The 121,150-nt window shown below is 46.1% G+C and overlaps 6 protein-coding genes across 9 annotated transcripts; 3 read left to right on the top strand and 3 right to left on the bottom strand.

Annotated features, from left to right (window-relative positions):
• Window positions 1-1,317: 1,317 nt before the first annotated feature.
• On the bottom strand, window positions 1,318-23,424 carry HNRNPR (heterogeneous nuclear ribonucleoprotein R). Its single transcript, XM_032709758.1, is given in 15 exon segments — window positions 1,318-2,145; window positions 2,147-2,325; window positions 2,328-2,611; window positions 2,795-2,846; window positions 2,849-2,915; window positions 4,961-5,032; window positions 5,034-5,111; window positions 5,779-5,984; window positions 7,012-7,147; window positions 9,236-9,412; window positions 13,306-13,419; window positions 14,102-14,209; window positions 14,621-14,739; window positions 17,038-17,206; window positions 23,306-23,424. Coding segments are annotated over 15 exon segments (1,965 nt in total). The 5' UTR covers window positions 23,381-23,424; the 3' UTR covers window positions 1,318-2,016.
• A 6,392-nt stretch (window positions 23,425-29,816) lies between these two features.
• Window positions 29,817-30,500, bottom strand: ATP5IF1 (ATP synthase inhibitory factor subunit 1). The gene is made up of 3 exons (XM_032710262.1): window positions 30,402-30,500; window positions 30,192-30,304; window positions 29,817-30,102 (listed from the first exon to the last, which is right to left on the bottom strand). Exons 1-3 carry the CDS (start codon window positions 30,495-30,497, stop codon window positions 29,964-29,966), a joined length of 348 nt encoding a protein of 115 aa, XP_032566153.1. The 5' UTR covers window positions 30,498-30,500; the 3' UTR covers window positions 29,817-29,963.
• Window positions 30,501-30,671: 171 nt separating this feature from the next.
• On the top strand, window positions 30,672-41,019 carry DNAJC8 (DnaJ heat shock protein family (Hsp40) member C8). 2 transcript variants are annotated; one of them, XM_032710158.1, is made up of 9 exons: window positions 30,672-30,771; window positions 31,715-31,816; window positions 33,460-33,516; window positions 35,107-35,173; window positions 35,814-35,908; window positions 36,701-36,772; window positions 37,919-38,010; window positions 38,955-39,029; window positions 40,236-41,019. In XM_032710158.1, exons 1-9 carry the CDS (start codon window positions 30,709-30,711, stop codon window positions 40,255-40,257), a joined length of 645 nt encoding a protein of 214 aa, XP_032566049.1. In that variant the 5' UTR covers window positions 30,672-30,708; the 3' UTR covers window positions 40,258-41,019. The 2 variants fall into 2 exon arrangements, with proteins under 2 accessions (XP_032566049.1, XP_032566050.1); XM_032710159.1 differs by having other exon boundaries at window positions 30,689-30,771; window positions 37,919-38,021; window positions 38,959-39,029.
• Window positions 41,020-50,131: 9,112 nt separating this feature from the next.
• On the top strand, window positions 50,132-59,577 carry PTAFR (platelet activating factor receptor). Of its 3 annotated transcripts, none has more exons than XM_032710256.1 (3): window positions 50,132-50,411; window positions 51,169-51,352; window positions 56,036-59,577. In XM_032710256.1, exon 3 carries the CDS (start codon window positions 56,094-56,096, stop codon window positions 57,156-57,158), a length of 1,065 nt encoding a protein of 354 aa, XP_032566147.1. In that variant the 5' UTR covers window positions 50,132-50,411; window positions 51,169-51,352; window positions 56,036-56,093; the 3' UTR covers window positions 57,159-59,577. The 3 variants fall into 3 exon arrangements, with proteins under 3 accessions (XP_032566147.1, XP_032566149.1, XP_032566148.1); XM_032710258.1 differs by having other exon boundaries at window positions 50,132-50,377; XM_032710257.1 differs by lacking the exon at window positions 50,132-50,411 and adding an exon at window positions 50,446-50,515.
• A 1,386-nt stretch (window positions 59,578-60,963) lies between these two features.
• Window positions 60,964-116,668, top strand: EYA3 (EYA transcriptional coactivator and phosphatase 3). Its single transcript, XM_032709863.1, is given in 21 exon segments — window positions 60,964-61,042; window positions 80,824-80,918; window positions 84,751-84,794; window positions 86,950-87,029; window positions 89,540-89,606; window positions 90,352-90,494; window positions 95,661-95,798; window positions 100,451-100,533; window positions 101,989-102,169; window positions 104,624-104,701; window positions 104,704-104,762; window positions 106,811-106,819; window positions 106,821-106,863; window positions 106,866-106,894; window positions 107,486-107,575; window positions 108,937-108,995; window positions 109,864-110,021; window positions 111,568-111,682; window positions 112,035-112,156; window positions 112,381-112,481; window positions 113,335-116,668. Coding segments are annotated over 20 exon segments (1,713 nt in total). The 5' UTR covers window positions 60,964-61,042; window positions 80,824-80,885; the 3' UTR covers window positions 113,416-116,668.
• Window positions 116,199-120,350, bottom strand: XKR8 (XK related 8). Its single transcript, XM_032709864.1, is given in 4 exon segments — window positions 116,199-118,532; window positions 118,534-118,679; window positions 119,241-119,437; window positions 120,043-120,350. Coding segments are annotated over 4 exon segments (1,233 nt in total). The 5' UTR covers window positions 120,339-120,350; the 3' UTR covers window positions 116,199-117,938.
• Window positions 120,351-121,150: the final 800 nt, after the last annotated feature.

Consider the following 121,150-nt stretch of genomic DNA (forward strand, 5'->3'; position numbering starts at 1 on the left):
ATAGCACTCTGAGTTCACCGCTCAGGTAGGGAACAGAGAGGATAGGACTTGGCCCTCAAAAAACAAACAAACGAGAAAACCCCAACAACATACTAGATACTGATTTTTTTAAAGTACTTTTGAGTTCTTTATGACCAATTCTATTAACTGGAAGAGCCTGACACAGGGGCAAACCTTTTTTGAGAAGCAGATAGACATCTTTGATTCAGGTCAGAACTCAAACCCTGCAATCCCATTCCAGATCCACAGCGGTGTGGGGAGGCTCATCTTACTGAGTACACTCTGATCTAACACACTTGAGACACCAGACAGGAATAGAAGACAAAGGGAGGAGTATGACCACTGAAGTTTAACTTCCTCAATAGTCTGTGTTTGGAATGCTGTAAATCAAGTACAAGCAATGTATTGGATTTGGATATTTAGAGGTCCAGCAATAGTTTTCTTTAGAGAAAGTACAAATCTGTTTGTTTCTCTCTTTCTTGAGAAGCAAATGTTCTTCATTGGGGTACAGAATGGCTCAGATGCAACACAAGAGTAATGTCATGACTTGCCAGTTAAAATTGACATCTGGGAATGTCCAAGACAAGGGTCAAAGCAACGCAATATAATGTAGCTAGCAATGCCCCCAAAAGATAGCTTTTTTTTTCTAAACAGCCTTTATTAGAAGGCAGGAGAATTCTAAGGCAAATTGTTCATCATGGCAGAACATCAAATTAAAATGTCAAGACAGAATAAGCAGAATCTGAAGAGTATTTTTGTGTTATCCATAGCAAGAAGTTAGTTTACCGTGCCATAGCACCCAAGTTGTAATTCTCATTCCTAGTCAAAGATTATTTAAATTAGACTAAGATGCTTGAGATCAAAATCATTTCCCTGTGTGTTTATACGCTGAATAATACAGTAAGGCTGGATCCTACCAGAACAGCCTCCACAGGGACTCCACAGGACATAATCAGAGGAACAAAATTAACACCATTGTAGGCTCTGCTTCCTTCTCCACGTTACATTAGAAGACTAGATTTAAATTAGATCTCTGTGAATGCTTAGATACAATTCAACACTTTCAAAAGGAAAAAAAAAGTTTTAAATTAGATGCTGGTAAATTATTGAGCAGCAATTAAACAAAGAGTGCCTTTTGGGCTGTCTGCATTTTCTCCTAGTTTTCAGTCTGATGTCCACAGTGCTACATGTTGGAAAGCACAGGAAATTTTGCATGAATTTGATCACTCACATAGGCAGTTATACTTTGAAAACAATGTTTTTCACAAGAATTACCAATGAAATAATGTTTTAGGACACAATTGAATTTGAAATAGGTAATGTTTTGAATAGATTTTTGAGTTTTATTGAAATCTTACATGAACAAGAAATTGGAAATACAATCACATCAAGGAACAAATTGCCACGGCTTTGACGTTTAAGCCAAACAAATTTTGTAGGGCAGATTTTTCAAAAAGGTGTGAAGTTATAACAATTTAAAAACACAGTTAACCTACTTCTAGGAATGCAAAACATACAATCATGTTATTTTCAATACAAGAAAACTTAATTTGTTGTAATTTCTTAAAACTACTAAGACAAAGCACTAGCTTTTACTTTTATGTACAGCATACTCCTATGTAGTCTATCCCAAATCCAAAAAAAAAAAAAAAAAAAAAAAAAAAAAAAAAAGAAACTGTCCAAAACCAGAGGTTCTGCAAAATCATGATTGAACAGTGTGCCATTCCTGCTTTTCAACTGCTAAAATGAAGCCTAAAATGATAAAAGCACTGAAATCCCATATGGAGTTCAGGAATTCTGCAAGCCCAGTAATGTCCAAGTGCGTTTATGAAAAAAGAAAACTAAGAGACTCGAGTATATACACAATAGAGTGATTCTTCAGCCCAATACAAATGGCAGCCAATCGCTACTAAGGATGAAACATTAAGCCAATTTGTTTTGAAGGATGTAGAGCTATAGCCAATTCTATGTTCCAATATTCTCAATCCCTCCTCACTTGTCTACTTCCACTGTGCCCTAGTATTCCTGATATAAATTCCTGGTTGTCATATTGTAACCATAGTTACCGGCATAGTCACCACCTTGCTGGAGCGGCTGCTGAGCGATGGGTTGGGAGACCCAGTTCTGCTGGTTGTTGGTCTGACGCGCGCTTGGAATCGGGCTGGTTGTACCCGTCTGCCTTTCTCTTGCATCCTACGTGCCCCCCACGGTTGCCCCTGGCTCCACGAGCACCGCGTCCTCTCTGCTGCTGTGCGGGAACCCCCTCTCCCCCCTGGCTCCTCTTGGTGGTCCCATGGGTTGCACCCCTCTGTGAGTAGCCAGCTTACCTCTTGGTGGTGGTGCTCCCCGCCCCCTAGGTGGTGGAGGGGCACCTCTCCCACCCCTTCCTCCTCCTCCTCTTCCTCTTATAGCATAGCCATCATCATAGCCGTAATAGGGATCTTCATAGCCACCACGGTAGTCATGATAGTCATAACCATAGTAATCATCGTAATAATCTTCATAGCCATAGTAATCTGGGGGATAGCCATATCCACCTCTCCCTCCACGGCCTCTGCCTCTAATAGGAGGTGGCATGCGAGGCGGAGGGTAGTAATAATAGTCTTCGTACCTAGTAAGAAAAAGAAACACATAATTATTATCCCCAAAGCCTCCCAAATAAAGTATACATTTGCCCTTTTGATTAATAAGACATAACACAGAGAAAAGTTAAGTCAAATCACTCTAAACCAGCCCATGTTTTATAGCAGAACTTCACTCTGCAGTGTTACCACAGTGCCAGGGTGACACTCACGCAGTGCTCCGGGAGGCCTGTCTGGCAGCCTGACGTTCTTTCCTTTTCTTATCGGTGGCTTTGCTAACACTATTTCAATTTCTTCTCCTTCTATTTCTTTCCCATTCATTTCATTCATAGCCTGTACAAAAATAGAAGAGAAATAACTAAAAATTTGTTTCCACTCAAAATGAAACTAAAACTTACTGAAACCAGAGGGCTGGGTTTCTCCAAGTTGAGCTGTTGCATGTGCTTTGCTTCTGTGCTGCACAAACAGAATGCTACACATCACTCCTATGTTTCAATTACAGTGAAGAAGCATTTTTTTTAAAAATGCCTCTCTCTTCTTAAGGTAAAAAATGGGATTAAAACTATTAACACAATTTTAGAAAGGTCAGACGTAACACCATTATGTTCCTATATCCCCTAAAAGCCTCAAAATACACAAGTTCTCACTACTCACACTGAGGCATTTACTGTACTTGAAAGCCTGTTAGAGCACATGCATGCAAGAGAAAGGATTGTTGCATTTGGGATTCCCAGCTAGCTGAATGTGAGTGAAGTGCCTCTGAGAAAAATCAAGTATTTCTGAGAGGACACACACTTGAGGTAGGGAAAAAAAAAAAAAAAAATTACTGAAACTTGGTGATCTCATCACGCGAGCCACAAATCCTCCAGAATATTAAATGTGCAATTTTTAACTATCAAATGCACCCACAAAGAGAACTTAATACATAGAGACAAAGTACAATTAGGACTACACCCTCCAATTCTTCACCTGGAGTTTATCTGCTTTGCATTAATGTTTCTGGGTATTCATATTTGCATTAATGAAGACTTTATAGGTCTTTACAGCTATGTGCCTCAAAAACATTAGAAGTTATGGCAATTTATTTCCACAAGGTGAAATCAGTAGACAGTGGAACCAGTGAGCCAATTCCATGCATTCCACACATAAATATCTTAACAGTTCATTAAAAAACCAAACCACACCCATACACACAAAAATATCTCACAAAATTCATAAACCAATTTAGTGGCCATGATGCAGTCACATAGGGCAGGTGTGGTAGTTTTCAGCTTGTCTCAGAGCAGATGAGCATTAGCGATGTATTTGACCTGTCTTTCTCATCTGCTACAAGTTTCTGGCTGCTGAAATCTAATGGAGTATTTAGCAGAAAGGTGTAGTGGGATGGGGTTGGAGAGCGTTTATAGACACACTACAAAAACCATGTCCAGAGGTGTTGCTGACTTACCCATTCTGTCACAATTTCTTGTCCTCACTTGGACATGGTCTAAACCTATTCAAGCAACCTCAACCTCGTTAAATACAAGTGACATTCATCCTAAAGCCAAACTCTAAAGCCTAATCTCAGGGTAGGAAAACTGTAAGCAATTAAATGGTATAAAATTATTAACAAGGTCAAGTACAGAGCCTTTGAACTGTCCATGCAGCCACATACATCACATACAATATACCTGCTTCACAACTCCCAGGTGCAAAAAACACTTCCTCCCTTCCTTCTTTCCCCCATAAACATGGATTTAAAACAGATGGAGTAATTTCTATGAATTCAGTACACTGAAGTACAAACACCAGATATAAATAACCTCAACAGCTTGTGAACCAAAGGAAGAGAACCTGAAGCTTACAGTAATGACCTTCAGTATTTAACAAGTCATTAAGAAACCATCTCAGGACACGTAGAGTTAAAAAGAGGTAATGCATTATGGGAGTTGCCAGCACCATTCTCCTCAACTTCATAAGGCATTTTTCATTACCTTGCAATTTTTATTTGATACTTGTGTCACTCCAAAGCTACACACAGCCTTTAAATAGAGGTCTTCGAGAGACACTGATACCTTCTGCCAGTGTTTCCTCAGAAAAATTGTCTAGTTGATCTTTTTATTTTCCTCTTCTCTAGACTCTCCTGCATTGCTCTACACCTCTTTCCAGTCTACTTGTAACTTGCTACAGTTTTGTCCTTTCAAGTTTCACATCCTCCTAGCTACTGAAATCACAGGAACAAAATTATTAGTGTTAAAATTCTCACAATGGGGAACTTTATTAACTGGGCTCTACAGTTTGTCTTACTGAGGTAATTACTGTAAAGAAATTTCTTAAAAACCACTTGTACAAAAGAAACTGCTCACATCAACTCAGCTAGGAAAGAATTATCAACCCACCTTCACTGCTGCACCTCTGTCCTCAAAATGAACAAAAGCATAATCCTTCAACTTCTTTACTCTTTCCAGCTTTTCCAAATTCAGAAAAGGATTTCTCAAGAATTTCTTCTGTCACAGTAGTGGCCAAGTTTCTTACGAATAAAACTTTTACCTGGTGAAAAAATGAGAACAAAAGCTGTAATCTTTAAAAGTCAAACCTCAAAGGAACTACAACTAGCAAGATATTATTCCCTTCCTTGTTGCATTGAGAAATTTGAGTATTAACTCTAACTCTTTTAAAAAGTGCCTTGTAGTTACCTGTATGAAGTTTCTACAACTTTTCTCCTTCCACTATTCCTTCCATGACCAGAAGAATAGCCACTTTGATTTTCTGCTTCTGGATGCTACAACTCCCAGTAAAATTTTAGTAATAGACCTCAAGGACAGTAAAGAGTTACTCCAAACACTAGGATAGAAGCACATAATTTCCCACACTGAACTTCACCTTCTTGTCATTCTGAAAAACAGTTTTATGCAATACCCACTGGCATTCGTTAAAGCCAGAGCAGATAATGCACAGCCTGATGTGTCAATCCAGCAGGATAACCCTGTACACTATTAGTTTAGATGTTAACAGCAGGTTTCCAAATGTCTTCCCATGGTAACTCAGCCACAGTGCTCAGGTTGTGCCATTTTGCTCAGCTTACTGTGAAAATGCCCCTCATTACTTTTTGTGCCTCAAATCTCACATTGCTCAGCTGGAACAAGTCCTTCATCACTGTGGCATAAAGAAATAATCCTCCCCAAAACACAGAGCATCCAGTGGAATCTTTACTGACCTTTGTCATGACTTCTGGATCAGGTTCCTCTACTGGATCAGCCCATTCCACTGTCACAACATTTCCCCAGACTTTTACTTTCCCACTCATCAGGCGTCGGCGCGCTTGTGCTGCTGACTTGTGATCCTCATATTCCAAGAAGCAGAATCCTCGATTCTTCTTTTTATCATCAGGTTGATGATACAAGATTACATCCACCAAACCCTCTGAAAAACAGGTCTTTAGTATTGAGCTTTGAAAGGAAAGAGAAAAGTCTAGTCTACCCAAAAATGCCTTCTTTTGTGTTTTGTAATTAATTTGATTTTAACACCTGAAAACACAAGAAAAGCAAAATGAATAAGAGAAATCCATCCAATTTACCCAGAAACAGGTCACCTAGCAGGTGAAGTTCTTCAGAACAAACCTCACAGTTAGGCCCTGCAAAACATCAACCTAAGCAGTTCATACAGTGTAAGTTTTCTGTACTTTGTTTTACCATTTTTACATCTTTGAAAAGCAGCCAGCACTAACACATGGCCTCTCCCCTGCCTCCTGGGGGACCTGGAAGGAATTTCTTCCACATCTCTCCAAAAAGAGGAGAAAGAAGTAAACGAATATTCACCTTCTGTTTTCACCACTTCCCTGAAGTACTAATAAATTGCAATCCTAAAAAAGAAGCAGGAGGTTAAAACTCTCCTATTGGAGCAAGAGCATATGACTCAATCTCTTATCTAAAGCAGAAGCACCCTTCCAGTGATGAGCTGATTTCTTCCTACTTGCTGCACATACTGGGGAACAATGCTAAAAAACTGGAACAAAGTTAGGCTGTCATAGTCCCTCTAAAACGATTCAGTATTCCTCCTCCCCATCACTGCTCAGCTATGCATCTGTTTCAGGTTCCCCAAAAAAACCTCAGTGTTGACAGCAGAACCTCCTGTAGATCCAGTAACAGGAAGCTGCTGAAGAACAGGTAACAGAATCAAGACCTTCATTTTTTCTGAGTTCATTTGTGCCATTTCCATCTCAAACTGTAAACTACAACATCATTCACTTAATCATCAGTTAAACAAACACGATTCCCTTTACATTCACCATAAGATATATTCATACACAACATTTCTAACAAAACCAAACCTGAAATCCAATTGGAAAGAGTTTAAATGATACCTGAACACATCTGTCAAAGAACTAGACCGACAAAATGGAGAGACTGAATGGTATTCTAAGAACACATGGAAACTCATTAAGTCTTACCTGTGACTTTACCAAACTCTTCCAATATGTTTTTCCTTAGTCTTGTTCTTTGGAATTGACCCAACAATAACCTGTTGTTTGCCACAGAGATGCATACCCCGAGGTGCTTTCCAGGACGGATTTCATAGTTGTCACACTGAAAAAAGAAAACAAGCCATTAATTTGCTTTATCCACAATACTAGGCATGAAAATATCCCCAAATCAAAAATCAGGTATTTTCTTCATCATCTGCTACTTTTATACATAGCATGTTGAATCGGCATTGTAGGAAAATTACTAGAAGAGCTGGTTTTGTGTCAGCATTTGCTTGGAAGAACAATACCAAGTTTAGGATTTTCAAAACTTCAGAAGTTCTGCTGAATGGAAAGCTACAAAAAACAACTGATGTACAAAGAAAACACATAACATACACAAATTGCATGGGGTAAATTCATTCACCTACTGTTTATCTCAGACTTGAAAGATCTTTCTAGATAACTGGTGACTACTTCCTGTGCTGGGAGTCACTGTCATTGCTGCTGTTACCAATAAGCAAATACATGGCATTACAGATACTGTGAGTTCTTCCTCTTTCCTTGGATAACTTTGAACACTGTGAGCATGTTTGCAGAGATAATCGAAAGTCTAAATCAGCATGTTACCTTGTTTTTCTCCCTAACCCCAACAGTAGGCATTTTTTTTGACCTTGTACATGTTAAGATTAAAAAACTTTACCATCAAGTTTTAAAACTTCCCATTAAAAAAAACTTAGCCCACTGCTTCAAGCTTGTAATCCACAGCTGGATTACCCTGAATACCAAGACTCCCAATAGGTCTTTCAAGGTACAAGAGTTCAATCTTTAAAAAAAAAAATTCAAGACAGACATCATCTTTGTTTTAGGTAGGATTTTCAAACAGAGCAGAAGAGGATGGACGTCTGATCATCAGCCCGCTTCTGAAAATCTCATCCAATTCTATAAAAGCAGGTTTTCAGCCATTCTAGCCCTAGCTGAGACAAAGCCCTATAGCTGATATAAATACCTTCAGGAACCTTCTTCATATTCCAGAGGAACTAAAACAGTGTTAACACTGGCACATTGCTGGCTACACCTCCCATCACTTTAATGTCTCCCCTTTCATCTCCCTCCATCAGTGAATATTTAAAGCAACCTTCAACTTGGTCAAAAGAAGAAAAAAGTTTCAAAACAATTTTTCCTTCATAAATGACAGTAACTCATATCCACTGATTCCAAACACTGAAACCCAGAAGCAATTACTTGCAGAAACATATTTTGTGCATCTCGTTCAGGAAACATCCAAGTAGGTTCTAGAAAGAAAAAAACCAGCCTAAGCAGGGACAAGCAATCCCTAGTCCATAACATAACAACTGCCAACTATTTCTAAATACATTCAAATATCTGAAGGAACAAATGCTGCCACATTTAAAGCAATGACTCCTGAAGTCCTTACAGCACAATAGAATTGCTTTTAAGTTTTTCCAGGTTGCAGGTTTTCCTGCTCCCACCAGCTTAACTAAGGTATTTAGATTTTACCTCTCTTCTTCATGCAGGATCAGCTGAATTCTGCTAAGGGAAACGAGATTAAGCATTTCACCTGTTTTGGTTCAAAGTACACACAGTATTCCACAGCCATATCCAAAACCTTGGGAGATGCACATTGATCTGCCTAGTTCTACTTCCTTCTCCCAGGCAGAGGCAAGGCCCCAGTCAGACTGCTGTCTCTCCCTTTAACTCCCTCGGGATTGCTCCATGTCCTTTCCCAAGCCGCACAGCTGCAGGCCAGCCAGACTTCCAAACAGTGAGCAGACTGCACGACTGCCACAGGAGAGAACAAAAGGCCACTGGGAACCACCAAAGGAACAAAGTCAGAGACCTCCTTTATGGCAGCAACAGCTAAACAAGGCAGGTCCAATTAGCTCGTTACAGTAAAGGGTGATGAATCTTAAACACAGTGAATCTTAAAGAATATATTTTCCAGCTGGAATCAAGTACGCTCTTGCCATAATCACCCAAGTGTTCTGGCAGGCTGCAGCAGGCTACAGCAGATAACAGTCCTAAATATCTGTATATACTAAATAAAATCAGGAGGCAATTTTTAAGAGAGTAAAATTGAGTTTGTCAATGGATGCTTTAAGGAAACACTTCAAAGACTTCATTACCTAAGAGGCTACCAATATGTTTGCTGTTTACTTTGTCTTGTCCTGTTTGAAAGTAAGTTACTCACCAGTTTGACTGCTTCCTGTGCTGCATCTTTACTACAAAAAGTAATGAAAGCATAACCTCTGTTTTGACCAGAAAGAGGATCCATCATGAGGCGCAGATCCCAAATCGGACCAGCTTTCTCAAAGAGTGGTACCAATTCATCTTCATAAAGGTCTCGGGGAATCTTACCAACAAAAACCTAAAAAGGAAGAAGACACTTGAAATAAAGCGTTTTCAGAAATCCAAACTTATTTTTAATACTTGAAAGTTCCTGGGAAAGTAAGAACAGTGCAGCATAAACCAGCATAGCAGAAACACCACAGTCGTCACAGTGGCCAATGTTATTGTATGTCCCAAGTCTTCTCACCCTCCCCTTGCTCGTACAAAGTTTTACACACAGAAAACACCATTCTGTTATTTATATTGAAGAGGTTATGAGTTTCCACTACTGAAGAGGTAAACGGTTCTTACTTGGTTTTAATTTTGGCAGTTGAAAACTAAGACCTTACAGACTATCTAGCTGAGCATCCTATGTTAAAGCAGGCCAAGCACTTTCTTGCCTTTGCAGTATTTTCAAATTACTCTGTAACTTAATCTTCCTTACAAAGTTAGAGGCAGAAAAATAAATCTACAAAAATCCCTTTAATTGCCTAATGCACATTATCCACTTTGAATATATATTGTAATCTTGTTTCTTGTCTGTATTTGTTTCAGCTTCCACCAATTGAATATTTAATATTTCTTTGAGAAAATCTGGAGTTCTTGAGATTTTTTTCCTTACAATAATGGGTTAAGTTTTGTTAAGAAGCTTAATCTCTTCAGCTGAGGTCTCTCTAGAAACAGCCCCCCAGGATGTCTAATGACTGCTGCTCTCCTCTGAATTCTCAAAACCTCTGACTTGCTAATACAAGGAAAACATTCCAAACACCCATTAAGATAAAATTTTATTTATTTTAACTTCGAATATTTTTTGTAGTTAAAAAAAAAAAAAAAAAAAAGCATGAGTCAACCTTTTCCTACTCAGCGAGGCATATCTGGCACTAGAGGCATAGCAGAATTTCCAAATTAAAGACACTCAGCATGCCCATGTAAGCACTAACGCAACAAGCCCATGAGAAGAACATGACTTTGATTTGAAAAACATGGAACACAAATTTTCCTCCAAAGGAAAGACAGAACCTTTAGATGTTTCTTTATGTTATACAGATATTCCCACAGGGTGAGGGAAAGTGAGCAAGCAGCTGTGAGGTGCTTGGTTGCCAGCTGGGATTAAACTACAACAATGATAAACTACAATTAGCATAGAGCATGGAGACCTAAGCAGAGCTTGAGAAGTTATGTGAATCAGCTACTATCTTTCAGTTCAAGGACTCAATATAATTATTTCACACCACCACTAAGTTACTTTTTCTTCTGGGAACACGAATATTCCCTTTAGAAATCATCCTTACTGTGATGCTTCTAAGCATCTTCTTGACAATAACCACAAGAGCTTCAGCATCTCAAAGAATGCAAAACTAATCTATAAATTGAAAAACATTCAAGAGGTGGACTGTTTTCTTAAATCTAATCTGGTGGTTTATAGAAGAATCTCCAAAACACACACAACACTGTGATTGAGAGTATTCAAAGTGTTTAGCATAAACTACAAAACCACCTGCTCGAGGAAGTGTTTAAGCAAAATGAAGCATGGCAAAAGCCCCTCAGGATAAGCACTTTTTGTTTGCAGACACAAATGACAAAGTGAGTGTAAGGAGAGAAGGAAATACCCAAATAACTGTTTGCAGTCTCATTGATAAACACCCCAAACAGGTCTCCAAGTATCAATGTCATGTGACCTCAATATAAGCAAAATGCTTTACAGTGAAGCATCAAGTCCTTCAGTAAAATGAACACTCAATATTACTATCAAATCCTATTGCCATTATTTTGTTCTTCAAAAGCTTCTGCACAGCTCTAACTTTGTCTTCCAAAACATTCCAAAAAGGTCCAGCTGCTCTTGAAGCTCACCCACTTGAAAAAAATATATGGGACTGCTTCACCCACCTAATCCTTTCAGCCAAGTGTTCACTGTGCCAGTCTTTTAACATTCAACATACTGAACACTCAGAAGATTATTTATCAATAATCAATGCAGCTTTACTGCACAATGTCCAACTACATCTTGAGAACTGAAGCTACAATTAACATGTAACAAAATTCAACTTTATATTTTAAAAAGACAAATTAGTCGGTATACAAATATTAACAGCAGAAAGACCTGATGCACGTTGGGGGGGGAGAAAAGTCTACCTAATATGCTTCTTCAAATCAGTAATAGTATTTGGGTATACTCAAAAATCAAAAGTTTGCCATTACTGACATCAGTGACAGCTCTGGCATCAACATATCTGAGCTGGCACAAGCTACGAGAACTTCAGTGTTATTTAAATAAGTTTCAGACCCCAAGACTGCACTGTCACAATCCAAAGTGATACTTTTTTTTTTTTAATTTTTTATCTCTAACATGAGAAAAGAAGTACATACACTCCTATATAACCAGAAATGCTGAAAACAAAAGAGGGAAAAAAAAGAAAAAAAACCCCATCACCAAAAAACAAAACCCCACCCACCTCATTGTGGGGGGAAAAAAGCACCCACAATAATCTCATCACTTGTGTGCAAACATGCTCTGCCTACCACCAGATCCAGCATCCTGTTTAAGTTGATTACTGTGCCTCAGAGCTCAACAGCAAGAGCTAAAGCCTAAATTCCATACAATTTCAGCAATATAATAAATTTAATAAATTTATATTTAATAAGCTTCATAAAGTTCACCAGTTTCAGCAAGGTATTCAGCATTTCAGCCTGTCAAAACAAACCGCATGTCTAGGTCAGTCAGTAAGTAGCCTTTAAATCCCACAAAATGGCAGCAATACGTTCATTTAGTAGAGGTCTCATTTCTATAACTAGTTGGCTGGGGTTCACTACAGCTTCTAATGCTGATTCACGCCAGAAGCACTTCTGTTCTTCTAGGAGTTTCCACAAATTACTTGATTTAGCTTCAGGAAACTTAGAAGTATTAAAACATACTCTTCATAGTATAAAAGTACAGCCAACTTTATGGTTTTCCTGCAACTTCCTGAAGAGCAGAAACATCACAGGACAAGATACTTCAGAGCAGTAGTTAAGGACTTTCAGTCACAAATAAAAGAGTTGGAAGGGACCTACAACAGTCAGCCAATCCAATGCCTGACCACTTGAGGGCTGCCTACAAGCTAAAGTGTGTTATTAAGGGCACTGTCCAAATGCCTCCTAAGCCCTGACAGGCCTGGGGCACTGCCCAGCTCTCAGCCTGTTCACTGTCTGACCAACCTCCCGGTAAAGAGATGCTTCCTTGTGTCAGGGAGCCCTGGTGCAATTAAATGACACTTTATACAGCACATAAGCACTCTGGCAACACCACTAAGTTCGTAAACAACCTCTAAGTCAACTTCTAAATGCAGAAATGAAGAAAAAAAAAAAACAAACAACCAAAACACCCATGCTACATAACCTCTTTTTAGTGTGGTAGTTTCACTATCCATCCATGCAATCCTCAAGGATGTTTTCATATAGATTGAAACAAAAGCAAATCAACAAATCTATAGTTATGATTAATCTCAGTTGTCCTCTTCAAAACTTTCATTTGAGTATCTTTATACAATACCTGAGTCTTCCAATTTTAGCACACTGCATAAAAGCAAGCTAGCATTGCTTAAATTCAATTTCTTGTAAATAAAGTCAGATACCTCTAAGTCACGTTTACTGACCCATGGACCACAAGCATTAGGATGAACCATGAAGTCTAACAACTTAATGATCTATTTCACATTTTAAGAAATTGTGCACAGCCTTTCATAATATATTCCACCTGCTTCTCCCCACTTTAGCCCGTTTTCCTGTCTTTTGCAGAATACTGAGGAGTAAGAAAGACTGATTTAGACACACATAGAAGAATGTTTTCCTCTACAATATATTAAACCTGTAATACAGTTTATTTTCAATTATTTCCTATTTATAAGTTTGCACAAACATACAAAACAACCATCAGATTAGTCTATGTATACCAACCTCTGTTCCAATGCCAGGCTGAACACCAGAATATACAGTATCTGGAGGAGGGCCTCCATATTTCCTCTGTCCTGTAGTTACATCCAAAGTGTAACCAGTCCTCTCTAGCAAAGCCTGGAGGAAAAAAAAAAAAAAAAAAAAGTCAGACTAGTTACAGAGGAGAGGGCTGTGGGTTAAAATATACAGAATAAAAAATGCATTCCAAGCTAAGCATTTATCTGCTCCTTGCCACACTTGATAACAAGGTATATATGGAGACAGAACCTACAAAAACACCTGTTATTTTGTGAGTTTAAAAAAAAAAATCATAAACAACAACATTTGTTTTATACTACGAGGTCACTGGAAAGAATTTGTTTGTCTTTTCCGTTATTTTCCATTTTATAGGTAACAACCCAAGAACTCCAGAGCACCAGGTAATTCCTGTCGCCCACTCTGTACTCAGGTCACAGTAAAACAGAAGACTTTCCTAATATACTAATACCTTGTTCTTGCTGAAATGGTTGACCAGTCTCAATGTACTGCATGTGTGTAAAAGACTTCATATAAAAGGACAACTAAAACAATTCTTAAGTAGATATTGATATTTTGGCAATTGTGTGATCAGAAAGACCTGCACTTCCAACAAGCACTCTCTCTAGAATCTCTATCATACATACATTTCTTCAAAGTCAAGTGTCAATATACTTATCCAGGTGGTATTGATGCTTTCTGAGTACATCCAAAATTTCTCCAGTCTGTGTACAGATAATATTTATCAGGCAGTACAGAACAACCAGTATCTTCTAAGTGTTACCTTAATCTTTGCTTCATCTGGTCCCTTCGTTGATTCCTGTACTTTGCTGCCTTGTTTCTCTCTTTGCCTGTAGGTCTTCATAACTCCACATAAAAATGCACTTTTGTTCTGTAGATACAATTTACAAAACAATTCAATAGTGTGTATGACAAGACCTGGGAATCCAGTGAGTCTTACACTCCATACCATGAGGTCACTATTTCAAGCCAATGCAATAAATCAAATGTCAAAAGAATCCTTTAGGAAAATCCAACAATTAATTGAATAAACTTGTCAGATTGAAAAAGTCTTCATTTTAACCCATTTTCTCAATTGCACACTCATTTTTATTATCTGGGAGCTTTTGCTTTGCGCTCAAATACCTACACATTTAAGGCACTTTTTAACACACTTGGGATTTGGGTTTGCAATATAAGAATACAGCAACATCAATGAATTTCTAAATTACAACTCTCCTGCCAGTAGTGCCAGAACACTATTTATACTTATGTGCTCACACTCCTGGAGCTCTCACCTTACCTGTACATGCGACAGGTCACTTTCTTTAAACTGCTGTAATACAGAGAGGGCTCCTTCTTCATTAAATTCCCTAAGAGCATCAATTGCTCTTTCATCAAGATCGACATAAGCTACCAACCCTAAAAGTTAAAGATAAAGAAGTTACAGATTTCTATTGAATTTCATACAAACTAAGAACTATGCAGTTTGCTTTTAAAGTCAAAAAGTTACATTCCATAGCAACAGAGTTATACATTTAATTACATATTCCTACAAAAGTATATGAAAGAACATGAGTACAACAATGAAAAAAAGTTAAATTAAAATGTATATACCTAAGCACTAGCTGATGTGCAAGATTATACCCAGTGTTAAACAGTTTTCTAACATTCAGGAATGCAATCTGCTGCATAAAGCAGTATTACATACCAGGGTCTGAAACAATGAACTTTGGCTCACTTCTAATAATTTGAATTTTGTTTATTTATCTTTCATTTTGAATTCCACACGTCCTTCTCTCAAACTGAGCTGTTCTAGAATAAGCTGAACCGTCAACATTACAGGTATCCTACTGTATGGGAAAAGGGAGCTACCTAACTGATGATCAAATACTTAGGAAGCTGTACTCCACAAAACATTAGGAAGCAAAACGGTTTGTTCACTCTTTCCTCCAACGTCAAAAAAACAGGAATCGGTGGACTCCATGTAGTGTTTGGGGGGGGTTTTTAACTCATTTTGTTGCTCTATGCAGTTCCAAGAGCCAGAATTCAAAAAGGTATTATTTTGAGCCCTGCTATGTACCCAAAAAGGCTAATGTTAATTTTACAGGTACAGACTCCCCCAAGAAACATTGGACCAGTTCTGAAGCATGTTTTTCTTTTTAAGGATCTTTACAGGTTATTTTTTTCCTTTTGTAATGCACTTGCATAAGCTGTGGAGTGTGAGAAACAGATTCTAAGATTGGTACTTTTTAAATGATGCATCCAAATTTAGGACAGATACCAAGAACTCCACACACTTTGCAACAGCTTGATCTCTCAAACACACAGATTATTTCACTGCCACTTGATTTCAAAAACGCACAGTAGTGCCAAGCCCAAGGACTACATTTCAGAAGTGATCCTGCATATTGGAAGGCACCCGTATCATCTATAGAAGTCCTAAACAGATTAAAAATCCCTAAATTCAATCCCAAATTTGGCTTGAGTGTCAAAAGTAGTTTGCTTCACTGACAAACCTCTGCACAATGCAAACATCTTCCGTGCCATTAACGAAGTGTGAATAAATGTTTTATGGTTACTCATGCAGTGGAATTATATTTGCTAGTCAGGTTCTGGGCTAAAAAGCTTTTAAATTCCTTAAGAACTCCTCACCACACAACCTAACTGCAACACATGTTACAGCCCCACAAGTTCCTTTGCCCAGGCATTTACACTTTCTCTCAGACCATCAAGTGCACCTCACTGTGACCCACAGTTGGAAAGTGCATCTCTAAAGCCAATAAAAGCTGGTAAAGGCTTGATGAAAGCTCACTGTGAATGACTTCCAAAAGACATCACACCCACGTGAGCCAGAGTATCACACTGAGGATTGATAAGGTATTGGTTTTGAATTGCCTTCATTTAATCAGTGGAATTTTAACTCTTTTCAACAAAAACTGACATCTTGCCACCAAGGCATGCAAGATAAGCACATACAGCAGTTCTACTGCTTCTTGTAGATCTGTTCACAGTACACACTCTAAAGAGGAAAAGAAAACCTCTGTTATAGGACAAAATAATAGGGTAGTTATAAAAACAAAATAGAAAAACCTCTGTATATAAAGAAACCTCTCTAGAAGTTGCAGAGACCACTTGCTACCAGCAAGGTATTACTCGACTTGCTAGATAGCTTAGTCTTCAACTTTGTTAAAAAGCAGTTAGTGTCAAGCTGAACATTTCAGTGTAATAACCGACATGGATTAAACTGTCCACTCAGAACTAGAGAGAACAAAAAATCCACAGGCAGACTCAATTCAAATGTAGTCCCAGGCAAGACAAGCTAGTTGCTTCCCTCACTAAGTCACCTATCGAGCCTTTGAGTGTTTTAGAACCACTGTGAGCAGTTGACAGTAGATAAGTAAAAGCAAAATGATGATTCAGATTGAAGAAAAAAAATGTACAGTTTAGTATGCGCAAACATACATCTTCATTTGAAAATGTCTAAGAAACTAGTGCTCTGTGCCCTAAAGCAACTAAGATATCACATACAGCTCTAAAGATCTGTCAAGTAATTAGTCAATGTCAAACCCAATTTGCCTTTAGGGAAGTCAAAGTAGCAAAACATTCAGAGCTACACAGATCAAAAACAATGAATTTTTAAACCTTAATCTATAAAAATTTGAAAATGGTATGCCCTCACTTTCATAACCAATCAGAAACAAGAAATGCATATTATACCTGTCTGAAATATTTCATCAAGTCTCTCTGCCACCTTCTGTGGGAGGCCTGCCTCTATCAGTGTCTTGTAGTGTTCTGTGTGAGTTACACTGGAAGTATCCATTGGTTCTTCCTCTTCTTTTAACTGTACCGCATTACCATTCACCTGATTAGCCATTTTATTATGCTGCTGGAAAAAATTCAGGAGCTATATTACAATAAGCCAGAAATAACTAGTTTGTAGGACAATGCATGATTTATCTAAACTAATTTGTATACATGCTGCAAATCACCTGTATCAAAAGTTTTATTTAATACTTTTTGGATGCAGCTGATCTAAGTTTCAAAAGAAAGTACAATCCTCAGTATTGTGGAAAATGTACATGGAAGAATTTACATAACTTTTTAAAAATGTACTTCATGTACATAACGATGTCTAAACTTCATCTGCTGATTGTCGTTAACTGGTTACCATAGCAACTAGAATGTACGGGGACATGGTAATAACAACCTTCAGCAAAGACTCAGAAGAGCTAGTGCTATTCCATTTCCCATTCCTCTACTTTTAAAACAATTGTTTAAAATGTAATGAACACATAACCCTGCAGGGTAGCTTAAGATATAAAAATGTCAATACTTGTTTGCTTATTTCCACTTTCTTGGCTTGTTGCCATGTCTTCCTTCAAACCCAACATCTTGCACAAGACTACCACACGCTTTCTCACGGTGCTGTCAGAACTCGAGGACAGAAACAGAAAAATTGCACTCTAATGCACATTGTCATTTGAAGCTGCAACATAACAGTTTCCATGCTTTCAGTTTCCCTCAAATTCAAGCTCTACAAATCAGTCCAGCTACTTTTTTAATAACATATACCTTACTGGTTTAAAAGGAAGCCATGACTGCAGCATCTTCAGTTCTTATATTAAAAAGACTCTCTTTCAGAATTAACAAACCGATTCCAAATATGTGCACTGAAAAATGCCCAATTATCTTCTCAGACAATTCCAGTGGGTTTTGCCCAATTCATTAAAACAGTTTCAATTTCTCAATGTAGCCCAGCCAGCTGATATTTAGTGCTCTCAAATAAAAGGTTGACAAGGAGGCAATTCAACTACCCAGCAGAGACATCAGGGATGATTCAGCTGTTGGTTCAGAAATGAAACAAGCCTCAGGCTTTAAATGATAGGCAGAAGTCGATGAGCCAGAAGCAAAATGATAACAGGTAGACAATTGCAGCTGGTTGGAGTGATGCAATTAACTACTGAATACAAATATGAAGAGTGATTCAAGAAACAGGTTTTTTAAAAAACGCTGAAGCCTCAAGCTATTTACTATGCTACAAACCAAGTCCTCAAAGCATAACCACACCTCTAGGCAGTCCCATTGTATACCCAACCCTTCCAGACTACAGCCATGAACGTTGTGCAAGCAGTCTATGAAGATTTGCAAGCTTAAGCTAAGGAAAAAAAAAAAAAACACTAATAATTTTTTTTCAGACAGTAATGATTTTACTAAGCTGTCTTAACTTGAAGGCAAATTTTAGAGATGCAACGCAGCCTCACGTTGTTTCTGTCAGATGCCACTTCTTTTAAGCCATTAGTGAGCAAAAGAAAGGAAGTTTTCCATCGCCACATAGCATACATATATGCTCACAGACATGTTCTGTTACTTGACAAATTGCTTTCTAACCAATTCAGTTTACTTAAAAGCAACTCTGACTGTAGCCTAATTACAGAAGAAAAAGAAAATGCTACCCGAAGCCTACAATAATGCTTATCTACTCTTACAGGTATTAATTATCAAAACACTAACGAACATCAAGCTTCTATAGGTTATGAACATCACAGAAAGCAAAACTCAGCTATGTGTCTGCTTGTTAGATAGTCTCAGCAAGATCTCAAATTTGAAATATTGCAGGGCAGAGGGGGTTTAGTTACATCAAAAATGCTTTGGGTACAGCATCATTCTTAATCCCCCTTCTCAAAAACCCACAGGCTGAGACACACAAAGAAGATATACAGAGAGGGGTATTTTTGTGTTCACCTTTTTACTGCCTTATAAGATCAGTTATTTACACATATATTGTCTTCTCTGAACACACACAAAAAAAAAAACAACAAAACAAAAAGAACTGAGAGGCTATGGCAACACATAAATACAGAAAAGTTATCTGAAACAATTGCAAGGACCTTCTAAACTACCGTAGCTTATGGTGATGCTCATGGACAGTTTTTTGTGAACCCAGAGTAGCTTTCAAGTGTCACATACCCAAAAGATTAACACTTTTCTCAGTGTTGCCTATACCTGAACAAAAGGTTGACAAGCTATTCTGTGTCCAGACAGAAACACCTCCTCTGGAGTTCTGACAGGTGAGATTCACAGCCTACCACCAGAAGGTATCTGCCTTCACCGCAAACATACACCAGTGTGGGGAGCAACATCTAACCCCTAAGAAACAGAATACTACACAGCACTAGAGCTCAAAGGCTTTTTGATAATGTCAATTAAGACTCTGCATCTTAATTCACTAGCTGTATGGTTTATTTTTGCTTAAGAATTAGTGTCCTCATAAAGAACTAAAATCAAATGTAATGCACAATCGGTTTGGGTGTTCCAATTTTAGGTATTTCCTGTCACATAAACTTAATTTAAAAGGTTTTCTTAAAGAAATTTACAGTGGAAAATTTTAAGGTCTTCAGGGTGTGAGAGCATCCAGAAGAAATATATTTCTTTTCACAGTTATAGCAATAGATTCCCTAAAGGCTTTGTAAGCTTGGCCTGAAATCTGAGATTAAACTGACTTTTCTTCCACGAATATCACCAACAAGCAAAATTACATCTCTTACAATACTAAATCTGCACTCTGAGTTCAGCAGATTTATGTGGGTGAAAGTCATAGCTGAAAAAGACTGTTTAGCTCCCCCTCTAGGTAACATCAGCTAGATTTAGCTGACAAGAAAAATATTTTTAATTTTTAATATTTTTAATTTAATTTTATCAGCAAGTAAAACTCACAATGATTTCATTAACATTTTTGTTCTCCTCCAAAAAAAATATTAAAAGCTCCTTAAAAAAAAAAAAAAGAGGAGCAACATCTACGTTTGGATGCACAGTGTGTCCACATGACCCAGCCTATGACAGACCACGCCACCAGAGCACCAGCATGTACTCAGAGGTTTTTCATCTGCATTAAGTCAGTCAAATATCCAGAAGAGAGGGAGACTGGCTGACTGGAAAAGATTTCAAGGGTGGATTATAAGTAAAGAATTACATATATTAGTATGTGTGGGACATGTATTTGTTTTTAAAACATGCAGAAATGGATGAATTTAAAACAGTGTACACAAAACCATGCTTACCAAATGAGCAGAAGTAATACGAATTGGGGACAACTTTACATAGGCAAGGAGAATTCCCGCTGGTGCCTGAGGGGTTACCTAGCTTCACCACCTCCCAACTGTGCACACGGGAAAGGGGCTTGTTTCAACCTTCACACTTTTTCCAACAATGCTTTCTTGAAGACCATAAATACTTTATGATATAAAACATGTTTTAAGCCATTCACCCAGAATTCCTGCATCTCGAGAGAGTAATTTACAAAGTGACTAGTCCCCTTTTTAAGCCCTCATATGACAAGTAGGAAGTTAAAACTACAGGTACTTCCAGTGTTTCATAACTCACATGGCTCAAATATTTTTTTCCTGGAAAACAAAAAAAATGAACACAGACCTGAGCCTGACAGCATATGGTATCTTGAAAAGAGAGACCTGATCTTGGCCTCAACCTGACAATCACTGGTTAAACAGCCATGATGTTACCATTCCCTGTATCTTATACCATGTCTCTAACAGAGGTTGCCACCTACAGACTATCTAAGTATAACTCCATCCAATTAATTATAAATTCAATCTAGTTAACTCAAAACATGCTTAGTAACAGCTTAAATAAGCGGGAAAGGCAATTTCTGGCAAAAGGACAATATCTCAAACTACCATGACCAACTTCACAGTGATTATACGCCAATACTGCTTCAGCCTCCTGCTGAAAACTTTTAGTTTCACACGGGAACTGAACTTGTTTAGTTCAGGTGCACAGGAAACCAATTAATTCATACACATAAACTCTGCATCAAAGTCATTCTTCTTGCTTATGTTACTGCTCCTTCTATCTATATACTATCTGTGTCAAGCAGTTAAGTTATACCACATTAAAAATAACAGTGAAGGAAGCTTGGGGGGACACTTGTTAGTTTTTGCTGTTTAAATTGACCACAAGAAAACAAGCATCATCCCTATAGTTATGCCTCACACTTCCAGAATGTTCCTGTCAAAACAGGAAGATAAACACATGAGTGGGGGGAAGACTTCACATTTAAAGACTGGAGATTTATTAAAACCTCACTCGTTAACAAACATTTTTGTACACAAAGGCATGTACAAAAGGTCAGGCCTTTTATTTTGTACATGATAGCCATTTCTTTCATACTATAGCTTATTCAATCACAGTACACTTTAATAGCTTAATTATGCTTTAATAAACATTTCTTAGAATGAATTACAAGAAAACTTATTTAGTAAGTCGTTGCAGGCTGAAGACCTTTATAACATTAGCCAGGTTTCCCCGCTATCTGTAAGCCAAAACACAGCTGGCACCCTCACCCCTCCAGTACGGAGCTCTCAGCCTTCCTCATGCCACAGCCTCATGCAATGAAAAAAATCTGAGAAGCTCCAGCATGATGCTAAGCAAGAGACCAGCACAGCCTTCACAGAAACTGAAATTCTGCTTCAATACCCACACAACTATCTCTGGGAGATGGACTTCAGCACAGAAGTTAGCAAGATGCCCATCAGTGCCATTAAAACACAACACTGATCACATCCTCCTCCTACAGAGCTCCTATGTTTTGCTAACCTGAAACACAAAGTCTGTACATGCCCATTTCTCATTGGAGTTGGCCATTCTAGCTCATCTGATTGTTTGGGTTGTACTGAACAACACTTATGGCAATCCAGTTCAAAGGAACACTTAACAAAAATGAGCTTTGTTCTGAAGAATTTATCTTCAAAGAATTTTGCAGATCTCTGCCTAAGAAAGCAGGGAGTACTGGGGCTTTTTGACAAAACTAGGAACTTAAGTGGAGGCTCAAGTATTATTTCAACAGTGTTCACACCTAGACAGAAAAACTGAGAGGTAAGGATATGAAGTATTCATGGGAAATACAATTTCTAGGATGCAGAATTATCAAGCAGACACTGCTCGTTTGCAACCACCACAGTTTGCATAGGTTAAAAAATCCCTACACTGCGAGATGCAGAATTCTGGTTCTATTACCTTTACTTCTAGGAGTTAAAAAAAAAAAACAAACCCGTGTTAAAGTGTGATCTCAAAGGAAAAAACAAACAAAAAACCAAACCACTAGCTTCATGAGCATTAACGTCCTCTGCAGCAGGAAATGCTGGTGGGATCCTTTAGTGCCCTATACACGGGAAAGCTACCCTAACACAGTGTTTCATAGAGTAGTCCAGTATAGCTTATGTACTTAAGTAGGTAAGCACGTTCAAATACTGACAGCTAAGAAGGCTCCTCACACCTAGTAACTAGAGTCTTATTTTAAAAATAATTTTAATAACGATGCTTTTAAAGCAAAATTCGTCAAGGTTTAGTAAAGGTCTTCGGTAAAAGTTAATTTAAGAGAAACAACGTCCTAACAACAAAACTCCGGAGAATTTCTGCTTCAAGTGCTTGTCAAGTGTTATTTTCTCGATAGAAGCGCGAAGCGCAGACCCGAGCGCTGCGGGTGGTGCCGCCTGTCCCTCCCTACAGCGGCTCTATCACATCATGCGCTGTCTGAGACCGGAGGACGCCCTGCGACAGCGACGCGCTCGCTGGTGGGAGCGTTGCTGAGTCCCCGCGGGCCGGGCACAGCCCGCAGGGCCCGCACAGGGCCCCGACCCGCAGCCCCGCAGAGGCCCGTCCCGGCCACCCGTCACATGCACCCCTGACCCCCACGGCGGGGCGGGGCGGAGCGGGCCGCCCCCCCCCCCGGCCCGCCCCCGGCCCCTCCCCGGTGCAGCTCCCCCTCCCGCGCCCGCGCCCGGCCCGCGGAGCGGCCCCTCCGCGGCCTCCGCCCCGCTCCGCTCCGCCGCGCCAGCGCCCCGGGCCCACCACCCGCCCGCGCTGGGCCCTGTCCGCGGCCCGCGCCGCCCGCCACGCCGCGGGGCCCCCGCGGGAGGGTCCAGCCCGGCCGCGGAGCGCCCCTGCCCCGCGGGACGGCTCCGGCACTCACCGGAGCGGGGCCGGCGCGGCGCAGCTCGGGCCCAAGCAGCGACGGCAAATGGCGCGCGCTCCTCCTTCTCCTCATGGACGGCGGCGCGACCCCGGCAGCACGCGGGGTTTCCCGGAACTGTTTCCAGGGACCGCCGTCTCGCCCACTAAGGAGCCCGCTCTCCGGACGGGCAGCCGGCGGCGCCAATGGGACATGAGAGGCGGGACGCGCCCGTCTTCCCGCCGACCAATGAGAAGGCAGTGCCGTAACCAATCGCGCGGCGCCTTCCCCCGGCGCGTCGGCAGGGCCGGGCGGGGGCATTTAAAGGGGCAGCGCCGCCCGCGGCCCGAACAAAGGGAGAGAACGGGGCCGCCCCCTCCCCACCGCGCGCTCGGGGGCGGGGCCTCCGATGAGGGGGCGGGGCGGGGTCGGCCCCGGGCGGTGGGGCTGCGGCCGGGCCGGGACCCCCCCTGGCGGGACCCCCCGGCCCTCACCCTCACCCGCGAGGCTCTCCCGCTGTCCGAGCCCTGCCCCCTGGGAGCCCCCTGGGCCCTGTTACCCTCCAGGCCCGAGGCAAGGAGGGGAAGCTGTGCGGCACTGTCCCCTCTCAGAACAGTGGCGTGAGGGGCTCTGCGCCTGCTAATCTGTAATTAATCGGTGATTAACTTGCCTGCTCACCAGATTTGCTTGATGAGTGCAGAGTTGACACAATAACTGCATAAATTTGGAGGAAAACCAGTGCGTTGGCACCGTTTGTGTGGCACTGGCTTCGTGTGCTTGTGCTCTTGCATAACGTGGAAGTCAAGGTGTGCTGGGCTGGGCCTGGCAGAGCCCAGGGTGCTGTGTTGAAGTGAACCCCGAGAACCTGCATGTGAACTGTCCCTCTGGAACCTGGTAAAGAAAGAAGTGCAGCAGCTGTCATACTCTCAGGGAAGACCCTTCCAGGACTTTCACCACAAAATTACTCTCCTGAAGACAGCATGTAGGTGTGTGTTGTATCAAGTATGTGTGATAGCCCACTACTGGGGAAAAAGTGTGTTGTCCAATGTTTCCAATCCAGAAATTGGAGGCAAGCTTGTGCAGATGCTGGAAGTGTTCAGTCTGTCTTGCTGAACCTGTCCAGCGGCGGACACGCTGCTTCTCTTGTGGAATTGGCACTGCCTTGGTGACTTCCCTCTCCAGACTCAGCAGCAGAGCCAGCTCTTCAGTACTGGATGTAGGGTCTGCTGTGCTATAGAGAGGGAAGGAGATGTAATCATTCACTGCCTTGTCCCAGTTCACTGCAGCAGTTTATTTTACTGGGAGATAAGAATGGTAGGTTTAAGGAGTTCTCGCAACACAAATACTGAGATTGAGGGAGCTGAGCGTCTGTAGTGGTGCTTAATAAATGTCCTGCAAAGCTCTTAAGTACTTTGTAATATAGTATCCAGGAGCGAATTATGGAGTATAATGACACAAAGCTACACAACATCTGATTTACTCCTGTGCCAAGGCAGTAAAAAACCATCTTGGAACCAAGGAGAGCGTTAATCTTGGCAGAGAGCTGGCATGTATTGGTCTGGCAGGGCAGGACAGTCCCACTGCCCCTGGACATGCAGGGGGTGGTGGTGTACCTTCAGTGGGGAGGCTGGCGTCTTGCATGAGAGAAAGGTGAGTGAACCCCTGAGGGGACAGAGCAAAGGAAGTGAAGGGATCCAGCTTTTCCACGGCCCTATATATTTACCCTGCAACCTGTTGACATTTCCTGTGTTCAGTGGCCAGAGGTTTTTGCTGAGGCTCAGCCTGTTCCCGTCAGTCGTCACTCATCTTCTGTGATTGCACTGAAATTCCATTGTTCCACATCAGTGCAAGGTGACAGAGTTGAATCTGCTGTAGTTTGTATGTAAGCTGTTAACATATATATGGATTATGACATTTCCTGATGCTTTAGACTTTTTATCCTAACCAATTATCAGTGCAGCTGTTATGGATAACATGTCACAGATGTGCCTGCCTCCAACAAATATCTTTTTCTCTAGTGCTCTGCTGCTATGCAGCTCTTATGTGTTTGCTGCAGACCAGACTTCCAGGAAGAGGAGGTCTGTCTTAAAAATCTTCAGGCTTTACTTACCAGTGAGGAACTTTGAGTGCCCCTGGTGTGTTCCATCACCTCTACAGCAGGGAAACGCTCAGGAAAATTTCTTCCTACAGAGGCCATGCTGCTGTCGTTACCCTGGACACGTGTGTTTATTTTGCCTTGCACACAGCCAGTGTATTTAATTTTGGGAAAAACATACACATACACTTTGTCTTTCTCCCACTTGTCTGCTCTTGAGTGGAAGAGAACAAGTGTGTCAAAAAGGCCCAAAGAGACCAGACTGGGCAACCTGGCTACCTTGCCACTAAAACCAGCTGCTAAGATCTTAGATCTCACTTGCCTCTCTTTTCACTTCTTTCCCCACCCGAGCCAAGGATTCTTGGCAATTTCTGTCACAGTTGTGTAGGATGCAGCACAAACCGAGCACCTTGGGAAGCAGCTTCTGTTTGCTGCAGCAAAAATCACCAGCTCAGTTTTAGCTGAAAACAAAGTTCACTTTTCCTGCTTCTGCAGTGGCCAAGCAGTTTTTGGCCCATGACTGTAGAAGCACAGAAAGGACAGAGGATCTGGGGGTAAGGAAGGATAAACATCTCATTGAGATATAAAGGCTGCTCCAAGAAGAGAAGTTCTTCGTGGAACTGTGCTGTAAGTGGCTGTGGGGAGTCAAGGTGTTGTGAACAGGGGTCAGTCCAACCCTGAGGAACAAGTGAATAACCAGGATGCACCGATTCTGGCAGGGAAAAGAATCCCTTCCTTTGTGTCTTCGGTTCAGAGGGGGAGCCAATCATGCCATCAGCCATTCCAGAGTAATTGAGGAAACCCAGAACAATAAGCTCCTCTGTGGCCTGTTGTCTGAGTTCAGCACTGTTCTTGCAGCCTTACCAGTTTCAAACATCAGCTTTGGGTTTTGGTTGCTCTGAAATAGAATTGCTTGGAAGTAGCTGGCAGTTTGTAGCTACTGATTGCCAAAAGACAACTGAGCCCTGTCCTCCAGGTCACACTGGACTGAGGGAGAGTCCTGGGAAGGTCTACAGACAGCTTTTACCTTCTTAATCCCCCAGCAATCACCTAGGTCCAAGATGTAGTCTTGGTTTACTCCCCAGCATTCTTGCTCTGGAGTCCTGCAGCAAACTTTCTGTAGCTGGACCTGGCATCTCTCCATCCACTGGCCCCGGAAGTGGTGGCTGAACCCAGACAAACTGCTTGCAAATGCTCCTGTCATTTGTCAGGAGCCCAATGCTATTGCAGTGATCTCCAGAACACCAAACCTTTTTGATGAAATGCCCGTCAGACTAAATGCATCTCAAATAATTTTTTGCTACCCTGTAGTTGAAATACTTCTGCTAAGAGGACTGTCTGTAACTCAGACTTGGACATCTTTCATCTCATGTTTTTAATCATAAGCACTGTCAAAGGAGCTGCAGAAAAAACACGTTCCAAGCCTGTAAGCTGGTGCTATTGACATATTGCATTGCACTTGGGAGAAAACCCTTAGCCATGCACCCAAGACCCAGTACACTCACCTGTGCTGGTTAACTGCTGCGTCACAGGAATCGGGAACAGGCAACATCGATGTCATTTGGTAACTTATTGCAGAGACAGACAGTTTGAAGTTCAGTAGAAGTAAGAAAACCACTTCTGAAGAGATGCACTGATGATGAAGCTACACAAAACAAGATGATTTAACATCTCCCTTGCCCAAAGGCAGAGGTCCCCCTTGAACATTTACTTTAAACCACCTTTTAGTGATCAGACACTATATCAATTCATGCTTCTTACTAACCTCAGGGAACAGGAAAAGACATTTCTGTAACTGAGGTTTTAGAGAGCACCAGAACCCAGCACAAGAAAAGGGGCGAGGGTGACCAGGGGTGCTGGGAACTTCTGGTACGAACTCAGTTCCTCACAGAATTGCAGCTGGTCAGCATAAGAGGTGGAGCGGGTGAAGTGCTTGTCATCTCTAGAGACAAGTCAGGAGAGGGGTCTTTTTACTACGCAGAGATATTTACACCACCAAGGAAATAAGCATTGCCTGTAACTAGGAATGGCCAGTGTCACTGCCATTAAACTAAAGCAAACTGGTTTCAGGGAGGTTTGGGACTCCCTGGAAGAGGAGGTCAGTGGGTGGATCACAGTAAAGAAACCTCAACCCAAGGACAAATTGAATACACTACCGGATGTACTAAGATTCACAGCCAGGTGGGATTCCTAGTGGCAAGATGGCTGCAAAGTCAGTTATCATGCCACCTGGATAAAAATAGAGACCTTTCTAGTTTAGCAAAAGGCCTGTCAAGAGATGGGAGAAGACACCATACCCTCCTCAGTACTTCTCGCACTTGCTTGGTGGTGATTTGAGCATTTTTGGACTCTCAGAAGCCATCACCTTGCTAGCCTGGGTGAATTCTTGGGCTCAGAACAATGGGCTGGTGAGATAAGAGGCTGAGTGACTCCCACAACATGCCCCAAGACTGTGAAAAGGAGGAGAAGGGGAAGCAGGAAGGAGACTCTGCTTTAAGCAGCAGCATGGTTTCTATCCATTCAGCCTCTCCAGCAGCCAGTCTGTGGGCACAGCTGAGTGATCACTGACTGCCAGGCAGACCATTGCTGAAAGGGGCTTCTCTCCCAGCCCACTTGTTGCGTCAGATCTGCAGCTGCCTGTCCCTTTGTGTTCTTCCACTGCCATAACCTAGTAGGAGTTCAGGGTTGCTGTAGAGGAGTTAGCCAGGCGTTCCTCTCCAGAAAATGCCGTGGGCTGATGAACTGGTGGTAAGGTCCCAGCACAGCTACCAGTGTAGAAGGCCCCTTCGAAACTGGTTGCAAAGTTAAAACACGAGAGAGGAGACCTGATTCAGAGAGTGCTGGTGGGCAAAAAAAGCTCTGCAGTGTAGCAAGGTACACACCTGCACACCTAAGTTCTGAGGGACTTCAGAGGGTTTGTAACGCCTCTCCTCTGTGGCACCATACATCACCAGAGGTCCAAATCACAGCACTCCCAGAGTCTCACAGCAAATCCCCTCCCTACAGGCACTGGGCAGAGGCTCTGTGGCTGAGCTTAGGCATAGTTAGTGCAAAAAATGCTGAGTAAATCACAGAGCCGTGAATTTAAACCCCTCAGAATTTACACGTTCTTCGAATATAGAGTTGTCCTAATATTATTTCAGCTCTTCCACAGTCCACTGTAGCTGTGGATGCCAAGAAATCAGTCTTCAGTGATGACATCTCACTAGTGACTCTGCATCTTTTGGGGGAAGCCCAACCCCAGCTGACAGATACAATAGGAAAAGCATTCTGAAATGGATAAAAAAATCAGACTTTTTTAAATGGGTATAACCTAAAGGGTCAATATGCTTTTCATGACTTGTTCTTCCCCGAGGTTCAGGGAGGTTGGGAAGGGTGAGTTACCAATATTTTTGTAATTAGCCCCAACTAAAAGGGACCAAGCCTGCAGTGAAGCTCTGTACACAACCTCAGCACAACTCACCACAGCATCCCCCACAGACTGAGCACAGCCAGGCAAGGATACTCCACAGTTACAGCCTCTCTTCCAGGGCTGATCACATGGGTGACATCTTCATTGAAGAACGTTTTTTAAGGGCATTAGAGTGACCGTGGTGTCATTTACTCTGCAGACAAGACATGCCTCTACCTGCAGTGCTCCTCAGGTGAGTAGTCCAAGGGGAGCAGCTGGCTGGGGGTGACCAGGTAACGCAGGAGGAAACTGGGACACCTTCAGCCAGCAGTCCACCCTTGTCAACCACTTTCTACATCAAAGGTATCATTGCCTCCTGCACTTTCAGACAGGGCAGTTCCAGGCATGTACCCACCCAGTTCAGGTCGTTGCTACCCTTCACCAACTGTAACGCAGCTGGCATTCACCAGTGCTGCAAACGAAGTCAGTTCAGGCAGATTATGGAACAACAGTGCAAGTGTAGAAGGCAAGACTGTTTTCTTTCCTGCCCATTCTTATACATAAAAAATCCCCCTCCTGTCAGGGCTTAGTTGCAGTAAGACCACAGTATTTCAAGGCACTTACTGTGTTTTATGACGAATTTCTTACACTAAAATTGCAAAAGCGATTGAAATAGCATAAAATTAGTCTTAATCCATCCTTCTTTGGAAAGTGACTTAGCTAAGGAACAGAGAACTAGAGACAATAAAAAAAAAACCCCACTGGGCAATTAAAATCATTGTGAAAAAGAACATTCATGTCCAAGTCAGGATCTTGGCTGTCTTGCTCCAGGAACTAGCACCATCACACATGACATCAGCATAACTCTAAAGTTATCTCACTAGGTACAAATGGTCATTTCTTCAAATAAATCTAAAGAAGTAGTTAAGTTCTGTACAGGCCTGTCTGCTCAGGAGTACATCCTTATTTTGGAAGAACCATAAAGCTTAAAACCAGACAGTAGGGTTGGTTGTTTTTGTTTTCATTAAACAGTCACTGAGCAGGAAAGCGAGACTGAGTAGTTTATTTGACAATGTTGCAGACCACAGTATAATTGGATAAGTTTGGATTATGCTGATCAAAATATACAGTCTCCAACGCTGTTTTTACACCACATTCAGAATTGGCCATGCACATTCAACAACAGCACCAGCTTAGTCATCTTTAAGCTGCTTGATCTTATGCTTATGGCGCTCAATTTCTTTCTGCAGCCGCTCAATCTCTTTCTGGTGGTGATGGATCTCTTCCTCGTGGTGTTTCCGTAAGGCAGAGAGCTGCTCTCGCTCCTTCTCCCTGCAAGAGAGGACGGCCCGAGGTGCAGCCCCGCAGCCGGGCCGTACCCGGGCTGAGGGAGCGGCCCCGCAAGCCCCGGCCTCGCTCACCTGAAGTACCGCTCCTCCTCAGCCGCCTGCTTCTTCCCGAACGCGCCGCCGGCCTCGCGGATGGAGCCGCCGCCGCCGCCGCCCTTCCCGGCGCCTTTGCCCAGTTCGCCGAGCTGTAGGAGGGACGGCGGTGAGTGCGGGGCGCAGAGGGACAAAGGGACGGAGAGACACCCCCGGACACCCCCCCGCCCGCCGCGCCCCCGCGCCCACCTGGTCGGCGCCCGAGCCCGAGCTCCAGCGCTGCTGCTGCGCCAGCAGAGCCCCGCGCAGGCCGAGCCCGCCCCGCACCGCCGCCACGGCCGCCATGGCCGCGTGCCCTTGGACCGCCCGCCCCGCGCCGCCCCGCCCCGCGCCGCCCCTGCGCAGCCGCGCCCGTGCGCGGGGCCCGGCGGGAGCAGGAGGGCGGGGGGCGGGGCCGTGAGACGTCACAGGCGGGGCCCTCCCGCGCGCCCGGCGGGGGCGGTGTCTGTTGGCGTGGTCACGTGGCGCGACGGCGTGGTCACGTGGTGCGGCGGCCATGGCGGCGGCAGGGCCCGGCGCGGGCGCGGCCGAGGACGCGTTCCTGACCTTCTACAATGAGGTACCGCCCGCGCCGGGCCCCGTTGCTCCCGCCCTGCCCGACCCCGCCGCCTCCCCCCGCAGCGCCGGGGCCCGCGGGCCGCGCGGGACCGCGCTGTGCCAGGCCGGGGGGCCGCCGGCAGGCGGGCCGGGCAGAGCCGCTGTGGACGCTGGGCGGGGGGGCGGGCGAGCGGCGGGGGCGGGGGGTCCGTGCTGTCTGTGCTCGACCCGGCCCTCTGGCAGCCCCGGCGGTGCCGGGGGGGGCCCCGCGCTCGGCTCGCTCGAGGCTGTGCTGCCCGGCCCTGAGCGCGGCACCCTGTGCCCGGGTGTGGGAACCTGTCCCCGGGGCCCCTTCCCTGTGCCGGGACTTGGGGCGCAGCCTGGGTATTTTACCTGAGCTGCCCGCACACAGGCCGTGCTGGTTCGGCAGATCCGTATTTCTGTAAATAAAGCTGAACATTAAATATAAACACGTGGCTTGGTTTTGGCGTAGTACTATGAAGAGCAAAAAGTAAACTGAACTGAACTAAATAAACTGTAGTCAGAGTGAAGTTGATTTGTGTATTTGCATCGATATCACTTCATGTGTTTAAAGGGCTGTACTGCCAGCAGCGGGTTAAAAGCAATAGCGCGGTGTTTTCAAAGGCGTCACAGTGACAGGGCTGCTGGAAAAGCAAGGGAAAGGGAAGAGGCACAGCTGTAGAGCAAGCTGTAGGATAGACGGGCAAAAGTGCTCTGCAGGGTTTTTTATGGTTAAAATGTAACATTAAAAATACTGTTGTGCTATAGAAAAGGCTCAATGATATGCTTTGCTACAGCTTCAGTAAAGTAGCCACAAGCTTGGGGCGAGCAAGAAGTATTGTGAATTGTAGTAGGGGACCAGTGTAACTGGTGTAGTAGTTGCGTGGAAAAAACAGGAAGGATGTTGTGATGGTCAGCTAACGCAGGTCTCTCTTGTTCTTCAGGTAAAGCAAATTGAAAAACGAGACTCTGTTTTAACATCAAAAAACCAAATTGACAGGCTGACCCGACCCGGATCTTCCTATTTCAACTTGAACCCTTTTGAGGTTAGTTTGAACATTTTGTCCTCCCTTCTGACTTAGTCTATCAACTTCTTGATTTCCTGAGTATTTTATTGCAGTAAAAGACTGAACATAAAGAAAAAAAAATCTCTAGGTACAGATTACTGTGCAAAAGTTTTGCAGAAGCAGAAGGAGGGTATCTGTGTGCTCGCTCTCTTTCTCACTGATGGCGGTGCAAACTATGTTCTTTTGTCACATTTCCCTCATGCAACATCACTGGAAGATTTGGCAGATCAGTGCTGGGTACTTTCTGAACAGAAACGTAACAGCTGGAGGTGGCAGCTTGGCAAGTTCTGGTCAGAGCTTTCTTAATTCAGCATTTCTAGTTCTGTGTTTTATTTTGTGTGTTCATCCCACTGAACTTATGTAGCCTGAAGAACACAGTAAATAATTATTGTGGTATTCAGCTGGAGCTGGCTTTCCCTGTGTGCATTCCTTCCTGATATCATCTTCTCTGCCTTTTTAAAGCCCCAAGTGCTTTTTGTAGACCCAGTTCAGGGCTAGAAGACCCAGTTCAGGTCTTTTTGTAGACCCAGATCAGTTGGCAGATTCACTCTGACAACATTCAGTTTTGTGTAGATCTTAGATCTTTGACTTGGAGAGTAAATTAAGAAAGCCATTTGGGAGTAGACTGTAGCTTTCCTGTGGGAGAGTATTTTTTATTTACAGGCTATCATGAATCTGCTCACTTGTTGCTTAGATCTTCTGTTCAGTAATTTAATTCACAGAAGAGCTCCTAAACTTTGCCACATCCATAAAGATCAGTACACAAGTGGTCTCATTCATGGACACCAAACAGTAAAACTCTACTGTCTTCTTTTAAAATGATAAAATGAATAAATTCTTACAAATGGTAGTTTCCTGCCCAGAGTTCTCAGTTATGAATGACCTGACAGTGTTCCAAAGCCCCCATATGCTTCTGTTTCTGCCAGACTGAGCATTGCTACAGGACTGGTTGAAGGTTCAGACCAAGTTATGGATGGCAGCTGTCTACACAAGACTTGAGTGTAGAAAGGGCACTGGCATAGTCAGAGGAATCTAGCATTAGTAAAAGTGGAGTGTCACAAGGATGATGACTGCTAAAATGTTTTTGTTTTACTGGGTGAAAATTCACGTTGTGATGGAGGAAGCTTTCTGGCGTGTGTCTGTGTGCCAGTGAACCAAGTGTTACAGAATGTGTTGAGTTGGAAGGGACCCATCGGGATCACTGAGTCCAACTTCTGGCCCTGAAAAGGGCACCCCAACAATCCCACCCTGTCCCTGAGAGCATTGTCCAAACACTTCTTGAACTCAGGCTTGATGCTGTGACCACTGCCCAGGGGAGTCTGTTCCAGTGTTCAGCCACCCTCTGGGTGGAAAACCTTCTCCTGATATCCAACCTAAACTTCCCCTGACTCAGTTTCATGTTGTTTCTTTGAGTCTCATCACTGGTCACGAGAGTGAAGAGATCAGTACCTGCCCCTCGTGTGGATGTTAAAGACCCCAGTGAAGTCTGACCTCAGTCTCCTCCAGGCTGAACAAACCAAGTGGCTTCAGCCACTCCTCATAAGAGTGTTAGAACTTACTGCCAGAAACCTGATACATGGAGAGTAGCATCAAACTTCCTTTGCTCTCATGGTGTCTTTTAGGTGCTGCAGATGGATCCTGAAGCCACAGATGAAGAGATAAAGAAAAGATTCCGACAGGTATTTGGCTTTTGCACTTGAAGTCCCTGGAAGGAAACTAGAAGTTCTGTTGAGATTGTGGAGCTGGGCTTGGGCTCAAGAAAAATGGTGATAAAGCTGTTCTTGGGTAGAGGAATGGCCATTTTTGGCAGAAATGCATAGAACAATGCTTGTATCAACAAGAGGAGAGCTGCAGGAGTGTCCCTGGTCCATGCATGGTTGGCTGCTTTGCCTGTGCAGTGTGTCAGGGGGCTGTTGCAAACTGATATACCCAGGTATTGTCAGCTTATTGAACTGGACTTCAAGGAGAAGATGAAAACTCATCAGAAATCTGAAAAAAGGTATTTTTCTCTATAATATGGACTTGAATGCCGAAGTGTATTTTCTCTGATGTTTCTTTAAGAATTTCAGTGGGCATTTTTGGTGGCTTGGTTACTGGGAGCAGCAGCAGCCCTCCTCACTGACCTGTCTGCAACAAAGGAAACATTACCCCAGCTTCCCTCTGCTGACAAACCTGCAGGAAAAATTTGAGTTTAATCAGCACATGCAGCAAAGAAAGGGTATTTGTGGGGCCGTGGCCTCCACCTGAATTAATGCTGCGAGTGCTGGCTGGCAGAGGAATGTGCCTGCTAAATTGGTGATGGGATATGGGCTCCTCCTGTACATGGGAGGTGGAAGGATAAACTTTTGATCTGCGTCTGGCTTCTCGGCTCTGTGAGACAATAAACTGGGGCTGTCTCAGCTCTGGGCTGGTAAAATACTACAGGGAGATGTTTTGCAGTCAAGGTGATGAAGTGAAAAAGGTGCATGGAATTGTGTATTAAAGAAATCAAACACCTAAATGCAGTATGTGGAACAGCCAACAGAGGGGAAAAAAGACAAGTAAATCTGTTCAGGACTGAAGGCAAACCTTTTCCCTGGGAACTAGAAAGTTGCAGCTGTAGAGTAGTTATTTTGCATTCTCTGGCACTAATGCAGTTTCAGTTGCTGATCTGTACAGCAATAGCAAAAATAAGAGATTTTAAAAAAATAGCTATATGGGGAAAGTTTGAAAGAACTTTGTCTGGAAAAGGAATGTGGAGGTGGACATGTGCTTTCCAGCACAGTTAAAGTTGCCCTAAGGATGGTAGTGATCCATGTCCTGTCTCTGCCAAAGTACAGGAAGAAGTTTTCTTAACTTTTAGTAAAGTAGCCTAAGGAAAAACTTTACCACTCTGAATAGTTTGGTGTTTGGACAACCTTAGGGATACTGGAGAACTTGGGAGAATTTGGTTAAGGATGATCTTTGTGGGTTTGGTTTTTGTCAAGACCAAGGATACAAAACTTGTGTGACCAAGGGGTTCATATCAGCCCGGGCACTGCAGCTGAGGGCTGTTTATATTTTTCCACACTTCCCAAACTGCGGCTTTTCTCGGATAACCTGTTTGTTAGACGGATTGTTTGATTTATCAGTGTGTACTGGCACATACTTCTGCATGAGTTGTCCGTGTACAGAGGAATGTGACCCCTTGGGATTCTTTCTGTCTGAGACTATTTCACTCCTCTCAAAAATCTCTGAGATATTCTTCATCTTTTACAATGATCTTGATAGCAAAATCCTTTCTCTTGCAGCTGTCAATACTGGTGCATCCAGACAAAAACCAAGACGATGCAGATAGAGCCCAGAAGGCATTTGAAGGTAACACTTGCCCTTTCTCTGTGTTGCTCTGGGTTAGTAGTTAATGCTGCTTTTCTGGTGCTGGTTTAAATGTTTGTTGGGGTGGAGGGGACAAGGGTTGCTGCAGAGGTGCTTTAGCAGGGATAGAAGCAGCTGTGGGAGCAGCAGCTGTATGGGGTGGTGGCATTTCAGCAAGTGGCACTAGGTGGCAACAGTGGCATTGTCATGTCACAACGGGGACAGACACCTCTGTGGGGTTTTGGGATTGTTCAAGAAAAACTGTTTGATCTGTGCATTAGATTGTATTCAGTGACCATACGACAGAAGTAATGTGATGGTTTTAGATGGATGCTTTGCATCACAGTGAGGTGTTCTGCACCTTAAACTCACCTCATGCCCTATAACTACAGCTGGTAGGACTGATACTTTCACCTGCTGCCTCCAGAAGGTATGGGATAGTTCCTGCCATTACTATACCCTAAAACTCATTTAACTAATCATGTTATCACTTACCTAGATGTATTTAATAAAAAAAAAAACCTGCCAAACAAATGACACCCACAAATTCTAGAAGCCAGATTTTTAATGCCAACAAGTAGCAGTCTTGTGATGCCTTGTGAATGTGACTGCTGGTGCTATTAACGTTGCTCCTTTTTGTTAGCTGTAGATAAAGCGTACAAGCTGCTGCTAGATCAGGAGCAAAAGAAGAGAGCCTTGGATGTGATACAGGCAGGAAAAGAATATGTGGAACACACTGTAAGTATGGGAACATCTAGGGATGAGGGTGAGTGGTAATCGATCAAATCAATCAATCAAACCTTGTAATGGAGCTGTGCAGGTGGGCTCCAAGCTCTTCACAGCAGGAACAAATCTGCTGTGTGCAGGACTGCTGTTGAGCTCAGTACTAGATAATTCAGTGAAATTCAGTATTTGAAATAATTAGGTCAGATCATGTGATCTGACCTAAATATTTTTTTCCAAGTCTATGAATGAATGATGCAGTTCAGATGTGTGTAGATGGAAGAGAATAGGTGGTGACAGCAGGAGACTGGGAAGTTTGGAGGATATTGACCTATAAGAAAAGGATCTTGGATTAAACTGGCCAAGAAGTTAGTTGAGTGATGTGGGTGGGCTAAAACATGATAAGCTCGAGGAAGCAGATGATATGGGAGAACTCAGATACTCTTGACACAAGGGACACTTGATGTTCTGCTTGTTATTTTAGTCACTTGAATATCAAATAGCAAAATAAACTTCCTGCTGGTTTGGATGGTGTATATTTGATAAGAATATATCTGTTAAAAATACCCAGAAGGGATTGTATTGAAGGAATAGCATCCAACATAATACTTTTAATTACTACAGTTTGTGTGATAGTGATCTTGTAAGTGTTTATCTGGGCCTAGAACAGATCTGAAATAAAAAAATCAGTGCAATGAAGAACGGGCTTCTTCCTACGTGTTGGAGTAGGAATGCAGAACTACTTGGATACAATTGTGTTAGGCCTATAAGACTTCTAAGGTTCTTATTTTTGTTCCCAATCTTTAGGTGAAAGAAAAAAAGAAACAGTTGAAGAAGGATGGAAAACCTCCCACTGTAGAGGAGGATGATCCTGAAGTTGTAAGTCATACACTGTTCAGAGAAACTGGGGAGTACAAAGTGTGTTTTGAGGAATTAAGATTCAAAACCAGTGAAGAAGTATTTATTAGACTTGTTAATGTTGTAAATCCGTACAGCTACAGAAGAGCAAATTCCATTTAGCCTCTGTAGAGTACCATGTGTCGGGTGATACCCCTGTGCTTTGGAAAACAGTTTAACTGTAGTGTAAAGAGTAAATATATCAGATGATATTGACCAAAATACCCTCTTCTTTTCTTGGAGCAATTCTTCATTGCTTGTGCATCATGCAGTCTTTTTTGAATTTAATTTCTTGTTGTCTTCTGACTGCTGGAACTGTGGCATTCCTGCTGCCCACAGAGGCATGTGTAGGACCCACTGCAGCGTGACTAAAATGAGCTCTGGGAGTTTTTTGGGTGAGAGCTGTTCTGGCTGTTTCTTCCATATAGCACTGGAGGACAGACATGCTGTTCTGCAACAAATCACCTGTATTAAAAAAAGCATGGCATAATTTAGTTCTTTTTACCTGGGTTCTAGTCTGAAAAAGTGATATGAGAGGCTGTAACAATGACAGATGATTTCCAAACACTGACTTCATTAGTCTTACTTTCGTCACCTTTTTTTTGTGGAAAGTGATTTTTTTCCTGTTGATATCAACACAGTAACCCCATAACCATTCTACTTTCCACTGAGTTTCATAAGTCTCTTGCTGTTCTTTAGTAATTAAGGTTGTTTTAAATATACTGATTTCCTACTGGGAAGCCAATACTAGATTTTTACAACACATCAAGAAGATCTGCTGAAAAATTACTCTCTAAACAGTGACCATTTTGCCTTTTTTTGTCAAATGTAAAATGGCAAGACTTAAAGAGAGTTTGAAATGAACAGTTCTGTTTAGACACAACTTCATGGATACAAATTAAAACAAGACTAATATGAGGCTAATATGTAGTTGCTTCCTGATGCCAGGGCCAGAATTAAGTCAGCAGTGGTTTATACCTTTTTGTGTGCTGCTGCTATTGACCACTGTCAGAGTAGGATAAGGGTTATGTGGGCAGGCTTTCTTCTTATGTTTCTTACATTCATATGTAAAACAGACTTTAGCTATGTTAATGGGCATTATTTTAAGACTGGATTTGTGTTTTACAGTTCAAACAAGCCGTATACAAACAGACAATGAAGCTCTTTGCTGAACTGGAAATTAAGAGGAAAGAAAGAGAAGCAAAAGAAATGCATGAAAGGTATAAGCAGTGTTCTGCTTGTGCAGTTCAGGCTCTTCTTCCCCCTCATGCTTCCTCAGAGAAGATAAGGGACCATAGAGTCTTCAAATAGTCTAAGTTGGAATGAACCTCTGGAGATCATCTGGTCTGACCTCCTGCTGAAGTTAAGGCCTTAGATTAGATTAACAAGGGTCCTGTCAAGCTGACCTCCAATAATGTAGATTCCCCCACTTCTCTGTGCAGCCTGTGGGTTGTAGAGCTCTGTGCTTGAGAAAAGCACACAGGAAATTTGCCCTCCTGTGTTGAAGACATCAGTATACTTTATATGCTTGTATTCTCTTATGTGTACACATGGAGGCCAGCCACAACAGTGAAATGGTGACACAATTCTGCATGCTTTTGGCATGCAAAGGATTGATTTTTAATTTTAATGAAGTGTCAGAAATACCCTGTGGCGTGTGTGATCCTGAACTGTTTTAGATGTTTTGATCACATGTTGCCTGAATGCTCACTGTGGATGCACTTCCTAGAGAGTGGTTCTATGCTGGTCAGTGAGGTGAGAGATGGCTGCAGGCCACTGCTTTTGATTACAGATGAAAATTAGGGGGATAAAAATTTAATTCCTACCTTGCATGTTCAAGTGGCTATTAACTTCTCAAAATATGTACTCTCAACAGTTTTAGAGACTTAGCACTAGAGTTATGAAGGAGTCCAACTTGTTTTGCTGAGCAGGAGAAGCTAATTCACTGTGTGCATGCTGTCAGTGGGGCCAAACATCATCTCTGCTTGCTGCTCTTCAAATTTGAAAACAAAATTCTATTTGCTGTGCTAGTTAGGTGTGCATATCTATCTCTTCTGTAGTCTGTCAAGAATCAGAAGAGCTTTCCAAGATGTTCTGAAAGCACTACTGTTTCTTTAAAGTAGATGCTTGTGGTTTCCTGACTTCTGTGTGGTTTCCCTTCCAGGAAGCGCAGAGGGAAGAGGAAATTGAAGCACAAGAGAAAGCTAAACGAGAACGAGAATGGCAGAAGAACTTTGAGGTAATTAGCAGTTTAACTTTCAGGATGGGCCTGAGCAATTCTTGGCCATGCTGCATGGGATGGCCACAGAGAGATGAGAGACCTTTTGTATGCAAGTCTATAAGTTCTATAAGATTAATTTAAGTAAAGATCTGCACTAGCCTGGGTGGTCCATGTGTAGAGAGAAGAGCCCAAAGGCTTCGTATCACCTGTGCAGAAACGAGTCTGTTCAGTTAAGATATAGTTTTGTTCACCTATGTCAGCAGTTCATTCTTGTCTCTAGTTGTGAATTTGAATTGTTGCTTAGCCAGGTCACTGAGACCGGCAAAACTTAATCTGGCAACTGCTTGTGTGGGCTGTTGGTGGTACTTCCCAGTCTGGTTGCTAACACTTACGGAATCTGTGTCTCCTCTAAATATCAGAAACATGACTGACAGTCACTTCCCTGTACTGTGCCAGGGTTTAGGCGTGTCCAAAGTGGTTTGTGGTCATTGTGCTGCTATTCTAGGGGTCAAACCTACAGCCCACCAGGATACTCGATCTGCTCCTTCATTACACAACAGAGATGAAGACCTGAGACGTGCAGGGGTGGTGGCAGGAAGGAGTCATGAGGAGTGCAGGACCTCATGAAAGAATGAGCTAGATTTTTCATTCATGTTTTTATTTTTTTAAATTTTTTGTTTTTGTTATCTCCTCAGGAAAGGTTTCTGCTGCTCTGCAGGTAGGGCAGGGAGAGGAGAAAAGTGCACCAGAGACCTTTTCTCATTGTGTCAATATGGTGAGACTTGGGGTGGGAAGCGTGAGAGAAGGCAGCAGTATGTTTTCCTTCTCTCTTCTCCCTACCTCCAAGCTGCAGCACCAGGAGAGTGAGGAGGTGAGACAGAGAAAGGAGATGGCACGTTCTGGGCTGGCAGATTAGGAACAGCCATTGGAAAGGAGGTTTCTTTTTATCTTTACACATTAGAGGATTCAGCTGAGACTAGTCAGGACTGCCCAACCCAATCTGGTTGTTTCTGAAACAAGAAACAGCAGAGTGCTTATACTGGTGTGTCTAAGCTCACTTGTAGTTCCACTGCACTGTGTTGCTCTGGCTCTTCCCAATGTCTGTGTGTCTTTGGCTGTCAGGGGCTGCTGGATAAGGGAAAATTGCTACTGAAATGGGTATATACTGCCTGTGCTCTGCCTCTTGCACTTTTTAACTCTCCACTTCCTCTCTGTTGTTCCCAGGAAAGTCGGGATGGTCGTGTAGACAGCTGGAGAAATTTCCAGGCAAATACAAAGGGGAAGAAAGAAAAGAAAAACAGGACCTTCCTCAGACCTCCCAAAGTAAAAATGGAGCAGCGTGAATGATCCTGGCAGCACTGCCCAAATGCAGCTCCTCAGTCCCCTCTCTGCTTTTAAGGACTCATTGGCACCTAGAGTAAGATATGCTTTTTAGTAGACTGTTTGTTTCCAGTACAATTAATTATTGGTTGAAGTATTTTTTGTACTCAGTCCATTTGAAGTAGGGCCAGAGAATGACCCCGGCCAAGGCCCCGCTCCACATAGAACACTTGGCTTAGGAGAGTCCCTGCCATTCCTGCTGTCCCCCGTGTCTGCTGCCCTGTAACTCGGTGTTTTGTACTTCACAGAGACTGTGCTGTTTCACCACTTCTGTTTCTAGTTTGAGAGCTGAACAAGATATTGGAAATGCATCCAAACCTTTCCAGACATAATCTTTCTCAGCAAGTTCAGCTTGGGAAAGGTCTGGACTGGCTCTGGGATTGTGCTTCCAGCACAGTCAGTGCAGCTAGCCAGCAGTTAGGTCCTGCAGCTCCTCACTGCACTGAGTGGTGCTTGGAAGGAACCTGCCCCCAAGATCTGATTTCCAAACTAAAATCCCAGCTCTCAGACTTAGACTTCTGTTAATCTCAGTGACCTGCTGGTCACTTCCTATAAAGGAAAATAACTTCTCTTGATTAATAGTTAAGCTGCAATGGTCTGTATGTAAAATAAATTTTTACCCAAATTACTGGTTTTTTTTCTTGGAATTATTAAAAATTGCAATAACAAGGGTGTGATTGGAGTGCTACCACTGAGATGGTGCTGCTCTTCAGCATGCACACGTTACCCAGTAAGGGTCTACTGCCATCCTGAAGTCTGTTCTGGCTTGTATTTTGAAGTGACAGTCCTCAGAGACATACCCAGGAGGCTGGGAGAGGATGACTCTTCCCGGGATGCTGCCTGGGTGGAGGCAGGCGTGCCAGGGTCTGTGCTGAGGACTGAGCTTGTGGCTGGGCCCTGGGGGAGTGTGGATGGGTTGGGAGGCCTTGGGCACCTGTCAGGAGCATAACTCCTTGGAGCTGTGGGGTGAGCTCGAACTCATGACTTTGGATTTCTAAATTCCTGCTTTCTGTGTATTGTATGTTTTTTAAGAGATTCTGAGCTATTTAATGGAATGTGCTACAGACTTGCGTGTGCTGGGCAGGTTCCTCTGGAGACCATTCTGCAAGCTCTTCCCATCTGTCCTCGTGGCCATCCCCATACCTGGGTCCCGTGAGGAGCTGCTTCCATGAAAGTGCTGCTCTCCTTCCTCCTCACTGCTGTTACCAGCTCCTTCCACTTGTCTTCAAGTGAGTGTGATCCGTTGTGCTGCTCCTGAGCAGCGGCTCAGTCCAGCAGGATTGCTTCTGCTGGCCCTGGAGAGGTGCCTCCAGCTGCTTGTGTGCCAGCTCTCAGTTCTGATGAACTGCCTCCTATTCCTGCTGGAGAGGAGTGACATGATCAAGTTGTTGTGTTACACAACAGATGTCTGCAGGAAGAGCAGTTCCCAGGGAAGGTGGTGCATCCTGATGGGACCAGGACTTGGCTGAACTTGCTGAAGGGGACTGGTGCTCTCCTCTCACCTTCCTTTCTCTTCCTCTCATGCACTGGTCTGTGTGACCAGATGTAAAATGAAATATCCTGTAAAATGAAGGTATTTTGGTACTTTATACATTAAATAGCTCTTAACACATCAGAACACAGTTCCTATTTCCTGTATAAACACAGGAATGTAGTTTCTTTACCTTACTTGTCCTATGAGTGTAACCTGCTAAATAGATCCCTTGAGCTGAACCTCGAGGGGCAAAACATTGTTAAAGGGTAGCATGTTGGTGATGTTCGGGTGGCACATGAGCCAAACACTAATAATTAGCAGCAGACTAAGATGGGCTGGCAGGTCTGGGTGACACTGAACTGTGCAGCATCTCTGTTCAGGCACTGAAATTACTTTTTATTTGTGGAACCTGATCCTCCAGTAACTGAGAATGCATTGGTAGCACACAACTTCCTTGTTGAGGCAGCAATTGGCCATGTTTGTTCTGGGGAAAATATCAGTTAGCTTGTGGTGCTGCCTCTCAGATGCAATCTCCTCTGCTCCTTGGCTGTAAGACATGAGCAGTGCTGGGCAGCAGCTCACACCATCAGAGTGGTTCCAAGTGCAGTTTCTCAGTGCCCAGAGGACATGCTGCCCCTCCAACCTGTCTGCCTTTTCTTCCATGTCAAAGTATTTCTGTTTTAAAGATCTGTCCCCATCACTTTTGTCCCAGGGTCCTTCCCTTTGACCCTGAAACACTAGTCTCTTTCTTTGCTGATGGTGTGATGTCTTTGCTGCCTTTTCAGATCTTTTCTTTACATTTTTTTCACGTAGCTCAGGGTGGGCCCCGTGAGAACTTGAAACATTTGTAAGACCCATATTAAGCTCTGATTCTGCTTCTCAGAGCTGTGTGTGTTGATGAGAATGTGCCTAGGGCAGTGGCTCACCACTGGCTCTCGAGGGGTGCAGCTGGGACCAGAGTCACAGTGTCCAGGTCCATGGGCTTCTGCAGTGGAGTCACTGTTTTCCAGTGGATCTGACTGGTTTGGGAGAGCTTGCAACAACACAGTGTCATTCTCAATTTAGCTGTTCCTGTTTCCTTTGCTTCCTGCCCTGCCTATGATATGCTTCTGTGTCTACATATGCAGTTTTTCCTGTCTTATCTACCCAGCCAAGTCCTGAGAAGCTTCCCATCTGCCAGGGGGGACTTGGGCTGCACTGAAGTACCTGGCCCTTCTCGGAGTATTTCTCTGCTCCACTGGGAGGTTAATTCTGATCCTTGTATACTTTGTAGAAATAAACTGGTCTGAATTGCCTGGGTGAATACAAGTGCACAATGTGGATCCCCACAGATGCCAAGGCAGTGGGATGAATTGAATGGAATGCTGTTTCATTTCAAAAGGTAGAGATGTGTAGAGGGAGGGATCTCTGGGCCTCTGCTCTCCCTGGAGCTGTTTTTGGGTCAGTGGTTCTCATAGACTAAACTATTTGCCCTTGATGTGCAGGACCAGAAAATTCATCGGTGGGAATAAGGAGTAACTTTGTTTTCTTTCAGAAGGAGAAAAGGTACCAGGGAGCTGCAGAAGCACCTTTCAGTAGAGTCTTGGCTTTGATTTCCCATGGAAATAACTTCTCCTCTGTGTCCAGTTCCCACAGATGTACATGGGGATCAACTAGAGTCTGGCTTTGTTTTCTGGAAGTCCAGAGGTCACTCCTGAAGCTCTTGGTTTCAATCTGAGGAAGGGAGCTTGTCTTTCTCTCCCTATGCACTTGGCAAGGGTGTGTCTGCTGTTCACTAGTGGGATGGGAAAGGACCTTTGCAAGGTACTTGTTTTCTTGTGTCTGAAGATAGAAAAGGGCAAATGCAAAAGAAACAACTCACATGAGGGTAAAGAGGAGGGGGCAGCACCTTCCTGCCTGGTGCTACTGTGCAATTTAGTGGTGAGAATGGAGGATCCCCTGAGTGTGTAGACAGGCTGAGGTATTGATTTCACCGGGTAGTAAAGCCATTCAGTAAAGGCTAGACCAAGTTATGGCCTGAGGGCTTAGCCAGAGATGAAATCTCTTCTTGATAATACATAAATCAGTGTTTTACTTAACGTTTATCTTAGTTTGGCAAACACAGTGATGTGCTCTGAATTCACCATCAACCCCTTCTCCCTGGGCAGGAACAGCTCGTTCACTGTGTGCTATTTGTATTTCAGGCCTTAGCTAGTTTTGAGGGGATTAACTGCAGCCAGTGAAGTACTGAATAGAGGGACCCAGGTGGGAGACATCAATGGCTTGTGCTCTTCTCTCCTTCCAGACGACAGGTCTGGCCTTTCTCTTAAAACAACTGAAACTGGAGACAACTGTGAGAGGTTGGCCTTTAATGTAGTGTTTCCCTCAGAAACAGGAGGGCAATAGCAGCATGATATCTACAGAGATGGGCTGCCTTGTCTTCCTTTTCCTCTTGCAAGCTGCAGTGTGAGCCAGACCTCCCCTGCTGAGGCAGCTGAGTCCTACATTCCTAGGGTTCCCTCAACCTGAGGGAACAGCATGAAGTTGTATCAGGGGAGGTTTAGGGATCTCAGGGAAAGGTTCTTCCCTCAGAGGGTGGTTGGCCTTTGACCAGGCTCCCCAGGGCAGTGGTCATGGCCCCAAGGCTGCCAGAGCTCCAGGAGGGTTTGGACAACAATCTCAGGCATATGGTGGGATTGTTGGGGTGTCTGTGTAGGGCCAGGAGTTGGACTTTGATGATCCTTGTGGGTCTATTCCAACTCAGGACATTCTGTGATTCTACAACTCACTAGAAGAAAAGGGGCATTGTCCCGTGTTGTCCCCCAGCACAGCGTGCCTGGCCTGGGGCACCCTTCTGTGTGGGGCTGCACTGCTTGGGTTGGAAACCTCCCCTGCTTTGTTTTCCAGAACTCTTGGCATTGCATCTCCTGCTGCTGGGGCTCCCCTGCCTTCCCCACCTGGTTAGCTCCTTGTGCTCCTTGGCAGGTGCAGCTCTCACAGCCCTGGCTTTGTGTTGTGCACAGAAGGGGCAGATGTTTGAGGGTGCAGCTCCTCTTGGCCCCGATGTCAGCGCTGCAGCGAGCGCCGTGCACGCTTTGCTCTGGGATGTAGCTGAGCTGCCTGACTCACTGCTGAGGCTCAGCAGCCTTCCTATGAGGAAGGCTCCCTGTCATACCAGCTGGAGGGCTTTGGACTCAGGGGATGAGAATGGACATGTGCCTTGGGGCAATTAGGTCTTTGTAGCAGGAGATCTCTGCTGCAGCCCATTCAGAGCCATTCAAATGGGCCTCTCTGGCTGCCTGTTGCATTCACATTCCCTTCCTGGGATATTCAGTTGTCTGGCAGCAGTAAGGACACTGGGCACTCTTGTAACAGTTTGTTCTGGGTGGAAGAGTTGCAGCAGTGTGTTTTGTTTCCATGAAGAGCACCTGTAAAGGAAAAGAACACTGGCACATGTGCCAGTGTGATTGTTGCAGTTCAGATCACAGAACTGGAGTGTTTTGGGGAAGGACATCTGTAGGTCTTTAATTTGATCTTGTGTTTGAGGTGGGGTTGTCACTAATGGTAGGTGAGAACTGGGGTTTTATATGGGCAAGCATAAGGATGAGACCCCCCCCCTTCTTCCTGGGTTCCCACCCCAGGGATGAACACCCCCTGTAGTGAAAATATTTCACTGACTGCCCCTCACCCAGTTTGTGGCTGTTGCCCATTGTCACACCGTTTGTCACTACTGAGAAGAGTTCATGTCTGTCCTCTGCAATTTCCCTTACAGCAGCTGCAGGCAGTGATCAGATGGTCCCTCTGCCTCTGGGCTGTTCCAGCCCAGCTCCCTCAGTAGGATGCGCCCCAAGCTCAGACTGTGGTGCCAGCTCTCTGCTTCTCCAAATTCTCCACATCCCTTTTGTGCTGCCCACGCTGTTCCAGGTGCAGTGTCACCAGTCTGACACAGAGGGGCCATGAACTGCCCTCGTTCTCTGGCTGTGCGCCTGGCAGAGCCTGGCTGCCTTAATCACAACCTGGCTGGCAGCCTCCTCGTTGGGAAAGGCCATACTGGTCCAGTTTGGTTGACTGGGAAGCTGGGGTGCTTCCTGCAGCTCTGCATACTCCGGCTGGGTGCCTGCCAGCCTTACTGGGGGGCTCCAGGATGTGCAGACAGCCAGTTCCTTCTGACAGCCGTGCTGGTGCCTGCTACATGTGGGTTCTGGCTGTCTGGCCCTTCAGGACTGTCTCAGAACCCTCACACTTCCTTTCCTGCCGAAACCAGAGCCAACTCTTACCACCAAAGAAACCCCAACAACATTTCCTTGTTAGATAACCCATGGGGAGTAAAGGGAGCAGACAGAAACATGTTGTTTCTTGTTATAACACACGTGACTCAAGCGGATGTTGTGCCCATGCCCTGAGCAATGCCAGTGCCTCACAACACGTCTGGGGAAACCCCACATGGACCCTGAGCAGAGCAGTGCCAGCAGCAGCTGGAAGGAGTGGATCCCCCACGGGTCTGACCACCCTTTCCTCCGAGGCTGAAGGAGCACAAGGACCAAGGGGGGTTTATAGTGCTGCAGAAGGGGCACAGGAATGAGCTGCCACAACCTGGAGTCTCTTCTGGCTCGTGTTTTTTGATATGGAGGCTCCCACAGCAGAGCAGTCCTGCCCTGGCTCTTTGCCTGCTGAGTCTCCACCTCCCACGGAAGCTTTGGAACAAGCACTCACTTTGCTGGCTCCTGGCCCCAGGATCTGGAAGGAAATGAGGAGCCCAGAGGATGGACCTGCTGAGGGTGCTGGCCCCCCTTGCTGAACCCCAGCCATCTCTGTGCCCCTGGCCTAGCTGAGAAGTGACCCTGCCCGGGAGCTGCTCCAGGGCTGGGCTATCCCACCTCAGGCCTGTGAGACACCAGGTGACACAGGAGTGTGATAAGCCTCTGGCCAGGATGGAGCCTCCACCACTGTGTCCCTTTTGTCCCCTGCCCAAGGAAGGGCCACAGGAGCTGGTGTCAAGCTCCAGGGAGCAGCCAGGGCACAGCTAAGCCTGTCACAAGTGCCAAGAGGGAAGTGAGTCACTCACCTGGGAGCAAGCACAGCACTCTCCTTCCCGTCCGAGCCTCTTCCTGAGCAGGAGCACACTGACAGCTCGGCCTTGTCGGTGTCTCTGCTTGCAGCAGGGACCTGGCGGGCTGGGGTCTCCAACTGGGCTGGGACAGGTGCTCTGTGACCCCAAGGTAAGACACTCCTTTCCCTTCTGCTTGCTCTCTCAGGCCTTCTCCACCCCCGCTCCACAGGCTCCTTCTGTGGCTGGGTATCTGAAAACATAGGCTGGCTCCACGTCCCCCATGGATCGCTGAGCCATGGCATCTCAGACAGCTCCAGGGGCTTCAGAGCCTCCTCATCCTCCCGATTTGGGTGTGGGAAGACACTCCTTGTTCCCAGCAAGCAGAGGTGAGGTGTATCACAATGGCATGAGTCAGGTGTGTGCTGCTGGTGCTTTTGGGGCTGTGGGGAGGGGAATTGCCCTCATCTGGGTCCTGTCCACCCCTGGGTGGCAACAACAGCCTTGGCTTTGCTTGGACGCTTGAAGTGAGGTGAGGAGCCCTGCCTGGACCTTCCTCCTGAGAGGAGGAGGAGGCAATGCTCAGAGCCTCTTGAGCAGACCAGGTCCTCATCCCGCTGGATGGGGGACAGGGCTGGCAGCCGTGGCAGGAGGCATCTCCTGCAGCCAGGAGCAGTGTCCCAGCTGTGGCAGCTCAGCCAGGGCACGGCTTTCACCTCCAGCAGAGCTGTGACAGCCTGGGGCTGCAGCACACAAATCCCAACGTGGTGGCCTGTGAGCTCACCCCTCTGCTCAGTGCAGCAGGGCTGGGCTTGGGAACCAAAACCAGCTGGAGGCTGCCCTGCTCCCAGCAGTGACATTCCCTGCCAATCCAGGCAATCCCAGTGGCACAGCCAGTGGCAGAAGCCATGCCCTGCCTTGGCAGTGTCAGAGGGCTCCCAGGGAGTGCTGCTGAGTGGCTCCCCCCAGGAGCCTGGCCAATGGGTTGTTGTGCTTCCCAGCTAAGCAAACCCGGCTCTGGGGCACATGCCTGCAGGGTTGGTGACAAGGTGGGGACATACTGTGCTCTGCTCTGAAATGCTCATGGCAGAGGAAGCACAGAGTTTATTTAGTATTTCTTTCCTGCAACAAGCTAAAGGAAATTTTGCAGAGGGTGTGAAGTGAGTAGTGGGAACTCACAGACAGTTATGCTCAGCATCAGCTCAGCAGCTGCTGTGGCTCCAAAGGAACTTTATGCTCTTCCAGAGACCTATCCTGGCACTCAAGAACACGTACTGGGGACTGGGACCATCAGGGACCAGGCTCATCTGTGTGCTGGTCCTGCACCACACAGCTCAGAGCGCTGCCCTTGAGAGTGCTGCAGGGTGCCAGACCCATGGGTAACAGCCACTGCCCACCAGCCAGCCTGCATGGAGTTATCCCAGGACAATGGCATTTGGAACAGCTGCTCCAGGATCCAGCATCCTGGTACAACAATCTGGAGGACCATCAGTGCTCCTTAGCAGCACCTATGGGAATCAGTTAGAGAAGCTTATTTATTTTTTATTAAGTTGCAAGTTGGCTTGATGAAAGTGAAGACATATTCAAGATTTTTTTTCTTAACTCAACCTTGCATGGCCATCAGAGCTGACAGCCAGTGTGTGCATCTCCTGAGCAGGAAGAGCAGGAAATAGCGGCAGGCACAGGGCAGTGAGGCTGCCAGGAGTGCTGAAAGAGCCTCCACTAGCAAAATGCATCTTAATCTTGGATTCAAAGTTACACTCTCAGAAATGGGCAGCAGTGCCAGGAGAGCAGGGGAAGAGGGTCCCCAGGTGGGAAGGGAGCAAAAGGGAAGAGCTGGCTGTGGGCACTGTATGGGGGCAATGGGACCTGTCAGTGCAGAATGGGCACGCTACAGGGCTGAGCAGAGGAAGGATGAAGATTTCTGAGGGCTCATCCTCAGCCCAAAAGCCTCCAGGTTTTCATTTCCTCTAAGGGCTGGGCTGTGGCAGGACAGCAAGCCAAGCTTTGTTTGATTGTTGCTACAGCCCCTGTAAGCACTCTTGCCTCCAGACTTCACTGGCTGCTCTACCCAGAGACATGGGCTGGCTGCCAGCCAAGCTCCTTAGCATGCCCTTGTTTGGTTTTTAATTTAAGCTTCCAGAAGGAGCCTTAAGGGTACAGCTGGGGCTCTGCCTTGTCCGTGAAGGGTCAGGGTCCTCTGTCTATCCTTAGAGCGGCTGATGGGAAGGAAGGAGGATGGCAGGTGGCAGAGGGGAGGAGCCAGGCTGCCTGCAACCTCCATTCCAGCACAGCTCTGAAGCATCACTGCAGGAGCCTCAGCTCACCCTTCAGCTCACCCTGACATGGCCTGACAGAGACAGAGCCTGGCTGTCCCCTGCTCCACATGCCAGCCCCTCATGCAGCCCACCCTGCTGAGGCAGGGCAGAGATGGGGTTCCCATCCCATGCTGTTGCTACGGGGCTCTCTTGCACTAGGGGGGTTTGGGTCCCACTCTGCTCAGGGGGCTTCCAAGTCCCTTGCCCACCCCATGCTGTTATTGTAGGGGACAAGGGTGACTCCACAACAGCTCAGGTATGTCCAGCTGTGGTGCCAGCTGTGATGTCCATGGACATCTGGTTGTTTTGGAGGTCTCCCTGAGCAGACTCTGGAGCAGCAGGACCTGCAGCAATTTGCAGAGCACTTGCACATGTCCTGCCCATCTGGAGCTCACCTGGGGCTGCTGGGGGCTGCCAAGCCCCTGGGTACACGCCTGGCTCTGCTCCCCCGGGGCACTGTGCTGAAGGGCACGCTGGGTGTTTCCCTCTGTAGTGGCTCTGGGAAAGACCACCTGCACCCTCTAGAGAAGAGCCAAGGATGAGCTGATCCAGGCAAAGAAGCCCAGACTGGTGCTGGGGCTTTGGCTGCCCCTGGCTGGGAAGATTCAGGCACCAGCAGTGGATGGTGGGTGGCTTCTGGGAGGGTGCCAGCTGCCTCGGTGCTGTGCAGCCCATAACCTTGGGATGCCTGAGGCCAGTGAGCCAAAAGCCAGTGCAGAGCAGCACTGCTGCTGTCCATCTTGGCCCCTCTGTTGGTGCCCCATCTCTTCTGCTGATGAGGAGGTTGCCTATCCCAGCTTGGAACCAGGCGTCACTAGCCCAATGACAAAGAATGACATGAAGTCACAGAGTCTGTGCAAGCTCCTGGCTCTTGGAGAAGTTTGGCTGGTGTCCTCACTGCTGTGGCTTAGGGCACACGACCCTCAGCCTATCCCTGTGGCTCCCAGGAGACCCACACCACAGGGGTCTCTGGTGTCCTCCCAGCATGGATGTGGCCAGGGCCTTCTGTGGGATGTTTGCTATAGCTGGTGTTTCCTGAGAAGAGCCAGGGGAGCTCTTCCCAACCTTCGCAGAGGAGCTCCTGTGTGGACTGGCCTCTTCTGCCTCTGCTTGGACCCGTGCCCTTCCTCAGCAGCCTTGTGGCAGACTCGGACACCCCTTTGTGCTGGTGATGGACTCTGTGGCTCTGTGGCTCTGTTGGGGTGTGTTCCACAGTGACCCCGGGCACCAGAGTCTGGGCTCTGGTTCCTGTGGGTATGTCAGGTGTGAGGTTTTTGCTCTGAGCTCACATCTGTGCTGTGAGCAGGTACAAGAGCACTGTCTACCTGGAGGGCAGGTTAACTATCCCCATGGGAGCTACAGCCTGGGATTTATGGCTTGGCTGGGACACAGGTGCAGCTTTGCTTGTCACTGGTGCACCCTGAGCACCCCACCAACAGCACCTCCATGCTGAGTGAGCTCCAGGCTGCTACATGTAATGGTGACCATGATGCAAGTGTATGGGACAGATGAGGATCTGCCTTGCTGTGGTGTCCCAGTGTCTGCTGAAAGCCCCTGAGATAAAAGGAGGCTTGTGATGGCTGAAGTCTCTGGGTCTGAGTAGCCCCAACACAATTGTGACAGAGACTGCTGGGAAATGAGTCTGTCCATGGGATATATGAATCTCCTTTCTCTTCCTTTCCTGGAAGTTATTAAGTGAAAGCTCTTCTGGCATTCATCTGTTTGGAAGGAAGACGGTCAAATGCTGTCTAATCCCAAATCTAACCAGGGACACAGAGTAGATTCCTATTCTGCCTTTAGAGGAAAATCACAACTTTGCCCTCTTTCATAACCAGAGATACTCTAAGGAAAAAGCCTTAAGGACTCTCCAGACCTCTGCTGTGGTTAGTTGCCTTTCCTCTAGAGTTATTTTATTTCTCATTTCCTTTGAGCTGATGTCACACATTTCCTCTTCTCTAGTGACTCTGCAGTCATGCTGCAGTTGCTCGCATTCCGGTGTCCTGTTCTTGAGAGCTGCCTGTGTGGTGGCTGTCCAGCCCCAGGGCAGGGAAAATAACCCCTGGGAGACAGAGCATCCTCAGTGAAACACCCACCGCTACTCAGGCTGCAGATGGACATATTGTGCTGAATCTTTTCAACCGTGGTAAGCAGAAAATATACCTTATTAGTACTCTTCCTCTGGGATATACTTTCGCTGATGGCATAGCTTGCTTGCAGCCATGAGCCAGTAAATTCTTACTGGGAGAGCATGGTCCATGAGAGAGTCTGTAGACTGGGAGCAGGGCTGGCGGTTACCCCAGCCATGCTCTGCTGTGCAGCTGGTTCCTTCCATCTCCTGTCCTGCATCAGTGGAGCTGATGGTACAGCCCACCTGGGGTTACTGGCTGGTGCACTGTGGGCAAGGCAGTGGCTTGGGCTGGAGGTGTCAGGGGCTTTGATCATGGGGCAGCAGAGGACACGAGCCACAGCCTGCACCCTGCCTGTGGTGCCTGCTCGCCCTTCCACTGGCACAGAGGGTACGAATGTGCTTCGGAGAAAGGGAACTGCTTCAACAGGATAGGCTGAGTGAGAGCCCCTGCACAGTGTTCCAGAGCCCAGGGCTCAGGGTATTCACAGGTATATGGGAGACATGAGCTCAGGTTCCTCAGCCTGAAGAGGGAAGTGGGCATTGAGTAAATTTGGTGGGGAATGATGCCATGTTCCCTTCTAGCTGTGCTTGGTACGACACCTCACTTGGATCATGAGAAGGGAAGAACACCTCTCTTGTGATTCCCTGACATTGGCACAGCACAGCCTGCTAATGCAAAGACAGATGAGCTCTACCAGATGCTACTGGGGCCAGATGGCAGTGCCATCTCCCACAGACCACCTTTGCCAGAGATTTCAGCAGACTGGAAGCAGTCATAGAGTGTGTCACCACACTCACCTCTCCAGGTCAGAGGGCAGCCCTGTGGCTCAAGCCCACCTTCAATGCAGGGCTGTGCCATGGAGGGGACGTGCAGGTTCTCTCTCCCTTCCACCCTGCGTGAAACCTGGCAGCTGGTGGGCAGCCTGGAGACCCCACCAGTAAGGTTCACCAGGGTTCCTGGGCAAAGTTTGGAGGCTGCCCTGCCACTGTGCAACATCAGAAATGGGTGGGTGGGTAGTGCCCCGGGGCACTGTCTGAAGGGACTTTGTGAACAGCAGCCATGCCCACCTATTGGATGTGAACACTCCTCTCCTCCTCATGAATCCTTCTGGAGAGAAGCATGGGGTTTTTCCCCACTTCTTCTATACTCAGGTCTGGTGCCACTGCAATAGAGCACCTTCCATTGCAAAGATCCCACCGCAAAGCACCAGAACTATTCTGCTGATGTTGCAGATGGTCACAGCAGTGGGTTTATGATGCAGATTTGGGGGGGAAAAAAAAAAAAAAAAAAAAAAGGAGTTCTCTAATGATCTTAGATAATTAGAACTTCTTGGAGTTTTTTTCTAATGTCAGACTAGCATAGCAAACATAACACTCCCTGCTAGTTTCTCTTGCCCCTGCACAGTCTCACTGCTTCCCTCAATGTCCGTATTTGCCCGGTGCCCTCTTGAGCTGAGATGCAAATCCTCCCACCTGGCACGTGCCCTCACTGGACCTGGTGCCTCAGAGGGTGGCAGAGCTGGACTGAGACACAGACTGATACAAGACCATGTTGTGACAATTAGCACTTCTCATGCATAGATAAGGGTGTGCAAAATGATCCCTGAGATGACCAGAGGACTTGCCTTGTGTCCTGCATGAACCCAAGGAGAATGCAGGACAGACTGTGGGCCTCTGCCTGCTCTGGATCCCCTCCACAGGGCAGCAGTGAGTGACATGTTACTCCCCAGGGATGTGCCAGACTGCGAACACCCTGAGGTGTCACAGCCCAGACCATCCTGCTGGCCACCACCACCTGAATCCTCTACTGCCCTTTAGAGAGCAGAGGGTTCTCAGCAGGGTGGCAGAGATTGAGGTGAGCAAGGACAAATACATGAGTCACCTGAGGCCAACTACCAGTATGGCCATGGCTGCTTGCCAATTCCCATGGATGACGGCTGGAAGATTGAGTTTAAGGACACTCAGCCCCCAGTGCTGCCCAGCATGCAGCCGTCTGGGAAGGTCCAAGCCTGTAGTTGTCACATCCTTAGGGGACCTGTGAGGAGTGAGGAGGGACAGACCCCTCAGGAAGATGACTGCTGCCTTCCTCTCCTAACGCCTGGAGAGCAGTACCACGGGCTTGCAGTTTTCTGAAGAAAGGGAGAGTGAGCTCGAGCTTCAACTGACTTCCCCATTTTCAGCGGAAAATTGCAAAAGTCCAAATGAGGAACAACAGCACATGAGCATACAGGGGGACTTTGCCCACAGAGGGTGGGATGGGAGTTCCTGGGACCGTCTGCTGCTGGGGAGGATCCACAAAGTTCTGAGACAGGAGGGTGCCTGTTAGGAGCAGCAAGTCTTTGGAGAAAAGCCTGTTGTCCATGGGGCTGGTGGAGTTGAGGCGAGCCCAGTGCAGTGAGCAGCACCCAACACTGCCAGCATAAGTCACACCAGTTTAGGCTTTGTGACTGGTGGTAGAGTTTACTCACTCTCAAGGAAAACCACCATGTTCTGCAAATTCGGTTAAAACCCCAGCAGATTCAGCCCCAGCCTCACTGGGTGTCTCCCACTGCTCTCCCTGCAGTGGCCACTTGTCTTGCCAGGAAGGGACAGAGAGAGAAAAACAAGCAGTTCTGCAGGATCATGTCATGGAGAGTCGAGCACCTGCTCAGCATCACACGGGGTGCTGGAGTCAGGAACAGGTTGTGTGTCCTCTAGATGGTAAAAGCAGCAGGTTGAAGTATACAAGGGATTAGATGGGATTCACGTAAAACTGATACAGGAACATGTACAGTATTGAGGGTCCCTTCCAACTCAGCATATTCTGTGATTCTGTAATTTCATGACTGAGGATGCAGAAACAGCTTGAGTTGGAAGGGACCTTAAAGCTCATCTCATTCCACCCCTGCCGTGGGCAGGGACACCTTCCACTAGACCAGGTTGCTCCAAGGCCCATCCAGCCTGGCCTTGGACACTTCCAGGGATGGACTGACTGATGTGCCCAAACTGTAGGCAAGATGTGAAGAAATCACCACTGAGATGGGGACTAGTAATATCAAAACCCTGAAGGTGTCTCTTTAGGGACAGTGTTTGCCAGTAGCCTTACATGGAAGTGCAGAATTGCTGCTGCTGCCCCTGGCATCTGATGAAGAAACGGGACTGGGGAAGGGAGCCAGGTTTGATGACAACTTGAATTCAAAATGATGATAGAAAACAGCCAAGATTTTAAGTGTGATATCCTAAGGTTAGAATTGACAATGTACCACAAAACATACCTGTTAGGATCAGGGACTCATCTTTTACGTCACTCACTGACTACAACAACTGAGAGGTCTGGTGGCCTATGAAGGGGATGTCGGGTGCCTGCAGTGCCTGAAGCTGAGGAAAGAAACAAGTGTGAGCAGGAAAACGTCAGAAAACAACAAACAGGGGGACTGGAAACTGCCCTACACCCAGCATGTTTGCTGAGGACACAGAGCTGGGACGAGTGGGCAGCCCTGGGCTGCCATTTAGCCAGACCTGGGCAGGCTGGAGAGGAACCTAATGAAGTTCAACAGTGGCAAGTGCAGGGTCCTGTGCTTGGGGAGGAATAACCCCATGTAACAGTACCTGCTGGGGATGATCTGCTGGACAGCAGCTCTGAGAGAAAGACCTGGGGGTCCTGGTGAACTCCCAGGAGCCAGCAGTGTGCCTCATGGCCAGGAAGGCCAATGATGTCCTGGGGTGCATGAGGAAGTGTAGCCAGCGGGTTGAGGGAGGTGATCCTGCCCTCTACTCAGCCCTGGTGAGGCCACATCTGGAGTGCTGTGTCCTTTTCTGGGCTCCTCAGTCCAGAACTAGACTCCTCAAGAGAGACATGGAGTTCCTGGAAAGGGTCCAGCAGAAGCTGAGAGAGCTGATGCTGTTCAGCCTTGACAAGAGACAACTGAGAGGGGACCTCATCAATGTGTATCAGTATCTGAAGGGAGGGTGTCATGAGAACAGGGCCAGACTTTTTTCAGTGGTGCCCAGTGATAGCACATGGACACAGGGCACAAACTGAAACACAGGAATATGAGAAAACTTCACAGCTGTGAGGGTGACAGAGCCCTGGAACAGGCTGCCCAGAGAGGCTGTGGAGTCTCCTTCCCTGGAGATATTCAAACTCCATCTGGACACCATCCTGCACAACCTGCTCTGGGGCAACCTGCTTTAGCAGAGGTTGGACCAGATGAACTCCAGAGGTCTTTTCCAACTCTAACTATTCTGGCATTCTATGAGATATTTTTACCAGATATTGTTTCATGTCTGAAATTTCTAGTTTAAAATAAACAAGCTAAAAAGTATCAAGAACCATGGCAGGGCGGAGGGGAGGTGTGGGGAGAATGGGACACAGGGATAGGATGAGTCACAGAAAACGTTTGACTACAGTAAAAGATTAGGAAGCTTGAGACAAAACAGAGTAACAGATGATTTGATCTAAGAACTCGTGCAAAAAAGTCTTTAGAGGTGAGTGATCTGAGATCTCACTGCAGCAAACAATGCTGGATGAAGACACAGAGGCTCATATGGTGTAGAAATGGGATAAAAGAGAGGACCAAGGGGACAGGACAGGTGTCTGTGGCTGGAACCAAGGCATCAGCAGAACTCCTGTGGTCATAGACAACTTAAAATTGAAGGTAGGGGTTGGCTTAGCAATGATGCCAAACAATCAACTTGTTTTATGCCTTCTATTTTTAGGTAAGAAGAAAAGCTATAGCAGGAAACTGTGCTTCAGACGTGCCCACTCAGCACTACAATGTCTGGAAAGGGCAAAGGTGGTGTGGAAGGCAGTGCTGATTCCTTCATTTTGTGCCACATAGACTCTGAGTTTCGCTACAACCTCTTCACTGTTTTCTACAGCATCATTTTCATTCTGGGCTTTGTTGCCAACTGCTACGTTCTCTGGATTTTCAGCCATATTTACCCTACCAAGAAACTCAATGAAATCAAAATATTCATGATAAACCTGACAGTAGCTGACTTGCTTTTCTTGGTCACGATGCCAATGTGGATTGTTTACTACCATCACCGTGGAGACTGGATCATGCCTGAGTTCCTCTGTAATGTGGCTGGCTGTTTATTTTTTGTTAACACTTACTCTTCTGTTGCTTTTCTGATGGTCATCACATACAATCGGTACCAAGCTGTGACTAATCCTATTAAAGCTTCCCAGCTGACCACACAGAGAAGGGGTATCTACCTATCAGCAGCTATCTGGATCGTAATAGTGGGCAGCTCTTTGTATTACCTTTTTGACAATAATACTAATAAAGAGGAGATCAACTCGAAGAATTTCACCCGGTGCTTTGAGCGCTATGACACTTCTAGTGGGGTTTCGGCTGTTCTCGCGATTCACATCATCATCTGCGTCCTCTTCTATATCATTTTCCTTTTTATATTGGGCTGGAACATTGTCATTATCAGGACCCTGTTCTCCAAGTCGGTGCATCCACGAAAGAGCGCTCATGTCAAGCAAAGGGCCCTCTGGATGGTGTGCACAGTGCTGGCTGTGTTCATCATAAGCTTTGTGCCCCATCACATCGTGGACCTGCCCTGGACCCTGACTGTTCTGGAGCAGTGGAAGAAGGAAAACTGTCAGCTGCGCCAACAGCTCAATGATGCTCACCAGGTGACTTTGTGCCTCTTGAGTACAAACTGTGTGTTGGATCCAATCATCTACTGCTTCCTCACCAAGAAGTTCCAGAAGCATCTTTCAGAAAACCTGAAAAGCATGAAAGGGAGTCGCAAGTGCTCCAGACAAACCACGGACACGGTGATTGAGGGCACCATTCACCAAGAGGATGCCATTAGGATCTGTTAGAACCACTTAGCCTGTTCTGATTGTAGATGGAGAGGTGTGAATTGGTCACTCATCTTTTCTCAGGAAGAGGCACCAAGGGACAAAACAAAAGATCAGGATTTTACATATTTTTTTTCCCATTAGACTGAAGAATGGATGCTCATTTCTTCTATACACACACAACTGGCAGAACTGGAACCTGTGGTTATCTGGCAGGAAAGCACCTTCTATCTGGGCTGGTGTTCTCATGGGTGCTGAGAATAGCACAATCAATCTGCTTTTACATAAAAGAAACATGTCACTGAGCTCTGCAGTGAGCAGCTAGAAGCTGAGTGCACCAGAATTATCCATTGTCCAGACAGAACCATTCCTGCTCTTCTGCCTGCCCAGCCCTCACGATGGATCCAGTATCAGAGCTGTAAGGGACTTCTAAAACACCTGGAAGAACAGGTTGAGCTTTGAGTGTCATCGGGTGACTTTTCTAAGCAGCTTACATGGTCCTACAAAGAGAGTCTGAGCTGAAGAAGCTCTTGAGTGGCTGGAAGAGACTAGTCTATGGAGTTCCTCAAATGCTGTCAGAGGAAATCTGCATCTCTGATCCCTTCTTACCGACTCACATGGTCTGCTGGGATCCAAACTTTAGAGATGTCTGGGAGTAGCTATTATGAACCTTTGCTTCCAGATCTTGAGTCAGTCAAGTTGGGAAGGGAAGGAAGAGAAATTGGCAGTGCCTCAGCACCCCCCACAGATCAGCATTAGTGCCAAAGGGCACTATGGTCTGCCCTGGCTTCTTGTGTGACAGCAGAACTGGCCAGCCAGTGGTCTCGTGCACTCAGTTTACTAATTCCTGACTGACTGCAGTGTCTGTGGACACACAGTCTCGCTTAGGAGACTCCAAATAACCAAAGGTTACTGTCAGCATGGGCATTACGATAAGAAAAAAAAAAATCTTAAAATGCATTAGTATCTTTGTGCTTATTTATTTAAGTTAGGGTTGTAGCCATTCCTTCCCCCAGCCCTTCCAGTTCTGCTGCAAAGAAATGAAGCTGGCTAGTTCTTGATTTCCTACAGCAAGTGAGGTTTTACATCAGGCCATGGCCACTTTCTGATAAATCAGTGCTGGGCACTGGTACAGGACACTTGACAGACACATAATTCACAGGCTCCAACAGCACTGGAGACCCCTCACCCAGGGCTGGCTGCAGTCCATTGGGGCCCAGGGCAAAGTGGTTTTCCACAAGTGCTGAATTCTGTTACCAGTCATGAGACACTTGGGATTCCTTTTCTGACCCAAATTGCTCAATCTAGCACAGGAAATTGGGCAGGGAAGGGAACTTGCTTGTTTTCACAACAGTTTTTGGTTCCCTAAACTACTCAGTCTGTTGATGACAGGAAGGGTGTATCTGACCTGTGACACCAATTATTCCTGTGCTTGACAGTGGCCTTCCCACACCCACCTGAGCACGGCAAAAGTAAGCTCAAGTCTTTCCAAAGACAGGACCAATATTGTACTGCTTTGCTTTTATTCAGTGGAAATATGGGTCCTTCAGTCGTATCCTTTGGAGCTTGTCAGGCAGATTTTGTCCTTTCTTGTGTGAATGAGCAAAAGAACTAATATGTTTATTTTTCTAAAAGGCCATTGCCAGGGACACCCCTGCATTCCAGGCCCAGTGCCAGACAAAGGAAAGAGTCTGATCACAATGAGAATGCATCTCCCTCCTATTCTGGGGCTCTGCTCCAGTAATGGCCACCCATAACAAACAACTGCCAGCACCTCGTCCTGTCCCTCAACAACGTTCAGAGATGTGTCCTGAATCTGCAGAGCCAGAGAACACAGCAAGGAAGCAACTTTTGTAATTTAAAAGCCTAAGTCTGACTTGCTGGAGGAATCTGCCTCCGTTTCTGCCTTGCTCTGTTGGCACGTTCTGGCTGAGGAGCTCTGTGGGTGTCAGATGAGGGGACCTCTCCATTGTCCCCCTTGGTCCCTATGCCATAGTGGAGCTCTCATTTCACAGACCCTAAAGCACTGAACCGATGGAATTGCCACTCTTGGAGGAAATGGAAAGGAATTTTGCATGGAGAGCTGGCAAATGCATGATCTTCTTTGGATTCCTGGAAAGTTCGCAGCAGAATTTACAGTTTAGCTCCCCACTGTGGGTACCCACGGGCTTTACTTCATGCCAGGGTAGTGTAGGCTGGGGAACCAATGTAGACTTGCATCTAAGGAAAAGGGTAAAGGGAGGGAAAAGCCCAGAGGTCACTTCAGGAGGAGATGTTGTAGTAATTAATCAGTAACAATGTGCTTCTAAAAACCAGGCTGAGCTGCTACTTCTGTTCCTGGAATTACTTTCATGGTTCTACCGCAATGTTGCATTACTCTGCTCTACTTTGCAATTAAATGGATCCTCAAAAGTTCTTTTAAACAAAGTGTGTTCCTCAAGTGTTTTGCCCCTTAACTTTTTCCCACCTTCTCATCTTTCTGTATTTATACTTGAGGGAAAAGCCTTGGTATCACACTGACACAGCTTCAATGTGCCATTTTTTGTGTTTGTTTTCTTTTTAAAATCACCATATGAACTCTTGGGAGAGGTGAAATTAAAGGCTCCTAAGTTTTTACCTGCTAAAAGGGGAAAGAAATTATTTCAGAGAGGAAACAACTTCTGAAAAACCTGCTAGAGCTCTCCAAAATGAAACCAGACAAAACCCCTTGAACGCTCTGACCTGCACGAGAAATTTATAGACACACCCCATTGTGTGGCAGTGATGTGACAAGCTATTTTTATGTGTTGGGCTTGCACGGCCAGGTTGTGGTAGGGGGGAGGCTGGGGGGGAGGCTGTTGGGGTGGCTTCTGTAAGAAGCTACCAGAAGCTTTCCCTGTGTCCAATGAGACCAAAGTCATCTGGCTCGAAGGTGGAACCCACTGCTGGCCCACACTGAGCCCATCAGTGATGGTGGGAGCAGCCATAATAAGAAGGAAAAACAGTTAATAATTAATAGTTGATAATGAAGAAAGAAAAACAGTTCTTGCACAGAAGCAATTGGCAGTCAGAGTAAAGAGGAGCGAGAGTGTGTGAGAAACAGCCCTCCAGAGCCCAACACCAGTGGGGAAGGAGGGGAGGAGGTGCTGAGGTGCTTCATGTGCTGGGGCAGGCACAGCTGCCCGTGGAGGTCAGTGAGGGTGCAGAGATCCCCCCGCAGCCCGGGAGGAGCCCCCACGGAGCAGGGGATGCCCAAAGGAAGCGGGGACAACGCCGGAGCAGGTTCGCTGGCAGGACTTGAGGCGCCGTGGAGGACCCAGACTGGAGCTCCTGTTCCTGAAGGACTGAGCCCGTGGGAAGGACCCGCGCTGGGGAGGGGACAGTGTGAGGAGTCCTGTCCCGGAGCGGGAAGGAGCGGCGGGGACAGCGTGTGACGGACTGACCCTGCACCTCCCGGGGCAGGAGGGAGAGAATCGAGAATACAGCTGAGTCCGGGAGGCAGGGAGATGTTTTAGGCTTTGGTTTCATTTCTCATTACCCTACTCTTAATTTCTCTGGCGATAAATTAAACCGATTCCCCCAGCCGGGTCTTGTTGGCCCGTGCCGGTGCCGGGTGAGGGATCTCTCCTGCCCTGCTCTCGCTCCACGAGCCTTTCGTTCTGTTTTCTCTCTCCTGCCCGGCCGAGGAAGGCGGTGATGGAGCAGCTTCGGGGGTACCCGGACGGGATGAACCCTCCACACTCAAACACCCCGGGAGAGCTCCAGCGCTGGGCCGATCCTGGGGCCGCAGCGACGGCCCCGACAGGGCCCCGCCCGGGCGGTGACGCCACTGCCGGCGCCGCGCGCTGTTCCGGCGCGGGCGGGAGCGCGGGCCCCGCTGCCATGTCCGCTGCGGGCCCCGGGCCCGGCTCCGGAGCCGCCTCTCGGTAAGAGCCCGCGCGGACCCCGGGCGTGCAGCCCCCGGCGCTGCTCCCCGGCTCAGGCCGGGACCGGCGGGCCGGGGCCGCTCGGCCGCGGAGGCGCGGGCGGCGGGGCCGACGCGTGTGCTCGGTCTGTGCCCCTGCCCCGGCGGAGCGCGGCCCGAGGGGCCGGGGCAGGGCCGGTGGCGCGGGGCTGGACCGCGGGCTCACCGCCCCCGAGCCCGACGGGGTATGCCCGGCTGCCGGGGCTCGCTCGGGCGCGGAGGAGCGGCCGTAGAGGGCCGGGGATCGGCCGGCCCCGGGCCGTGCCCAGGGCTCCCGGGGCGGCCTCACCGGGCACGGCTCACCCGCACCGCCCTGGGGTGGGTTCAGCCGCTCGCGCTATGCGGGTGAGCCCAAGAGGATGTTTGGGTTGGGCAGTGCCATGGTCAGTTGGGCTTCGCAAGCGAGATTGGATCCACATCGGCTCTGCTGGATGCTCCTGGTTCTGGGAATGCTGTGCAGAGTCGCTGGAGCTTTTGTGTGCAGCCAGCTCCAGCATAGAATGCCTTGTTAGTTTGGTTGCTATACTGCACGTTGTGGCCGAATGGTTTTGCAGACTAGAGGTAGTCCTTCATGGAACGTAGCTGTAGCAATTCTGATGGAGCATCGTACAAAAGAGTCGTGATGGACTTGGCTTTCAGTATGGAGCTAGCTCTGCTTCTGTGATGCACTCAATCTGTAGTGTAGTAACCTCCAACTGATAATTAAAAGTCAAGATACTGATTAAGATAAGATTTTTATGATTATCATTATCTGCCACTTGTTTGTTTTCCTTCAGTTTTGTCTGTTGTGGATTATCTTAAACTCCTGATGCTGAATAAGATATAGTTTGTTGAGAATCACAATTCACGTGCCTCAGGTCACTGGTTTCATAATAAGCTACCCTTAAAAAAGCATGAAGATAGTGGTTTCCTCAACCTACAGACCTGTTGGGCTGAACCTACTCTGTTTGGGGATTTTCCTTTTCACCTCGTGGTGCAATCCTTCTTACTTGCACACTTTGCTATCCAGTTTTTACGCCTTAAGGGTACCTGCAGGTACCGTCTCCCTGCTCTGTGTTTGAAAGGTCACTGAAGCTTGAAGTCCTTGCAGTTTCCAAGCCATTGCAATTCCTGCACAGTATCTGCCTCCAGCTTTTGTATTCCCCTCAGCTCTTCCTGCATCCTCAGCAGCAGTTACAGCACTTGGGTGACTGTGTATTGTTGGGTTGTGCAACAGGTGTGATAGAAAAATTGTTGCTTTTCAATAATTTGGATTAAAAGCTGTCACAGATGTATGCAATAGATGTAGTAATTCCTGAGTTATTGGTGACTTTGGAAGGATTTGTAACTTCTCAGAACTTTGCCCATGTAAATATCCAGATGTTGGATGAATTTTGAGTTGAATATGTCAGAAGACATTTTATAAATGGGTTTGCTTGTGTTGCGTGAATGGGTTTGAGCCCCTCTGCTGCAGATTAACCTACCATTTTTAAGTTCTGTGTACTGACGGGTGGTTATAGATGGCTAAACATAAAACTAGATAAAATATACTGAAATATTTTATTGAATGAAAAGTCAGGCAAGTAATGTGTTCCTGTATGCAAGTCATGCTGTACATGGAGGCACTGAAGGCAGATAGTATGTCTCTGGGACAGGAGTAACTCCATGCCTGGACTCTCAGTTAGCAGGGGTAGGATTATTTTTTTCCGTCCCCACATATCTCTTCTCTGTTTTCCCTGAAAGCTGCTCTTAGAAAATGGATGTTTGATAAAACTTGGATTGGGTCTGCAAAACCCTGTGGTTGGAAAAGAAGCTATCAGAATGGAGATGTGCAGAAACTTCTGAGCCTGAAATGGAATTGTGACAGGACTTAACAAATATTCTTGCATCAAGCAGCATCTACAGACCACCCACCTCCAGAGAGCATCTTGCAGGAGCTCCAGAGTGGTTTTGTCCCCTATGCTATGACCAGTGGCACTCACTGGTTAGTCAGGAAGGTCTTTTTCAGCTTTTTCTTGCTTCGTCTGACCTATAATTTATTCTCTTTCTTTCATCCTAATTTGTCTGGAATTTTTTTCCTTTATTTGGTTAAAGGGCAGCAAATCAGCATCTCTTCTACAGTGTTCTCTGGTGGCCCTCTCTAGCAGTGATTCTGGGATTTAGGTCATGTGGATGCTGTGACTGGAGGCACTCAGTACCTGAGGGGAGTAACTTCAAATCCTTTATCCTTGCAGCCACCTCCAAAGTGTCAGTGAAGGTGGTGCTACAGAGGCTCAGATCTCCTCCTCATGCCTTATGTAGCCTGATGTTCAGGAGGGTGCTGTGACATCAGGGCCTCTTCAGGGTATGGTGTCGCTGTGAGTCACACCAGTCGCTGCCCTGTCTTTTCCAGGTTGTCACCACTCAGTCCTGTAACTGAACAAGCCTACTGGAAAACAAGCCTTGTATTTCAAAAAATAATCTAGGATTGAGATGGAGCTGACTAGGAGCTCTTTCCATCTCTTAAATAAACTTCTATTTGGGTTAAGGGTGTGGCTAGCTTAATTTCAGAGGTGATGGAACAGTTCAGTTCTGCAGAACATGGGTCTCTCCTGAGTTGAGATTCGACCATGGAGCTATTCTTGCATCCCAGGAGCTTCATTCTGTGTCTTGAAATGTGTGTTTGTGTTTGAATACTGACAGTGCTGTTTCTCTTAGGGTCATCAGCTGGAACATCACTTAAAGCGTGTGGCAGCTTTAAACCTTGGGTGATGGTTTCTATTTCTGTGCAGATTGTCCTATCATGTGTAATTCAATTTCTGAGATTTTACAGATCAGTCTCATACTAATGTCTTTTCTGTGACAGTTTTTTTTCCCTATTCTGTTTGAAAGAGCTTAAGGAATTCTTCCTTAAATATGACCAATTTTAGATGATTGGGGTAGAAGAATGCGTATTCAGGACCAAGTTCACTTTAAAAAGCAGGTGATTAATTATTCTTCAGAGCAGAAAAGAGCGTAGCAGCTGTTTTCAAAACCACATGGAAGTATTCTGGGTAGAAAACCTGGGTTTCTGTTCTTCAGATTCCCTCATGCTGCTCTTTTGGTAGAGGCATAATTGTTCTCATCTACCCATTGGGGAGAACACTGTCACAGAATACAACCCTGTTGGTTCAGGGCTTTGAAATTTCACGTACAAGTCTGGTCCCGTTTACAATATATCTGTTCTTTGTTCCATATGTTTGAAATAGCTCTTGAAATTTCAGAAGCTGTTGCCTTGACTATTCTGTGTGTTTTAAATCCCCATTTCCTGTCGATCCAGAACTTTTGGGGTATAGGAAGGGGAGCTGGCCTTTCTAGACGATAAAGGGATTAAAAAATTACCAGGGCCCTCTTTTTCTTCATTAGCTTGGCTGTTATTCTGGAGAAGTACAAAAACACATGAGATTTAATTTTTGTTTTTCTACTTTTTTTGTGGTATGTGTGGGTGTGTGGGGGTTTGGTTGTTTTGTAGGGTTGTTTTTGTTTGTTTGTTTTTGTTTTGTTGTCTTTTTTTTCTTATCCAGTAGTTCGCTCACATGCGAAGCCTTAAAAAATAAAAGAAGTTATGAAATACTCACTCTTACCTGACCTGAGGAAAGCCCAAAAGTCCTCATGAGTCAATGGTAGCACTGCTGGAGGCAGTTTACAAGGTAGCAAAAGTAATTATAGTAATTCAGTGAATTATTAATCTGTGTGATAGCCATCCAACACCTAAAGAATTATGCTGAATAAAAACCAGCACCAAGTTGTCATGTGAGTTTGTCTTATGAATGAAATTACTTTTTTGTGGCTGAGGTTATAAAAAAACAAATACAATTGGTCTTTACTGAGAGTGTTAATTCTTGCTGAACTACTGGCAGAGTCCAGTGTATGTCATGCAGCTTCTTTCTCCAATGAGGGAAGTAAAAAGCAGACTAGTGTTTGGCAGACTAGGCCTAAGTCAGAGATGACAGCCCTTCGGGAAAGGTCTTGATATTGACAGATTTTGGAGCTAAAAGGCAGCAGAAAATACTGTGAGCTGTTCTTTCCCAAAGGTTACCTGGTATGCATGGTGAGCAAGAAGACACTCATTCCTTGTGCTGTTGTTCAGCTTGAAGGTGTATGTCACCCTCTGGTTCTGCCCAAACTTCAGTCTGTTCCTCACCGGCCCAGAGCCCCCTGGGGATGGGCCCTTGGTCACAGGTGACAGCCCTGAGGGCTGTGGAAGTGATTTGTTCTGCACTCCTTTCTTGTCCCAGTTGTCAAAAAAGCTGGTTGTTAAGTTCATGGAGTGTCGAGTTAAACACACTGATTACCACTGCAGGAGTTTACATAATGTGATTCACCTTGCACCTGGTGTCAGCTGAAATGAAAACACACAATTTTATTGCTGGCCACAGCTCAACTAATCACAGACCTGTTAGGAAAGCAGTGACCAGGTTGTTCTTCTGCCTGCATTCATCTTAGCTCCAGATTTTCTGCAGTCAGCAGGCACTCCAGGACACACAGCACTGGTTTTGCTGGGATTTATTTGTTATCTGGTTAGGGATTAATTTTCAATGCCAATGTCTGAAGAAAATGTATTTATAACAATGAAGATATCTTCGTGATCTTGTTTGTTTTCTCCTGGAACCACAGTTACACATACCAGGAGGTCTGAGGACCTGTTTATATGATGCCTTAAGCAGTGTAGGTCATTTTCTTTCTTCTTTTTTGTATTTGTTTTTTAAGTGTTGACAAGAGTAAAACATATGCTGTGGAAAGGTGCAGACACAAAGTTTGAGTCTTTTCATGTGCCCATGGTTGTGTGAACCCTGAAGTCTGATGCTTTTCTTTAGCTCACCTCCTCGTTTTCTTTTCTCCTTAAAAGCTGTAAGTCAGGAACTGCAGTAAGTTTAAAAAGCAAGCAAACAAGAAAACACTCCTCCATCTCAAAAAAACCCACCCCCCCTTTTTTGTTTGTTTGGCTCTCTGTCAGGCCCTGTTGACGGTTTTGTTGCTCTTTGCAATAGGTGCAGTTGCCATTTGGCTGAATCTGGTAAAATAGTCTGAGAGTCACCCTGTGATCAGGAACACTCAAACACAGCTGCAGAAATGTCGTGCAGAAATGTCAGACCTTTTCTGCCATGTTTCCTTTTCTGTATCTTTGGTGTGTGTCGTCCCATTCTTTCAGGGCCTTCTAATGATTTTTTTGTGCATGTGGCAGAAGTTAACATACATTTGGGATTACTGCATCCCTGGAAGTGTCCAAGGCAAGGTTGAATGGGGCTTGGAGCAACTTGGTTTAGTGGAAGGTGTTCCTGCCCGTGACAGGACAGTGGAATGAGATGGTCTTTAAGGTCTCCCCAAGCCAAACCATTCTAAGATTTGGTTACCCTGTGGTAGTGCTGCTTCTGAATGAACCTAGAGGTTCACTACTTGTAGTAGCAAGTAGTAATCCATTTTGGGTTACTCAGTGCACTGCTTTTCTGTGTTTGGAAGACTTGGAAGAATGCAGGAAGCAGAAAGTCTCTTTCTCTATAGTAAAGAAGTAGTTTCAAGGAGGATATTCCGAAGACTGAAAGCTTATGTCGCCACAATTTTTTAATCTAGAAGTATAATTTTGTTTTCTGGAGGAGAGGGTTGTTAATTGACTGAGTCATTGTGTTTAGAAGTTAATATATTTGAGTACTCTTGAACTGTAAATATTTTATGTGGGCTAAATATAAAGAGTTACATAATGACTAAGCTGGCAGTTAGATAATTCAAATAAATAATAGCATGAAAGACAAAAAAAGGAAATGGGAAGAGATGGAATGCAAACAGGAAAGAGAAAGGAAATATGAATGTATCTTTTACTGTGAAGGTTTTGTCATCCTGGGCTCTGTGTGGAAACTTTGTGCTATTTCTGTGCATTTGAATGTAGCTTTATTGCCGATTGTCCTGGTCTGGAGCATAGGTAAGCAAGGAGCACTCACAGTAAATAAAATAACAGCACCTTCTTTTTTATAAAAAATAATGCACAGCGTAGTCAGGATAACTTAGAGACCTTTTGCTTTCATGTGAGTTGGTTGCTGGTAGCACGTTAGTTATGGTTCATACTGAAGAGGACATGAACTAACATGAAAGAAAAAGAGAATTGGGAGAAATGGGACCTTTAGGGTAGATTTCAAAAAAAGGTCTTCGGCCATTATTTGGGCAGAATTGTACCCAGTGGAGGAGATGGTGCTGCTATTTGTGAGGTATTAATTCTTGTTTGAAACTTGGCTGACCTGCCAAGAATAGAGAAGGAAAATGATTTTGTCAACGAGTTGTAGCAAGAAATGAATAATTTACCGTCTAAATCTGCCTTTGTTTGAGACCTTACGTGATTGTAAATTTGGGGGTTGTTGCATTCCAAATAGGATGTGTTTGTTCTTGGTTTGTAATTTGTGGCACAACAGTACTAACTAGTTTTAGGTATTGTAGTCATAGCAGTTATTTGATGGTGACCGTGGGGAGTAACCCCAGGGTCGTGCTGTCTCTACTGGAAGAAGGGTCTCAGGGAGATGATGGAAGGAGGCTTTCCTGGGCTGTGGAGATGCTGCTGTATAGGAAGGGACAGGGCCACTGTGAGTGAAGGGGTTTATAAATGGGAACAGCATTACAGAAACAGGAGAAGAGAAGCACTATTGGGTTTGTATGTGTGGAAATCCTAGACCTTAAATGTATTACTAGGGTTGTATTGCCAACCCCTGGGTCAGGGCAGTGACAGCAATCAGAACCTATTAACTGAGATCAGAGAAACTGCACATTTGGGGTAGTTCTAGGGGAAGATTCCAACTGCCTGGACAAAGACCAGTTCTCTACCTCCTCAGGAGGTGAGGCAGAGAGTAATGCACTCAGTAAATGACTGCTTCCTGTAGCAACCCAGTTTAAACGCTCAAGAGAAGTTCCTTTTTGGAGTGTTATGATTTATAGGACCAACAAGAGTTGGTTCGATGAACTTTAAGCTAGTATTGGGTTGGCTTGTAGCAACCACAGTACAATTAGATATAGCTGATTAGAAAGGGACAGCAGCCAAAATAAATCCAGCACATGGATATTCAATTTCAAGAAATCAAAATACCTAAAAATGAAACAAGTAGTTTAAAAATCCCCCAAATCTTGAAAAGATATGTCCAGAAAATAAGCAGCCTACAGGGAACTTGGAGGCTGTTTAAAAAATTGTGTCAGAAGACAAGATTACTGTTTGAAAGCAAACAAATTGGTGTATGTATCCCCTCCAATATCCCTGCGTGGCTCCATGGGAAAACTAAAAAACCATCATGGGGAAGAGATGAGCATTTAAAAAAAAGAAAGTGTGGCAGGTGAGAGCAGGAAAACATGTTCCATGGCAGGTAAAATGTAAAATGAGAATTAAAAAGGGTGAAAAAGAAGTTGAAGAGCACCTTGGACAGCAGGCTCGAACCAGTAGTAATATATTCTCCGAATTCATCAAGAGCAGGAATCCAGGTAGTGATTATGTGGGACTGCTCAGTGGTCAAGGCTGGTGGAAGGGGCACCTATGGTGTAATGGAGAAGCTCAGTTAATTCCTTGTTCTCACTGTTAGAGCTAAAGGTGGGCTTTAGGGGACATCCAGGGAACACCATACAGATGACTGACTTTCACAGCAATAAGATTGGTACAGTTATGAAGGACAAAACCACTGCTTACTGGAAAGTACAGAGTCAGTATGGCTTCTGTGCAGGGAAATTCCACCTTGTTAATGTCCTGGAATTCTGTGAGTGCATGGGTAGATGGAAGCTACAGGTATAATCAGATTTTCAGAAGACATTTGACAAAGTTGTATTAAAGAAGCCAGGTTTCCCCAGGCTTGGAGAAGAGGTGCTCTATCAATGGAAGCTGCTGGAAGCAGAGATTTGGACTGCAGGGCACCTCACGAGGTGCTCACAGAAGGTGGGTGGCTCAGGATCTTACCCACTGCGGTTTTGAAAATGTGCAGTGGTGGACATTTCATCACCCCTGTGCGACACTATTGCAGTGCAGACCTCTCACAAGGTAAATAAATTTTTCCTCATGTTGCCCTGGAATTTTCCTTGTTGTAAGAGACTGTTACCTCTTTCTCTAGTCTCTTGAGTCTGGCTGTGTCTTTTCTATACCTTTTTTAGTCTAGCTTGAGACAAGCCTTCCTTGCTGCCAGGACTCACAGCTGACTCACACTGTACTTGTCCACCAGGACTTTTCAGGTTCTTTTCTGCATAGCTGCAGCCTCTCGGTTTGTTCCCAACCTGTCCTGTGGGGTTACCCCATCCCTAGGGCAGCACACAACTCTTGCCCTTGTTGAATGAATTTCCTTGGTTCCTGCCAGCCCGTTCTTCTCCCAAGTCATAGTCCATCTGAATTACAGCTTTGCTTTCCAGGCTTCTGTACTTCATCTCCCAGTTTGGTCTTTCCACAGATTTCTTTTTTTTTGGAAGGAACCTTCTGTGCTCTTGCACTTGTCATGATGAAGATGTTAATTCTGTGTCCACTCTAATCTCTTGTGGGTAGCTTTTTGTTACCAGCTGCTAGTTAGATTGTAGACCTGTAGTCTCAGTCCTTTGAACCTGGCAGTCCAGGCCGTTTTCCTATGGAGAGGAGTCTGTCCATAGTTTATACCTTCCTAGTATGGCTGCAAACATGCCAAAGGACTCTGCATTACTGAAAGGAGACACAGAAGATTTAAAGCTCCTTATTCCACAGAGCAAATAATTTCATCAGAGAGGGCAGTCAGATTGGCCAGGCACCGTTTGCCTCTTGTTTGTTACCAGTCTCTTGCTTGACCTTCATGTGCGTGTGAATGGTCTCTGTGGGGATTTGCTCCACAGTCCCCTGAGATGCTGGGAGGAGACAGACAAGTCTGACTGGCCTCTTTCTCCCTTATTTCCTGTCTTGAAGGTGACATTTGCCCTTTTCTAGTCATAAGTCACCTCCCAGATTGATACGGCCTTTCTAAAATGATAAGAAGCAGATCCTTCTCCTGTTTGGTTTTACAGAGTTGTGTGTGTCCAGTTTTCTTAAGGCAGTCTCTAACTTCATCTTTCTCTGCTGTTAGTGTCTGGGAGCAGCAGGGTCACCTGGTACCCAGGGTCAGGCAGGTGGATCCCCAGGAGGCAGCTTTGTGATCAAGCTGGGAAGTCACATTTGTAGCTCGGGCGGGGGCCAAAGGGGAGAGCTGCAACTTAAAGAGAAACCTTTGCTGATGCCTCCAGTAGAGCTTTCTGGAAAAGCTGTCCCCAAGGTCACCAGCTGTACTGTCTTGGCCCTGAGCCCAGGTAACCAAACCCCTAGGAGGGGGTATATTTACTGGGGTGACACTTTCTCCCTCCAAGCTCTACTGTGAGGCACAAGGACTTGGGAGGCCTCAGCAGACCTTGATGGTAAAGCCTGAAGCAAGGAAGACATTGAATGCCTCAGCCCTTCCTGTGTCCTTGGTCACTGGTTGCCTGCCTGCTCAGCATCTACCCAGCAGTTTTCTTGGCCTGTTGCTGCCAGTGTGCTCACAGGAGCACTAATGTCCTTCTTGTACTTTGGATCCCCAGCCAGATTTGAGCCAGCCAAGATTTTGATCTGTGCATGCTTCAGCAGTTCTGATGAAGACCTCATAGGTACCTAGTCTTTGCCTGAACTCCCAGATTCTTCATTTTTGATCTTAGTCAGAAGTTCTCTGTCCAGTCAAACTGTCCTCCTTCTGCATCTGCTCATTTTCCTGCTTGTTGGGATGGACTGCCCTTGTGCTTGGGGGAAACTGTCCTTGAGGATCAGCCATTGCTTCTCCAGCCCCCCCCCCCCCAGCACCGTACAGATCAGATCAGTCTTCTGAACAAACTGGGAGCAGGCTGGTTTTGTCACTTGTCATCTTCACTTCTCCTGGGACCTTGAACTCTTACCTTGTCTCATCACCACCTAAAAAAATGATCTTCAACGCCTTGAGAAGCCTGACTTTTGTTCCCCCCACCATGTTGCTCTCACAGTGGATGTTGGGGTGGTTAAAGTCCCTCTGAACTGGGGTCTGCAATCACAAGGTTTCTTCAGCTGTTTAGAGATGGCTTTATTCAGTTTTCAACATCCACAGTATTCTACTTTCTTGGCTACCCTTATTCTGTCCATCATCCTGTAGCAGAGCTGGTTTGTCTGAGCATTTTTGTCACCTTGTCTTACCTGTGCTGTCCCCTACTTGTTGGATCTTCCCTGACAAACCTAGTTAAAAGCCCTCTAACTCCATGAGCAAGTCCAGGGAGCAGAGGACAGGGCTCAGTAGTCACTGCAAAGGCTGGGGAAGAGACAGTACTCTTGGTGTTGGTGCTTAGACTAGGTTTGTCCAACATGTTCACCGGTGATCTGGAGGAATGAATGACCAGTGAAATCTCTGAAGTTTACTCATGTTACTGAAGTTTTGAGTTGTAAAAAGCCACACCAAAGGCAAAAGGAGACCACCAGACTGAGTGATCAAGAAGTGACAGAAGAGCTTCGGTGTAGATGAATTTACAAGAAATTAAGGTAATGAACATGAATACAGTTTAGATTGCTTTACCTAAATTAAGGGTAATTCATGTAGGGAAAAACAATCTAAACCCTTCCTACAGGAGACTGAACTCAGAATGGGCAGTTGTGACTCCAGGAGAACATGAGGGTATGATGGGTCACTGCAGTGATTGCTCAGTGTAAGCGGCAGCCAAACAAAACGTCGGTGGTGTTGGTGGTGTTAGGAAAGGTATTGGAGACAACAGACTAAGACATTATTTTACTTCTCTGTACTAAAGCTGTAGTTGCAGCCACATCTCGTCTATGATGTGGAGCTGTGGTTGCTGTGTCTCAAGAGGGAGCAGAATAGTGACCATAGGGGATGAAGCAGATCCTTACCAAGAGAAGCTGAAGGCTGGGACCCTGATTTGGAGAGAGAACATGATCAAGCTTCACAAAATCCTGAAGGCAGGGAACGTGCCTGCCCAAAGCCAAGCTGTTCACCCAGTTCTGCTGTACCAGGACTGAAAAAGCCCTTGGAAAGCTGGTGGAGGTGGCCAGGCTCACACACGTCCTGCTGGTGGCATCTGCTGGTGCTGCTCTCAGGGGCAGCATGGACTGGGTGAGATGGACCCTGTGTCTGCTCCAGACGGGTGTTTCTGGGCTCCCATCTGCCTCTGCCAGCAGGACTGATGCTGTGTGAAGCAAATGGTGTAATAAATCCACTCAATTATAAGCAATGGCTCCTACTGAGCAGCTGAGCATTGAACACCATCATTTAAACTGGTTTTTTTCCCAGTAAAAAATCTCAAATATCCAATACTTTATTCTTAAATTTTTTTTGGAGCAGGTTACTCTAGCAACTGGTGTTGCTAAGACACAAATGACTACAGATGTTCTCAGAACTGATTGCACTCTGATAAACACCATGTCTACCTCTAATACAAAATAACAAACCCCCCTAAATTAACTGTAGTCACAACCTTTTTAATAAAATCTTGGTGAAGATTGTGTACTGAAACAGTTTCTCTAACAGAACTGTAGGTGCATTTCATGGTAGCCTCTGGTGTTAGCCACATGACTTTTTGATATGTATGAGTGAAATCTTTTATTGAAAATAAAGTTTAGAGCTTCATAATGTCATTAATTCCTTTTTGTGGTTATTGTGATGCAAATTTGCTGTCTTACTCAGAGAGGTTTATAATGTTCAGTCTTTTTTTCAGGAAATGTCCTAATCTACTAGAATGTTTCTGAAGTAGCTTTTAGGAATTAAAGGCAGAGTGTGTTGCTGTTGGGAAGTTTGCTTTAAAAACCGTGGAAGTCAAAGCAACATTTTTTTTTCTGTCCGGAGCTGAAGCTCTAGAAATTTGCCACCCATTTATCAATTACCTGAAACACAAGAATGTATATGAGCCACGAGATTCTGAGTACTGCACCCTGTGTGGTCTTCAGAAAAAAATCCATCGGGTCTCACTGCAGAAACAGAGGAGGGGATCAACTCCTTGACCCGTCTAATGTTTCTGTAAATCACTGTGCGTTTGTTTTGTCACAGAAGGGTAACAGTTCCATGTTCTTGTGTCCTGTGAGTGATGCACAGTGGCTCTAACAGGAATCTCCGCATGATTTCTGGGCTTGGTGGGAGTTGTTTTTCTTGATGATGAAGTTATTTCCAAATCTTCCTTTTGTGAAAACAGTTCTTCTTCCCCATTAAAAATTTCCCTACTGTGTTTCAAAATTAAATTGAAAAAGCATTGCATAAGAAGTGGGAAAACAAACTGCATGTGTCGAGCAGAGTGATCTGCAGACAGCTCTTAACGCTGATAGCCCTTCAAGGATCTAAAAATTATGGGGAAATGCCTGTGGAACAGGCATTGCTTAGGGTAAAACTAGATTTGTATTTCCACATTTAATTTCAGTTATTTTCTCATGTATTTATTTCTTTCTTATTTATTTCTCACAATTTTTTCCCATTTTAAGGTTACGAAATTTTGATCAGACCATGATTCTTCAGTCCTACAGGACAGCATTTAGAGGCTTGTCATGGCCACTCATACCTTCTGAAACAGGGCATAAAAAGTGCCTTCCTTGTAACTTCTACAGTGTTTGATTGTGCAACATACTGGCTGATAAAGAAGGGAAGAGAGAGAGAGCATGGAGAGAGAGCAAGGAACCATGCAGCAGCACTCACAGCAAAGGTTTATTCTCCTGGTCATCACAGGATTTTGCAGATACCCGTGTGTGTGCTGCGTGGGTGCGTGTGGGTGTGTGTGGAGGGGGCAAAAAGCAAATAGCAGAGTATCAGTCCCTGCCATGAGCTCTGCTGGCTTTGTTCAAGACAGGGAATCAGCAGGCTCGTGCGTAGCCCAGCTTTCATTCATTAACTCAAGTCCTTTTTCAGCTCTGCTGCTGAAGAAGGAAACTAGGAGAAACTGCATAGAAAGGGAGTGGATTTAATGAAAGAAAGCTTGAGGTATAGTGCCTCGAGGAAGGATTTTAGAGAGAATTTTCAAGAATTATTTTGGAGAGCAAGACTGTTGGAGGAGCTGGTCGTTGATAATCTTAGAAAGTAGGACTTGTGGGGGACACCACAAGTGAAGGTAAAAATCCTAGTTCCTTTTCTCTGTTACCTCAGTTGATTTCAAACACTGGAGTAAGGGACTTATCTCCATTCGTTTTGCAGCTGTGGGGTGAGGATCAGACAGGGGCTGTGCAGCCTGAGTGTGACACTTATAAATTAACTCCTGCACACAATGGGAAGGAGGGGGTGTGTCCTGCTACTGCCAGCTCTGCTTGTGAGAGAAGTGACTTGGCAGAGGTATTTCCTTCCATGGTGGGAGGAAAGCTCCCTGGGCCCCTCCTGCTCGCTCTGCCTCTCTGCACATCACCAGGCTTGCGTTATCATGGTCCGCTGAGTCCCTTTTCCTTAGAGTACCTTCAGTGTTTTTTGATTTTCTAGTCAGACTCACCAGATTGAACATTTTACACACTGATATACTCGTTCATTTCCTTTGCATCAGTGCGATGTTACAACTCATGAAGAATTTCCATGATCTTTGTTTTGCCTGTTTCAAAGCAAAATGAGAGATTCTTCAAAACTTTAGAGAATGACTGTTTTTGCCAAATCCTCAGGAGAGATCCTGTGGGAGCAGGCACCAGGCTGAGTATGCTGCCTTGGTATAGTCAGAAAACTAGTCTGCTTGTGAATAACAAGCTGGAAATATTTTAGCAGCTTGGCAGGTGAAATACTATCACAGTTGGATGTAGGAATGCTGAGATACGGGCAAGGATAAAATACATCCATGTCCCCGATGTGGAGGGGCACAGCCACTGCCAGCAGAGGAGATGACTGAGTGAATTTTGCCTGAAGATTAAAACTTAAATCATGAACCTTCAGAATGAAAAGCACTTGGAAGCTCTGCAGTGCATGGTAATGTGCCAAGTTCTGCTCTTCTCTGACAGATGCTGTTTGTTGTGTGGTGAGTGGCACAGAGTGAAAACATATTGCAAGGAAAAGCCCTGCTCCAGTTGGGATATGTCTTGGATTGCTTTGGCTCCACGCTTCGATCCTGTGTGTGTATAATGCATGGGACATTAATGAAATGCTCCACTGGAAAATATGGGAAGCCTAGACTATTCTGCTGCCTAATATATATATATTAATTGCTATTCATTGTAGGGTGCTGCCCCTTGAATAACTAAGGAGTGGAAATAACTGCAAAACATTATAGCTAGTGCTGTAAAAGATAATAAGAATGTTTCTATAAATACATGCTACACCACTTAGACAAGTCTCTGGGGCCGGATGGGATCTGGCAAAGGGCACTGATGGAGCTGGCAGAAGGTATTCACTTCCATCATTTCCCAGCCTCCCTGGCTAACCAGGAAGGTCCCACTTGACTAGATACTTGCAAATGTGATGCCCATCTACAAGAAGGGTCAGAAGAAGGATCTGGAGAACTACAGCCTGACCTGAGTGCTGTGGAAGGTTGTAGAACAGATCACCTGAAGTGCCATCACATGGCACCAGGACAACCAGGGGATCAGGCCCAGCCAGCACAGGTTTTGGAAAAGCAGGTTGTGCCTGACCAACCTGATCTTCTACAAGGTGGTTCGCATAGGGAAAGGCTTTGGATTGTCTACCTTAGTAAAGTCTTTGACACCATTTCCCACAGCATTCTCCTGGAGAAACTGGCTGCTCAGGGGATGGACAGGTGCACTCTTTGCTGGGTTTAAAACTGACTGGACAGCTGGGCCCAGAGCGTGGTGGGGAATGGAGATACATCCATCTGGGACGGGGCACTGGTGCTGAGTTCCCCAGGGCTTGATGTTTGGGCCAGTCCTGCTTAATATCTTTATTGATCATCTGGTCAAGGGGATCGAGTGCACTCTAAGCAGGTTGGCAAATGACACCTAGAAGCTGAGGGAGCTGGGGGGGCTCAGCCTGGAGAAAAGGAGGCTCGGGGGGGACCTTCTGGCTCTGCAACTCCCTGACAGGAGGGGGGGCTGGGGGGGGGGATCAGGCTCTGCTCCCAGGGAACAAGGGATGGGACAAGAGGAAACGGCCTCAAGCTGTGCTAGGGAAGGTTTAGACTGGATATTAGGGAAAATTTCTTCCCTGAAAGGGTTGTCAAGCCCTGGCACAGGCTGCTCAGGGCAGAGTTCCCATTCCTAGAGGGATTTAAAAGACAGGTGGGTGTGGCACTTGGGGATATGGGTTAGTGGTGGCCTTGGCACTGCTGGGTGGTGGTTGAACCCAATGATCTTGGAGGTCTTTTCCAACGTAAATGGTTCTATGATTCTATGGTTTTATTTCAACTTTCTGTTTAATAGATATGATTTCATTACCCCAACCAAAGCTTTGTTTTTAGGGAAATAGTGACTGTTTTAAAGTAATATAAGACCATAGTCAATCAGCTTTTTTTCTAATCAGTATAATTACTGCTTGTTGGTTTTATCACAGTATCCCGACTTTAATTATTTACAGTGTGGGAGAACTGTTTCTTGGCCGAAATTTTATATTCAAAACCAAGGCAGATGGCTTGAAAAGCACAAAATGAAAGTAAATAACAGTCTAGCCTGGTGCTCATAGTGGGCAGCTTTCAGAAATTCTATCCAGAGTATCTAGCTTAAGAGAGCCTGACCAAGCTAGACTTTGTATTTTAGGATTTTTAAGACAGGATTTAGTGCAAGAAACTGTACATCACCTGTCAGGTAAATTAAGCATCGAGATGTGCATAGCAGAAGGCAAGCAGCTGCTGGGAGCAGTTCTGCAGCCCATTCCTCTGCTCCGATGCCTTCTGGTTTGAAGTTTAGATGGTGTGGCTCCATAAATTGGTCAAGCAAAATGTAATGTCACACAAAACACCGATCCTTGATGTTTTGCATTGTTGGTGTTCTATGCAAGTTGGAATTAAACAGGATGGTTATTCAAAACAATTCTAGATGAAATAAAAAATAGTGTTTAATTCACATATTACAGAATAGTTTTCTTCAGGTAATTAACAAAAATCAGACCATAAGGGGAAAAAGTGTGGTACTTTGCTGGTTTCCAGGAGCAGAACACTGGACTAATTTTTCTGAATGTTTCTTTCATTGCTACAGCTCATTTGATGGCTTCTTGCGCACTTGGTTCCATTTTGTACTCATTTTCTCATTCACAAGTCCAGTGGCCCACAGAAGCATTCTCACCATCTGAGTCTGCTTTTGAGACCTTCTTCACACAGAAATAAGAATAGATATGTAGATGGGAAACATGACCAAACCCCAGCTGCCCCCAGAGCTGTCCATCACTGCTTCCTTCTCCGTGGAGCTGAGCAGGCACAGTCCCCTCGGGGAGCAGCACCTGCGGCCACCACTGGCACCCCCATGGGTGTGACTGCAGCAGTTTGGACTCTGCAGAACTGAACTTATCAAAGATCTGCTTTGATACCTCTGCTGTTTTGGTCACTTCGGGTTTAAAAATGTTCCGTGATAAACTGTGTGATAAGCTTACCTGAAGTGCAGTTACTTTGAGTTTTATGCAAGTTAAAAATCTAATTTCAAGATTTGACATGCTACCCCCCAAAAACCAGAGTTGTTTATTTTCAGTTTTTAAAAATCATCTTTGTTGCTGGTGAGCTGCTGTCTCAGACTGTTCCTCTGTGGCAACTCAGGCTGAGCAGGTGCAAGGTTTCTGGGAAACCCAAGCCCTGGGCAATACAGACCCTCTGCTGCTGGATGAGGAGGCACCCGGAGGGGCTCAGGGCCCTGGGGCACATGCCTGCCCAAGGGCTGGGGCTGGCTGATAAGCAGTGGGGGATTAACTGTGTTGGAGGGGGCTGTTGGGGACATGAGTGAGGCAGGAGCAGCTGCTCCCCGGATCCTCTTCCCCGTGGCCTCGGCGCTGGAGCTGTCAGCAGCTTCACTCAGCCCCTCTGTGCGGGAGGACAGGGGCACACAGAGGGGCTCCGTGCACAGAGATGATGTCAGGGAGGGGTTCTACCTGTGCCTATGGTCCAAGGACTCTCCATGCTTGTGCCTGGCCACAGGAAGCCCTGTGGCTGCTCTGCAGGAGAACCTCATGACTGGGTGGGTGATGCAGATGAAAAGGCTGTGTAGCTGTATGTGTATCACCGTGACTGATGTCTCTGCTTCATCAAAGTGAAACATCAAGTAAATGGTAAAATTAGGGTTTCATTTCCTATGGCTGTAGCTGAAAAGGGTCGTCCTGCTGCTCTGCTTTTGTGCTCTACCTGAGCCCATCCTGCTGGCTCCCTCGGCACAGGGCTGTGCAAGGCCAGAGCTGATTGCTCTGACACCAGCTTCGTAAAAAGGTTGTGCTTGGGTCCCTCTGGTTTTCCTTTCTTTCCTTTTTCTTTCTTTTCCCTTAGCAGGAGGGTCAGATTCCAGATCCAGGCTGCTGTTGAGCCACACAAGCCTTTGGTGGCCATGAAGGAGGGAGTGTGATGCAGGTAGGAGTGGGCTGCTGGAGGTGGGGAGGGGCAGGAGCTCTCCCTTCAGCAGCAGTTTGTGCTGTGGTGTGAGAGGGGGCTGCCCTCACCCCTCACTCTCAGGTGTGGGGCTCAGTGCCTCCCTGTCCCTGAGACACACACGCTGCTGCTCGTTCTGGATCAGGACAGCCTCGGGCACACCTGGAGTACGAGGTGTCCCTGGGAGAAGGTGTGAAGCCACTAGAGGCCAAGTTCTCACTTGCCATTGAGGCAGGCACTTGCTGTTCATCTGCTTTGGTTCAGTCATCTGCTTCCAGGTGCTTCCCACTTGTTTGAGAAGGGAGTTTTGTTCACAAGTGTAACATATTCCAGTGGGACTCCGGGAATCTTTTTGTCTTGTAATTATTTAAATCCTTCTCAAAGTCAAAATTAAAGAACTACTCACAGCTTTTAAGCAAAGCATGGAATGGGAAGTTGCTGCTGTATGGATCAGTGGGATGTGAAATATTTTTCCATACTGAAGAGTTTCATCTGGGATTTTTCTAAGAAATTACACAACAAAACAGCGTCAAATAATGAAAGTGAGGGACAAGTCAGGACCTCTTGGTTTCAATTTCAACTCTTCTTGTTCTTGACCATTGTATTCTGTGCTCCTGTTTATAATCTGTGAGTGCTGCAATTTCTCTTCAGTCCTGATTTTCCTCTTATTCTCTTTTATTCCCACCAAAACAGTAAAAAGGAAATAAGATTTAGATTTAAAATAAGGCTGATTGAAACAGATGAAGAAAAAACTGTAAAGGTAGCAGTAGTCCTTTGTATTGTGGACTTTCTTGTGTGTTGTGAATAGGGTCATTTCCAAAGAACCTGAGTTATGGAACAGACTAATTTTGAATTCGGTTGCCTTACAGTTCAGGCAATAAAGAGTAAATAGCTTTGATTAGGGGCGGCAGCCTTACAAAATCCTCAAACCCTCAATGAAATTTTACCCTGGCGTATATGATACACCCTGCCACTTAAGACCTGTCCTCAAATAAGGGAGAAACCCTTTGTGTTTTCGTGGTTAATCTGAAATTATTCCGGGCTGCAGAGCATCCCTGTGGCTGGCACGTGGGACTGTGCCGCGGGCGGGCTGCACGTGCTGCCAGGTTAAGTAGGTCTGGCAGGGGCCGGGGGGGAACGGAACTGTGGTTTTCAGGACGCTGGAAAGTTGTTTCTGTAAACTAGTTCAGTCACTTTATGTGGGGACAATTCCATGATTTGAAGGTGCCTGGATGCTCCTGACAGGATGGGAAAACAGAAAGTCCTAGTGGAGGGAGCGGCGAGTAAATGGCCTTTCACGTTTCCCCTGAGATTTACAGTTGGAGTTTTGGGGCTGTGGAGGCAGCAATAGGTACCTATGACCAAAAGGCACTGGATTTCATTTCTTCCAACCCACCTCGTGTTTTGCAGCATTTCTTCTGATTTCTGTTCTCCCCTGAGGATGTGCTGTGTGTACAGGAACGTGCCACATGTGTGTGGCAGAGCAGGCACTGCTGGGGTGGCATGGGAGACACCTTTTGCTGTTGGTGCAGCTCAGGGGAGGCTGCTCTGAAGAGGTTGGGGTTGGTTTTAATAAAGTGGTGTCCAAATGAGAAGGGGAAAAAACAGACACACGTGCCACATGGCTCATGCACATTAGGTGGGCAGAGGGGGGAGCCAGGAGGACATGGGCCTTTATCTTTTGCCCAACAAATTGCAAAAATTAATCAGGTTGTGAAAATAATCTGCGAAATTTCCTTTTCATGATTTTAAACTCCTGAGCAGTAGCAGCTCTTTGGTGTAGTGTGTAAGATCTCTCTGCTAAATGTTTCCAAAATAAAAATTATTTTATAAAATGTCATCAAACTTCTCTTTTTGAAAGGTGCAATCGAAATAATGAACTGGCTTTGTGAATTTGGCAAGGAACAGCACCATGTGTAAATGCATTTAGGTGTACAGTCTTGTCCTGATTTTTTTTTGATTGTTATATAAATGTTCTAAATTAAAACAGGTTAGATTGAATCATGCTGTTTACTGACCTAGTAGAGCAGACTCGATCATTTACAGTGTCTGTAAAATCATGGTGCACGTGTCTGATTGGTATGTTAGCTTCTGCAGTCAGTGTGGCCCAAGTAAATGATGTAGAAATGTGCCATGTGCATGAAAAATCTGTATCTTCGAAGCTTAAAGCTAAATCCCTTGTTTATGAAATCTTTCCATTTATGAATTTTGTCTTTTATTTGGGAGATGGCAACATGAGTTTTGTGGGAGGAGTATATAACAATTAATGTTCTGATAGCCTACATGATAAGCCCCCAAAAAGTACATAAAGCTATGAACACCTTTTCTTGACAGGCCTTGAAGACTGCTGAGGAACACACGATTTGAATCATTTAAGCATTAAAATAGTAATACCCATGGAAGAACCACAAGACTTACCTGAACAACCAGTAAGTACATTTAAAAAAGGCTGAAAATGAAAATATAAGACAAATTGGTGATCTCACAAATTCAGTATACAGTTATTTTAATCAATATTGGAAAAGAAGGCTTATTCTTAGTATATTTATCCAGAGGAGAAAGAGCATTTTGCTGCTAGTAAAATGTGCTGTACATTTATTTACTATAACTGTGCAGGCAATAGTAATAAGGCAATAGTTATGTATGATTGAACTCTATAATGTTTCTATGCAAAATAATTACTTGTTATGCTTAGAAAACCAGACTATTTCAAACCTGTTGTAGAGAAAATGAAATTCACTATTTTGGGGACAGAATCAGCATGCTGGTTATTACAGGGTATATAGTTTTTAATTCTTGTTGTGCTTGAGATCTTGAAAAGATCTGTGATACGTTGTTTCCACCAGTAGAAAGCATTTTTTTAAAGCTTAATTTAACAGTGTGTTGGAGTAGGGAAGTATGTTGGAAGGTAAAAATTGCTACATATTTGTGAAGTATTTGCAGTACTGTTTGCATTATCAATAACTGGTATTATCACAGCACAGAAGTGTTGGGTAGAATAATTATCAATACAGCATGAGATGAATTAAATTAGTATATCTAAAATATAATAGCATAGGAATTAAGTAGAAATGTTTGTATTAATGCTCTGTTTCCCAGTTAAACCTGATGGAAACTCAGTGAGAAATTGCCAAGTTAACTTTGAGAGTGAAGCTTATTGAAATTTTGCAGACCTTGTCAACTGCACACAAAACCAGAATAATGTACTGAGGGCACTTTGGGGGTGTTCTCATTGGAAAGATTTTGATGCTTTTTTAATGTGAGAATTTTATGTTGTTCAGTTAAATTAGTTAAAAAATACATTGTAATGTCATTTGTACAATTTTATGACTTAGGAAAGTCAAGTGGAAACGTAAATTTACAATTGTTCAGAACCTTGCCCGCCATAACCTGCAGATGATGGGCCTGAGTAATATGCACAAAATGTGTAACGAGCAGCAAAATCATATAGTTTGAACTCCAGCTATTGGTAAGATTTAAGACTGAATTGTCTGTGTTAAAAAAAGGAAATACCTTTAATTACATCCTCATGTGATGAAAGCTGTCTTTATTCTTCAGGGCATGAGACATAGGGTACAGCTAATTTTCAGTACTTGGAAGCATCCTCTAAGCAGATTGTGCTGTGATTTTTCAGCTGAATATTTTCTCAGGAATTTCTTTGAAGTACCCGATGCCAGTCAGTCATTCTGCAACAGAATATCAGACTAGATCGATCACAGAGAGTAAGTGAGGTAGTATTTTGGGTATAGTGGCACGTTCTCACAGGAGGGAATGAAGATGTTTTTTGTTGTTTTGTTTTAGTTTTTTTTTTAATAGTAATTCCTGAAACAAGTGAATTTTTCTGATTAAAAAAAAAAAAGGAAACTGAAGTTGGGTTTGCAAAATCCTGTCAGCTGAGTAGCTCAGTGCTGATATTGTGCACACTTGTTTTCTTTCACAAATGATTTTGTTTTTCTTAATTGCAAGAATAAGATCAGTAAGTTACTTCAGAAAATAATGTTTATGTTAAACTGTTCATAACTGAAGCCATAAAGGAGCCTGTAGAGAAGTCATCAGGCTTCGAGTTCAATGTATTTTACTTTTAAAAAATAATTAATTAAACAAATCAGGTCCTTTGCTTGTGTTGGTGGGGACTGATGGTAATAATTGGTCCCAAAATGTGTTTTTTCCAACTCAGTGTTTGATCATTCAGCCCTGTACTGCTGCCTGGCATGTTGCACAGGCTTGTGTTTGGTTCCTGGTTTTCGAGTGTTTCTTCTCTCTTCAAGTCAGAATTAGAATGGAAGCAGTTTCTGTGCATGCCACAAGGCTAGGAAACAGAGTGAGGAGTGGGACTGAGGAGGGGGTGAGCTGGGAGTGAGGAGTGTCCCCGGCTCTGCTTGGACCTGGTCATTATCTGCGATGTCAGTCGGAGCTGGAGTCAGCTGCAGAGCACCTGTTCTCTTGACAACAGGAGGAAAACTTTGATTATGGCTCAGTAAATACAACTGAACTCCAGCGCTGGGAGAGCTGAGGCAGGAACAGAGCTTGCCAGCACAAAGCATTATTTGGATTTTCAGTGATAGAAATTTGTGTTTTGGGAGCTGGGATCAACTAGAATATGTCACTTGGCTTTTTTTTTCCTTTTTTTTTTCTTTTCTCTTTTTTTTTTTTTTTTTTTTTACAAAAATCAATGTAAGCTGCAAACTGGTGGAAAATAGAAAGATGGATGTAGGAGCAAAGATGTACCTTAGGAGACACGTTGCTTATTGCAGTGCAGCAGAACAGCTTAGAGAGAATATCTGCAGTTGCTAAAACTGAAACAGGAATCCCTGAGGTAGACCCCATAATTTTCTTGTTTTAATTTCTTTTATTTTTTTTTTCATTTTTATCTTTCTTTTCTCCCTTATTTTTAAAAAGAGTGAATTCACTTTTACATCCTTTCAGGACTTGAAGGGGGCCTACAAGATATCTGGTAAGAAATTGTTTGCAAGGGCATGTAGGAACAGGGCCAGGGGGAATGGCTTCAAACTGAAAGTTTGGCTTAGATTAGATATTAAGAAGAAATTCTTTATTCAGAGGGTGATGAGGCCCTGGCACAGGTTGCCCAGGGAAGCTGTGGCTGCCCTATCCCTGGAAGTGTCCAAGGCCAGGTTGGACAGGGCTTGGAGCAACCTGGGCTGGTGGAAGGTGTCCCTGCCCATGGCTGGATGGTCTTGAAGGTCCCTTCCAGCCCAAACCATCCTGTGATTCTATGAAGAGTCTTCAAACTGTGATCTTGTCACTTGAAAGGGAACAAAAAACCTTCAGCATTTTCCCAAAGGTTTTCAGAGGGGAGTGTGTGTTGAAAGAAGGCATTTGAAGAGGTTTCCACAGCCTTTTTTAAGGCTCATGCAGGAGGATGGACAGGTAGGGATTGGAGTTGGAGTGGGATCTTGCAGGGCCCAGCTGGCAGTGAAGCACACCATGACAGCACTCCCTCACTCCCTCCTTGGGCCCCAGACATCAACCTTACGTTCTGGTTACTAAATTACGCTGTTCCTGCATTAAATATGTGTTAAGAGATGTGGCACAAAACAGAGAACACACTTTCCAAGGCCATGAAAGACTGTTTAAAACTTCCCTCTCACTTCACTTTGTAGCATAAGTTGTATTGATTGGTGATTGGTAGGCATTGGGTTTGCGTCTCACTGAAGGGTCAAGATTTTGTAAATGTTATTGCAGAGCATAAAGACATTAGGGACAATTTCTTTTCAAAACCTGCTGAAATGGGGACAAGCCAAGGCTGGCCAGCTGAGGCAGGGACATGATAAACTGAAATCCAAAATTGCTGTTTGCACACTGACACTGACTACCACATGTACCAAGACCATTTGAAGAGAGGATGAAAACTTGTCCAGATATTTATTGATTTTTTAAACGGCTTTAACAATTGACTTAAAGGAAAACTCATATCATAGAATCATAGAGTGGTTTGGGTTGAAAGGGACCTTAAACATCATCTAGTTCCGACCTCCTGCCATAGAACAATTTAAAATAGTACTCTCTGTATAACACCAAGGGCATGGTTTGACAGAGGGGGAAGGTCTCCCATCATGGGGGAACAAGGCACAATGGCCTCACCTGTAGATTCTCATCCTGAGAAGTTCCAGTCCAGGGTGTGCTGATGGAGGGCTGTGTGTGCAGCTTCAGTCCAGGTGTGCCGATGGAGGGCTGTGTGTGTAGCTTCCCTCAAGTGCAGCTCCTGGTGGTCGTGGCTCTAAACGTTTTTATTCTTTGCAGGTGAAAAAAGCCAAAATGCAGGAATCCAGAGAACAGAGCCTGAGGTATGGGATTTTGAATTTGATTTTAGTGTGGAAGAGTTCTTAATATTCTTTTATCATTATAAAGCTTCCATTTTAGAAACTTGCCTGTTGTTTTATTTTTCACAGAGCTTGGGCAAATATAGTCACTTTTGTGTTTAATATAATTTTGAGATTAAGTTCCAAATAAAACAGTAATTAACTGGCCCTTTGATATTAAGCTTTTATAATAGTGGCTATAAAGAGTCTTAATGGCATCATCAAGACTGATGATTTTCACAGAATGTGTTGAGACTGACAAGTACTGCACATAGCATGCATTTATTTTGGTGAGACTCAGTGTATTTTAGTAATATGATTCCCAATAAAACTACGTGCATAACTGCTTTGAGAAATCAAACCCTCTCGAATTGGTAGCCTCTCCTGTTTAAAGCTGTTGTGTTCTTTTAGCCTCAATAGATGCTTTTTGCAGGTTATTGTATTTAGGAATGAATTATTATTACTTATAATGAGAATAGCTATATTAGGATTTATTCTGTTCCTCTGAGTACAGTAAATACAGTGAAGAAAGATTTCTTTTTGGAGTCTCTGCCATCCCAATAGGAGTGAGGAGGAAACACCACCATTTCTGCAGGAGTGGACATGGTATATTCCAAAAGTTAGAAATTTGAGCTTGTCATACAAGCTTCCTTTCTGGCCAGTCTGAGGTTGGAGGAATCACATCCTACAAGGGTTTTTTCCCCTGTGTTGGCTACAAAGGGCCCAAGGGCAGCACGGGCAGGTCTGAACACACTGGGGTGATGCTGTCCCTTCTTCCGTGTCACTGCAATCATGGCTTCCTTATAGGTGCCAGGAGCTTGAGATTTGAGTGTAAACATCCTTGTATAGTATTTAAAAATAGAAGGGGGGGAAGGATAAAATTGCATTTCTAACTTGATTAAATATTCTGTTTAAAAGATTTGGGTTCATTTCTCATATGGCCCTGTGTTCCCCGTGCAGGTCATCTCTGCAGACACCCTTAGGGCTCTCCCTGAGAGTTTAATTTGCTCATCCAACACAAAACCTGTGCAGTTATTTTTACTGGGTTGCTGAGTAGACTCAGGTCATGGAGGGAGGCAGAAAGCACTGTGCTTGGTGCACACCTGAGCTATAAGCAAAGTTCCCTCTTAGCAGCAATAAGCAGTTACCTTGTCTCCTTAATCTTGAGAACTGCAGTCTGAGAATGTCAGAACAACACACAGATGCCTCAAAACCTCATGAAAAGCTGTGTTGCAGAACTACCAATAATAAAACTAAAGCCAGGAAGTCAATCATCAAGGAAAAAGTAGTTTCATTCAGAAATTACCTGTACTTCCTACTTTATACATGAACAAAGCAACATTGACATGGAACTGAAACATTGCAGGACAAATCCAAAATAATCCGGTAACCTACCAATATGCAAATACAGAAGTGACCCCCAGTTCAAGAATGCTTCAACACTGGTCTTCAGGGACAAACACAAGTGAGGCAATGCCCGTGGGCACAGGAGCCTGTGACAGCAGGGCCACACATACCACTCATGGCAGCAGCTCCTTGGCTGCTGCCAGCTGGGGGGCTGGAGAAGCCGAGGGGTGTATGATACCAACCAGCAGTGCCCTGGGAGCTCCATTCTCCCCATGGGCTGCAGGTGGAGCTCTGCTCTGGCAGCTGGAGCACCTCTTCCCCTCCTTTCCCATGGATCTTGGGCTCTGCAGGGCCATTTCTCTCATATATCCTCACACCTCTCTTCATCTGCAGTTGGCAGGTTTTTTCCCCTTCTGGAATACACACCTTATCCCGCAGGTGCTCCCACTGTCGCTGGTGGGCTCCATCTGCAGCAGGTCTGTCCTGGAGCCAGCTGGCTTTGTCTCCATCCAACACTAGGGAAGCTTCTGGCAGTTTCTCACAGAAGCCACCCCTGCAGTTCCCCCCACTACCAAAACCCGACCATGCAAACCCTGTATAGTTTAATGTCTAATTCCAGCTGCCGATCTCTCTCTTGGGATCTCTGTGTGAAATATCAAAGAGCACAGGGCTAGATTCCGTGAAGAGTCAGTTTGACTTGGTCCAAAAGGGTGTTATGAATCTGGGGGTTGAGATGCCCAAGGATGTTAAACAGTTCATAATGCTAATGCTGAGCCTTTGTTTGTCCTGGCAGTCATGTGAGCAACACAGAGATCAGCGATCAGAAACCGGAACCTTCAAGCCTTGGTTCAAACCTTCCCATGTCCAGTGAGAGTGAGTATCTCCAGAGTTCTGCTCCCACTGTCTTTCCTCTTTTCTTCCACTGGTCCCTTGCTTCATCAAGCACAAGCTTTGTGTTCTCCTTGTAATCCTTAGCCTGCCCTCACTATCAGTTGTAAAGTGAATGTTTGCTGTAGTGTTTACAAAGTGTTAATGCCTGGTGGTAAGCAAATAGCTGTTTCTAACAGATATTTTTGTGTCACTGTCCCCCAGCTTGCTGCTGGGTACTGCCGTGTCTTATCTGCCTTAGGCATGATTTTTCTTGAGGGTTGAGTTGATCAATTATAATGCCTATTGTAAAAGATGTTTTATAAATCATTATCTCTACACAGCTGCTTGGGTCTTTTGTAGCAATAGACTCTGAACTATATTGAATGTCTGCAGAAAACCGTTAGGAAATAAACAGCGAAGAAACGGGCAGGAAATACAAAGACTGCATAGTAAGTGAGAAGTGGAATGTATCCTTTCTTCTGGAAAAAGAGGGCTGGAGGTTATTAGGAAAGTCAGATTCCTGTGTGGAAGACCTTTGACTACAGATACATATTTCTAAGTGTAAATCAGCTCATCCTGACTGGAAGTACGGAATGTATAACTTTCCATTGTAATTGATTTCATCTCTGCTATTTTAATCCGTGTGCTGCCATGTTGCAGGAGTTACCAGAAGTTTTAGCTTGCAAAATATGTTGCCTAACTGGATAAGCCATTTACAAATCCCAGAAATTGCATTCAATACAATTTTTGCTTTTTTATACCATTACCTAGTTCTTTATATGCTCTTTTAAAAATAATAATTCTAGAAATATCATTACTACATTACTATTCAGATGCATATTGACATTCTGTAAAAAAGCCCCATAAAGCTAGACATTTTTGCAGGAGAGATGTGGGAACATCTGACAAGTGTTAAATGAAAGCCTTTAGGTCCAAAAGTTCCCAGTTTGTGTTTCCTGTTCTATCCTTGTGCTGTGTGGGCTTCACACCATGAATAAAGGCAAACACTGAGGAGCAGAGGAAGGTGATTTATGGACCATTCAGAAGGTTCAGTGTGTGACTGATGGTTTGTACTTCTCAGATGCTGGTTGTCAAATTACACCGAGAGAGGGTTGTTGAGGTGGCAGAAAGCACGTTAAGGTTGGGGTTAAGATTAAGGTTGCCTGTGCTCAGTGGGTGTAACTGATGACATATTAAACTACGTCGTGCTACAAAAACAATAACGTAGGAATGTTCAGATATGGAAAGCCCAACTTGTTGTAGCACATCATTGGCATCTGGATCAAGTACCAAGGCAGAGTATGCTGTTATCCATGACCATATGCCTTTTTGAAGGCTGTTAATCAAGTCACTCCAGAGGGAGAGGGAAGGTGTGGTCTCTTGTAGCCTGGATCCCCTCCTGGGCAGGACTGGAGCCCTGGGTGCTTTGTCTGCTCCCAGAGAGGAATCAACTGGTTCCACAGCAGTGCAACTGTGTTTACTGAGGGTTTGGGTATGGCACTTGTAGATCCAAACTGATAAACCCATGTACTGTGCAGATACACAGTCAAAAAAAGTTGGAGCTCACAGCAGCATCATGCACTACGATGGTGGCGTGTGCCAGAGGGGCTGCATGGAGCCAAATTCTGTGCTGGGGTCCTGCCCATCCTTGCTTTCCTAGTCTGATGGATAGCTGAGTATTTAATCGGGTCAGTTCATGTGAATCCAGGGGGGTTTTAATGGCTCTTGGGTTAAGCCATAGCAGCTCAAGTCCCTTTCTCCGCCCTGACCCAGAAATGTGTAACTGAGAGCTGTCCCACACAGGGTGTACCAGAGCCACAGGCTGTGCTGAGTGAGAACATTTGAAACATTTCCTCCTTGGATTTGTAGACTGAGCCACTCTGTCTTTCCAGTTTCACTGGATTTATTCAAGCAGAAAAATGGAAACATCTGGTTAAGTGGAACTGCCAGATTTCTTTAGAGGAATCTCTGGGCCTTGTGCACTGCAGCTGTGCTTCACTGGATGTATGGGATTAAGTTTGTGGAGCTTGAGCCACTCCTTTTTGCAGGAAAGACAGATTGCTGGAGCCATGCTGGGGTAGAGTATGTAGGGGAAGAAGAGACCTTGGCAAAACAAGCATTTGATCTCTGCTCCGGGACACAGAAATGTTATGCTTGGTGCAGATGAAGCCCCTTTGGCAAATATGCAGGGTTTTGGGCAGGACTGAAATCAGAGTTTTATCATGACAGCCACAAAACCCGATGGTACCAACTGATAAAGAGAAAGAGCACTGTTACACAGGGAGGAATAGTGTGACTGACCGATCTACCTGCTGTGAGCTGGCAAGAAGTACATTTTTTGTTCCGGTTTAACAGTGTGTTTGGAGAATTTGCTTTGAAACAGATATTCAGAGCACTAAAACCCTTTGTAAATCCTGCGTCTTGGTTACAATGTACCGTGAGTACTGACATTTGTCTTTATTTGTTAAGTTTTGAAAGCACCTCTGTAATTATGCAAACTATTTTTTTTTCAGTTATGACATGCACTGATTATATCCCAAGGTCATCAAATGATTATACCTCACAAATATATTCTGCAAAGTAAGTCAAGCTATTGTTACTGAATTCTGTAACTCTTACTTCTTTCTGAAGTAATCTTTATGCATTTCTCTAATGCTATAAATCCCACTTTCATTCTGCTGGCAGCAGATACTAATTGCTGTGGACACTGAAGCTGGCAGAAGTCACTGTTTGGCTTTAGTGACTGTTGTTTTATGATCACAAGGATAAATGAGCTCCTTCACAATAGTCTTGGTGATTAATGCCCATAATATTTGACAAATAAACAAATTGAACATAAATAAATGTAAGGGAAATATAAGATTTTCTCATCATTCACCATGTTTAGGGATTTTCTTAGTTTGTCCCATTGAAACAGGATAGGCCTTAACCCCCCCGCTTGCTTTTGTGTAGTCTCTGTGTGTGTCCCACTAGTTCTTACACATACTACTATATTGCAGAAGCTCTAGGTAAGACATGGTAAGTGGGACTAACTGCTTATGCCTGTTGGAATGGGGAGTTTGTCCTTCCCGACTCACCCTGCCCTCCCAGTCCTGGAATGAGCATCCCAGAGGAGGGAGTTTCTCTGGTGTCACTGCAGGAAGCTGGCAGCATCTGTTAACTCAAGAGCCTGCCTTGGGAAGCACAAGGAGCTTATGGTACAGAGCACATGTCAGTCTGGTTTCTTCTTTCTGAAGCCATTTTTTAATGTGTCTTCTGGTTTGGAGGCTGAAAGATGCATGAGGTAGATAGTTCTTTCTGACCTTTGTTCTCTCTTTTCACTAAGGCCATATGCACATATCCTTTCTGTACCAATATCGGAGACAATGAGCCCTTACCCTGGTCAGCCTCAGTACCAAGCACTACAGCAGTCCCAGCCCTACACTATCTACCCCCAGACCACGCAGACCTATGGACTACCTCCTTTTGGTAAGAAGTGACTTTAAAGGCTTCTTGGTGTCTGCAATTACTGTGTTATGTCTCATTAAAGAGCCAATGTTAGGCTTAACCAAGGGTGTTGGAGAGAAGAGTTTGTAGGAGAGCACAAATGTAACTTAAATTGTGGGTGGGCACTGATCTCTTGAGAGGACTTCATCTTATAAAATATGATTTCTTACAAAATTGTTTTCCTGGCTGTTAATTTGGATGTCTCCCCATGAAGTTTGCCAGATGGTTCTTAGTTTGGGATCATAATTTTCTCCAGCTGTGGTATAGCTGTGTTTGTGCAGTTTCCTTGTCACTGAAATGACACAGCACCCCATACTATAGCATCTCTGCTGAAGGTGTTTTTCCTTTCCTTTTTTTGCTGGCTAAGATTAAGGTATTTTTGTTATTTCACCTTTCACCAAATGAGATTTCATGCTAAAATGTCTCCAAGTTTACTAGGCAAATAATTTACTTAAGTTGTTCTAATAACTGAGCCCTCTGATAGCCATTCTAGTCTTTACAAAGGCTTGAAGGGTCAGAGTTCTGTTGTCACTAAAACTCCAAGATGGGGTTTGAACTATCCACCTTGTGCATAGAGGGGGAAACACACCTCTGGAGTGTTGAATTATTCTAGAAAATAATGGCTGACTTTCTCGATGGTGTATAAAGGGAGCTGAGGATGAGTAGCACAGACAGAAAAATATGTAATTTCTGTGTGGGTTAGCTAGTGAAAGGAGCTGCCTGGCCTTTCCTTATACTCTGTACATTTGAATCATAGAATATCCTGAGCTGGAAGGGACCCACAAGGATCATCCAGTCCAACCCCTGGCCCTGCACAGACACCCCAGCAATCCCACCCTGGCCCTCAGAGCGTTGTCCAAACCCTCCTGGAGCTCTGGCAGCCTTGGGGCTGTGCCCACTGCTGCCCAACCAGCCTCTGGGGGAAGAACCTTTCCCTGAGATCCAACCTGAGTCTGCCCTGACACAGCTCCAGCCGTTCCCTGGGTGCTGTCCCTGGTCCCCCCAGAGCAGAGATCAGAGCTGCCCCTCAGGAGGAGCTGCAGCCCCCGCTGAGCTCTGCCCTCAATCTGCTCTGCTCCTAAGGCTTCCCTTCCAGACCCTACCCCATCCTCATGACCCTCCTTTGGACACTCTCCAATAGCTTTAGTTCCTTCTTATACTGAGGTGCCCAAAGCTGCCCCAATGTTGAGGTGAGGCTGCCCCAGGGCAGAGCAGAGTGGGACAGTCCCCTCCCTGATGCCCCCAGGACAGGGTTGGCCCTCCTGGCTGCCAGGGCACTGCTGGCTCAGGGCCAATTTGTCATCAACCAGGACTCCCAGGTCCCTTTCCTCAGGCTGCTCTCCAGCTTCTCATTCCCTAGTCTGTATGAACAGCCAGAGTGTTAAAGTGTCAGGCACTGGGGAAAAAAATCCACATGACAATTCCCCCCCACGTATCAAATTTTATAACTGATTATTAAAAATGAAGATTTTATCTTCTCTTTTTGTTTGCAGTGTTGCCCTGCTTGGTTTCTTATGCAAATATTATATAATGTTGCCAGCTCTCAAAAAATGGAAGGTAGTAAAGGCTGTTTTGTCCCTTAGCACCCAGCTCTGATGAGAGGGAGAGCATCCCCTCCCCTGTGGAGGGAACTGGGGGAACACTCCGACTGCCCATGGAAGTGGTGGAGTCACCACTCCTGGAAGTGTTCAAAAAATGTGTGAATATGACACTCGAGGACGTGGTTTAGTGGTGAACATGGTGGTGGTGTTGGGTTAATGGCTGGACTTCATGATCTTAAGGGTCTTTTCCAACTTTAACAATTCTGTGATTCTAAGTGTCTGTCTCAGGGGCTTGTGGTCATGCTACACAACCAAATGAACTGAGCCTCTTGCAGATTTATCTGTAGTGCTAAAATCTTAGTATCTTGATGTATTTTGATGAATTTTTCTTTAGTTGAAAAATTAGCTGTCTTTGAATAATACTAGCTACATTTCTGGCTTTTATTAGCTGCTAACAGCTTTTCTATAGATTACAAAACAATTGATTTGTCATGATATCTTTGAAAGATGTTGTAGAAAAGATAATAAATCCAGACTCAGTTTTGTTAAACATAAGATAAATTACTAATACTGTAATTAGTGATGGTTGCTGGAAAATACTCCTCTTCCCTGGGTGCCTGCACTTTGGTTTCAGTACCTTGTTGCGCTGTTTTTTGCTGTATCTGAACAGTGGCTGGTGGTTTCCTTTGCTTCATTTATTTGGTGTTTCTTGATAGTTTGTTGTGGATGGTGCACCGAAGCTGTTTGTTGTGTTCTTGTATGCTTTACTGTGTCAAGTGTTGGGTTTTTTAAAGGCAAATATTTGTAAATATGTAGAGTGTTCCAGTGAAGTTGTTAAAAAAAGGTGGTTTAGACTTCTAAAATTTTGGAGAGAGGGAGTGAGGGTGTAGGGGTTTTTTTTGTGTGTTGTGTGTGTGATGTTTTGTTGGTGGCAGTAGTAGTGGCTATATTTGGGAAGACTGTTTTTTTAAAATTCGAAGGTTCTGGAATACAGGGATACTCATCTGCTTCAGTGTTATACTCTGAATGTAACACTAGAAATTCTTCTGAAGACCTGGCAAGAGATTTACATTTTCTGTTGACTTCAAAGGAACTTTTCATCTGTAAAACATCTGAAATGTGATCAGTTACTGAAATGTCTTGGTGTGGATTTTAAGGCCTGTTCTTAAACACCTGAATTTTTAGTGTGAAGTTAAGTGTTAGGAAGATGTTAAAAGTCATTATTTCCAGTAATGGAAATCATACTGGAGTGGTACATGCTGAGTCATCCTGAGAAGATGGACCTTGCATGGTGTGTCAGAGAGGTGGAGGGCAGAGGACCGACTGTGCACGCTGCAGAGGGAATTCTGCAAATTGTTTCTGCTCACAATATCTCCAGTGAGCAGGTGAGAGCCATCAACTTGGTCAGGTGTTTTAGCAGCACCAGAAGGCCTGTTTCAGAGGTTGGTGTGTACTATGTGTTTGTTTCTATGCCAAAAAGAAGGCGCAGTGGATTATCTGGCTGGAACAAAACAGTGTGAAATTCAAGCAAGCTGGCAAACACAAACATAGTCTTGAAGTCCCTCCAAGTCAGGACGCTGCATTCAGTGCTCTTGCCAGTTTGTCACCTCTCTTGAAGCTTTAGTGCATTGTTCTGCGTGGGACGCACTTGTGGCCTGGAAGGATTTTATTAAAGAAGTATTAAAATAAGAGTAGTGACATCCAGGCTGCATAAATGTATCTGTAAGTTGGTCTTAGAAACATCATGGATGTGATGGTTTACATTAACTCAAGAAAAACCTACAAGTGATGGGGTGTGCTGTGTGGGGTCTTCCCATGTGTGTAGGTGTGTCCTGTGACATCTGTGACGTTTGGTGCTGCCGTTGGACATGGAGGAGTCTTGTTCCCCTCTCCCGGCTTCTTCTCTGTCATCCTTGAGGCAGTGCTGGCTTATAAATGCTGTCCTGCAGAATGAGAGGGGAAGGACATGTGCCCCCAGGCCAGGAGTGTGCCTTGCTGTATGGAAAGTAGGACATGTCAGTGGCAGAGAGACAGTCACGGAATGCAGGGGCTGAAAGATTCTGTAACATGTGAGCCGGGTCAGCTCCTGCGCTGGCATCCAGCCAGCAGCATCCTTGTGTGAGCATTATCCTACAGCATTCCCAGTGGGTTTCTGTTTCTCCTGTGACCATCACATCGTGTTGCTGTCTGCTCCTTGTCCCTCTTTCTTGTGCTGGAAGGAGCTGCTGGTTACTGTCCCCTATAAAAACTACTCATCCACTTGGAGATGGTGGCACTCCCTTTCCAGACTAAACAAAAACAGCTATTCCCACTCTCCTTAGAGGATCTGTTTCCCATCTGTTTTGTCCTGGAGTTTCTGCAATGTATCTACAATCTTTCTTAAATCAGCCTTTCCCTTTTGTTTGCCGATTACTGTGTTTTTGGAGGTTTGAAGTGGTAACAAAGATGCAACTTGAGTGTCAAACCGCAGGACTGGCTGTACAGAGGGGAGTGACATAGGTGTGTGTTGAGATCAGGTATGTAAATAAATCAAAGGGCCATTGCAGAATTTATTTCTGACAAAGCTGCAGCGACCTCTTGGAGCTGCTGCTCTTGTCCAGCTCGGTAGAGTAGACCTAGAGCTCATAGTCCGTGGCTTGTCCTGCTAGAGCGGGTGGAGGGCTGCAGGTGGCTTCTGCTGCCCTGGTACTGCTTTTGGGGGGTTTAAAAGGGAGACTGGTCTTCCTGATGGCCCTGAACTCTGTGTCTAGCTCCAGACATCCTTTGTCCCTCTGCTTTGCACACTCCTGCTTGTTTTTAAGCAGATCCTCTCAACCTATTTCTGCTTTCTGACTAGGACAAGGGAGAACTGTCTTTGGCTGTAGATCTGGAAACGCTCGAAGGAAAGCCTGAAGAGCCTTGAAGAGCGAGGCCTGAGTTGAGCTGCCTCAGTCGGACACTGTTGGTACCTGTCAGTGCAGTGGCCTTGACCCTAACGTGGCACCTGAGCTGAACCACACTGCTGTGTATGCCCTGTACACAGAACTACAGTCACTTGGCTCTCTCTGTGCTGTGCCCGGGGTTGTTACACAAGCTTTCCAGAAGGTTGTGTAGAAGAAACACTTAGGGGGTTTTTTTAGCCTTTTTTTTTTTGAGCTCTATATTTGTTGTTGTCAGTCTTTGAAAATTACTGACTTGTGGCTTGTTTTAAAATACTCAACCCAAAGCCCAGTGAATTAGTGGAAGTGCTGACCTCGACCTTCATAGGTCCCAACTTCAGCCTGACTGTGTAACAGCTGATGGCACTTGCAGTGCTGTCCAGCTCAGCCTGTGCAGAGGGATTGGCAGGTCCTTCATTCCCACAGAGCAGTGAATCTTAGTGACATAAACAGATTTTTAGTTGCAAGCTTTACAAATTGCTCTTACTGGTGCTTTTAATTTTCTCTTTTTCAGCCAGTTTTGTCAGCAGCTCTAATCTGTGCACAGCCTCACAGCCAGTGCTTACTATTGCCGACATTAAATATTTTCTGTCTGTCATTTGTTACTTGCTTTGTGATGAGCTACTCTGAGATAGCAGCATGCTTTTGGTCCCAGCATATTTTTAACTGGTCCAATTTATCTGATTCAGGTGCACTGTGGCCAGGTATGAAACCTGAAAGTGGTTTAATTCAGACTCCATCTACAAGTCAGCACAGTGTTCTTACCTGCACTACAGGGTTAACCACAAGCCAGCCCAGCCCAGCACATTATTCTTATTCCATTGAAGGTAACTTGGCATGGTTTTTATCTGCATCTCTTTCCACCTAACTGAGTCCAGATAGCAAACTAGAGAGGCTTGCACGCTTGTCCTTGGTTTGTGCATGCTTCTTCATGCTTTGCCTCTTTTCTCTTTGTGCCTGTGTGTGTTTGGGTTTGTATTTGTCTCATACCTATGTGTGCACCAGGCTGGCTCGTTGGTGCCATGCTGCTGGGCTGAACAGGGTGAAGAGCAAGTGGGAAGGGGAGAGGAGACTAAATGTTGTGTTCTTGCATGCTTTACTGGGAATGCTCTTGCATTTCTCATTGTTTGTGGTCTTTAACTTGATGTCAGGAAATACTTGGATTTTTAAACATTTGGTTTTAATTCCTTCTGAAAGTAGGTGGCTCTTGCATATCACACACACCCCCCAGGTTGGTAGATCTGCTAGGAAGTGAATTTCTCATTATGGAACTAGCCTACAAATATTCCAGCTGATGGAAGTTGCACATCTAAGAAGGCAGGTGCTGAATTTCACCACCTTCCACAGCAGTTTTTAGGAGTGAATGTGCCAGATAGCCAAATAATGGAATATTGTTGCTTATGGCAAATATGCACAAATTTATGCTTTAATTTTTAGGCTGGATTTTTGCCATTTATGTTTTGGTGATGAATTGTGAAAATTTGTGTATGTCTCTGAAAATTTTAAAAAGCATTTCAGGAATTCTTATTCTGTTTCTTGTGAAATATTGTCATAGAATAATTCAGGGACTTCAGGAGAACTTTAGTTCAGCTCCTGCTCAAAGAGTAGTTGATACTGAATTCAGAGCTAGGTTGCTCAGCTTTATCTAGTTGGGTCTCCAAAACCTCCGAGGATGGAGATTTTGCCAGTTCCAGCACCTGACTGTCATTGTGGTGGAACCTTTTTCTTTTGTCAAGTCAGAGCATCCCCTCTTTCACATTGTGACCATTTCCCTCCTTCTCCAACTGTGCACCTCCAAGAAGAGCCTTACTCTGTAAACTCTGTGCAGGTATCAGCAGGCTGTGGCAGGTCCCCAAAGCCATCTCCTCTCCCAGCTGGACAGTGCCTCTCTGCTGAGCTGCCCCTCACAGGGCACATGCTCCATCTCCCTGACTGCTTTGGTGTCTCTTTGCCAGACCCACTGAATTTTATCAACATATTTCTTGTGCTTGAGGCCACGAACTGAATGGCATCTCCAGATGTGGTCTGATGAGTGCCAAGAAAGGGGGAATAATTCTTAAAATTAGCACTAAGTGGGTTTTAGCATGTCTTTCACTGACAAGAAGGCCATGTGCTGTGTCATGGTACTTGCTCAGCTTGCATTATTGTGACAGTCAATGGCCCAGTGTAACATTTGTCCTTAATTTACTTTTCACATTCATACCATGAAGAAAACAATACTGGAAATACTCCCCTCCTTCCAGTGTGACCCTCCTCCCCATATTCTCACCAACAGAATGAATTATCGTGTTTTATAGACCCTGCTTTAGCTGCCAAGGATCAGGAATGGTTCTGCACAACATGACCCATGGCAGATGTCCCAGTGATGTCCCATGGGGAGCAGGTGGATCCCTGGGGATCGGTGAGGGGACAGACACGTCAGGCCTCGCTCTGCAGAAGAATTATAAAATCACAGAATAATTTGGGTTGGAAGGGACCTTAAAGATTATCCTGTTCCACCCCCTGCCATGGGCAGGGAATCTTCCACTATCCCAGGTTGCTCCAAGCCCCGTCCAACCTGGCCTTGGACACTTTCAGGGCTGGGGCAGCCACAGCTTCTGTGGGCAACCTGTGCCAGGGCCTCACCACAGCCACAGGAAGGAATTCCTTCCCAAAATCCCATCTAACCCTGCCCTCTGGCAGTGGGAAACCGTTCCCCCTTGTCCTGTCACTCCAGGCCCTTGTACAAAGTACTTCTTCAGCTCTCTTGAAGCACTGGAAAGGCCTTAAAGTCTCCCCAGAGCCTTCTCTTCTGCAAACTGAACAACTCCAGCTTTCTTAGGCTTCCACTGAGATGGAATCCTTCTCTGTAGGAGAAGAATTTTAATCCGTGCTGCTGGGACAATGTGTGATGTGAGGAGTTTCCCGGAAGGCTCCTCTCTGAAGTGTGCAAAAGTCACCCCAGCTGTGTAAATGCTGTCACGTTTTGGTAGAACTTGTTGCACACTCACAGGAAACTTTTCCTCTTTTGGATTCTCATCAAATTAACGAGCAGCCAACCAAGGGATGAGGTCAGTACAGGGGGTGGTGCGAGGGAGGTGGTGGAGAGGAGAAGCTGCAAGGATGAACAGAGTTGCTTTATTAGTATTCCCTGGAATATCTGTCTTTTCTCTCCACTCAAATCATCAGGGTGATACACAGTTGTCCAATGCTACTGACCTATGGGAGGGGAATTTTGGTGCATGGATCTGGTTTTGGCTCTCTTAAAATGACTGAAGCAAAGCAGGTTGGGATGAATAAGGCAGGGGAGGAATGGATGTAATGTCTGAGGATGAGGTCTGGAAATGGGGGAGAAAGAGAGAAGAGTCACGGCATCTTCAAGGCAAGAAGATGCCGTGAAGATGATCTTTGAAACCTGAGACCTTGAAGTGGTCCCTTTTGGCAAATCTGTGCCAAATATTTTTGCACGGTTCTGGCCCACTCACACGTAAAAGGAACTGGCCCACAGTGCAGAAAGAATTGGTTCATCTGTGTGGCGGGAGCTGTTTGGAAAGATGTGATATGTAGTATTGTATAGACACAGGGTAATTAAAAAGAATATTGGAGGGAGACCAGAGTTAAGATAAACAATAAAGTTCATATGAGAGAATGCCAAACCTTGGAATCTTTTTTCTATGATTTCTTAACTTCTGTAATCAAATCTCAGTGGAGAAGCAGTCTCTGCAGAGCACTACAGAGGAGAATTGCTTTCTGTTTGCTCTCCAGAACAGTCTTGAGAGCAGTAGTGGAACAGTCTATCTTCCAGAGGGTTCCTCTGCCCTGGCTACATGGCAGGTTTGTTTGGTTAGCAAAGGTCTTTTCTGGAGAGCTGGACTTTGTAGGGGCCTAGGAGGAGACCTTCTCTTGAGGTCATGACAGGCTTAATAGTTTCCATAGGTGTAGCTGGAAGGAGTTTTGTTTGGAAACTGCCCCCTGTGTTCTCGAGCAGTTGCTTACGAGGAGTGTCTGTGACGGGTCCCTTGGCTCTCACAGCTGGGCTTCTTGTAGCTGTGTAGTTACTGTAGGTCCTTGAGTGTCTTCATTGCCATTATTGCTGTTCAATGCAGCCTTTTTGCCTTTTTCTAAATGTTCTCCCCCCAAAATTCTCTCCCTTGTATTTTGAACAATGCTGCTCCTATCTATAAGGGGATTCCCAAGGGCTAATTACTTGTTTCTGCTTCCACAGAGATGCCACCCTTCACATTTCTCACCTCCTGTAAATACTGCGTATTTCTGCACCTCTTTTAAAATATGTTTCTTTTGTTTTCTCATCTTTTTTGAGGCATATTTTGGATCCATTACATTTTCCAGGAGCCACCAGCTGGTATCTGTGCTTGCCATGACACAGCATATACTGGTTAAGAGTTCATGGTGGGTCTCTTTTCCTGGGGCAGCAGGACCGATGCCTTCGGAAGCTCAAGTTCTTGGGGTGAATTCTGGATGGTGGTATTTGCAGAAAGTGAGGGCTTTTTTCAGAGTGATGGTAAAGTAGGGGATACCATGGACTTCTGCAAGTCTTTACATAAGCATCTAAAAGTGATTTTTGGTTTTATTTGTGTGCAGAGGAAGGTGGCTTAGAAAAGAAAATAATTCTTGGTGGCACCTGGTTTTATACATCCTGGTTTTGTTTGTGCTGATTTCATTATTTGTTGTTATCCTTGAGGGTCCCAAAACCCTGTGTGGCAGAATGTTTAATGGAGTGGCCCTGTGGCTGCAAACCCCCAAAATCTGCTAAATAACTTGTTTCCAAATGTTGCTCTAGCAGCCTCTTCTGTATTTTGTGTGAACTGAATGCAGTGACATGAAGGCTATTAAACATCTTCAAGTTCATACTAACAACTACATGTCTGTAAGAATTTGTCCTATGAGCTGTTGACAGATTATTTCAGAAAGTCACATCCAAAAAGCCATTCTAGTCTCACAGGGATGTGGGGAGAGATGTTCACTTTCTCCAGTAGGAAACACTCTTTTTCTACTATTTGAAATACTCCTACTGTTTCCTTAAATTTTTTGATCTGATTAGACTAAATATGCCAAATTCAATGCCGAGAGAATTTTTTTATCAGAACTGATTAAACACGTTCACATCCTTTTTATTGATTTATTCTGATTAATTTTTAACTGCTACTGATTGAGCATCAGAATATGATTGTTGTCTTATCAAAACGTAGTAAAAATGTGAAACCTTTTTAATACTACACCAGTTGCTTAGCAGCCATGGAGGGAAAAAGCTTCTGAACCATTTGAAAAGACTTTTTGAAGAGTAAACCAGCTTCTCTGTAAGCCCAGTTGAAATGTAACTGGTGTCAAAATAGACCCCATCCCTTTTTTGGCTATTAGCAGTAGAGTGCTGCTAGAAGCACAAGTGCTTGCACATTTGCCTAGGAAGTATTTATTTCACAACTTCTCGTCTCTTGTGCTTTTCTAGAAGCATTTAATGCAGTAATTCTTAATTTTACAGCATCAACTACAAATGCCAGTCCAGTCTCTACATCCTCAACTGTTGTCAATATTTCCACGTCAGCAGTAGCCAGCATCTCACAGGTAAATTTTCCTTGGTAAATTTATGTGCAGCATCTCTTTCACCTTTGTTTAACACATTACTCAAAATTAACATGGGAACACCAAGTATTTGCATCGGTTCAAATGGAGCACAGTGGTACTGGAGTTGCAGGGCTCAGTGTGTAACTTAAAGTCACTAAATCACTCTTGCTGTCTCTTTGACCATGATACTTCTTCCTTTGACCTTTGCAACAAACTCTCTTCATCCTTTCAAAGCTCTTGCCTCATCTGCAGATTGTAAGGTGAGTCTTCAACTGAGATTTCTGTGAGAGAGACAGTGTTGGGAGAAACAATAGAACTATTTTGAGGACTTAACCTACAGGGAAGATTAGGGGTGGATGGTTTTTGGATGCCTTTGTTCTCCCTCAGCAAGAATAGGAAATTAGGTTGTACACAAACCCCCAACCCAGTAAAGTAGGAGGTACATTCTGGTGGTGCTAGAATAGAATAAAGTCAAACAGCCCTGCAAGCTAGCACAGAGCACTTTCTCGTGCCCGTCACCTCTGTGGGTGATAATACAGCCCTGTCAGTGGTTAACTGCCATTCTGAGTGCTTGGATATACAAAGGAGCCCTTCAGTGTCCAACTTTGCAGAAAGAGAATACAGGAAGTGTGGAAAATGCAGTGGATGCACAAGAACACTTCTGTGCTAATGCTGTTGCTTTTTAAAGTTCTTTCATTAGCATAAACTTGCTTGGAACTGTAAGAGGAAAAAAAGATTTTTTGTTCAGTATTTCAAACCAAGGTACCTGGTTCACAAACCCAGGTTGTTCTTTGAGGCAATCAGGAGAGCACAATGTGCCAGAACAGCGTGACATGACATTTGGGGTCACTGCTTTTTTTATTATCCATATCAGAAATTAAAATCCTCAAGCACAGCTCCATGTGCTCAGTGGTCTCCTAAATGAATAAATACTTTCGTAAATGGACACCTTTTATCACAGCATGCAGAATAATTACTTGATGAAGTCAGGACATGAATAATGGCTGTTTATCCTGCAGCTCTCGTGGCTGGGGTTGTGCCCTCAGCCAGGGCCTAAGTCTCTTTCTGTCACTGTCAGTACATCTGATATCAGGAAGTAAAATGCAAGACAAAACCACACATTCCAGAGCACAGAGTGCACTGGTACCTTGGCATCCACTTAACTTCCCTACTACTGTCAGATCATTCATTATGAATTCATTTTTTGCAGACACTGGAGGCAGAGGAGTGGCTCTGGGATCACTGGCCTCCTCTGCAAAACCTGCTCGTATGGGGGTCATTGGGCAGTCAGAGCTCCCAGCCCTTTTTGGGAAATGTCTTACATATGCAGAAAGAAACAGCATAAAGTCAGACTGCGGATTTTCCTTTGACAGGATGTTCTAGCACAAAAGCCATCCTGATTAGAGTGTTTTCTGAAAGAAGTATCCTACCACCACTAACACTTTCCTCCAACAGGAATATCCTACATACACGATCCTTGGCCAGAGTCAGTACCAGACGTGTTACCCGAGCTCAGGCTTCGGAGTGGTGCCACCAGCAGACAGCAGCACGGACAGCCTGGCGTTGGCCACCACCACGTACCCGGCTGAGAAGGCGACGGCGGCGCCTGCGCGGGCAGCACAGAGACCCCCCTCGGGTGAGGCTGCAACAGGGGCTGCAAAGCACCTGTGCCAACAGTGCAGGGGGCAGGCGTGGGCAAAACTCCTCTTCGAGAGGTACTTGTGCCATCTTTTCATGCTGACCTGGACGGGACACTTGCCTTCCTTGGCTCTGGTCTCGCTGGTGTGCAGAGTTATGGTGGGCCAGCCAAACTCATGTATCAGATTCTGAGATACCCACCACGTGCTCTGCATTTCCCGGGGAGAGGAGTGCTAGGGGTGACTTGAAGAGTTGCCAGCAGCAGCTCCCTGGGGACTGGGCCTTCGCTTGGGCTACAGGACAGTTCAGTCTCAGTAGCTCCTGCTGCATCTTTCCCTCCCACAGCCACGTGTTCGGATGACCTGACACAGCAGCCAGGCCCAGTTGTGGGACTGCTCCTGCGTTTTCAGGAGCTGTGGTTCAGCCATCCTCTCTCACTGTGCTGGTCTCTGACATGCCCAGCAATACATCCCTTCCTTTCCTCTGCCTCATCATTGCAAACCCTGGTTGAACTGAGAGCTGTTCTGCTGTGCTTTGCTGTGAGCACATCTGCATCTGCGCAGCAGTCAGTCATGGGCACTTGTCCGGTAGAGAAGATTTTAGCTGATTTTAGGGAAGTAGGAAGTGTGTTGAGAAGGTTTGATTGCTTGTTCTAGAGAAGTCACACCTTTGGCCATTCTCACCAATGCTGGGTTTTGTCCCAACCTCAAGGGTGTTGGCTAAAATTTCTTCTTGAAGAATAGTTTCCTAAGTTAACCAAGGATGAAAGCAAAGACTTAGTGCTTCTTCCAGTGTCTTGTGCGAGGAGTTATGAGATTGTTCCAGTGTTGTTGAGCAGTTTTAAATTGAAATCTGCCTGTTGCAGATTGGAAGGCTGGGGAAAAAAATCCAGATTCCATTCATTTTTGTTGGTGCCCTGGGTCTGACCAGGCTGGAGGTAACTTTGTTCCCAGCAACTGTGCTGGTGCTGTGTTTTGGATTCCTGGCTAAAGCAGTGCTGATAACACAGAGTATTTTGGCTCCTGCTGAACAGTGCTTTTACACGATCAGGGTTTTCTCCCCTCCACACTCCCCAACAAGCAGGCTTGGAGTGCAGAAGAACCTGGAAGGGGTCACAGCTGGGACAGCTGACTTGAGCTGACTAAAGGGATTTTCTGTACTACATACTGTCATGTTCAGCAATAAAAACTGAAGTAGAGGAAGAGGAGGGTGTGTGTGGTTTGGCTGTACGTGGCTCTTGCTTGGAGAGGGGCTGGGTGTCAGCCTGCTGCGGGAGGTGCTGAGCGATTGCCTTTGCAGCACTTTGCCTCCTCCATCTTCCCTGAGTCCACCAGGAGCACCTGAGCTCTGCCAAGTCCTCCAGCTCAGTCATGCACCCTGCGAGCAGGAATGGGTGGCTGCCAGTGAGACAAGCATACAAATCTATAGTCTGGAACTCAGTGAAGTTCCAAACCTCTCTCACCTTTACCTGATGGGATGCTATTGACAGGAGTGACAAACACCATGCTGTGATCTTGTACATCAAGAAGTGTAGGGTTCCAAGCACTTGCCCTCTTTCAGGAAACAGTTGCCCTCTAGTTGAGGTGAACAACAGCAGATTTACCCATGAGAATTAGTTCTCATTTGCTGCTGGAAACCAAACCTTAGGAACTGACCACTCATTTCAAGGCAGTGGGCAAGGAACGGCCCAATTGTTGATGTTTTCAGTGCCATGTTCTTAGCTCAGGAATTCTCCAAGTTCACCATTTTGCATTAATTTTCCTAGGAACTGCAATGTCTTGTCTTCAAGCCCCAGACTGAATTCAAGCTCTTCAAGCCCCTTACCCTCTGCCATCCTGCTCCAGGTCTGGTCCTGTTTTGGACCTAGTAGGCAGGTGTCTGGGATGTAACTCTTCTGCCTGAGCTGGTAATAAAGGATTCATAGAATGTCATGGTCCTAATACCCTGCATGTCAAAGCAGCAGTTTTCTGGAGGTGGTGTATTCTTTCCCTGGGAAGGATGTTCTTACCAGTAGCAGAACAGCCTCTGTATTCCATCAGCCATGGCCGTGCTGCTTGGCCAGGCTGTGTCTCCAGGACTAACATATCCCTGTTACTCTTTATGTTTAATTGTCTATTAAATGAAACAGTTGAATATAAAGCAGTTCCAGGGTAGTGAACTGATGGCAGGGTTCCAGGCCTTAGGATGGGGTGTGCTCTGCTCTGGCTTTGCTCTGCAGGCAGTAGCTTTTGCAGTCGCTCAGTTCCTGGGGGACTGCAACTGAGGAGACATAGCTGTTTTGAAACAATGGGACCAAGAAATCATGTTTTATGTTCTAGTAAGGTTCAACTACTACTGCATCCATATAGCAAGGTAACGTCTTACCTTTTGCAAAGGGAGTTTGTGGCCAGTGCTATATTGGTGTTTGTTTTGAGACATGAGGGAGTGAGAGCTGTGTGATTCTTTCTTCTAGGAGATGCATCCACAAGTCCTTCATTATCAAGAGCAACAGCAAGTAAAGAGTTAGATGAGCAGGCAAGAAAAAACATCCCTGGGAGAACAGAGGGAAGAGGAAAGCAGATACCTCCTCTTCACAGGACAGTGAACTGGAGGTAAATAGTAATCTTGTTTTCTACAAGTCGCATTGCAGAATAGTGTGGTGGTAAAAGTTCTCCTCTCTTTTTTTCTTTCTGTCTCTGTGGAAATGAATGGGGATTATAGAATGATTTGGGTTGGAAGGGCCTTTAAGGGTCATCTAGTCCAACCCCCCTGCCATGAGCAGGGACATCTTCAGCTATCCCAGGTTGCTCCAAGCCCCATCCAACCTGGCCCTGAACACTTCCAGGGATGGGGCAGCCACAGCTTCTGTGGGCAACCTGTGCCAGGGCCTTACCACTTTGATTGTAAAAATTCTTCCTTACATCTAGTCTAAATTTACTTTCTTTGCATTTAAAACCATTTCCCCTTGTTCTATCACTACTAAGGCCCTACTAAAAGGTCTGTCCCCCTGGGTTCAAATTGCAAGAGAGTAGGTTTAGATTAGATATTAAGAAAAAAATTCTTTATTGTGAGGGTGGGGAGGCCTGGCACAGGTTGCCCACAGAAGCTGTGGCTGCCCCATCCCTGGAATTGTCCAAGGCCAGGCTGGATGGGGCTTGGAGCAACCTGGGCTAGTGGAAGGTGTCCCTGCCCATGGCAGGGGGTTCAGAGTGAAATGATCTTCAAAGTCCCCTTCCAACCCAAACCATTCTATGATGATGTGATCTTTCTTATAAACCTCCTGTAAGTGTTGAAGGCCACAATAGGGTCTCCCCCCAGAGCCTTCTCGAGGCTGAACAACCCCAACTGTCTCAGTCTTTCCTCACAGGAAAGATGTTCCATCCCTCTGATCATTTTTGTGGACTCCTCTGGACCCACATCAACTGGTCCATGTCTTTCCTGTACTGGGAGATAATTTGGGAAGTTCCCATGACCCATGTTATCTGAGAACTGGCTCAAATGAGTTCTCCTTTTGTGCTTGACAAGCATCACTTAAATGGGTCTTGGAATCTTAATGGTGTCAATGAAGAGACATCTGGGTGTCTCCAGTCTAGCCACATGCTCAGAGCAGGGCTGTCCCCAACACTGGAGCCATGGCTTTGTCTACCTGAGTCATGAGAAGCTCTAAGGCTGGCATCCAGTGATACTAGTGAGACAGTGAGATCCTGTACCAAGTGATCTTTCCTGAGTACTGTGCCCACCCGGGGAAGGAGGTTTTCTGTCTCCAAGTGGAATCTCCCAACCTACAAATTTCCCCTTCTTTTTCCATGGCAGTTTTCCATCTGCCACTACTGAGAAGTATTTGTGTCCATCATCTTTGCAGTTCCCTCTCAAATAGTTGTGGTCTGCTGTTAGATCTCCCTTAGTCTCCTCTTTGCCGAGCTAATCCCTCCCAGCTTCCTCAGCCTCTCCTCTGGGCTGCTGACCATCTTGACAGCCTTTTGGTGGCAGCTCTCCTTTTTCCTACAGACCCCTGGAACTGGGGATGCAGTTTGGGGTGACCTTCCCAGTGCCAAGTACGGTGAGACAGCACCTTCTGTCTCTTAGGCTGGCACACGTGGCACACTCCAGCACGTAGGTCATCTCATCCATAGGGAGAGAGTGCTGCTGGCTCATACTTGTGTCCATTCTGCCCTCCAGCTCCTTCAGCCTGGACCAGGTTATTCTACCCCACATGTTGGCCCAGTTCTCCAGTTTATCCAAGTCTCTCTGTACTGACACTGTTACACATAAAATGTGGGCTGTTCTGAGGAATGGCAAAGATTTCTCTGGACAACATCAAGGTGATGTACCCGGTGCTCTTCAGATCACTCTACCTCAGCAAGGCTCTAAAGTTCATTAGCACTCTAAGCTTTTGCTTTTGTAACTATAAAAACAAGAGAAGCTTTTGACATAGTTTGACCAAGAGCGAGGCTTAGTCTGAGTATGTAATCCTGTGGCAGTCTATAAACTCCACTGCAAAAAATTGCCAGAGTGAATGTGTTCAGCCGTAAGAGAAGTGGTGTTCATACTTGTTAAAAGCGTACTGCAGCTAAGCACAAAATTAACCCTAAAACTGCTCCTTTATTGTAGTTCAGTGCCTGGAATATCTCAGCTCTGACTTCTTTTGTTCTCTCTGCAGCGGGTGTTTGCTCTGGGACCTGGATGAGACCATCATCATCTTCCATTCACTTCTTAAGGGTCTTATGCTCAAAAATATGGCAAGGTAATACTGTCTTTTCCATGGGAAAAGAACCCCAAACATTTCTGTCTTTGCAGAATTAAATGTTAATCTTGGAAAAGGAACAGAAAATACATTTAGTTTAAATATATAAGGTGATACTTTTAACTTGTTGGCAGTTTGGGGTGGAGAAAGAATGTTAAATTTGGCTTTATACAGAGCTAGGAGATGGACATCACCAACACTTCCTTCTGACAATGCAGTTCCTAAAATGTCAAACTGTATCCTCACTGGGAATTACTGAGATCTGGCACATAGGGAAAGGAAAGGGGGTTTTTTCTCCTTCAAATATATTGTAGATTTTTTAATGTTTTGTTCGGCGACTGGAAATGCATCAGTCCCTCCTGTTCAGTCAAATGAAGTGTTTTGTTACATTTTGAGTCAATGAACCAGACTGAACATTTGGGTCAATCCACCAGAATGTGGATTTTTCTTTTTTTCAATTGATTGTAGCTGGAATTACATCAGGTTTGATATAGAGTGGAAAACTGTACAGTTTAACCGATGAGAGATTTATGACATTCCCTTCTGCCTGTACCCACAGTGGATTTACTTCTTCTCTTTGTGTTTTGCCAGGATCCAACTCTAGTGATTGGCTCAGGTCTGTCCATGGAGGAGATGATTTTTGAAGTCGCTGATACTCACTTGTTTTTCAATGACTTGGAGGTACATGGCAAAGGCAGAACTCTGCGTTACCATGTTTGAATGAACACTGTTTGTGAGGGCTCTTGTACTTCAGAGCCTGTTATTGTTGAAACAGACAGTCTGACAAAGCTGAAGTGGTTGTAAGCACAACCAAATCAGAGATGCAGTCTTACCTAAGACACACCATCTGCATCCTTCTAGTGTCAGGAGCTCTCTCAGGTTCTGCTGGGTTTCTGCTTGAACCCACACAGATAAAAGCAATTATGTCTGCTCTGTCTTGTACTTGCATTCTGGACTGGTGAGTACTTTGCTTCCACTGATCCTGTTTTGAAATGGAGACCAGAGATGTGAGGACAAGATGACCTTGAGGATGTCAGTCCTCAGAGGCTGTGACTAAGCCAAGGACAGAATACAAGAGGTGACATGGGCTGTGTAACAGCTTTGAAGGACGTGCTGCCATAGACAAGTGTGCTGTACACATGGAAGGTCCACAGCACCCTCCCTTTTTCTTTCCTGCAAGCCCCTGCTGCCCTCCCATTCCCACCCTGCTTAGGAAAGCTGAATATGAACACAGAACAGTTAGCTGTAGGTGCATCACTGATGCACATCATGGGAAAACAAGATGATTTTGTTGATGCAAACAGAGACTTAGATGACATTTCCATTGTGGCTGTGACTACTGGCAGCAGTAAAGTTTGACAAGGTGGTCATGAGTTACCTCCCTGCCTCAGGGGAAAAAACAACAAAAACCCTAAGGAAAACACTTGTGCTGGAAAGGGAATTGTTGACATGTTAGCTGAGTCTCAGCCACAATATGTGCTGCAGTAGTTGGTGTGGTGGGTTAAATCAGTAGGTTAGTGGGTTAAATCAGCTGCATTAAGCACCAGAGTCATGGCAGTGCCACTACACTGCTGTTCCTTCAGGGTTCCTGCTGTGACTCTGCTGACCTGGTGTTGAGAAAATGGAATAGCAATGCTTGACCAGATAATGCAATTTTGGGATATTCTTGGTTTGTTTTGTTTTGCTTTTCTGAAGTGACAGAAGGGTTTCAAATGACAAGTGAACTTTGAGTCCAACCTGTTCAGGGAGTGTCAAAGTTCTTTTTTTGCAGACAGGTCAAAATGTCATATAAACATGCTTTTTTCAGCCCTTTCTGGGTCCTAGTCTGGGCAAGGACCTGTAAGAGCTGGGCAGTAAAAGCCAATACTGGCAGATGGAGCCAGTGGAACTTCTGTGGGTTTTGTGGAGGTGGTGTGGAATGGCTTGTTGCTGTTGGGAAGTGTGAAGGGATTGGTTTATATCACAGTTTTTTTAATCTGCAAATTTTAGTATGTTTCTGAATTACCACAGTATGACTATTTTTGTTTTTTTCCCTTTAATAGGAGTGTGACCAGGTACACATAGAAGATGTGGCATCTGATGACAATGGCCAAGATCTAAGGTGTTGTACTGACAAATGCAGGAAATGTATTGCTGATGTAATCGGGTGTTGTGGGGACTTGACACCCAGATGGAATTAAGGGAGGGAGGTCAGCTTTGTGCAGAGAATGAAACCTGGCAAACGATGTTTGTTTGCTGGGGGCTGTTTCTTTGAAGACCTACAAAGTTTTGAAATTAGATTGTGAATTATATTGTCCACAGTTGAATGCTGCCTCTGTGTTCAATGACATATGAGGAATGGAGAACCTGCACTGCAGATCTCATGATGACAAGGTTGGATGGATCTCTGAGTAACCTGCTCTAGTGAAAGGTGTCCTTGCCCATGGCAGAGGTTTAGAATGAGATGATCTTGAAGGTCTTGTCCAACCTAAACCATTCTGTGAGTCCATGATCATCTGAGAAATGCCTGTCAGGGAGTAAGAAATACAGGGAAAGTGGCGAAGCAGGACTTGTTTCCTGCAGTCATAAGATGGTGAAGCAACTCATCTGCTTGTGGAGCTGCAACTGTGATGGAAAGGCACAGATGTTGTGTTTAGAGGATACTGTGCTGGAGTTTATCATTGCAGGATGAGAAAGAGGCCAGTAGGAAGGATGCTCCATATCGCAGAGGAGTGAGCAGCCAAAGGACAAAGGAGAGTTTTGTAGTGGAGAATGTGAAGGGAATGGTATGAGTGTAGCAGTTCAGAGCCAGCAGCAGCTGTAGTTGGATATCAGTGTGTTCCTGTAGGAGCTGGGCTCTGTTCTCCAGGTGCCCTGGTGCCTGTGCAGTTCCTCTCCCAGGTATTTTCTGGCTGCTGTCAGCACTGCTGCAAATGCTGCAGGAGTTTTGCTGTTGTGGCCCAGCTAACATATCTACTTTCCTGCAACAGCAACTACAACTTCTCCACGGATGGGTTCAGTGGCTCAGGAAGCAACACAAACCACAGCTCCTCGGTTGGTGTGCAGGGAGTGGACTGGATGAGGAAACTGGCCTTCCGCTACCGCAGGGTACGCGAGATCTACAACAAATACAAGGCTGATGTTGGAGGTGAGTGGGCACCTGCACCGAGGTCTGAACAGAGCTTGTAGGGCCAGACTGTCCTTCCTCAGAGTTTTGGCTTTTCTGAATGTGTGGACATGAGAAGTAAACCATTCTCCCAGTGCTAACTGGGATCAAATTTCCATGGAATCCAAGAGAGTACATCTTCCAAAACTGAACAGCATGCTAGTGCAGGCTGTGAGTTATCATGGAGATAGGGATGGTCAGTCAGTCCTGGAGCTAACAAAGTTGTGGTGCATATAGTGTCCCTTTGCTAATTTAGTATGAAAGGTTGCCTGGCATTCTGCTCAGGACAGGTCTGAATGACTCACTTGCCCTTCTTCTCAGGAGGTGTCATTCATGTCTTCACAAAGTCTGCTTTTTGTCATGTCATTGTCAGGAAACACAGTGGTCACCCCTGGGCTGTTGGGTCCACGGTCTGACATGACATCTCTATCTTTTCACAATATCACTTAAAACCTTTCAGTTTTGCTTCCTTTCCAGCTCCAAAGCGATCATAATGATGCAAACCACAGTGAGCAAATGGAGATGAGTTTTCTGTTTAGTCTGAATCTTTGCATTGCTGTCCCTGGAAAAGGGATGTTGCTGGAGCAGCTCACCCTGCAGGGTGACTCGGCCTGGTGGGTTGTGGATTTGGGTACCCTTTACCTACACAAAAAAAACACTTGATAGATCATTTTCTTGGACAAATGTTCTAAAAACCAGGTGTTCGAAACTACAGCTTTCAGCCTGTCAGTGTAAGTGTGCAGTTCAGTTTGCTGGAGTTACCTGATTTCTGGCAGGGATCAGACCATGATTCTGTATTTTGCATGTGGGAAACCTGGATGCAGAGTTTTTCAGGACCTGTGTAAAGCCCCATGGTAAAGCAGCTGTGGGTGCAGCCCACTGTGGGTCCCTCCATGGCCTCAGTGCAGGGGACTGGTGCACTACAGGACTGGAATGAGGGAGCTCGTACCTCACGGCTGGAAGGGAGGTGCAGGCTCCATGTGCTCCTTTCTTGTGTTTACTGACAGCAGCAAGTTTGACTGTATGGACTCCATTTCTGGCTGCTTTTAATTCAAAACTGGAGGCTTGGAGAAAATTATATTGAAAAGAGATTACAAACATGGGAATAAAAAAAAGGAGGGCAGTTTAAAAAAGATACATAAAAGGGGTTAAAGTGGAAAGGGTCCTTGGGAAGAATGATGTCAGAGGGGGTGACATCCGCTGCTCTATGGCCTTGGACCCCTGCTGCTGTGAGTGCTTTGTATGAGAGAAGTGCATTTGTTTGCCTGTATCCTGAGAAAGCTTTGAATAATCGGAGAAAAGCATCTGCCCAGTTCCCCACAGTCAGACTCCTGGATGGATGTCTGGGCTCATCCATGTCACTGGAAGCTGGTTTCTCTTGCTGCTTCAAGACAGACAGTCCAGCTTCCAGAGGCCTTCAGTTCTGTGTTATTTATTGCAGAGCAGGCAGCTGGTGCATTGGGGGACAGCTCTCTCCGTGTCAGACTTGCCAGCTCAGCTGGGCAAACACATGTTCCTTACCTTCCAGGCCTGCTTAGCCCGCAGAAGAGGGAAGCTCTGCAGCGACTGAGGACTGATATAGAAGTGCTAACAGATTCCTGGCTAGAAACTGCATTAAAGTCCCTGCTGCTCATCCAGTCCAGGTATGGAACCTGGAAGTGCGTGAGTGGCTTTCGCAGCCCTTGGGTCTGCGTGCAGCACTGCTGCTGAGAGGCAAAGTGTCTGACTGCAAAAACTCCATCCCTGAGCACCCTTTAGGATTTCTTTGCTGCAACACCTGTAGTTAGGAAGGTCCCCATGCTCACCAAATTACTTTTCTGCCAGAGAATTCTTCCAGAAGTAAACAAGCAAAAATCACGAAACCTTGGCCTAAAAAGCCTCCTGAGAGCAGGACAACAAAGCGTGTGGCACTTGGGAAAGCCGAGCAGGCTGCCTGGAGCAGCCGTGGCACCACTGGCTACAGATGTGCAGTAACAAGTGTTTTTCTTCTTTTAGAAAAAACTGTGAGAACATCCTGATCACAACCACCCAACTGATGCCAGCTCTTGCCAAAGTTCTCCTGTATGGATTGGGCGAAGTGTTTCCCATTGAAAATATTTATAGTGCTACAAAAATAGGTAAGGGGTTGTGCCAAGTCTCTGGCACTGCAGCGTGTGCTGGGGATTAGCAGGGAGTTTTACGTGGGAAGTGCCATTTCATGCTGTGGTCCAGCTGGTCATGGCTTCTGGCTCAGGAGCTAAACTGGGAGTTATCCCCTCCCAGTAAGACAAGAATGTGTCTCTGGAAGGAAGGGACCATTTCTCTCTGCCTAATGCTCCTCAACACTGCGTTGTGTTGGCAGGTAAAGAGAGCTGCTTCGAGAGGATCGTGTCGCGGTTTGGGAAGAAGGTCACCTATGTGGTGATTGGGGACGGGCGCGACGAGGAGGTGGCAGCCAAGCAGGTAGGTCTGACTGCAGAGGTGGCTGGGGGACAATACAAAGGGAAGTCACTGCAGCAGGCTTTGCCTGCAGGGACTCTTGTTCCAAGGCTGAACAATTCAGGCTGGGGCAGCCAGGGGCAAAGTTTGTCTTTGATGCAAGAGATCTTCCACATGTTAAGATGGGCTGTTTTCTGGCTCTTGGGGGTTTAAAGTTTCTGGTTTACTGTTGTTTACAGTTGCATATAACACTGTCCCTGTAAGCAGTGTCTTGGTGTAGCACGTTGGATGTAGCATGTTCAGAGGTTAGACAGTGATCTTGGAGGTCTCTTCCACCCTGGATGATTCTGTGTCCTGATCATAGCCTGTGGCTATCAGGGTAATGCAGTTTCTCAGGAGCACAGAGGAGTCAGGGCTCAGTGGCAGCAGCACATCATTACAGCACCTGCCATTAGTCTGGATTACAAACAAGGAGCAGTTTGATTGATTTGGACAGGCCTAGATGAGTTGTTCAGTTGTGCTAATTAACAACAGTGAAGTGCACGGATAACTGTCAGGACCTTGTCTGCAGGCTTCACACGTTCTGCCATGTGCCAGAGCTGCCACCTGTGCGGGTTCCCTGGGAGCCCTGGGCAGGCATTCCTAGATTCAGCAGCAGCTCACAGCCAAGGTTTTTATCGTGAGCAGCTGACAGTCAGTGCTGGTGCCTGTCATACACAGATGTGCAGATAAGATACAGATGTGCAGGTGGCCAATATCCATCCTGAGCGTGGTGTGCTCAAAACCACCACACTGCACAGCCCTGCAGCTGTACCCTGGCTGCTTCCACCTCAGCTGAAAATCCCTGATAAACTTGACTGTCCTCTCTTTGTCACAGCACAACATGCCGTTCTGGAGGATCACAAATCACGCTGACCTCGTGTCCCTTCACCAAGCCCTTGAGTTAGACTTCCTGTAAGAAGCTGGAGCAGAGGTGAGACTGCAGCTCCTGTGAGCTCTCTCCATCACTGGAGAGGCAGAAATCTCACACATTTGAGGACTCACTTTTCAGCTTGATGAAGAAAACATACCTGATGCAAAATCTACAGTGGAACACGACAGCAGGTCATTCCTCAGGAGTCCTGCCAAGTCCCAGAGGTGTCCTGCAAAGGAGCCCTAGACTCAGCAGGGCTACAGCTTGTCTGCCAGAAGGGACTTACAGAGCCAGCTGAATGCTTCTGGCAGGTGTCTCCAGAGGGAGGGGCCATACAACAGCAGAAGTATTTGTAAGAGCCCTCTCCTTTCTATTCAGCTTAGTTGTAGAACCCAAGTACACATAAAACCTTATTTTTATAGGAAAATGCTGATGGCAGAGCTGAACCTTCCTTGTTTTGCAAAGCCGAAGAGCTATGGGGTTTTTTCATGGGAAATATTAATGAAAATGTCAAAAATACCTCTGTTGCTGTAAAATGTGTCCTCTCTCCTTTCCTGTGTGTTCAAAGCAGTTAATTTATTACAGTGTCCTTATTTCCTCAATGTGGGATTACTGGAAAACAGAAAAATAAGGGAACGCTTCTGGGATATGTGGTTCCTTGTAGAGGCAAATGTTGGTGTTCTGAGTTTATCCTGGTGGCTTCTAGTCAATGTGTGTACAAGTCCTGTTAGCCAGCAGGAGACCATTGGATTCCAGCCTTGGCCTGGACCGTAGATCCCACAGATTTTCCCTGTAAAGGAAAACGAAACCGCCTGTGAACATCAGGTATGGCAGACTAGTGCAGACTGCTCAGATGTGAACAGAGTCCTCACCTGGACTAGGAATAATCTAATTCCTAAATCCTCATGAATGTTACAGAGAAGGCTCTGGCTATGGTTGTTAACCTTCACCTCTGCATTCCTGACTCCATGTGTGAGAAAAAGCTCCTTTTAGTAGAATCAGATTCAGTTTTCTTATATTCTTCTTTGCATTAGCCTAACTACATAGTGAGAAACAAATGCCTTGTTAAGAGGGACTTAATTTTCTAAGACACTGTGACTTGGCAGCCTGGAGCACACTGGCCTTGAGAGGAATGGCAATGCTGATTTTTCTGCCACTGTCTCAGAAAAGAGACTGGAGCCAGTGACCTGCAGCTCCCCTGGCAAGGAACAGCCAACTGGGGACTGGGGCTGGCATACGGGCTGGTTTTGTGCCAGGTCAGGCTCTGTTTGGTGACATCTGCCTCCCCCTGCACCCCGATGGCACCAGATCAGCAGGTGCTTGGGGTTCCTGCCCTGAGGACGGGTGTGTGCTGCACCCCAGCCAGACCTGTGGCTGCACCCAGACCCCTCCAGATTGCTGGTCCCAGCCCCACGTCACCTGTCTGGGACCCACAGGGGACTGGGCTGGAAGTCTGTCACTGCAGGGGCGACACTGACCCACTTGCTGTGCCCACACAAGGGATGTATTTGCTGCATTCCTTCCATGGCATTAATTACTGAGGGATATTTCCATCAGTGCAGGCTCTGCTGTGCCCTGGGAACGTCTGTTCCTGGGCCATCTCCAGTGACCACTGGGGAGAAGGTGCCTAGAGCCAGGGGTTTGGATCCCCAGTGCTTAGGGAGTGGACCCAGGAGCTCTGTTTCATATTGTCCTAGCTCCAGTTTCCTTTTGTGTTTTGTTTTTTTTTAATTAAATTGGAATCAAAGGAGATTCTTTTTCCCAGGTGGTCACAGGAGTCGGGAGTGATCAGCTTTCCATCCAGCTCCTTGTCAGGTGTTGGCCTTTTGCTCTGATCCCAGATGGATACTGGGTCTGCATATTTCCCTAGGAGCTCTGCAGCAGGAACACAGTTATGTGGGAGCTGCTGCCCACGAGCAGCAGGACCACTCACCCCATGAGGGGAATCTGAGGACAGGTGTCTGCTGTGGGTGTCACTGGGCAGCTCAGCAGAGGGGAGGTGTTTGGCTGCCCTTGGGGCTGCTGGCCCAGGAGAGCCCTGGGGCTGTGCTGGGGGTGTTAGCAGCAGGTTTGGAGAGGGGAGCAGGAGTCCCCAGGGATGTTCTCTGTACCAGATGGAGAGCTCAGGTGTGTTACCACCTATTCCAGGCAGCTGGAGCAGCTCCAGCTCAATGACTGCTGGGTCCACAGATCCAGTTCCTCTGGGGTCCCTGTGAAGTGTGTTACAGTGCCAGCCAGAGCTGTGCCGAGGAGCAGCCCCGTTGCTCCCAGGGTTGGAAATATCACCAGAGGATCAGGACTTACCTGGATTCACAGAAGAGTCTGTGTGGGATCCTGAACATCCCTCAGTGAGTCCCAGTCCATCCAAAGGTCTCCTGTAAGCAGGCTTGGGGGCTGTCCCAAGCTGTGCAGCAGCCTGTTGGGAGCACGTCTTGTACTCTGGCTGGCTAAACGTTGGGATTAAAACCTGTGCCTTAACCTCCCACCACTGGCATGGCCAAGTAGCCCCTTTGCTTTGCTCCCGTGGAAGCAGCTGTGAGAGCTGTGCTGAGGAGGGCTGGGTTTGCCCAGGCATTCTCAATGGGTGCTGGGCCTGCGGGCCTGAGCCACCTGGCAGCTGGCTGTGCTCTTTGTTTGTTTACTTCCAAATGTTTTAAGAAAATTTTAAGATGTTGGTAAAATTTTAGCTGAGCGTGGAACTTGCAGCCACTGACATTTCATACTGATATTTATACGATGTTTCCTTGAATGTATGTAAAGTACTTTTATAACAGGAGGTTGATGGTACATTTCTGTGTTTGTTAATAAAGGGTGACCTGGCTATTTTATTTTTTTCCTCTGTTGGCTGAATTTAAGCCTTTTCCTGTCTCTCATGAGGCAGGAACAGCACCTCTATCCAAGTATTGATTTTTCTCCTGTCTCTGTCACCAGTTCAGCTACAGCCAGGTAGGCTAATGGAAGAGCAAACCCGAACACCTGAAGGACAGTCAGCCTGTGGGCCTGGGGTACCTGAGCTCACCTGGGTGCTGCCAGCCTCCCCTGCAGCTTCACCACAGCCACGGAGGCTTTAAAAACCACCTGATCCACTAATATTTGCTGCCTCCGAGAGCCCCGGGGGAGGTGTCTGTGCTGGTAGTGGTGGGCAAGACCCCTGGAGTCCAGAGCAGTCCTTGCTGTGCTACAAGGGGTGAGTCCCGGGCACTGCTGGCTGTGGGGTCTCTGCCTGTTCATGGTCTGTAATGGGAACTGTCCTATGAACTGGAAAAAAAAAGAATAAAGTCTTTATTTTCTGTAGTGACTGCTTCAGCTTGTTTTCTGCCCCCCATGTCAGTCCCTGCCCCTGTGACAGCCTGGGCCAGGCTTGGTGGCACTGGCAGGTTACAATGCAGCCTCTGGGGAGTCCTGGGTAGCCAGTGGGGCATAGACTGGCTCCTGGGCTCTGCTGAGATGCCCAGGGCAGGCACACAGTGCTCCCTGAACAAACCTTCCCTTCCCGTTTCTTTTGCACAAGGCCATCAAACACCCCTCCTCCCAGCCTGTGCTGCACAGCTGCTGGCCTTGGCCACGGGCTGATTGATTGGAGGAGCAGCTGTGAAACAGAGTTCAGCTGCTCCTCCAGCTGTATCCTGCTGCCTTCCCTGGGATGGGGTTCCCCTCCTAGGCTGGGTCCTGCTGGGGGGAAGTGATGGAGGCAAGGGGAAGGGGCCAGGAGTCAATGCTTTGGGCAACCAAGACATGCCACAGCTGCCAACTGGGCAACAGCAAAAGAGGCAGAGGCTGCTCTGGGGCCTGCTTGGGTTTTGGCACCAATCTTGGAACCGCCCTGCCTGGGAGCTGGGTGGGTGTCTGTGCCCAGGTGCCAGCACAGCCCCACATGCACACCCCCCAGCTGACCACGCACAGCCACCTACGGCTGAGAACTGCCCGTGGCCAACTGCAGCCTGGGTATGGCATTAGGAGCACTGCCAAGGGTGTGGTGGTGGGAATGGCAGCCAAGGGAGCATGAGGTGTCCATAATAAGCCAGAAGCACCAAGCCACCCCGCAGCCACTCTGTCAGCACAGACCTCCTTCCCATCCCTCCCTGAACATGGTGATAACAGGTGAGCTTTGACCTTGATACCAAAACTAACACACAAAGGAAGAAAACTCTGTCTGGAAACAAAGGTCAGACAGCCATAGCCACGGAGGAAACGAGCTCCCACATCCCTGCGCAGCAACAGCAGCAGCAGGCACAGGAGAGGCACAGAGAGAACAAACCAGTGCTCTTGGGGTTTTTCTTTTGAACAAGCTAATAATAAATAACAAGGAAAGCTGACACAGCACCGCACCCATGCTGGACCTGCCACATGCCACAATGTGCTGGACCTGCCACAAATACCATGGCTTTCCTTGAGGGTGCAGCCATAGGAGCCATGCTGTGTGCCATAGGACTCCTTGGGCATTTCCACATCATCCCTCATTCCTGCCAGGTCTCTCCAGCTGCCCAAAACAACAGCCTGGGGGAGCAGAACCAGGACCACAACTAACAAATAGACCTCCCCTGCATGTCCCTTTGGAGGAGCTGCCCTCAGGCAGCAGACTCGAGGGCAGCAGCCCCATTCAGGAAGCGCTGCTGTGCCAGCTGGGAGACAGGGAACTGGATCTGGGCCAGGCACTGCATCCGCCTGTTCACAAGGTCCGCCTCAGAGAACGAGTGAAACTCCAGCCCATCACTCCCTCCATCGGCATCTACCTCATCATAGCCACCCTCCTGCTGCACCTGCCTGTTGGGGTGCAGCCACTTGTAGTAGGTGACCCTCAGCCCCAGTCCCAGCAGGTAGCAGGGCAGGGCGGCAGAGACCACTGGGAGGAGGTACCAGTGGTCCTCAGAGGGGGCCTGGCCCCAGAGCCAAGAGAGGGCCAGCAGTGTGCTGTCCACCAGGATGAAGCTGTGGTAGATGATGCTGCGGTGCAGCGTCCTCCCCTGCGCCACGTTGAACCAGCTGAAGTAGAGGATCACAGCCACCATGGCCCGGTAAAGCTGCTCAGGGCCAGGTGATTCCATGAAGTTTGTGCCCTGCAGGCTGACCCAGAGGAACATGGCCAGCCACACGAGTGGGAAGTGGACAGCCACACCGTAGGGCCAGAGCAGGGAGAAGAGGGCGACTGCAGGATGATGGGGGACAGATGAGGAAGAGGTTCCACAGGAAGTAGATGATGGAGGAGCCCCGGCTCAGCTCGTACTTGTCCCGCAAGAAGGAGCGCAGGGACTGGTGGTAGTCCAGCAGAGACCAGGACACACACAGGAGCGCAGTGCCAATCCCCAGGCCTGCAAACAGAGATGGAGATGCTGAGGGGAGACCGAGACAGGGCCCAGCCTGGCTCAAACCTTCCCCTGCCCGGTGCTGCTACAAGGAGCTTCCCCCGCACTCACTGAGCTGCTGCTGCCAGGGTCAGAGCCTCAGCACCCCACCCTCCCTCAGCCTTCTGCCCTCCCCAAGGAGGAGGCTGGTGCTGGTCTTGCCCAGAAGGTGAAGAAGAAGCGCTGGGACTGAGTAGCCCTGCAGAGCCCACACAGGCAGGCCTGTGCTCCACCTACACCCACATTGGCATCTCCCTGCTCCCCAGCCTGACCCTCAGCCTCTCCTGGGGCACGTAAGGAAATGACCACAGTGGTCACAGCTCCAACCCTCCCACCTGAGCCCAGCACGGTCCATTGCAGCAGGAGGTTCACCCTCCTGTGTAACATGGGAGCAGAATGACCCTTCAAGCAAGTGTCCTATGGGGTCCTGCAGCCCCCAGACAGCCCATCCGGTCTGTCACATCCAAGCCCACTCTGACCCCAAGCCTGCACCCCCATAGCCCCCTCCCCTGGCCCCAGACCCCTCACCCTGGGAGATCTCAGCCTTGTTTGTCTGAAGGATAATGTAGAGGAGCAGGGTGAGCTGCGGGGTGTTCTCGAGGAATGTCTCGAAGAGCCGCAGCATGCTGATGTCGTGGGAGAGGAAGGCCATGTGTCTCTGCTCCTCCTCCTCCTCTGCCTTCGCCCAGCACACCTTCCAGCCCACCTTCAGAGCGTGGAGGCACCTGTGTGGGGACCCAGCCAGTGGTGAGGGGCCACACAAGCCCCTCGGTCCTCATGCTGTTCTGGCAGGACAACAAACCCCTCCAATTTATACCCAAACCCCTCCTTCCCCCTCCCCAAACCAGGCACCACAGGAGACGCGATGCCCAGCCACGCGTGAAGTGTCAAACAGAGAACTGCCCTCAGAGGACCTGCCAGGATCGTTTCCTGTCCCCGGGAGGGGAGGCCCCGCCGCGCCCCCCGAACTCCCGGGAGCGCCAAGGCCCAGACGAGGATCCGGGGCCCCGCTCCGTTTGGTCGGAGGGCTCCAGCAGCGGCGACAGCACCGGGAGACAAGAGCTGAGCCGGGGGAGCTTCAGCTGGAGGGATACAGGTGGCTCCGCCCGGGAGCCCCTCGCCCCCCCCGGGGCACCGCTCACCCCACCCCGGGCAGGCCGGCAGCTGCGGGGGGCCGGGACCCTCGTCCTCCCCTGCTGGAGCAGAGTGAGGGGCAGCCGGGGGGGGTGAGGGGAGACTGGGGCGGAGCGGGGACGATGCCCGGCGGTGGGCAGGGCGGGTGCCCGGGGGATGCCCGAGGCCGCGGGAAGCCGGCGCGGGGCTGCCGTACCTGAAGAGAAAGCCGAGCTGCAGGAGGTGCAAGGCGGTGAGCAGCGCGGCGGGCACGGCGGGGCGCAGCGCGGGCGGGTCGGAGCGCAGCCAGAGCCAGCTGCAGGCCTGGGCGGCGGCCGAGGCAGCGGCGAGCAGCGACAGCGACAGCGCGGCCCAGCCCGGCTGCCCGCGCCACACGTACTCCGCCGCCACCCACCCGTCCATGAACAGATCCAGCGCCGCCGCCGCCGTCCCCGCCGCCGCCAGCGCCAACTGCAGCGGCCCGAACCGCGGCGGGGCGACCCGGGGGGACATGGACAGCGGGACCCGCCCCGGCACGGACCGCACCGGACCGGACCGCACCCCGCGCGGGCCCCGCCCCCGCCGCCCTCTGTCCCGCCCCTCGCTCTCTGTCCCGCCCCAGCCCCGCCCCCGCTCTCTGTCCCGCCCCCGCCCCGCCCCGCCCTCTGTCCCGCCTCTCACGGCCCAGCTCCCGCCGCAGCCCCGGCCCGGCCCGGCAGAGCCGCCTCGGCCCCTCCAGGGAAGCGGCATCTCCTGGCTGCGGTTCTGCTACACCGGGGGCCGAGCCGCCCCCAGCCCCACACTCGCGTGTTCCCCCCCCGGAGCCCCGGCTCCCCGCGGGACCGCCGTGACACGCAGCCCAGGCCCGCCGGGGCTGAGTGGGGCGGGGGTGCCGGGGGTTCGGAGCACGGCCCTCCGCTATGTCCGGCTGTGCTCCCAGCCCCGCCCTGCTCCACGGCCCCTCCGCTCGCTCTGGCCCCACCACAGAGGGGGGGGGGCCGGGACACGGGGGATGAGCTGTGGGGCAGCCGCGGCAGGACGGGCTGGAGCTCCGGTCCAGCCAGAACAGCACCACGCAGAGCTTGGGGGTCCCTGCCTTCACCCGCCCTCAGCGCGGGCAGCACAGTGCTGTTTTATCCGATTGCACAACTGCTCTCTTTACTGCAAGCACTTCCATGCATCTTCACTTCTAAAAATGGTCAGGAATTCCTAACCTGCGCACTAATTACAGTACTTTTGGCTTCCAGATCTGCTGGACTCCATAGTGAGATGTTAACCAGTAACACACCTACTACACGGTTTAGCACCACAGGCTACAGCTGGGC

This window comes from Chiroxiphia lanceolata, chromosome 24 (genome assembly GCF_009829145.1).
Source record: "Chiroxiphia lanceolata isolate bChiLan1 chromosome 24, bChiLan1.pri, whole genome shotgun sequence".
NCBI classification, from domain to species: Eukaryota; Metazoa; Chordata; class Aves; order Passeriformes; family Pipridae; genus Chiroxiphia; species Chiroxiphia lanceolata.

Coding starts and splice junctions, on each gene's coding strand:
- ATP5IF1 (XM_032710262.1), bottom strand. CDS start 30,497: ATGGCGGCCGTGGCGGCGGTGCGGGGCGGGCTCGGCCTGCGCGGGGCT. Junction 30,305..30,401: donor CGGGCTCGGGCGCCGACCAG/GTGGGCGCGGGG, acceptor TCCCTCCTACAG/CTCGGCGAACTGGGCAAAGG. Junction 30,103..30,191: donor GAGGAGGAGCGGTACTTCAG/GTGAGCGAGGCC, acceptor CCTCTCTTGCAG/GGAGAAGGAGCGAGAGCAGC.
- DNAJC8 (XM_032710159.1), top strand. CDS start 30,709: ATGGCGGCGGCAGGGCCCGGCGCGGGCGCGGCCGAGGACGCGTTCCTG. Junction 31,817..33,459: donor TCAACTTGAACCCTTTTGAG/GTTAGTTTGAAC, acceptor GGTGTCTTTTAG/GTGCTGCAGATGGATCCTGA. Junction 33,517..35,106: donor TAAAGAAAAGATTCCGACAG/GTATTTGGCTTT, acceptor TTTCTCTTGCAG/CTGTCAATACTGGTGCATCC.
- PTAFR (XM_032710256.1), top strand. CDS start 56,094: ATGTCTGGAAAGGGCAAAGGTGGTGTGGAAGGCAGTGCTGATTCCTTC.